Source organism: Bacillus rossius, chromosome 10 (assembly GCF_032445375.1).
Source record: "Bacillus rossius redtenbacheri isolate Brsri chromosome 10, Brsri_v3, whole genome shotgun sequence".
Classification (NCBI taxonomy): Eukaryota; Metazoa; Arthropoda; class Insecta; order Phasmatodea; family Bacillidae; genus Bacillus; species Bacillus rossius.
In genome coordinates this window covers 8,665,966-8,810,144 of record NC_086337.1, presented here as the reverse complement: position 1 = coordinate 8,810,144, position 144,179 = coordinate 8,665,966, and the positions used below count along the sequence as shown (strand labels likewise).

Sequence of the window (144,179 nt, the reverse complement as noted above, 5' to 3'; positions counted from 1 at the left end):
AGTATGGTGACCAGATAATTATACTACATGGTATCGGCACACTCTAGCAGACGAAAACAAGATGGTGGACTCCAGCGGATGAAGACAAGATGGTGGACATGATGTCATACCAGTTGATGATATAAACCTTGGTACTGGTGGTGGTAGATCAGTCTAGGTAGCTTTCATGGAGGAAGGATCGACCGTTTACTCTCGTCGGGAATCGAACCAAGGACGTACATCGATATAATCATACAGAATTTAAATACATTAATTTTTTGATGAATTTTGGAATTTTTCCCGATTTTCTAACATAAATACTACGGATTTCCAAGATGGCGTCCAAATTTAAAGATGGCGACCATAACGATAATTGCAACATTAATAGGATCCAATATGGTGGTCGTAACGTAAAGTGTAAGAATGACATGGTACTCAACCAAGATGGCGGGTGTAACGAAATATGTAACATTTATATAATCCAAGATGGCAACCGTAACGATAACTGCAACAGTGGTTTTTAATATTTTTTTAATTCGATTAAATAATTTTTTTAATGATTTTTAAAATTTTTCCCGATTTTCTAACATAAAAATTGTGGATTTTCAAGATGGCGGACGTAACGAAAATTGCAACGGTGACGTCATAATCCTATAAATGGCTTAACGCTGGCTTGAGTTAAGGATGCTTAAGCCAGTTTTAGGAATTTGTGTTCTTTCTAAGGCAAAAGACATTTGTGGTTTTTCGAAATCCTAATTTTCCATCGAAACGGGAATTTTTCCCTCGAAAACGGGAATTTTTTTTCTTAAAACGGGAAATTTTGAGTCATTTTGAGTCAATTTTGAGGAATTTTGAGTCAATTTTGAGGAATTTTGAGGAATTTTGGGTCCAAGATGGCCGCCGTGACGTCAGAGATGGACGTGACGTCAGAGATGTGGCTCGGCTCCCCGCTCCACAGCCAGAAGCCATGTTCCAGAAAATACATTCGTATACTACTATCGTATTTTAAATTAGATAATACAGGCTACATATTATTCCATAATACTGGACTGTACACCCGATGTAAGTCACACTGAACAAATGACATTAGTGGCAAGGTTTGTTAAATTTGTAGAAAATTAAGAAGTGTCAATTAAGGAACATTTCTTAGGTTTCGTACCTATCACACATTCTACAGGCGAAGGCCTCACAGAAACTTTACTCAATGAGCTATCTACACGGAACATTCCTTTAAAGAATATGAGAGGCCAGGGATATGATAATGGCTCCAATATGAAAGGAAAGCATGTTGGAGTTCAGAAAAGGATACTTGATTTGAATTCTCGAGCATTTTTTTCTGCCATGTGGAAACCACTCCCTTAATTTAATGGTTAATGATGCCGCTCTGTCTTGACCTTCTGCAGTTGACTGTTTTAGCATTATTCAAGAAATTTTTAATTTCTTCTCATGTTCAACCCACCGATGGAGTATTTTGATGAAACACACGCCAAATCTTACTGTAAAAGCTCTCTGCAACTCTCGATGGGAGAGTAGGATTGAGGCCTTATTGCCTCTAAGATTATTGAGGAAATATACGATGCTGTGTATGAAGCCTCTCAAGACCAGAAACTCGATGCATTTGGCAGAAACGCTGCTTTAGGAATCGTAAGAAAACGGCAAAGTTTCAGTGTTGTTTAGTAATTTGGTATGAGATTCTGTTCAAAATAAACATGGTAAGTAAGGTCTTGTAAAAGGTTACAACTGACCTGCAAAGCTCAATGGATCTCGTCAAAAGTGTACAGACATTTCTAGAGCAAATAATATCTGATGAAGACCTGAATAACGTCATCACATATGCAAAACAGGTTGCAGAAAAAGTCGGTATTGCTGCTGACTTTGAAAAAGAAACTCAAGTCCGGTCCAAGGAAAACAAAAAAGCAATTCTCCTACGAGACTGAAGATGAACCTATTTAGGATGGGAGGACATCGTTCAAAGTTAACTTCTTCTTTGTAGTACTTGACACAGCAATATCTTCGCTTAAAGAGAGATTTGAACTTATGGAGAACCACAGTAAGAGTTTCAAATTTCTTTATGATATTACAAATTTACACACTTGGGATAGAAATGAGTTGAAGGATACTTGTAATTTTCTAGACAGTGTTCTAAGTGATGGAGCAGATCATGATATAAACGGAGTTGAACTGTTTGACGAGCTACAAATTTTTGGACTTATGCTGCCGTCTGAAAGTTCTCCAGCTAAATCGTTGTCATTCATAACCAAAAATGGTTATATGGACACCTTCCCAAACATTTTTTTTTTTGCGCTGAGAATTCTTCTGGCTCTTCCGGTTTCAGTGGCCAGTGGTGAAAGAAGTTTTTCTAAGTTAAAACTGATAAAAACTTATTTAAGAACAACTTTTTCTCAAGAACGTTTGAGTGGGCTGGCAACAATGGCCATTGAAAATGAGTTGCTTAATGAAATGGACACAGATTTCATACTCAATGAATTCGCAAAAATGAAAGCCAGAAAAATCTCTTTTAAATGATTTATTTTTAGTTTTGCCATACGTTTTTATAATGTGAGTGTAGTTATATTTATTTACATTCTCTATTTTATGTACAGTTATAACATAGGTCCGTTTTTTATTCTTGTAAAAATTGATGCAAGTTTGTAAATTATTTTATCTAATATCATGATTTAATTTATTAAAGTAATGAGTGTAAAAATTATATTACAGATAACCACGTGGTACTGCTTTGTAAACCAAAATTATCAAAAGCGCTTTTAATAAAGTTATCATTATCGATTTTTTAAATTTTTTTTTTTTTGGGGGGGGGAGGGGGGCGCCAAAATGTTGTTCGTTTACACTTGAAAAATGTGTAGGGCCGGCCCTGAGGCTCCATGATTACTAACTACGCATCTGGCTTGTGACATAATTTTCAATACTACAGATCACATTCTTGCAACATTCCTTGTAAACAACTGAGAATAAATCTTTCCTAAATACTGCGGGAGACCTAAGATGTCCATCAAGTTCTGTCCCTGCCCGAACACGCCCGAACATTCACCTTCGGCACACTTCGGGATTTGTTTTATTTTTACGCAGGAAAAATGAATTCAAATATTAAAAGTGGTCGGTTAGGTTAGCTACATTAAAACACTTTAAAACTCTATGGACGGTTTGTTAGGTTAGTATAGCTACATTAAAATAAACAGAGAAATATAAATATAATAAATAAACCCGAGGTTGGCCGAAGGTGAATATTCGGGCTGTTCGGGCAGGGACAGAACTTGATAGACATCTTAGGCTCCCCAAATATTGCTGTGGAATACTGAGTACCAGACTTCTTTATGGCTGCAACGGAAACGTAGGCCAATATACGTTTTTGATGAAGATGAAGGGACAGCCTAAGATTCACCCGATTAGATCGACATGCCCGAACAGTTCCGAAGTACGTCTCTCGATCGGGTAACTTCGGTAATAGGAAAGCGCGGGCTCCCTGGGGGTGCTTGCGCCCCTGGTTAATAATAACCCAGGAGTTCCCAACCTTTAAATGCGGGCCGCAAGGCCCAAGCACCCAACTCCAGCATGGTTGATTTTTCAGCCCCTCCAACTCTTCTTACCTGGACCCTTCTTCCTCTTGTCCAGTAGTTACCTGCTTGCTTAATGCATGTTAATTGATCCCCGCATGAACCGGCCCAGGGTTTTCCCTGTGTCTATGCAGGTTTTACCTGGGTCACATTAGCTAGCTTTTAAGCTAGGCGACCAATGGGGCGTCAGTCATGGCGCCAATTGCAGCCATGGCTGGCCAGTAAACCCCAATAGCACACGATGCACGCGCCCTTGTCCTGCATGGTTAAAAACCCGCATGGTAGAGTGTATAGGCTTCGGCCTGAGACACACTTAGGTCCTCCCCTAACCTGGACCCTCCCCTACACACTTAGAATTAACTTAGGCTAGGAAAAAAAAAAAAAAAAAAAGTAAATTGCTATATCTAGAGTTCGCTTCGAGCCTTGGCCGAGGACGGACGCGTCAAGCGGAGCTGCGAGATTCCAGGAACAGCCTGTTTACTTGCACACAGGCCAGGTGGTATTCCCAGGTTTTCCTAAGAAGTGTAAGCGTGCAAAACAACCCGGGTTGTAGCTAACCCTACAGCCTAGCCACAACCCGGCTTAATCCCGGGTGAGTGGTCAGTGGGTGTTAGTGCGTTGTAGGGTGTAACTAGCGACATGACTGATCAGTTAAGTGACGAGCAGGTGATGCAGGAGTGCATCGATGTGCCCCTGCCGAGTGACGACGAAACCGAAATGTCTAGCGACGACGGCTTTACAACAGTCGTCTCAAAAAAACAAAAAACGGGAGGAAAGGACGAAAGACTGCGCCCCCCACTGACGAACCCCGCGATCGCCAGGCAGCAGGCCGAGCGACTTCGCAAGCAGCCCGTCAGAAGGGCAAACAACTCTGCCAGTCAAACGGCCGCCAACACGTCCGCAGGTTCGAGCCCTGCCCCGCCAAACCCTGCCCCTCAGGCAAAGAAAATGCAGGTGAAACCCTTGTATGTATTCGTGGATTCTGGCCACAGCTACCCGGCCATTAAAACAGTGCTGGATGCAGCACTGCAGGAGTGCTGGTCGTGCGTCAGTCGCGGCCATGACCAGCTCATGATTCACACTGCCACCGTGGAGGAGTACCACAGGGCAGTGCGTGCACTGGAGCAGGCCGGAGTGCAACACTCTGTGCTGCTGCAACGGGACGAGATCCCGAACAAGTTTGTGTTTTGTCGAGTGCATAGCAGCACCGACAAACAATTCATTCAGGCTGAGTTCGCCGCAATGCGGCTTCCAGTGCAGAACTTCTGGTTTCTGTACAACAGGCAGACAAGGCAACCTATAAATAAGTTAGTTGTAGAGCTCCCGAAGGCCGTAAATCCAGAAAGGATTTACGACCTGAAGTCATTCGGAGGCCTCAGCATTCGTGTTGAGGACTATCGACACCCCAAAGGCCCCCTCCAATGTGGCAACTGTCAGAGGTTTGGCCACCCCGCAAAAGGCTGCAGAGCCTCCCCTGTGTGCCGATGGTGCAGCCAAGGGCACAAAACCGAGGTTTGCCCCCAGGGAGGTGACAGGACGAAGGCAAAGTGCGCGCGATGTGAAGGCCCGCATTGCGCCAATTACAGAGGCTGCATGGCCTACAAGAGGGAGAACTGGCGTCACCTCCCGCAACAGGAGCGGAAAGACAGAGAGCTGCAGTCCAAACGCGCAGTGCGCGAAAACAAGCGAGCAGTAATCGCAGCTCAAGTCCGCCCGCCCCCACAACAAGCCGGCCCCTCAGGCTACTGCCCCCAGCCCCCAAGGCAGCCGTGGCGAGCCCCGAGCTACCCCGCCCCCCCACAATGGCAGAGCCCTAACCAATATTCAGTGTTGAGTGATAGACATGAACTGGAGTACCCTGTCTTGGCAAACCCACCCAGGTCTAGAGGCCAGCCCCTGCCCCAGAGGCCCCCGAAGAAACACCATTCGGGGCACAAAAATGGTAAAGGCCGGGCGCAAGGTCAGGTGACGGATCAGCCAGGTACTAAGGCGCCACCCAACTCCACCCCTCCCCCCAGTGATTCCAAGAAAGTCGCGCAACAACAAGCCAGCCCGTTGCAGACAGACTCACCAACAGAATTGCCAACTGCTTCACCGCAGTTAAAACCCTTGGAGAATCCAGCGATGGGCGCGAGTGACTTTCTGAAGCTCGTGGGCCAATCGGATGCCATTGCACAGAACCCTAACCTGGCACACGTCCTGGAACCAATGTGCATTTTAATGGCTATTTGGTGTAATCCGTCCAAGTCAATAAAAGCCACCACGGGCTTCGTGACAGCATTAGCGGCCAGCTTTAATGCCGCACAACCTTAATTTAGGTTCTGCCATTTATACTACCCCCGTAGACAGTAGATTAAGTACCATCCTTTACTGGAATGCACGAGGAATTAGAAATAAAATAATCGAATTTACCGATCATTTAATTAAACATAATATTAGAATCGCGGCGATAAACGAAACACACTTAATTCCAACAGATCGTCTAACTATCTTAAATTACACTATTTATAGGCGCGACCGCGATACCAGAAGTGGAGGGGTTGCCCTACTAATTCACAGAAGTATACAACATAGTGAATTTCATTTACCTGAATTTAATAAATTAGAAGCTGTTGCAATTACTTTTAAAGTCAATAAACAACAAATAGTGATTATTTCGATGTATGCACCACCGGGGAGGTCACTAACTGAAAACGAGCTGGACATCTTATATGGCTCAGCTCCCACATTTCTAGCAGTCGGCGATATTAATGCCAAGCATAAAGACTGGAACTGTCGGAGCAATACAGCCAATGGCCTACTGCTGCAAAGACACGAGTCTAACAAAAATTATCAAGTACATGCTCCCTCAGAGCCCACTCATGATAGCGGAGTACTAAGGCACAACCCCAATATTTTAGATATTGCATTAAATAAGAGAGTTCAAACGGGATTCGAACTCAGAGTTTTTCACGAAATGTCGTCTGACCACTTTCCAGTACATCTACGACGTGGACACTGACATCAGTCCTCCATGAAAAATTAAAGACTACAAGAAAGCTGACTGGAGAGGCTTTCAGACGTATTTAGTCGATAATTTGCCTGCAGTCGATGCTGCCAACTTCGAAACGAAAGATAACATCGAATCAGCAGTCACTGAACTTACAGTTAAAATTCAAACTGCAATTAACTCGTGCATCCCAGAAAAGGTGGTTAGATTTAAGCAAGATGTACTGCCGGTGTATATTAGGGATTTAATTTCTCAGAAAAATAGATTAAGGCGCGAATATACTCGACGTAGGCAGCGCGACATTAAAGCGAGAATTAATGAATTACAGAAAATAATTTCCGATGAAATAACTCTATGGAGGATTAGCCAATGGGAGACGAAAGTCTCAGCTACAGGTGCAAGATGGTAGCACCTGGAGTATGACAAAGCGATTCCTTCATAAGATAGATAAAATACCTCCGCTACAAACTCGCACTGGGTTCGCTTTTACACCGACAGACAAGGCACAAGCCTTCGCGAATACCCTTGAATTAGCCTTTCAACCTAATATCGAACCCTGTGACCCGCAATTTAATGCCAGAATATACAGAGACCTTACAATTAAACTTAATCAGCCTTTAACTTCAAAACCTTACTTAACTCAATCTCAGGAAGTTAAACAGGCTATCAGGCGTATGAAACCATGTAAGGCACCGGGAAACGATGGCATTCAGGCAGTAGTCCTTAAGAAACTGCCCGACGAAATTTTGGAATACCTAGCTCAATTAATAAATGGAATACTTAAACTACAGTATTTTCCATTGCAGTGGAAAGAAGCGAATGTGATAGTTTTTCATAAATCCGGAAAAGATAAGACACTGCCCCAAAATTATAGGCCCATTAGTCTGCTGAGTACATTGTCAAAAGTAGCCGAATGCATAATTCTGCAGCGACTAAATGCTCACATTAAAGAAAATAACGTACTGCCGGACGAACAATTTGGTTTTCGCAGCGCGCATTCAACAACGCATCAACTGGTCCGTATGACAGAACATATAATAACTGCGTTCAATCAGAATAGCTATAATCTCGCAGCGTTTTTGGACATAGAAAAAGCCTTTGATAGAGTACTTCATGAAGGCTTAATTTATAAATTATATAAAACTGGCTTCCCCGATTGTTATATTAAATTACTGGCCTCGTATTTAGAAAATCGATCGTTTAGAGTCACGACAGAAAGAGCACAGTCCGATTTAAAAATAATTAAAGCAGGAGTCCCACAAGGCAGCATTTTGGGGCCGGTTTTATTCAATATTTATATCCATGATATGCCTAAGCCCGCACACCGATCAATTCAGTTTGGCTGCTACGCGGACGATACGGTATTGTTTAGCAGATCTAGTATTCTAGAACTCGCAGCAGACAGATTGCAAACCGCGTTAAATTCAATAGAACAGTGGTGCACAAAATGGCGAATTAAGGTAAACCCTACTAAATCAGAAGCTATAGTTTTTACGCGTAAACATCTCCCGCCACTCGAAGATAGACCACGACTAACACTTTTCAATGAGCAAATTCCTCACAAAAATGTTGTTAAATATTTAGGCGTGCACATGGATAGGAAACTACTATGGCGCGATCACATAGAGGCGAAAAGAAAAACAGCTTTCACTAGGCTCATGGCCCTCTACCCCGTCATGAGCAGACGTTTAGGTAGCTCTGTTAAAAACGGAATAATAATTTATAACGCACTATTAAAACCAATAATCACGTATGCAGCGCCGGTGTGGGCAACAGCAGCGAAATCTCACTTAATCAAGCTACAGAGAATTCAGAATAAGAGTATTCGTATTGCGACAGATGCGCCTGTGTATTGCCCCGTAAGGGCTATGCACAGAGAGCTCAAACTCGAACTTTTAAAACATTATTATTTCCGAACTGCGCAAAAATTCTATGATAAATGTGCCATAAGCAGAAACCCATATATTTCATCACTGGGCGAACAAGATCCAGAGTTGCATGGCAAATATAAAATGCCAAATTCAATCTTGGCTCACAGACCTCCGTAGTGTGCTGTGGCTGGCTGAGCGATCGGCCAATCAGTCTCCCGCGAGTTGAAACTTAAATTATAGACATTAATGAATAATTAGCTAATTCAAAATGGTCCGAAGCACGCAGGTGTAGGTTTGGCTCCCGGGAGCTCACTTGTTGTGTTAGGGCTGACTCCCTATGTCCGATGGGCATGGCCCGCCTGGCAGGCTTCACCTCCAGTGCCGGTTGTGTTTCTGATATACATGGGATTTTGAATTACAAGCTTGCAAAAAATGCCAGAATGCGAATAGGTCTTGACTTAATTCACCTGTAACTTTATACACCGACAGTTCCTCTATATTTAACTAGTAGTATGGTAGTAGATATTAGAGATTTGTAAATTAGTAATAAGTCCTAGATACTAAGTAATAGTAATCAAAAATATATATTTCTAAAATAATAATAAAAAATCTAAAAATAAAAATAAAATTAAAAATTAAAAAAAATATATTTTTAGTTCTTATTTTAGTTTTATCTTAAGCACTGCACGTCCATCCCTGAGTTGGGTGTTTGCATATTTCGTAACGAAATGCCTAGTTTGTAAGTCATTTATCTTTTTTCTGTTTTAGTTTCTTAGTTTTTTAGGTGCTGACTGGCGGCGGAGTGAGTGGTCAGTGCAACCACTCACCACCAGGGGCGCTTGCGTCCCTGGTCACTAAATCCAGTACTGGACAACTGGAAAAGCGGACCACGAGTCCAAGTGCCCAACCCCTGCATGGTAGACTATTTTCTACTCTGTCCAACACTTCATCCAAACCATCCTCTGTCTCCTGTAAATTCCTACACGTAATGCATGCCAATTTGCATCCCGCATGAATGTGCCCAGGGTTTTCCCTGTGTCTATGCAGGTTTTACCTGGGCCCAACCTATCTCTAGTTATAGTCTAGATTTAAGAGTGAGGGGAGTTAGTCATGGCGCCAATCGCTGCCATGGCTGGCCAATCACCTCCTAGCACATAATGCATGCGACCCTCTCCTTGCATGGCTAATCCCAGCATGACTAGGCGTATAGGCTTCGGCCTGAGACGCACCTAGGTCCATCCCTAACCCGGACCCCTCCAAAATACACTTAGTTTTAGTTAGGTTAGGAAAAAAAATCGCTATAGCTACAGCTTTTGAACGTGAACAATGACATTGTTTTTTGAGCTAGCACGAGATAAATGGCAAAATTGTACCAAAAATGATAAAGGCTAACACTATTCCAGGATAAGTAGACAGTGAAACCGGTTATAACAATTTATTTGATGCCTTAAAAAGTGCAGGTTACTCGTTCTCAGAAGTAGTGCAGCACAGGAGCAATTCAAAATATTAGATTTAATTTTCTATAGAAGACGAAGCAGGCAACATTAAAATGTTTATCTTGCTTGGTTCAAATCATCAACCCTTATATCTGTCAATGAAGGAAATGAGTTGAGCTTTCAGCTTGGTGACCTCTAGATCATTACAAAAAAATGAAGGGCTATAAAATGCTAATGATATAATGACAGAATGGATGGGTGAAGTAACGTAAGAACTCTGAGAAAACCAACTAACCACTGCAATGTTTGCTATGTTCCCCACTATCAAAAGATCCAATAATGACCCTGCTGAGAATCAAACCCAGATCACTTTGGTGACAGAAAAGTGAGCACTTAAACACAGAGACCTAATTTTTGCCTCTAATGACCACATTTATAAGACCACATACCAAATGCTTTTTACCTTTTCCCCCATTAATTTAATTACCTTACCTTTACAGATCGTGAGCAGCAGGTAATGACTAGTATATACTGAATGAAGTCTTTGAGATTAAGGGCTTCTTATGTGTAGAAATGTTTGCAATTTTTGAAACAGCCCTTTTTCGGAATTTTATTATTCTACTACTGTTAAAAGTCTCTTCTCTACAAATTTTCATTGTTCTCTGTTACTAATTATTATTAATGTAGGGCATCCTCCATTCATTGCATACCTTTAGTGAACATATTATATTTTATTATATTTCTATTCCCCTCGCTGGTTCTGTATGTTCAACTACAGCTGATTCAGTTGTGTCTTTATATTTTTAATTATTTATTTGTTTATTTATTTCCATAGTTTTCCATGGCAAACAATGCAAAACTTCAATGGCATTTATCAAAAATTGGAAGTAAATCATATTTTGAAGGTTTGCTATGTAACAAATCATTATTTAAAAATTTATTGTAATGTTTAAATTCAAGAAAAGTTTTCTGATGTATGTTCTGAGAAAAAAAAACATTTACGGAAGCTTACTGTAACACCAAAAATGAAGTATGATGTTATTGATATCATTTGTGTTTGATATAATTATTAGTGTTAAATGTACATTTGTAGTGCTAATATCTGATCCCGTTCACATACAAGCATAAGTGTGATAACTAAAATGAAGTATGTCGATTTAAGAGTTAAATGTTATGTTTAATCTCTTTCCCTAACTGTTTGATGAATATTTTAAGTGCAAATGTGCAGTTTGTAGTTCTTATGTTAGATCTAATTCATATTATACAGGCTAATGTGCATTATTTTGTTAAGAATAGTGTTGTAACAAACTGTCAGATTAAATTGTTTTTGTTCCAAAATAGAGCAATGCTCTTTGGAACATTGCAGAAAATAAAATTTTAAGAATTACAAAGTCTAGCATAAATATTAATGTAAATCAGCTCCAAGACTTAGTTGTAAATGTGAAATTAGGCCTATGTGATTACAATCTTCTAGCATTAAAGGTCTAGTAGGCCTACCTACATTTGTATGTTAAATAATCCAAGTTCATGAACATTTAAACATTTTGCTGCAAATATTTGAGTTCAATGAACTGATTCAAATAATAAATTATAGGTTGAAAGATAATCTAGTAATGAAGCCAATAGTATTATTAATTAAAATCTTGTCTGTAATCTCAGAAGTCAGAGAAGTTGAACCCTCATGCAAAACATAGAACTGGTTGGCAATAATTATTTTTATTTATTAATCATTTTTGGGATTTTTTTTATCAAAGATTGATTAATAGACATTGATTGATACCAAACATATACAAGAACTTCAGAACACAGATTTTCCTTCATATCGAAATATTGTTATTTAAAAAAAATTATTTTCTTTTGTTGATAATACACTTGAAGACGTCCGGGCCTGCGGCCCCCTTTCGAATCCGATATGCCACCGCCCAAACACCTCCATCCTCTGTTCATATTCAAACCTCCCGCCAGTGAGTGCATGCGTGTGTTGGTAGCCCGGCAAGAGGGCGCTTAGCTGCAGTGCGCCGCACCCCTATTTATAATTAATATTATTGTAACCTTTTCTTTTCGCCCCTAAAATAGTGTCACAACGATTCAGTAAGTGAGTGCCTTTTGTTTTATTAATATGTTATATTTTTGTAATAAAGTACGTGCAAGCACGTTCACGAACGCTCCCTAGCGGACGACGACGGAACCAACACATAACTTTATTCAAACTATATTTTATCACATAAGTAATTATTACAGATGGTCTGGTCATGGATGTGTATCTGGTAATTTTATAAAGAGCGCCATGTTTCCTGCCGCAAGCCCTTGTCTCACCCCAGTCTCCCTCAGCCGGCCGAGAGCGGACGTCTCTGCAGACACCCCGAGGACAACACCGTTGTCTCACCGATAAGTAGTTCTGTTCAGTTAATTAAATCAAATCGTTTACTCTTCACCCTCGGGGTCACTCTCGGTCGGTGGGGCTGTTTAATTAGTGATTTATATACTCTCCGGAGTTTTTAACCACCCATGTTCTAAGTGTGGTCCGCCTCCTCAACTAAACCGATTTGTGCCTCGGGCGTTTTTTAACAGTATCAAGGAAGGATTGTATGAGGGCGTGTAACCTGTAAGTAAATAAAACCAACTTAATTGAATCACGTGTCTTTGTGTTCGGAGGGGGCCACGTGGGTCCTTAACCCAGTCAGCAGCGTGTGGGACGCCCTAAGAGCCCACTGCGGTTAAGTATAACCGTGCCCGACGCTGAGAGCGGGCTCGGGTAGGGTAAGGGACAGGTAGGGACAGGTAGGGACAGGTGCTGAATTAGGTATCAGGAGGGCTAATTTCTCACCGCACACGGGCCACCTAACGCCCTGAGCAAGAGTATCAAGCCGGGTCCACGTGCCCACTCACGTGGTGGCACCCACTATTTCACCCAATAATTCAAATCGTAACACCGGTACGCCCTCACACTTATTGGAATTGGCTCTAGAATATAATAGTGAATAATCTGTACTTGTCTATGATTTTTTTTTATGTAAGTGTATATAGTAGTTTTTTTTTTTTTAATGGTTGTTGGCTAGCGTTATTTATGTATGTGCATTATATGCAAATGGTAGTTCTGATAGTATATGTTCATAATAACTAATATACTGATATCAGAATAGCTCAAAATTGGTCTATATTGTACATACATGAATACTTTATAAGATATGTATTAAAATATTATTTGAATTAAGGAAAATTGTTACTGTAGAGTGTAGATAAATGATTGATTGATAATTGAAAAAAAAAATTCCTTGTGACAACCATTAATAATTTTTAATGCTTTTTATTAATCCTTCATAAAAATTCACAAGTCACCATGGTTACCATCTTCCAGCCACAAAACAAATATTATCAGCGATTTTAAAATACACCAATAAATATTATCAGTAATTTTAAAAGATATCAAATAAACTCTCTCGCTGCATTCATGAAATCATTGCTTATTTACATTGGCGAGCCAAAGAGTAGATAAAAAAAAGCTGTTCTCCACAAGCCTGAAACAAAAAAGAAATCAAAGTTAAATGATTTATATTGTACTAAAGAGAAATGAAACTGATAAATAAATGTATCAAAGAAAAAAGTTATGCGTACCAGAATGATAAAATTACTTTCAAAACCATTTTAGTTAGAATTTTGATACATTCACAAATACTTTTGGTAAATTCTCATTTATGTACTACAATTAACATTTTTCTTTGTCCTTTCAAACAGATATTTTTTTTTTGCAAATACATTTGACAAAAACTCATTCATGTGAAAAAAAATTATATGCAAAACATAATTCTATTTGATGCTTCAGCAACATTGAGTTGTAAAATTAAGCTCTTGTGCCCATTATTGCAGAAAAACTAGGTATTTAACAATCCAAGTAACTACACAATTTTAGAAGTATGTTTCTCAGGGCCTCGAGTGATGTATTTGCTTGTTATTAGCTTAAGCAAATCTAGGCTTTGATTCAAGCAAAATGTTTACAAGTTGAATTCATTTCATGTAATGCATTTCACATAAGCAGTTTTTTTTTTTTTTTTTTTTTTTAAGTATCTAATCAAAGTCTTCGGGGAGAGTATTAGTAGGTAGGTTACCAAAATTTGTAAGATTCTATATGTATCCTATATGCTCATATTTTAGTCATATCAACAAAATGGCTATACGAGAATAGATGTCAGCATGTTATTTTGCAGCAGTCGATGGCATTACTTCATAGTACAGTTGTGAAATCACTACAAAATGTGTCGGATGTATATTGCAATGATTTACAATTATTATCGATAATCGCATAACTGCAGAGTTCAGAGGGAGTTAGAAAATTAAAATAAACCACACATTGTATTTTTTGTTTCTAATAATATTAGTTTATATTCCTACAAAGATGGATTCAGAAATTTCCTAGAGTAACAACTTTTCCACACAAACTAAATTTGATAAATAGTAATTCTTAGTACTACGTACTTCGCCAAATAAATTATTTTTAAAGTCTAGGTAAACTTACCCAAAGAAATGCTTACACCATTTTACAGTAGTTATAAAAAAGTTACCTTTCCCTAACCATTTTCGTGATTTAACAGCACTTATGTAACTAACCTAACCAAGTATTGCAACTGTGAACTACAGTATAACCCTGTAATTGTTTTCAAGTGAGCATGAGGAAAAAACATAAGCAGTCGATGGAAATTTAGCCTATCCAGTGTTTTAACGTTTTACCAATGGACTCAAGTAAGTATAATGTTAAAAACCATTGCTCAGTACCCTTGATGCTTGAATTTGCTTAATCAATCCAACAATTATACAACTTCGTTGCGCATCAATAAAGTAGGCCTAAATCAATCATCAATACAGTAAACGTCTTCGATTACACTGCGCTAATTCCCAAAGATATTAAAAGAAAATTAAATAAATGGTTTAACAGTAGTTTAATGTTCGAGCAGGTAAGTATAAACAATACAAAATTTGTAAAATCATGTGAATGGTTGGTTAGCTAAATTTAAAAAAAGGTTATTTTCTTTTGATCCTGCTTATCCATAAATTAAATTATAAAATTCTGAAAATACCTTTTCAGACACTAAAAACCTTCCTCTATTAAAACTGTAAACAGCTTTTCTTAATTCCTACTGGTTTTCAAGAAATCACATTTTGCAGGTCACACTAGATAGCCTATGCAGTGAAGCAGCTGTAGCCATTTTTTCATCTAATTGCATTGCAGATCCTGTGGTTTTCCATATATATAAGAATGTATATATTTTTTATTTGAATATTATAACCCAATGAAACGTAAATAATAGTTTTAAAAAAGTTACGAGTCCCTAAAATGTATCCAAACCAAAATGCCAACCCTTGACAGGGATTTTTTTATCAGTATGGAGGCGCAAAGCGCAGATTAGTTACCTGCAATAGCACGTAACCTGACGTATAAAAGGAATAATTTGTTACAAAATAAAAATTTTGCACCCTTAAACTGCTAAAAAATATCACTCTCAAGGACTGATGCTTTGGGTTTGGAATGCACAATAAGGAGTCACATAACTTTTTTAATGTTATAATTTACGTTACTGCATTGCAATAGCCAAATAAAAAATATACAATTTGTGTATGAAAAACAACAGGATCTCAATCACGGTCTAAGAAGGGGAGGTATGGACACTCGCCAGATAAAAGTGACCACTTACTGTCTCCATAGTTCGTTCGACGTCCGCTATTCAACTCTAGCACTAGGTGTCTTGCGGTGGAAATATATCACTAGGTGTTATGATGAATTTGTCAATTCTCGTGAAAAACAAACAAGAGGTAAATAATATACGATACAACGACAGTTTAAAATCATCGCCGGAGGACGCACAGTAACGTGATAATCGGGCATAGGGCCATGTTTCCGCAAACTATGTTAATATCTATAAAACTTAAAAAAAATACACTCGTTTAAAACGGTAATTTTATGCAAATTACTGAAAATATCGCAATGCCGTTTTGCAGAATAATCAGGAATCATGTAAGGAAGTGAAAATAAGTTTTTTTTACTTTTTTATTTCCATGGTGGCCCTCTACTCCATAATTACAAACGTAGAGAGTTACGACAGTATTTGATGCACTGCAATGAATTTTAATATAATTACACTATATTTTAACATTTAAAATTAAAGGCTGAATCAAATTACATAATTTAGCTGATTTACGTATTTGAATAACAATAACAAACCTGCATTTACAATACATTATTTGCTACACAAATAAGTGCCATCGTCAATGTTTTGTGTCTCATGTCAAGGGTTGACGCTTCAGCTTGGGTGCATAGTAGGGACGTATTTTTATTTTTAATTTACATTGCATTACAATATCCAAATAAAAAATATATACTTTTTTATAAGTTGTCGAAAACAAACAAGACGCACATACACAGCAAGCAAAAATAATGTCTTCGACCACATGAATGCACAGGTATTGTGATGTAAATTACAAACGGCGATTACTCCTAAACGAGTTGGAATTCCGTATCTGCGCCTTTTGAAATAACAAAGGAAAGTTTAGAGCACTGAATAAAAATTTTTTGGGATTTTTATTATTTTTTTTTAAGGAAGAGACCGCACTCGTTTTGCAAATTTTATATTTTAATAAAAAAAATGGTGTATTGTCAAACTACTTACAAACAGGTATTATCAGGGTTGTGCTGGTCATTAATAAAATTCTAAATCATACATTCCATTTTTAAAAAAGTCGGGCCTATACAAAAATAAGTAATCTTTAGACTACATTCATACAAATAATAAAATTTAACTTACTATTCCAATGACGTTTCCGAACTGATCTTTGTGTTCCATTTTTTTGTGAGAATGTCGTCTTCTACAAAATGTTTTTCACATACATAATGGGATCTTTTAATTACAAACTTGTCTCATTGAATTGCTTTCTGCCACAATTGCCTAACATTGTCATCATTGGGAACTCGGAATATTGCAAATTTCTCGTCCGACTTTGCCTGATAATTTGTTTTGCACCCAGGTGCAACACAATGGTTAGGCATTTTCACAATTAAAATAATGTACGCTTATTCTCTCTACTAACAATCAATGCTCCTTGCTCACAATGAAGTTCCCGGCTTCCCGCAAATGCCAATGTGGAAACTGTACTTCGTAACCTAATTTACCTAATTTATGAAATAATTCCCAAACTTATAAAAAAATAAACACATCCAATTGAATACTGTATCGATATATGGAGATGAATGCATTTTTAACATTTAAATGAAAATTTAAATGATTATTATGTTGAGTTGTTCATAACAACAAAGCTTAAAATACCACCGCAAGACAACCAGCGCTACAGGTCAGATGGTGGAGCGGAGCGGAACTACGGAGACATTAGGTGTGCCACTTTTGCATGCTGGCCTGGTTGCCGAGTGTCCAGACCTCCCCTTCTTAGACCGTGATCTCAATTAAAGAACAATATGGTAACAGGCCCTTTACTGCACAGGTAATGTAATGTAACCTATAAACAGTGATTTCTCAAAAAGCAGTCTGAATTTAGAAAAACTTTTTTCAGAGTAAATACAGGTACATATTTAAAGATTTAAAAAAAAAAAAAAAAATAAGAGTCCAAAGTTTATTTTGCACACAAAACACAGCAACGTGAGATAATAACCAAAAAATCACTGTAAAATGTATATTGGTTGGTTAAATTAGGCTAGTAACAACTGAGGAAAAGTTAGATTCGAATCTCAGATTCGATTTTAAATGGGTACCATAATTGTAGTACCGTACGATAAATACCAGATACGAAGCACATAGAATACTAGGGTGAGGTACTGGTAAAATGTGGTGCCACATCACCCGGTTCTGCAATATGTGTGGTGTAGACAAGGGTCTCCTTAAACTTTTGCACCAAGCGGAATGTTGCACCCTTTAGTATTTTATTTTAAAAGCATTTTTATTTATTCCAAGGTTGACCAGATACGAAGCACATAGAATGCTAGTGTGACGTACTGGTAAAATATGGTGCCACGTCACCCGGTTATGTAATATGTGTGGTGTAGACAAGGGTCTCCTTAAACTTTTACACTAAGAGGAATGTTGCACCCTTTATTGTTTTATTTTATAATAATTTTTTTTATAATCCAAGGTTGACCAGTTATGAAGCACACATAATGCTATGGTGTGGTACTGGTAAGATATGGTGCCACGTCACCCGGTTCTGCAATGTCTGTGGTGTAGACAAGGGTCTCCTTAAACTTTTGCACCAAGCGGAATGTTGCACCCTTTATTATTTTATTATATAATAATAATTTTTTATTTCTAAGGTTGACCAGATATGAAGCACATAGAATGCTAGTGTGACGTACTGGTAATTATGGCGCCACGTTACCCGGTTCTGCAATATGTGAGGTGTAGACAAGGGTCTCCTTAACCTTTTTCACCAAGCGGAATGTTGCACCATTGTTATTTTATTTTATAGTAGGCCTACATTATTTTTATATAGCATTGATGCCTAGTGTTCAAAAACCTTTAAATCTTATAAAATGGTTTTACTTTTTGCTTTTTTAATTTAATTATATATGTTTCCCGTTTTTATGTACATATAAACATCTTACAAATTAAAAAATTTAACTTTGGTTTACATATGTCGTTCTTGCACCAAGACATTGTTTAGTTTTGTTTCGTTTTTTATCGTACGGTACTACAATTATGATACTCATTTAAAAACGAATCTGAGATTCGAATCTAAGGGCGCGGTTACACGGGAGTCTGAACTACTTCAGGTGAACATGTTCAGCTGTTGAGTGCGGTTACACACAGTCTGAACATGTTTCGTTCGAGGCCATTTCCCATTTAACTTAAACAGGTTGGCAAAGTAGTTCAGATCGACATATCTTCTACATTAGCCTCTGATTGGCTGTTTAGAATATAAACAGTCTTTTGCAGAAATTCAAGCTGGAAAGTGTTTCTGGCACAAGTTCGAGTAATATTTTACCGAATGCAACAAAAAAAATCAATAGATAATTATTTATATATATATATATATATATATATATTAATTGATCCTAATTTTCTTAAAATTGAGATAGGTACTCTCGCTCAAAAAATAATAATAAATAAGTTTAAAAAATTTACTGTGCATGTTGTTTGAATTCCCGATTTGTAAAAAAAAAAATATTGAGCAATATAAAACACATTCCATTTGTGCTGATAATGCTGTATAAACAAGTGAGAATATCACGCGTTTTCTGGATACAATTACAAAATAGAGATCAACAACACAGTCATTCGTTGACAGTAGACAATCGGTATTAGAGCTAAACACACTTTTCAGCAACTACAGTGTAACCGTACACTTTCGCGTTTGTAAACGTGTTTACTTAAACATGTTCACCTGAAGTAGTTCAGGGTCCCGTGTAACCGCGCCCTAACTTATCCTCAGTAAGGGTGTCCACTTTGAAAAAACATCGATGTTTTTTTCGATTCGATAAATCGGAACTGTACATCGATGTCTTTCGATGTATCGGATGAAAACATCGATGTTTTGTACGCATCGAGTACTTTTTTAGGGTTCCGGTAAGGTTAATTCTACTACAGGTTGGGAAGATCAATATTATAAGTTTGGCACACTATTTGGTTTCTCCGCCAGGTAGCAGTAGTGTTCTATGAGGGGGTCATTTTCATCTGTTTCAATGCATTTAAATGGGCCGTTTGCATTTTTCAAAGTGAAATAACAATATGTGTAAAACTTCTCAGTTCGTTTTGAATTTAAAATTAGGATAGCTTAACTTTCATCTTTAAGTAGTTTTTAATTTAGTTTTTCAATATGCCTAAGTGTTGTTTTGTGCCCGGTTGCAAAACTGGATGTAGTAGAGAAAGTACGACGCAAGCATTAACGTATTTAAGGCTCCTGCAGACGAAAAAAAAAAGAGAATTATGGAACAGAAGGATCCCAAGGAGTGATAGAGATTTGAGGAAAACTGATAATGTATGTGAAATAAATTTCGAGGTTCGTGAAAATAAATTGTATATCTTAACCAATTCCATCCCGACTTCCAGCTTGATAGTCACGTTAGGCTCTGTAGTAGGATGAGTTCGTTTGTATCAAACCAGATATAAAAATGGTATTACAACATGCATTATGATCTTTTTGTTTATGTTAAGGTTCGTTTTCGCTTCTGTATAATTAAAAAAAAAAAACTTCAGGTTACATCTTTTGTATGCCAATAACCCCAACATTTAAAAAAAAAATTGGCATTCATATTTTCAGTACGTTTTGGGCTGTTGATAATTGTAATAGGTACTTTAAATATAAAATTTGCTCTTGGAAAATTTAAATAAAATTATTTATATTTTATCGAAAATCATTTAAGTAGGGTAATTTTTTCAAATAGCCTTTTAGTTTGCCATAATACTACTTACCACTAAGTAATATTTCTTTTGTTGCAATTTTCATTCAGGTTATCATTTTGCTCAAGGATTCCAATATGTTGACTATATTTAACACATTTTTTTAGATAACCAATTAAATCAAAATATTCTAATTGAAAAAGTTTTCACCAGAACTACATGTGTGTTAATTTAAATTTAAATGCAATTGCTGTTACTAGATAAAGTTAACAGCACTTTGAAACTTTGTTGGCATTAATAACAATTCAGTCTAAATTGTTGCTCAATCTTCCAGTAGACACAACACAGAGAACACACACTGTGCATTAAGGAACGTAAAAAAACACATTGTGGAAGCCAGATGTCCTAAGATGATATATTTATAGACCTGTACAATTTCCTTTCACAACTAGGAAAATCTAAACGCACGTGACTTAGTACACAAGATCCTCAGTTTAATATAAAGTAGGAAAAATATATTTAACGAGTGATTCATATAAAATAGTAATTGGGTAGAGGGGCTGGGGAAATCCGGGAGATAGGCTGTCCCGAGGGGTGTACAGAGGGAGGAGGGATCACCAGTGGAAGACCCAGAGGGAGTGGAGACGAACTGAACCAGGAAAGCAGGTGTTTCTGGTGAGGACAGGGCGAGAGTGGAATGGGCTTGAGGGAAGGGTACTGAATGGGAGAGGAGGGACGGACTTCAGAAATTGGTAGAGCTAGAGGGGAGCTCCTTGCCAACGGGTGTAAGCCCAACCACAAGTGTATAAAGATAATAATTTACTTTCCAACTGCCCTGAGTTCGCTCCAACCAACTGAAAAATATATCAATGCGTGCTGTAGGTACATTATTTAATATTTAAATTCATTTGAAGTCAATGAGTATTTGAAGCTCATTCAAAATCCCTTTATTACCTTAATTGCATTTTGATTTTAAATATTATATTGGTTTAAATAAATTCATGCAAAAAATATTGATGAACAAAAAGCACAATTGATTTTAAAAAAACATATGTGTGTGTGTGTGTGTGAATGAATGAAGTGATTTAATAGTTCCAAACTTACAATACAAAATGAGATAACTATTTAATTTTTGTTAGGGTTGACTGTAATGTTACTCAACATCTTTATTTTTATACTTATATTTGAATACAACAAATGAGGGCTTATTATTGTGGATTGGGTTGAAAATGAGAAAATCCATTAACAACCACTTAGCTCGAACAATAATGTGCTCAAATTCAACTATGCACAGTTTTTAAAGAGCACAAATTGTTACAGGACATGAAGTGGCATGTGGCATACATGTTGAACACAGCTGTTATTACAGCGGTAATCTGTCAAGTAATTAGCAACTATGTATACACATTTCAGGAACAAATGATATTAAGAAATTATGTTCACGAAGTTAAAGGTGAAACCATCAAGATACCAAGAGGTAAAGTAACTTTAACAAAATCTGCAGTGCCAACTATTTATCCAAACTTTCCTTCATACTTGACACAGCGCAAGCCATACAGAAGAAAACTAGAGATGAGTGTAAGTTCATTTTTGAATCAAATACAATACTTGCTGCAGTTAAGACCATTTAAATTTAAAATTTCAAAGTAACCAAAATCGCACTTAAAACAATTTACAGTTGCTGATGGCATTTTTACTTTTAATGAAAATTTTTTACCATACAGTAGTAAAGTGGTTTTTAAGATAATTACTTGATTTTATGCTACAGCATAGCATAGCTGTGAATTTTGTGTGTGCATTATGATAGTTTTTTTGCATTAAGTCCTACAAAATATTTTTTTTTCTTCATGGCTGGGGAAATTAACTTGCCTTTTTTTTCTCCACAATTTTTTGGCTCTTCAGGAACATTGGATCTGCTGTAAAACGATTATGGCAGCAAAGTGCTCTATTTGCAGGGCAGGCATCACATGATATTTTATTTCATATCTTTTAAGTAAAACATAAAATTAAGAAATACATTTAAGTTTTATTATTAAATGTATAGAATTGAGAATCGTAACATGAAATTCAGTTAATCTATGTTCACTTAAAGACTTGACTATAATTGTCTGTTTAAAATTACCTTATTGCAGTATAATTTGCAATGTTTATTAAAACTTGGGCACCAGCACAATTCAGAAGAAAAAATTAAAAAAAAAGAAGATGAAATATAACACATTACAGATGAAATTCTTTTAAATATTTTGAGTGCATTACAATAGGAATAATAATTTTCAAAGTATTTGCTTTTCTATAAAACAAAACCTATGTGAGTTAATTTAATCACTGTTAAGTAAAGCTTTAAGGGAATTATAATTTCAATCTGAAAAATTCATTTACACTGGGCTTAGAAAATCCTATTTTATCACACAATGGTTTACAAAGAATGGCCCCAAATTAAACATATAAACATGTACAGCCAAATAATTTCCAGAAAATGAGTGTTACTCTCATGTAGCAGGTAACTACAAATTGCTGTACAAATTATGTAATTTCCATAATGCAGTTATTCATAATAAAAGTTCCACACATCAAAATTTAAGTGATAATGGTACTTGTCATTGTTTTCTTTACCGAATAACTACCAGTGGCACTAATGAATTTATGAACAAAATTTTCTTTTGCTTCCAAGAGCATTTTTGGGAATGATATGGGAAATATGGACTCGGCCAATTTATTCACATCCTGTGCACACAACACAAATTATTTTGTAAATTAAATATATATACTTGTTTTATTAAATAAGTACACAAAAATAATTTTATAGACAGTTTATTTTTTACCATTAATTATTTGTAACATGGGGAGACAACAAAAGTTTTACTAAATTATTAAGTTATTTGTATTGGGCATATGCATGAAATGAAATAATCCAATAATCACTGATGAAAACATTATATTTAAGAACTAAAAAAATTAATAAATTGTATGTCACCAGTATAGTTTTATATTTAACATTTTTTTATACAAACAACCTAGCTTAATAATTTAATTTACATATCACAAAAAACACAATACATTGAGGGTAATTACATGATTAAAACTGGTTAGAAACTTACATGAAACTCACCTTAAAAAAAATACTTTATTATTGCTGTAAAAATTATAATGAAATTTTCATGCTTTTAGCTTTTCACAATGGAAACAGCTGCAGCTTTGAAGTTTTACAGTAACAAGCCTGGTCTAGAAAATATTTCTGGCACCGTAAATTACATAGAAAAAGTTGCACAAGTTTCATACTAGACAACAACAAACCATGGAAAGGCCTGACTGTTGGATCAGATGATGAAAAGGTAAAACTCTAAATTTTGAAATATTTCAATATTATGTCTGTACATAACAAATAGGCTACTCAGAATTATTTGTTTAGTTAATTATTATAATAACTGATATAAAAACAATACAGTAATAATAAAACATTAAAAGAAATATTTGCTTCTATTCATAAACTGCACTTAACAAAAATAAAGATTTTCCTGTATTGGAACATGGAAAATTCTTTATTTCTTATGTAGACACTTCTTGGTTCCTTGGAGTATATTGACACATGGGAATTATCCACCAAATATCAGCCAGAATTGTTTCTTTGACCATCAACAGCCTGTGGAATAAGAGTAACGATAACATCAATCATTGAGTTGTCACATATACTTAATTCTATTGGCTTTCGTTACCTTCTCACATCAAAGGTCAACCAAAACATATTGGAGGTATGTATTATTTAAAAAACATTCGTTGCTGATTTTTTAAAGCAAATAATAGCTAATTAACTAATCCTTATGTGATGTCTATAGGAAAAGTTTAATATTGCAATTGGAATTTAATTTTTTTGCCTTATAAAATTTTCAATAACTATATTTGAGACCTCAGAAAAAATGTTATGAAATGCAGGAAAGTAATCAGTGTTGAAAATGAAAAATAGGGACAAATTTATGGACATATCAATTGTGGCATTCCCTGCCTCTGAGCACTTGGTGACGACAGAGAGGGCAGGAGCAAGAGACACTACATGCCAAGGGACAAATTAATCCTAGTGCAGACTTAGTAATACAAATAAACATATATTTTAATTGATTTTTCCAGCACAATTTGATATATTTAAAAACAATCAGCTAGTAATTTTAAAACGTGATAGTTACAATTGCTTATATTACTTCTCTAAAACTTCAGTGAAATTTCATTGAAACATAAAAAATACAGCTTTGGTACTTCATTATAAAAGTTCACAATTTTAAAACATATTACATGGATATAGAATTATATGTTTCAATTAAGTGTGGTACTTTGCAATGAGATTTCAATTTAAAAAACAAATAATTAAATGGAGGCAATCACTTACAGCATAATAAATAAGTACCTAAATTAAATATAACAAATCCAACTTAAAACCTTTACACATGTCTACATGGTGTATTCTCCACTCTTATGAAGGCAGCCATGTGGTTGAAAATTTGAATTGTTTTGTTTTGTCCCGTTTCCATTTTAATACCTAATAGTTCTGCAACATACACATAAAACTAACCTAACCTATCATTCACTCCATTTCACAGTAATTTTAATGTAGCTAACCTAACGTTTCTACTTGTTAAAACAGTATACTACAATAACATAATTTTTAAAAAATATGTCAAGAATTTTGATACTGTGAAAATGGTTGGTTAGGTTATATTTAGTAAGCTATGTTTAAAATACTTAAATAGTGGGTGTGACAGTTGGTTAGGTTAGTTACATTACAACGATTGAGATATTAAAATGGTCAGTTGAGTTAGGCTAGCTACAAAAAAAAATAGTAAAATCGTTTAGTTAAGAACCGCCCCTTTAAACTACACATCCAATGGCATTGATTTAATTATTTAATTTTTTTAATTGAATATACTTTCCATCCTGCTACACATAGTGCTAGAAGATTAAGCACAAAAGGAACAACCATTTACCTACCACATTGTATCCCTATTTCAAATTTCTAAACAAGCACAAATGCTGCAAGTAGATGGGTGCACCATACAAGCTCACTACACTCATAGTTTTAAAAACCAAATTTCACAGTGAAGCAATGCAAAGTTGAAAAAAAAAAAATATTTTTCTCTTAAATATCTTAGTAAATCACCAATGTTTTGTGTCCGTAAATTTTAAATTCGGACTTGCTGCAACTGATAATGGAATATGGGATGTAAATTGTATTAGAGGCATGAATAAAAATTACGTTAAGCTTGGAAAGACTGTCGCATATCCCAAGAAATCAGTCGAATAATAACCAAGTGAAAGGTTGTTTATGTTACGCTTGCTATATTAACAAGTAAATCTGTAATTGAAGTACAAAGCTTACCTGACCTCAACTTCACTTTGGTTATTATTCGCCTAATTTCCATTAATCCGCGAATCAACAACGTTCAAAAACTAAAAAACGTTCATCACAATAGTATAGTTACTGTGATATCAAACAGATAAAAAGACAAACAAACACATCTCTTTTCATCCAGACATAACTACCTCAAATATTTGCTTACCTTCTGTGCCATTAATTAGTAAATTCGACACGAGATATTTTAAATTTTTATTATGATTTTAAATTTTTGTGTAGAAATTTTATTTGCCCTACTATAGTGTAATTTTAATTTGTTAGTCCGGTGTACTCCTCTGAGTTAAACTTTGTCTCAGTGCTCTGGAGCCCCTTTCCCATCGGCGTATCGGATATTCTGCTGGTCTAATCACTGACTGGCAGCCCGCTTACCATTTCCCCCGCCTTCAGTCACGCCTCAAGCCAGTTATATTATTTCCCTTCGTGACTCTAACTGCATAGGCAAGGCTGTAGCTTGCAGGCGACCAGTTCGCAGAGACGAGCTGAGATCCGCCTTTTTCATCACGTCGTAGTGTTATATTCGCCCCTCGGTAGCCACGACGGGGCGTAGTTTCCCACCAACGTTGCATTTCACCCCCCCCCCCCCCCTCTCTGTTCCAAGTAAGACCAATGACCGGTCGTAACCCCCTGGACACCGGTGACCGTTTCCAAGGTCTCTTCGCAAAACGAGTGCGCCAAAACTGATCACAAGCGCTTCCTAGCGGCCAATTCGCGAACTTCTCCGCTTGCCTGCCCGCTAGGGCGCCAGAGAGCAGCACCTGCTTTGCCTTGTGTTATATGGACACAGTGGTCGAGTCGATTGTTTTCAACTCAGACCACCTCCGACAGAGATCGCTACGGTCGCCCAGTGTGGCCAACTTCAAGACTCCTGCTAGAGTTTTTTTTTCCGCCCGCATTCGGGAAACTTCGGTATTTTTCGGCGGCCCAGACACCCCCCTCTTCCACCTGTTAGAGCCGGTGGGCATTTTTAATTACGGGACGCAACTTCCAGCGACACAGACCACCTCGCGTCGCGACTGCAGACGGATCGTTTGATTATCGGCGAGTCGACGAGACTTTGCAAAACTTCCATCCGGCCGCAACCGACTATGTAGTCGCCTAATTGAGGGATGCTATCCCTAAAATCTTTTCAAGTAGTTTAGTCCGTCTGCAATGTAATAGTTATTTTTTTTAGCTTTAATTTTTTTTGAAATTTATTATTATGAAGAAATCATCCGCGTCCTGCCGCGCAATTCGCGAGCTCCAGACCCCGGGCTGACTCCACGATGGCAGCGTGCTGGGCAACTCCCCTGTTTTGGTGAGTGATGATTCGCGAACCCTCCTTTTTCCCTTTAAATTTTTTTTCGGGCATTTTCTGCCCCATAGACTGCCTGTATACCAGTTCTAATCAGTTTTGATTTGGACTGTTGCAGACAGGGTTCGATGACCGGGAGAGATTGATACTCTCATCTCGTGGCCTCCCCCCTTCCCTGTTCCGTGGGAAGAAACATTAGAAGAAACTTTCTACCACCCGCCGTGATCGTTTGAAGACCCCGGGTGGTAATGTAATTTCAACATTTCCCCTTTACCTAGCGACGTACTATCTCAGCCGGATGACCAACTCACCAGCGACCAGTGTTTTTCTCAAGAAATTGTAAAACTAATAGAACTAATTATCAATGTAATAATCGAATCCATCCAACTTTGGGTGTGAAAGTCATAATGCAAATGTTTATATGTCAAACTACGAATGTAAATTGCTCTCAGTAAGCACAGGCCGGCCTATTTTCGTTTTCCTTTTGTTAATCGTTGAAAATTGTTAAAACCTTTTGTGTGTATGTTAAAATAATGGAAACATGATAATGAATCAGGGCAAATAAAACAGGGAAACTATAGATCAAGTTAATCGTGTAGTTTTTATTTTATTGATTATAACGATCCTACAACTTCCCCTTTGCTTGTTACTGGAAGTTCCTAAATTGTGTTTGTTCCCACCTCGTGTCGCCTCTGGTAAATCATTTCATTTAACGTATTTTTTTTCCAGCTTGCTTCCAAGGCTCTTTTAATTAATTCCAAATAATTCTATTTTGAGGCACGAGGGGTGTTACAACTTGGTAGCAGAGCATGGTTTACCTTGGTCTATAGGCATACCTGAAAAATATAAGCATACCTAAACTAAAATTAAAAGTACAAAAACTTTTTTTTAAATTAATTTTTGATAATAACAATTTTATAATGATATTGTAAACTGATCGCTGGTACATCCTGTAGTTATATTGAGTGAGTTAAAATTTTTAAAATTTATATTGAGTTTTAAATTCCCGTGTGGACTTAGGCTAGGGCGAAGCGCGCGAGACGTCTTACAGCAGGCCACAGCTGTTGCCCCTGCCGCGGCGCAGACACAGACACCCCTGCCCCGTCTCTACGTGCCGCTTATCTCTCACGGCGCACGTTCGTGGTTTCGTCTTCAGTTCAGCGCCCCGTGCGCTCTGTACGACCTTCGTAGGGGTGTCCAAACCTTACTTTCCCAGTAGCGCGAGACGAATGCCCGCGACGTATATTTTTTTTGTTTTTGTCCAATTAATCCTGGACCATAGCAAATTTTAACGTGAGCAACTTTTCCGCTCACATCCTTTTCCCGACAGCCACATGGGAGCTGTCATGTTTGTTTCCCTCCCCCCCCCCCCCCTTCCTTCTTCGAGCGGCCTCTGCCGCCCGCTTATCTTCAAGGGGTGACCACAGCTGACGTCTTTGTCGTGACGCCGGGCTCCGTTTATCTCCGCCCGCCGTAGTTACTTTATGACTGAGAGTCAAATAAGTTTATAGTTTTCCACTGTTGTCCCGCAGTAGTCAGCTAAATGTGTTTAAATTTAATTATTAAGTTTACATATGAACAAATAACTATAAGTTAAGAGTACTTTTTAGGCTACTAACGCCATTACTAATAAACACGCACATAATATTTAAATATAGATTTTAATTTACATATCAAGGGCTCCCCCCCATCATAATAATGATTTCAAACTATACTGAAAGACTTTTGCCTTATAAGAATTTCACGTCTTACATTATTAAAGTAATAATACTTGAAAACATAATATAGTGATAAAATAATAATAATATAATCAAGCATATTAAAATACGTATTGCCCGAAATTAAGTACCTACGAGGTGACTAGCCTCATTGTAATGTTTATAGTAATCACCGAGAGTGGTGAAATCCTTTCAACCTCCAACGAGAGGTCCACTAAATTAATTTGGGTACGTTTAAGCATCCTGTCTCGAGGCTAGCACACTCTATGTAATTTAAGATACTTTAAAGTTTTAATTTTTCCATATGTAAGTTCAGTCTTGAACAAGCTGCTTGACGTAAATTGTTTTATTCTTTTTAACTTAGTAATACTTCTCTGACAGTTCTTTTTTTAATCTTCATGAATTTTGTTCGACGATTTTATCTATTTAATTTTTGATTAAGTTCAATTTTTTTTAATAATCATAATTCGTAAATTAAGCAAGAATAATGTTTGTAGTGTTTTTGTATTGATTTTGCGTTAATACTTTTACATGTTTATTCCTTTATTTTCCTTGTACGTACATGTGATGTACAGCGACGTACATAGATTCTGAGCACAGAAGCTGTCACATCTAGCCATTTTTTTTTGTTTCCTTTGCATTCTACCCTAAAGCTGTAGTTCTTTTACATCGCTATCGATGATATGGTTTACTTAAGTAAGAGCTACGTGACTTCCAGACGGCAAACTGGTTTCTTTTATGTGTTTTTCTAAAATAGGAGCTAGGTCAAGCTAGCCAACGAGCAGCGCAAAAGAAGGGTCCTACGAGCCAACGAGCCGAGACTCGGTCCTCTAGGAGAAAAATCCTATGACCATAGAGTGTTACTGAGTTAGATCCCCAGCACTCACCTTTGGACGGCCTATGTTCAAACCCCCTCTCAGGCAGTGTGAAACCTATCAGCAGTCATGGAAGATCTAACCGCTCCATGATAATTTATAACCCTTTTGATTTATAATTGTTGGTTTATTGCATTTTACCTTTCTTTAAATAATTTAAATTTGAGTGCGAAGAGTCGTTAATTTATTGTTTTGTTTGCAGAAAACTTTTAAATAATAAATATTAGTTAGTTATATTGAACATCAGAGTTGTATGCGCTAAAATTTCTAAATTTGTCGAATATTTAATTTTTTTTAAATTCATTCATTCATACGGATTGTTGATCTTTTAGGGTTTCATCCCCAATCATTTAAAAACCCGCCAAGGGAATCTTACCCTTAGGCCCTGTGTCACTCTGGGACTGAGGATCTGTTTTACCGTCGGGGAAGCAGCAAATTTGACCGTCTTCTTCATGGCCTGATTGTGCAGGGCTAAGTCCCAATGCCTTCGGCTTTTTATGGAAAGACAATTGTACAGGGGTTCCATTCCCAAATATATTTTGTAAGTTACGGGTTACCATACCCATATACAGGGGTTCCAATCCCCATATATCACTGAGCGCTCAAGGACGCATTTCCCTTGTTTCGGCCTCAGTGCTTTTCGGCCTGCCTCACAGTGCCCATCTTTAGAGTTTTGTCACGTGACACCATTCCCAACATCTGAGATCAACTTTCCTCATTACATCATTCATCGTTAAGTGTTAATTAATTAATTATAATATACCTTCGATTTGATCAAGATATTTTTTTTATATATGTAAGTAGTTTACTACAGTAGATCCTGGTACAGTGTAAGTTTCTGGTACCCAGGTTTTTGGTGGCTCAAGTGGGCCACCCTGACTCCGTCTTTCAGGGGGGAAGTATGTGCCGTTAATTAGTAAATTCGACACGAGATATTTTAAATTTTTATTATGATTTTAAATTTTTGTGTAGAAATTTTATTTGCCCTACTATAGTGTAATTTTAATTTGTTAGTCCGGTGTACTCCTCTGAGTTAAACTTTGTCTCAGTGCTCTGGAGCCCCTTTCCCATCGGCGTATCGGATATTCTGCTGGTCTAATCACTGACTGGCAGCCCGCTTACCATGTACCCCGCCTTCAGTCACGCCTCAAGCCAGTTATATTATTTCCCTTCGTGACTCTAACTGCATAGGCAAGGCTGTAGCTTGCAGGCGACCAGTTCGCAGAGACGAGCTGAGATCCGCCTTTTTCATCACGTCGTAGTGTTATATTCGCCCCTCGGTAGCCACGACGGGGCGTAGTTTCCCACCAACGTTGCATTTCACCCCCCCCCCCCTTCTCTGTTCCAAGTAAGACCAATGACCGGTCGTAACCCCCTGGACACCGGTGACCGTTTCCAAGGTCTCTTCGCAAAACGAGTGCGCCAAAACTGATCACAAGCGCTTCCTAGCGGCCAATTTGCGAACTTCTCCGCTTGCCTGCCCGCTAGGGCGCCAGAGAGCAGCACCTGCTTTGCCTTGTGTTATATGGACACCGTGGTCGAGTCGATTGTTTTCAACTCAGACCACCTCCGACAGAGATCGCTACGGTCGCCCAGTGTGGCCAACTTCAAGACTCCTGCTAGAGTTTTTTTTTCCGCCCGCATTCGGGCAACTTCGGTATTTTTCGGCGGCCCAGACACCCCCCTCTTCCACCTGTTAGAGCCGGTGGGCATTTTTAATTACGGGACGCAACTTCCAGCGACACAGACCACCTCGCGTCGCGACTGCAGACGGATCGTTTGATTATCGGCGAGTCGACCAGACTTTGCAAAACTTCCATCCGGCCGCAACCGACTATGTAGTCGCCTAATTGAGGGATGCTATCCCTAAAATCTTTTCAAGTAGTTTAGTCCGTCTGCAATGTAATAGTTATTTTTTTTAGCTTTAATTTTTTTTGAAATTTATTATTATGAAGAAATCATCCGCGTCCTGCCGCGCAATTCGCGAGCTCCAGACCCCGGGCTGACTCCACGATGGCAGCGTGCTGGGCAACTCCCCTGTTTTGGTGAGTGATGATTCGCGAACCCTCCTTTTTCCCTTTAAATTTTTTTTCGGGCATTTTCTGCCCCATAGACTGCCTGTATACCAGTTCTAATCAGTTTTGATTTGGACTGTTGCAGACAGGGTTCGATGACCGGGAGAGATTTATACTCTCATCTCGTGGCCTCCCCCCTTCCCTGTTCCGTGGGAAGAAACATTAGAAGAAACTTTCTACCACCCGCCGTGATCGTTTGAAGACCCCGGGTGGTAATGTAATTTCAACATTTCCCCTTTACCTAGCGACGTACTATCTCAGCCGGATGACCAACTCACCAGCGACCAGTGTTTTTCTCAAGAAATTGTAAAACTAATAGAACTAATTATCAATGTAATAATCGAATCCATCCAACTTTGGGTGTGAAAGTCATAATTCAAATGTTTATATGTCAAACTACGAATGTAAATTGCTCTCAGTAAGCACAGGCCGGCCTATTTTCGTTTTCCTTTTGTTAATCGTTGAAAATTGTTAAAACCTTTTGTGTGTATGTTAAAATAATGGAAACATGATAATGAATCAGGGCAAATAAAACAGGGAAACTATAGATCAAGTTAATCGTGTAGTTTTTATTTTATTGATTATAACGATCCTACAACTTCCCCTTTGCTTGTTACTGGAAGTTCCTAAATTGTGTTTGTTCCCACCTCGTGTCGCCTCTGGTAAATCATTTCATTTAACGTATTTTTTTTCCAGCTTGCTTCCAAGGCTCTTTTAATTAATTCCAAATAATTCTATTTTGAGGCACGAGGGGTGTTACACTTCATATGCAGATTGCTCGCAGCGAAACAAAAACGCAGTATAGTTTTTATTTACGTATTCATAAAGTTGTGAAATCCACACATTCTTAACGGAAGACTTGTTCAATATAATTCTTGCAAACAAAAAGCACATAACTAAATACCATACCGACTATTTTATTTGACCTCAATGCGGTTTTCTCACGTTCACCCTCATAAAATGGCAGTGTTGTGCACCCTTTCGCTACGCCAGCGCACCTAGCGGCAGAAATTTTCCCTGTGCCAAACTCGCCCATAAGAAAACCCGTTTTCTTCCTAACCTGTAGTAGAATTAACCTTAGTTCCGGGTTTAAACGGGTCCCTATTACTAACACTATAAGGGCCGAATACACAGATTCCACGTTTATCACTTGTTATTTATTTACGTTAATTTACACCGTATATACAGTCTATTTTAACAATTAAAGCAAACATATCTAGCCTAATAACACATTTGAAACTAAAAAAATACCTTTCGGACGGTTAATTAGGTTAGGATAGCTACATCAAAAATTATTGTATAATCGGGTGCTAGGTTTGTTTGGTCGGGATAGTTACATATGAAATTGCGAATTCCTAAACATATTTTTAATTATTTCACAATATTTTTAATGTAGTACAGATTCACTGCTTTTTTTTTTCAAATAAAAATAAGCTATCTAGAAGATCTTATCAGGAAAATTGTAACACAGATAATAAACTATGTAGCTAAGAAATATAATTCACAGGACACAGACCAGGTATACTCAACACAACTTTTCATGCAAACCATCACTAATTCAAACATTGTTTTAATAAAAAAAAAGTAAAGGCCATGTAATAATTTTGCTAAGTCTGTCATGTCCTATTGCCAGTGTTCTTTTGGGAGACTTTGCAAAAACAACAGTTTATTTAAACGTTTGCCTTGCAGCCTATTTCGTTGTTGATTGACGATTTGTGCCGCTTTAGAAAACAAACGTTCAGATGGGACTGAAGTTCCTACTATGGTTAAGTATTTGTATGCAATTGTATGCAGTTTGGGAAGCTGAATCTTTATATCATTCCAAATTTCTTAAGGGTTCTCATTTAACCTGCCGACTGGGCTACGTAAATAAGTAGATAGTTCATCTGAAATAGAATCGTCAGATTTCACCGTTTTCCAGCTCTTGTGGATTAATTTGTGGTGATCTTCCCACAGAGAAAATTTTTCTTTGCTTTGTCAGACAGATCTGACTCTGATGAATCAGATTCCACAGACTCATTTTGTACTCTACTTTTCATAAGTTCCTTGATTTTTGAAACAGCCATGGAGCAAGCAATTGAGTCCGTGAAATGCATTTTCTTAAACCTGGGGTCCAAGATTGTGGCTATTGCGAGAGGAGTTACTCTCTCTATAACACCCATTCTCTTGTCAATCTCTTTCAGGATCAATGACCACAATTCTTGGCCAAGAGACTCTTCGACTTTAAGAGGTTCAACTTTTAAAAGAAGACAATGGATAAGTGGTATAACTTTACTGCTAGTTACTGTAGTTACTGCAGTTTTTTTATTGTCACTGATTCGTGCGCAGTGCTGCCAAAACAATTTTATAGTACACGTCGGCCGCGACTAGGGTTACCAGACACTGATAATAAAAAAGGAGGACATTCATCTCGCAAAAGGAGGACATTTCAATAAAAAGGAGGACAATATATTTTTTTTAAAAAGCCATGAATTAATTACAATGGAGTACGATATTTTACAATGTTTTGGCATTTAATACAGTTTCAGTATAAAGAATCAAACAAACTACGCATATACAGCATATCAAAAACCACGTGCTTCTGCATGTGCTGCTACCTGTCAGGCTGTCATAGAACTACTTACTAGTGGGGTGACTCTGCGGACAGCGCTTTACTCAGAGTGTAACTGCAGGAATTGTCTCACTTTATAAAAAAGCCGGACATTTTGGAGCATTAAGGAAAATCCGGCCGGACGCAAAAAAATACATAAAAAGGAGGACATGTCCTCCTTTTGCCGGACGTCTGGTAACCCTAGCCGAGACTGCATTATATTGTCAGTTCACTATTGAATAAAAAAACTTTTCTTTTTTAAATAAACAAATAGGAAAAAAGATTTTAAGTAAAATTTTAGTGGTCAAACTTGAGTTTTTATGAAATTAATTGGTTAAATTCGATTCGATGTTTTCCTACCAAAGACTGAAAAAACATCGATACATTGAGTATATCGAAAGCATTTCAAAACATCAGATCGTTCCGATGTATCGCATTGTAAACATCGATGTTTTCAATACATCGATGTATATCGAATATCCCTAATCCTCAGTCTAGAAACATCCAACCGTTCAATTGATTTTACAGAATTTTTAATTGGCGCTATCCTAAGCTAACCAAATGTAAATTCCACTGTACTTAGAATCACTGTACGTATATTGTTACTAACCTAACAAATTTCACTGTATTTTTAATCCAGCTAACCCAAGGGCAGTATCTCAATATTACAGATTTGTAATAAATAATCCTAACCTATCCACATGTTAAACATGATAAAACTACTTGCAGTATCAAACAACCCTCATAGAGAATAATAATTTTAAATATGTCAGAAAGTAAAAAACACTTTAGGAATTTATAATTTTTCCTGCAATACCCCAAATTAAATTAAGTGCACTCACCTGAATGTAATTCAGCTCTGGTAACAATTATTTCAAAATATTTTTACTTAAATGCGGTTAACTGCTACACACCGCCAGAAAACCTTTATGATTTTATACGTTGTGCGCTCATGAACAGAAGATGAAATCTCCACACGCTACCTAAAATTTTAAAAAAATAAGCCTAGAGTGTACAAAAATTTGTATAAGAAATTATTACTTGCCAAGAATAACACAAGCAATGTTAACTTGTAAACGGACAAAACTAATCTCCTAACAAATCAAACAGATATAGCTCAATAACTTACCTGAAAATCTCATAATTAGTAACAAGGCAATATTAGTGTACATGTGTTTTACTCTTAAAAAATATAAAATAACATTAGTCTACAATTATTTGATCAATAATGCAATGTTTGTTTTGAACCAAAGACTTTTTGAACGTACAAATAAAAAAAATAAAAACAAACCCGAACATGTACGAACCAGCCCGAAGGGCATGTCGATCTAAGGGGGTGAATCTTCGGCTGTCCATTTTTCTAGTTGCTATACATTTTTATCCAACATCTGAGCACGAAAATTATAATCAAAATACCACGTTGATTAAATAAATATTACATTTGTTTTAAAATTTTATCAAATTTATGGCATAAATTGGTATTTTTGAAATGAAAATAATATATTTACTTAAAAGAAAATAAACAAATTTTCGTTGGCATGTTGAACCACTTGTTTATCCAACAACACCATAATTTATTAATGGTGTCGGTGTTGAATTAAGCAATATTAGGTTTAATAAAAAACTTTCTAAGGAAATTTTGTTTCAATCATGTTGAAATAGTAATCTCGTAAAATAATATCAATGATTTCATGAACTACTTTATAAATCACTGTTGACTGTTATGAAACATGCCTGATTCGGCTACGTGTTGTGTTAACTACTGGTACAAGAGAAGAGATAATGGCTGTATCCGAATACTGGCCTAATGGATCCCTTAGCTAAGGGATCCACTTAAAAGTGCATCGTAGTGGACGCGGCCATCTTTGTGTTGAATCCGAATTCTCACAAGGGATGCCGATGCATCCCTTCACGCATCCACTAATTCGAGATTTCTAGGGATGCGACACTCGCATCCACTAACGCGTCCCTACATCCATTAGCTTCGGAATCGGGTTTTATTTTGTTTGTGTATAATATTACTTCAGATGTTCAGCATAAGATTTGTTTAAAACATTATAAGCGAAAGTGATAACTTAAACAGAGACAAATTAAGACATTAATAAATATCATAAAAATACGAATTTAAACTTAAAGGATAATTCAAAACTCATAAGTATTTTTAAAGTTTACAATTTATAAAATGTATTTTAATTGGATCGCTAACATGTAGGCCTATAACATACACGTTACATTATTTTTTAATTGGTAGGTATTTATTATTTACGTTTTGCTGAATATTCGTAGATATCCCTACACAAAATGGCTGCGTAAACATTAGTACGACTGACAGTCAACAGGTGGTGCTAGCAGTAAAAGTATTCGGATACTATCCATCCATTAGAAATGCGTCCTCTACATTGTGGCTGCATTTGCTAAAGGCCCTGTCACACTGTCAAATATATTGTATCCAATAAACTGGACAACAAAATTTGAAGGGTGATTTTGGATGAAATACGTCTTCAAATATATTTTATTCAATATTATTTGACGAGCAATGTAAAATATATTTGAAGTCATTTCACACTATCAATTTTCTTTGAGTGAGCTCGTTTTACCAAACATTCTGTAGAGAACTGTAAATGACAGTATTTAGAATCAAAAACAAATTTTGGGTCAAGGAACGCGGGCTTTTTTAAGTAGGTTATATTCCAATTTAGGTATATTGTGATCATACACAGTTTAAAATTTACGTTTTCCAGGTGTTTGCAATGCCTGCATTAAGAGCATCAAAGTGTTTCAAAAGCTGTAGCTGTAATTGTAATTGTAGCAAGTCTCAGTAAACTAGAAGAGAAATCTAAGAAAAGGAAACGCAGATGGTGGACGAGACAGTGGATACTTTCCCGGCAAACAAATGGTGTTTTACCCCTTTTTGTCATGAACTTCGATACGAAGATGCCGATTCATTTCCGAACTATGTAATAATGTATTCTGAAAGTTTTGATCTTCTTCTTTCAGTTGTGGAGTCTCGCATTGCAAAGAAGGATAGGTACTCATTTGTGCCAGTCTATACCAGCAAAGCAGAGGCTGGCAGTTACATTAAGATTTTTGGCGACAGGGGAATCATTTAAGTCCCTTATGTTCTCTACAAGTATTCCACACAACACCATCTCAAAATTTTTACCTGAAATTTGTAGTGCAATTTATAGTGCTCTTCAAACAAAATATTTAAAGGTATGTTTAGTAAGAATAAAACATATAATTAAATGTAAATCTGCAAGTAGGCATATCCCTTCTCATTCCCGCTTATTTTCTCACCCAACTAGCTGCTGTTGTATGGACACTTTCACTTGTATTTCATCAAAATTGTTCCTATACTTTAAAGTGAATGTGTTAATTTTTGCTGTGTTTAGAAATTGGCAATTTTGTTTTATTTTGAATTAAGTGTATTTACTGTTACAAACCTCAACCTGAGTCTTTAAGCTAACTTCACCTCAGTCACATTATCTCTTTAAAATAATTTTTTAACGAGATATTAGACCAGGTATGCTTGTTTCGTACAGCCTGGGAAGTATAGGCTTACTGACAAGGATCTGCTACACAAATATTTACATTCACGAAAAATGGTATTACTTTCAAAACTTAAATAATAATAATTGAACACGTAGGCAGAATTTTAATATTTCTAGGCCTTTCTTGCAAATCACAAGAGCTACTTGCTTACTCAGAGATGCTACTTTAACACAAGTCAGTACCATCTATTGTCAGGAAATTATGAGTCTATATTCCAGAAAATTCCAGACAATACTTACAGAGTAGCAGCTATTGTGAAATAAGGAGAACAATGACTTATAAGAAAGATTGATTGGGTAAGCCAAAATAATTTTAGTTACATTAAGTCTCTGAATTGAAATATTTTAAAATTTATTTTAGGTGTTATTAATTTGGATTTGTAGGTAAAAGTTCCGAAATGCATATCCTAGTTTTGATACCTCATTCCTGATGGCACATTTTGTACGCAATGCTTGCTGTTTTAATTTAGTGTATCAACAATACCTGAACATAAGCAGAACTGGTATAGCAGTCAAATAATGATCGTAAGTTGAATATAAGATGTTTTCTGGTTTAAGGACCATAATATTCCAAAACTACAGTAACTTCTTTTAGTCAAATATATTAACCTGCACTTTCGTACATACAGGTTCAATTGAAGGAAAATATACAATAACAATTACATATTCCAGCAGGAAATAAAATAGTATTAATTCAATTACTGCATTTATTTCCCATTCGCCATTGCTGATATTTAAACTATTACACTTCGGAAACGGAAACAAAAGCGGCCGCTTTATTTTAGATAACTCTGATTGGCTGATCCCATCCAACATCCAACATATTTTAGAACCAGTCCTATACGTAAAATATTGGAAGGAAACACTAGACATTCAATCTCTCAAATAAACATGGCTGCGATAGTGACGTTTAACGTGACGTCACAACCCTCAAAGATATTGGATCCAACATATTGGAAGGTGTTGGAAGCTAAAATTTGACAGTGTGACAGGGCCTTAAAGGCCCTGTCACACTGTCAAATATATTGTATCCAATAAATTGGACAACAAAATTTGAAGGGTGATTTTGGATGAAATACGTCTTCAAATATATTTTATTCAATATTATTTGACGAGCAATGTAAAATATATTTGAAGTCATTTCACACTATCAATTTTCTTTGAGTGAGCTCGTTTTACCAAACATTCTGTAGAGAACTGTAAATGACAGTATTTAGAATCAAAAACAAATTTTGGGTCAAGGAACGCGGGCTTTTTTAAGTAGGTTATATTCCAATTTAGGTATATTGTGATCATACACAGTTCAAAATTTACGTTTTCCAGGTGTTTGGAATGCCTGCATTAAGAGCATCAAAGTGTTTCAAAAGCTGTAGCTGTAATTGCAATTGTAGCAAGTCTCAGTAAACTAGAAGAGAGATCTAAGAAAAGGAAACGCAGATGGTGGACGAGACAGTGGATACTTTCCCGGCAAACAAATGGTGTTTTACCCCTTTTTGTCATGAACTTCGATACGAAGATGCCGATTCATTTCCGAACTATGTAATAATGGATTCTGAAAGTTTTGATCTTCTTCTTTCAATTGTGGAGTCTCGCATTGCAAAGAAGGATACTCATTTGTGCCAGTCTATACCAGCAAAGCAGAGGCTGGCAGTTACATTAAGATTTTTGGCGACAGGGGAATCATTTAAGTCCCTTATGTTCTCTACAAGTATTCCACACAACACCATCTCAAAATTTTTACCTGAAATTTGTAGTGCAATTTATAGTGCTCTTCAAAAACAATATTTAAAGGTATGTTTAGTAAGAATAAAACATATAATTAAATGTAAATCTGCAAGTAGGCATATCCCTTCTCATTCCCGCTTATTTTCTCACCCAACTAGCTGCTGTTGTATGGACACTTTCACTTGTATTTCATCAAAATTGTTCCTATACTTTAAAGTGAATGTGTTAATTTTTGCTGTGTTTAGAAATTGGCAATTTTGTTTTATTTTGAATTAAGTGTATTTACTGTTACAAACCTCAACCTGAGCCTTTAAGCTAACTTCACCTCAGTCACATTATCTCTTTAAAATAATTTTTTAACGAGATATTAGACCAGGTATGCTTGTTTCGTATAGCCTGGGAAGTATAGGCTTACTGACAAGGATCTGCTACACAAATATTTACATTCACGAAAAATGGTATTACTTTCAAAACTTAAATAATAATAATTGAACACGTAGGCAGAATTTTAATATTTCTAGGCCTTTCTTGCAAATCACCAGAGCTACTTGCTTACTCAGAGATGCTGCTTTAACATAAGTCAGTACCATCTATTGTCAGGAAATTATGAGTCTATATTCCAGAAAATTCCAGACAATACTTACAGAGTAGCAGCTATTGTAAAATAAGGAGAACAATGACTTATAAGAAAGATTGATTGGGTAAGCCAAAATAATTTTAGTTACATTAAGTCTCTGAATTGAAATATTTTAAAATTTATTTTAGGTGTTATTAATTTGGATTTGTAGGTAAAAGTTCCGAAATGCATATCCTAGTTTTGATACCTCATTCCTGATGGCACATTTTGTACGCAATGCTTGCTGTTTTAATTTAGTGTATCAACAATACCTGAACATAAGCAAAACTGGTATAGCAGTCAAATAATGATCGTAAGTTGAATAGAAGATGTTTTCTGGTTTAAGGACCATAATATTCCAAAACTACAGTAACTTCTTTTAGTCAAATATATTAACCTGCACTTCCGTACATACAGATTCAATTGGAGGATAATATACAATAACAATTACATATTCCAGCAAAAAATAAAATAGTATTAATTCAATTACTGCATTTATTTCCCATTCGCCATTGCTGATATTTAAACTATTACACTTCAGAAACGGAAACAAAAGCGGCCGCTTTATTTTAGATAACTCTGATTGGCTGATCCCATCCAACATCCAACATATTTTAGAACCAGTCCTATACGTAAAATATTTGAAGGAAACTCTAGACATTCAATCTCTCAAATAAACATGGCTGCGATAGTGACGTTTAACGTGACGTCACAACCCTCAAAGATATTGGATCCAACATATTGGAAGGTGTTGGAAGCTAAAATTTGACAGTGTGACAGGGCCTTAAGGGATGTAGGGATGTGTGTGCTAAGGACGCATCCCTATGTATTCGGATACAGCCATTGTTTTAAAAATATTGCTCTCCTAAATCATTTTATGTTACGTTTACCGATATTTAGTTAAATGATTTGCTTATAAGGGGGAAAAAAATAAAATCAATAATTTTTATAAATATTAATGCATGCACGAAAAAAGTCACAAGCTCGCCAACATTCAGTTGAAGCTGCAAATTTCCCTACTTAGGGATGCAACATCGCTCTGAAAAACATCGATATCACGAACTAGAGGTGTAAAAGTAACGAAAAAAAGTGTACCCGTATGTATTCGTTACTATAACAATTAGTACTCGTTACTTTCGTATCATTACTCGTTACTTCTGATACCGCATAACATGCTATGTTATGTAACAGCAACGAATCGAGTCGTATTTCGTACGCGTACAGTATGACGTCGCGTAAATAATAATAAATCGAATATAAACAATTAAAAATATTTGATAATTAACAGCTTTTGTTAACCAAGAAACAATTAAATCTCATTGGAGCGGCTTTATTATAATATCTCTTTTAAGATAAGAACAAAAAACGTGAAAATACGCGATAATAAAAAACAAAAACATACATATTTATAATTTGTAAAAAATACTTTCTTACGTTGTTTCTGTTCCAATCTCAAACTTTGTCTACACACACAATACCTTTAATAAACAGTAAAAAACTTGGACGACGAATTTCCAAATTATACTTTTCTTAATAAACAAACATCGTTCTTTGTAACGAATAAGCGCGCGCGTGCGTGCGTAAAACATACGAAAAATGCGAGTAACGAAATGCATTCGTGTGTAACGTTTCGTTACTCGTTACTAGATGCCGCACCCGTTACTCAGTAACGAATACATACGGTTTGCTACAGCTCTATCACGAACATCGATGTTCAAACGAAAAAGCATCGATGTCAAAAAACATCGTTCTGACAACCGATACATCGATGTTTTAACCGATGTTTTTAAATATCAGGAAAAACATGCCAAAATGATTTAAACTATAGTATGTAGCCAAAAACCATACCTACTACAGGTTCCTGACCACAATATCCACAACCCATTTACAGTCGTGTCTCATGCAGAACAAAAACATGTATTAAAAGCAAAGTCTGCTACCAAAAACTTTAAAATCCGCATGAACTATTTGACCAGCTCTCAGTAAACTTCAAAGAGTTGTGGACAAATTTAAATGACTACAGCTTCACAACTTTAGCAGAAATAAAGGTAAACATTAAAAGGGCATGTCCGTAATTCAAATGTATGTAAAACTGGCCGTCTGTTCGGGGTTTATGTGTGTTAGTGAGGCGGGATGATAAGCGCGACGCTCGCTGGTGCTTCCAGCGCGGTATAGCCTCTAAGCGCAAGGCTCTGAACTGGCGCGCATTCGTCTCGTCGTCACAGGATAACTGTGAAAGTTGAGCGGTGACCGTAACATTATATAGCGGAGAAATGAAGAAAAAGGTGTACTGCACTGCCCTTAAGTGGTATCAAGATTCTGTATAGGTTGTTTTATGCCTAAAAATTACTCCGAAAAAAACATTTAAGCCAATTTTCACTCTACTAAAAACACAATTTAAAAACTTAATCAGAATTCAAAAGTACCTTTCGGCATTCAGCGAACACTCAAATGCTTTTCGTAAACAGACCCCACTTGGATATCTTGAGTAGTTTTCAAATCACGTTTTTCCTGAAGCTCTCCGCACCGTGTGTGTGCCCGGACAGCCTTGTTTTTTTATGTTTTTAGTTATCCTTTCATGAATATATTGTAAATATTAAAGATCATGAGAGATCTATCTATCCAAAAACCATTGCGATACGTCATCTAGTTTTCAAGAAACTTTTTTTTTTTTAATTTTCGATACTTATAAAACTTACATTTTTAAGTATAAATACATATTGCAAATGCTAAACCATTTTGGTTGATATCCTTATCATTTTTTTCCCAGTATTTTAAGAAGTCTAAAATCATTTTAAAAATAACTATTTTTTTACACAATTTATTTTTAATTGAAAAAAAAATAGGGAAAAAGCATGTGCAAGTTTAAAATGTTACATTAATTTTCTCATTAGGGCTAGCGAGACCGTATCGGTAGATACCAATAGCTTGTATGTACAACAAGCTATGAATTGTCCATAAAGTCTCGCTGCTTTTTCCCTATATTTTTATAAATTTAAAAGAAAATTCTTATTCAAACAAATTTTTTTAATGGTATTTATTTTTTCCAAATGATTTTACACATCTTAGGCCTCCACAATGACACGGAAACGGAACAGACGTAAACGGAGACGAAAACGGAGTATTGTTCCGTTCCGACCGTATTTTTCTCGTTCTACAATACACGGACCCGTAAGAAATTTTGGCCAATAAGAAAGAGCGAGCGTGACGTAACTGAAAACTTCGAGTATCAATTGAACTACCTGTTAAATCGAAATGTATGGTTGTTAACTTGGTTATGTAGTAAGTCGATTTATTATTATTATTATTTTTTTTGTTTTGCGTTGTGGTAAAGTAGTCCTTCTCCGTCTTGTCATATATGGCAAGTATATTTAACCATGAAAATTAAAAGTTCATCAAAATTCGTCATAATGAAACCCACATGCACAATTAAAATTTCAAAACAAATCTTGTTTTGTTGTTCACGCATAAAAAAAAGTAGTCCAGAAATACGGAAACAAACATTAGTCAAAACTAATATCTTAATTAACATGAACGCGCAACTGTAGCTTGACAACTGCAGTGAATAAATAACGTGCTCCTATTGGTCTAACGGAGTAACGTAAACGAAGAATTCAGCACTGCTGAGCAGGTCCGTACGGGAAGGTATGGGTCCGTCTCCGTTTGCGTGCTATTGTAGAAGCTCTGTTCCGTGAAATACGTCTTCGTTTCCGTGTTCCGTCTCCGTTTCCGTGTCATTGTGGAACGGGCCTTAAAGTACTGGAAAAAAATTGATACTGAAATCAACCAAATAGTTCAGTATTTACAACATTTGTGATACTTACTTAAAAATGTAGGTTTTTATAGTAAGTATAGACAGTTAAATAAATTGTATCTTAAAAACTAAATGTCGTATCGTAATGTTTTTATATATTCAATAAATATTCATGAAATTATAGACAAAATATTATAAAAAAACTAGGGCAATTTTAATGATGAACGATGTCGATGTTTTTGGACTTTTTCGTCGATGCATCGGCGATGTATCGCTTTTCAAAACATCGATGCTAACATCGATGTTTCATGAACGATACATCGATGTTTTAAAAACATCGATGTATCGTTTGCATCCCTACCTACTATTCAAATTAGTGTTTTAAGTATATTAACTGCAAATTGTACTTTATACGATCAATTTTGTATTTAAATTAAAATTTACTTATAATTTGAAGCGTAAGTCTTACTCCAGAAGGTACTTTATCTCGGTTTTAAGCCATTGCAACTTCGTTTTAATGTTTGCCAAGTTTGCGTTTGTGTATAGCAACTAGAGCATTTCTGAATAAAAAAAACGTAGAACTGCAATAGCATTGAGTGTCCACCAACGAGTGTCCACTCTGTACTGAGAGGAGGAAAAAGGAAAAGAAAGGAAAAGAGCTGCGCCTTCGTGGAGGACGGACGTGTCCCGGAGCTGCTCGCCGTGAACTTCTAGAGATCGACGAAGCCCAAGCTGTGGTTAGCACTTCTTAGTGCTACCCAGCGGTGTTGAAAGGTGCCTGTGTGCTACATGCGCACAGGCGGTAAAAGTAAGCTGCGTCAGGTGTAAGTTAGACGACCAACGAACTCGGCAACACCCGGGGAGTTAGATCCCCTGTAGCCTAGCCTGAACCCGGCTAACTAGCCCCGGGGGACGGTCAGTGGGTGAACCCGAGCGCCAGGTGACAACGACGATATGACAAGCGAAGCTGTCGAGATGACAGTCAGCGAGGCCCCTTCAGGGCCTTGCAACAGCGACGAATCCAGCGGCTGGACAGTGGCCGCTGGAAAGCGAGCGAAACGCCCGCACACGGAGGTGTCCGGTGCAGGCAGTGACGACGAGGCGGGCCCCGCCCCCCGCCCTCAGCAACCAACCACGACTGAGGCCGCCAAGAGGGTGCCGCGCGTAAAGCCCCTGTTCGTTTTCCTCGACCAGGGGCACCAGTACCCGAGGGTGTACACCGCCCTAAAACAGGCCGTGCATGAAAAATTCACGTGCCAAAACCGCGGCCGAGACGAGATCCAGGTCAATGTGGCCTCCGTCCCCGATTACCACAGGGCAGTCAAAGCACTGCAGGCTATCGGCGCCCAGCACTCCGTCCTTCTTCAGAGGGACGAAGTGCCTAAGAAGTTCGTGCTGCGCGGGGTGCACCGCCACACGCCATCCGAATTCCTCCAGGAGGAATTCAGCTCCCTGAATCTGCCGGTCCAGAACCACTGGTTCCTGGAGAACCGGCAGCGACGTGAAAAGTGCGATGCACTAGTGATAGAGGTGCCTCAGAGCTGCGACTCTGAGCGCATCTACGGCCTCAAGGAGTTCGCCGGCATGCTCGTGCGTGTCGACGACTACCGTCGCCCCTCAGGCCCCTCCCAATGTAGCGTCTGCCAGCGCTACAATCATGTTGGCAAGGCCTGCCACGCGGCCCCTGTGTGCCGGTGGTGCAGCGGGCCACACCGCGCTCCCGACTGCCCCAATGGGAGCAACCAGGAGAACAAAAAGTGCGCGCATTGTAAGGAGGCACACTGCGCAAACTACAAGGGCTGCCAGGTCTATAAAAAAGAGACCCGCAGGCACCTTCCGCCCCAGGTACGCAAGCAGCGCGAGCAACAGTCTCGCCGCGACTTGCGCGATAACAGGCGCGCTGCAATGCAGCCCCAGCCGCAACCGATGCCACGGCCCCCTCCGGGCTTCTTCGGCCCCCCGAGGCAAAATCCCTGGGGTCCACCGAGGTGCCCTCCTCCCCAGAGCTTCGGCGACTACCTGCAGCAGGCGGGTGGAAACCGATTTGCGCCCCTGGAGCAGCACTGCGAGCCCAGCTACAACGAGCTGGACTACCCAGTGCTGGCGAACAACCCCTGGCAGAGGAAGGGGTTCAAAAAACATCCGACGGGCCACAAAAATGGCCAAGGCAAGCCCCCGCGACCCACTCAGGACAGGCCCCAGCAGCCTGGACCGGACAGGCCGCGACAGCCTGCCCAGGATAAGCTCGTGGCAGCCAAGGCTACGCCAGCCCCGGCGAAGCGCACGACCGCGCTCTCCCGGCCGCAGGTAGCCCCGGCACCTGAGACGAGCATGGCGGTAGACGCAGCTCCAGTGCTGCCAACTGCACCGCCAGCGCCCCAACAGCAGCCAGCCTCGAAACCGGGCCTGGCTGACTTCCAGAAAGTGCTCGAGCAGTCGCGCACTTTCAACACAGATGAAAATCTGGCGGCCACAATTGTCCCCATGTGCCAGCTTATGGTCATATGGTGCGACCCATCTGTTTCCCTAGCAGAAAAAGTCCATTGGATGATGGGCTTCGTCCAGTCACTGGCTGCCAAGCTCAATGGCAGCCACTAGACAGGCCCCGAGTTGCGTATCAACCCCGGCCGATAGGTTAAGTTTACACTCCCTCCTCTTCTGGAATGCGCGTGGAATCAAACATAAATTACCGGAATTTATCCACCACCTGGAAAAATATAAAATCAAAATAGCTGCGATTAACGAAACACACTTGCAGCCGACCGACTGACTGACAATACTAAACTATATAGTTTATAGGCGCGATAGAGAGCACAATAGATGGGGCGGAGTAGCTCTAGTAGTTCACCGTAGCATCAAACATACTGTATGCCAGCTACACATTTTTCAAAATTTAGAAGCTGTTGTAATAAGCTTAAACATTAACCAACAAAACATTAAACTCATTTCAATGAATGCTCCACCAGGTAGGTCCCTCAGCGTGGCGGATCTGGATGCCCTGTATGGGGCCGCTCCGAACTTCCTCGCTTTAGGTGACATTAATGCGAAACACCTGGAGTGGAATTGCAGGCGTGCGACGGCAAATGGCGGGCTTCTCTATGCGCATCAGCTTGATAAAAACTATCAGGTTCATGCTCCTACTGAGCCCACATTTGACTCAGGCAGACTGAACCAGCTGCCAGACATATTAGACATCGTGCTTAACAAGCGTGTCACCTCGGGGTTCGAACTCGAGGTCGTACACGACATGTCGTCCGACCATTTCCCTGTTCACTTACATTTCGACAGTGCAAACACGGACACCAACCCGCCTCGTAAAATTCGGGACTACAAACACACCGACTGAGAAGGATTTAAAACCCAAGTCGCGCAAAATTTGTCAGACATCGCGGACATAAATAATAGTGAAAGTTTAGACACCGCAATAACTAAATTTACTGCGGAAATCCAGGATGGTATAAGCCAGTGCATCCCAGAAAAGGAGGTTAAGTTAGTACACGACGAGCTGCCAGTATACATACGCGACTTTATATCGCGCAAAAACAGACTGCGTCGTGAATACACACGACGACGCACTATCCAAACAAAACAAAGAATCAATGAATTACAAATAATTATTTCAGACGAAATTTCACTGTGGCGAAGCAGCCAGTGGGAAGCAAAAATCGCTCGTTTAAATATTCAGGACGGGAGTGCCTGGACTATGACGAAGCGATTTTTAAATAAATCTGAAAAAATTCCGCCCCTTCAAACCAATAATGGCCTAGCCTTCAAACCCCTCGACAAAGCACAAGCATTCGCAAATACACTGGAAACAGCCTTTCAGCCAAACATAGTGCCTTGAGATAGGCAATACACAGCCGTGCATTGCGCCAGCCCACTGTTTCTGAGCCTCTATTAACTCAGGCACAGGAAATCAAGCGAGCTATTAGGAAAATGAAGCCGCGAAAAGCACCTGGGAATGACGGCATACAAGCCATCGTTCTCAAACAGCTCCCAGATGAAGCCCTGGAATACTTAGCTGAATGCATTAATGCAATGCTCAGGCTCAGTATTTTCCCCTCCCAGTGGAAAGAAGCTAACGTAATAGTCTTCCACAAACCAGGCAAAGATAAAAAACTGCCCCAAAATTACAGACCAATAAGCCTGCTTAGAACTGTGTCAAAAATAGCCGAAAACATAATATTGCATCGACTAAATTGCCACATACACGAAAATAACTTGCTGCCAAATGAGCAATTCGGCTTTCGCGGTGCTCATTCGACCGTTCACCAGCTAGTGCATCTCACTGAAGAGATTACTAGTGCATTTAACGTGCAAGACTATGTTGTCGCGACGTTCCTAGACGTAGAGAAAGCCTTTGACAGAGTGTTTCATGCAGGGCTTCTCTATAAATTATACCAAGCTGATTTCCCTGACTGCTATGTCAAGCTAATCACGTCATACCTAGCAGGCAGAACCTTCAGAGTATCAACTGAAGGAGCCACATCAGACCTAAAACAGATCAGAGCAGGAGTGCCACAGGGCAGCATCCTAGGCCCTGTTCTATTCAATGTATATGTGCGTGACATGCCACGCCCCGCACATAGACTCGTCAAGTTAGGCTGCTATGCGGACGATACTGTCCTATATAGCAGATCACACAACCTACAGCTGGCCACGACTAGGCTGCAAGTTGCGCTCACTGAAATAGAACAGTGGTGCACAACGTGGCGCATTAAAGTGAACACATCGAAGTCAGAAGCTATTGTGTTCACTCGTAAACACCTCCCGCCAATAGACCGCAGGCCGCAACTGAGCCTGTTCAACAAACACATCCGGCATAAAGATGTGGTTAAATACTTAGGTGTACACATGGATAGGAAATTAACATGGCGCCATCACATCGACACTAAGCGAGCACAGGCTCAGACTAGACTGTGCTCCTTGTATCCAGTTATGAGTAGACGATGTGGCAGCAGAGTCAAAACCGGCCTACTGCTCTACAAAGCCCTCATACGACCAATAATCACGTATGCAGCCCCTGTATGGGCCACTGCAGCAAAGACACACCTAATAAAATTACAGCGAATTCAGAATAGATGCATTCGAATCGCCACAGATGCCCCAGTGTACTGCCCTGTCGAAGCATTGCATCGTGAAACCAGATCGGAAACTTTGCAAGACTTTTACATTCGCACAACTCAGACTTTTTACGATAAATGCGTAAATAGTCTGAATCCACATATTACTTCTCTCGGAAACTATGATCCGGACGTATATCAGAAGTATAAACGACCGAAGTCGCTCCTCGCGCACCGGCCGCCGTAGTGCCGCGTGATTGGCCGAGCAGTCTGCCGGCCAATCACAGCGCGCGGCGCGCGACCCCACTCCAACAAAACTAGTTCCGCGGCCGCACGGAGCTCAGTCGCCCGCCAGCCCTGGGCGTGTGTACACGCGCCATACCCACGCCAGTCAGCAATATAATAGTTACGGACTGGCGGAAACAAATCTGCCTATGCTCCCTCACAAAGACAGGCAGTGTGCGCCCATATTGTACCACTAAATGACACGCGCACCACACGCATGTATGCTGGCAGCTCATCTAGTTTAAGTTATATTCTTTAAACCTAATTATAATTACTTAATTTAAGGCCCTTCCCCCCCAGCGACCCTAATATTTTTCACACAACCGCAGCCCACTATTGCGTAGATGCTGAGGCTAGGGCCAGCCATGAAGGACTGGGCAATTTCCCTAACCGACTTCGGTCAACCTGAGGCTATGTCCACTCCTGAGTGTTGGCCCGATGCACCAGTTCGTGACAGTACACTTCTATACACTCCGTAGCCTACGAATGCGTAGATGCTGAGGCTAGGGCCTGGCGATGAAGGACTGGGCAATTTCCCTAACCGACTTTGGTCAACCTGAGGCTATGTCCACTCCTGAGTGCAGGCTCGATGCACCAGCTCATGACAGTACAATTATACACACTCCGTAGCCTACGAATGCGTAGATGCTGAGGCCGGGGCCTGGCGATGAAGGACTGGGCAATTTCCCTAACCGACTTCGGTCAACCTGAGGCTATGTCCACTCCTGAGTGCAGGCTCGATGCATCAGCTCGCGAAAAAGCACGATTAAATCAAGCTACCGAATGAACATAATCTTTAATGTTTATTTTATGTTAATTTAATGTTACTTTACATTAGTTTAAATTCAACAGCGCACACAAATTTTTTTCCCCTTCTTAACTTAGTCTAGGCTGGCTGGCAGCCTGGTGGGAAACGACTAAAGTCGCCCCCGAAACAACCAGTGCCACCAAACTAAATGCGGACAAAATGTCCAAGCTCCCGCCCATTTGCTTAGTAGTCTTTCTGCTCTGTCCAACTCTTCTTCCAGAACCATCCTTCTGTTTCCTGTAACCAACCTGCTTGTAATTAATGCATGAAATTTTGCATCCCGCATGTCAGTGCCCAGGGTTTTCCCTGTGTCTATGCAGGTTTTACCTGGGCCCAACTTATCTAGTTTTTAACTTAGAATAGTCAGTGAGGGGAGTTAGTCATGGCTAAAACGTTGCCATGGCTGGCCAATCCCCTCCTAGCACATGATGCATGCTCCCTCTCCTGCATGGTTCATAACCTGCATGCTTAGAGCGTATAGGCTTCGGCCTGAGACGCACTTAGAGTCTTCCCTACCCAGACCCCTCCCAAATACACTTAGTAATTAGTTAGGTTAGGAAAAAAAAAAAAACTCTGTACTAGTACTTTATTTACTCTATGGGTAACAGCATCGAATCGAGTCGTATTTCGTACGCGTACAGTATGACGTCGCGTAAATAAAAATAAATCGAATATTAACAATTAAAAATATTTGATAATTAACAGCTTTTGTTAACCAAAAAACAATTAACTCTCATTAGAGCGGCTTTATTATAATATATCTTTTAAGATAAGAACATAAAACGTGAAAATACGCGATTATAAAAAACAAAAACATACATATTTATAATTTGTAAAAAATACTTTCTTACGTTGTTTCTGTTCGAATCTAAAACTTTGTCTACACACACAATACCTTTAATAAACAGTAAAAAACTTGGACGACGAATTTCCAAATTATACTTTTATTAATACACAAACATCGTTCTTTGTAACGAATAAGCGCGCGCATGCGTGAAACATACGAAAGATGCGAGTAACGAAATGCATTCGTGTGTAATGTTTCGTTACTCGTTACTAGATGCCGCACCCGGTTTGCTATAGCTCTAAAGCATAGAGTAAATAAAGTACTAGCTCTAAAGATGCGTAGACCAATAAATGTCTGGGCTGTTACAGAACGCGGGATAATTAAATTTTTTTACGCTTGCGTTTTATTTGTGATAATTGTGGAGTCTCGAGAAAAGTTTAATGTTCTTCTTGTGATTGCTGATGACCTTCGTCCAGCTCTCGGTTGTTATGAGGATAAAAACGCATTTTCGCCACACATTGACAGTTTTGCTAAGAAGAGTATTTTATTTTATCGTGCATATGCGCAGGTAAATGTTTATTTTGTGGTTGGGAATGTTATCAACTAGGGCATAACTTCTTAATGTTTTTATTGAAATACACTTTTAAATACACCACACTTAACATTCTCGCATAAATACTAAAGTGACTTTTTTTATATTCTTCTGATTGTGGAATAGAGGCTTTTCATCGGAAAAATGTACTAGCTTAAAGTTACAACCAATGTGCACCATCTGTACCGAAAAAAATGTAAGTGGAGTGATCTGGTAGGGCACACCTGTCTACCTGCAGCCTTTCATTTTATTTGTTAAATACTTTACCAAACAAACATATCAAATAAGAGATGAAATGCTTCTTTTGGGTGTGGCGTACCCTCTGAAAAGAAGAATGGTGTAGATTCGTGATAATATTACCAAATACTTTCCCTTAATATTCCTTTAAATCATCCTTCCTTGGAATGACACAAAATGAAGTACCTACCTTTTTGAATGTTATTTGAAAGGTAGTATAATCCTAAGACAAGAAAATTTATCAGAATGGGCTGGAGTGCTACCAAAGTCAACTGGTATCTGAAGTGGTCATGGTCTAACTTAGATGCAATTGTCTTCTGTGGAATGGGTAGCTGCCCTGCTTTTGTGTACGTCTTCAACTGCTGAAGCTGCCTCTCTGCTCTGAACAACCTTCTCAACTACTAGAGATCTAAGCAGGGGTTAATTTCAGTGGGAACGCAAGGGAACGGCGTTCCCTTACCTCCCAAGAGTGCCGGAACGCAAGGGAACGCACTTAAAACTAAAAGTTTAAAAAACAATTACGTTGGATCAATATTATGCTTTGTTTGCGAGTGACTCGTAAGCAGGTAGGAAGCGCCCGTACAAGCCGTTGTGAGCTGTGTTGTGATGAGTCATGCACAGAATCAGGGAGGAAGGTGACTGGTGAGTCATCCTCGTCCGCGCCTCTCTATAACATAACAATGCCCACCCCTTCCTCCCCTCCATTCTTTCGCCGCGCCACCGCCCCCGTGATCGTTGGAGTTTAGTCAGTTTACAACAGGTGCGTTGACTTGACCTTGACGCCGTTTCGCGTTTAAGTTACAAGTTGCATTGTGTTCGATGATTGTGTTCGTTTTTATACTTATTAGTGCTAGTGCAGCTAAATAGTTTGACTATGACTACCAGAAAATTTGTTGATTTTTTTAAACCTAACCCTAAGAAACAAAAAGGTTACGTGAATTCGGAAGCATCAAGTACGACTTCAATTGTTAATCAAGATAAAAAAGAAGACGCAATCGGAATCAAGGAGGATAATTGCGATTACCTTTCCCCTTCGACTTCCTCGTCGGACAAAACAGTATCCAGGTTGGAGGGTTTGGGATCTGATACAGACGAAGCTAAGGTTAGTATAGAAAATAATGATTTTGTTGGGGGTGAACAGCCAGTTTGTTGGTCTGTAGAACAAACTGTTGAATTCAAAGCAAAAAATCCATGGTTAATTGTGAACAGAGAACTAGGTTGCAATGTTTGCAGAAGCGTGAGTACTCTAGGTGCCGGGAAAACGAAGGGCCTAAAGATTAACGAAGAGTGGGTTTTAGGAACTATTACCGCTTCCGGAAACAATAAGAAAGACCAGCAATCCTCTCTTAGGAAAAAGATATTTTTACACCGTGGGTCTCGAGCTCACTCTTTAGCTGAAAAAATACTCAATGAAGCAAAGAAAGATACAATGAAAAAAGCTGTTGCTTCTATGCATCAAGAGCAGCAAATTGTAACTGAGCGCATTTTCCGCACGGCTTATAAGCAAGCCAAATTAAATAGGCCATTCTTTGAGTTTGAAACTGAAATTGATATTCAAATAATGAATGGTTTAGATATGGGCCGAATCCTCCATTCAAATGTCGCTTGCTCCAATATAGTTCATCATATTTCTGATGAAATGAAATCAGACTTAATAAATGGCCTAATCAAGTCAGACTCTAAATTTTCCCTGCTTTTAGATGAAGCCACTTCATTTTCAAACAAAAATGCTTTGGTGGTTTATATCAGAACTGTTCTAAAAGGAATGCAAAACCCTATGACAGTGTTCTTAACACTTTTTGAACTAAATAGCACAACATCAGCTGGTATATTACGAGAACTTTTAAATCAGTTACAAGCATTAGGTCTAAGCTTTGAATTCATAAAAGACCACATGATTGCTCTAACTTGTGATGGTGCATCAGTGCTACTAGGCAAAAAATCTGGCCTTGCTATGCAGCTTACTGAAACATTCCCCAACTTGTTCATTTGGCATTGTTTGAACCATCGTTTAGAGCTTGCCGTACACGATTCCGTAGAAGAAGTAGCTGGAATCAATCATTTTAAGATCTTCATGGATAAAATTAGAAACATGTTTAGTTGTTCTCCGAAAAATAGCAGGGAGTTGGCAGAAGTTGCTAAAGGACTAGAGGTTCAAATTTTGAAAATCGGCTGTGTTTTAGATACTCGTTGGGTAGCTTCCAGCTTAATGGCGGTGAAAGCAGTTTGGACAGATTTTAAAGCTTTGTACAACCATTTCCTTGAAGCATCTGAAGACAAGCAAAGGGACTCGAAGCAACGTTCGACTTACAAAGGGCTTTGTAGTACATTGTCTTCTACAACTTTCGTACACAACCTTGCATTGATGTACGATGCTCTAGAAGAGTTAGCTGATTTGTCCCTTCAGCTTCAAAAATCAAGCCTCAACCTTATCCAAGCCCACAGTGATATAACACTGTTAATCAAAGTGTTTGAAAACCGAGTTGAAAACATGGGTAGACGTTCAGTGGAAGCTAAAATTGCTATTGACGATTTGATGTTTCAAGATGTTGAACTTTATGTGAGAGCCAAGATACCAAGTATTCCAGAAAAACAGTTCTATCGGAGCCTCGCAAACAACTTGACTTCAAGGTTGCTATCATCTTCAAATGCGTCTGAAAACTACAACACAATCATGAATGACATCAAAGTGATCCACCCCATGTATTGGCCAAAAGACTTATCCATCACCTACGGAGAATGTGAGATCCAGCGAATCTGCGATAGATTTAAGATTAGCAGCTCTCAGGATATAATTAGAGACTTCAGACACTTCAAGCAGGGACTGAAGCCTATGTTAAGTGGAGAGAAACCTACTATTCTTGAGCAGCCGCCGTCGTTTAAGAAACTGATATCCATCATAAATAGCATTGCAGTGTCTAGTGCTGAATGTGAACGTGGATTTTCTGCAATGAATTTAATTATGACTCCTCTTAGATCTTCACTCTACATTAGCACGGTTTGCGATTTATTGCGGATCAGGCTCCTAGGACCTCCTGTGGTTAGATACAATCCCGAGCGACACGTCAAAACTTGGCTGGCGAAGGGACACCATTCTGCACTTGACACCAAGTCAAAACAACAAAGGCAGAAAACGTACAATGAAGACAGCATTGCATTGTGGGAACTTTTTTCCTAAACCCGTTCTTTTTTAATATCTTTTAGAATTTCAGAACATTAAGTTTTCATAAAAATAACTAGGCCTAACTTGTAGTTGTGTTCTAAACTAAAGTTTTCTTAGTTTTCTTTTTGTATTTACAGTTAGTTGTGTATTGATGTTTTTTTGCAGTTTTCACTTCAAAAAATTAACAAACAACTAATTTTACCAACTAGGCATTGCCTTACAATATTAGACTACAATGACTACAAACCGTACATTGTCATAATAAGTAGATGAAATAACACCTTAACTTTTTAAAATTTCATTAAATTTTTAAAATGAAACCGTGTTACTTCTTTGTGTCATTTATTTTGTGTGTAATTAAACACTTCCTTTTATTTTCCAAGAAGTTGGTCTATTTTGAATGTATAAATATTGTTTTTTTACCCATAAGGTAGGCCAAATTTTCTTTGTAAAATATGCAAAATTGTAGTTCAAGCAAGCTGTTATATTCAAAAACATCTATTTACATATGGATATGTATTATTACAACTGTACTGTATATCAATAAAATTGTAAATAAGGCTTTATTTGTTTTTATTTTACCATTCATTAAAAAAGTAATATTGGTAAGCTTCATTGCTTCAAACAAAATGGTCAGTGAAAGTAGTCAACAAGATGTTAATGGAGCAAAGGGTGAACTCAATTTAAATTCATGTTTTTATTTTCTTACATCATAATCAAGCACTTTAAAAAGTAATCACCATTAAAATATCAATTTTTTATAAAAATAATTGTAGTATTATGTCTGGATGGCCTAAAAACGCGGGTTTACAGTTATAATTTTCAAAACTTTTTCCCGGGGGAGGGCCCCCGGATCCTCCTCCTTCCTGGGGGGTATTCCAGACCCCCCGGTCTGAGCATCCCGCTTTAGAGTTCCCACACCTAAAACTTTAGAAATTAAGCACTGGATCTAAGGCTGCAGAATCAAAGGCTAGGACTGTGGTATTGGCTGCACATTACTTTTACTGGTCGAAACACCTACTAAAATAATAAGATGCTCAACCATCACCCATCATCTTATACCAGATGGACACCCATATGAGTTTATAGGCGTTGTTACTTTATCCACCTTCCTATCACACCTCAAGCAGTCACTCACCTCTGTGTGCGGGTTTCCCGACTGCAGCATGCCTCACAACAAGGCCGTCATCACTGCAGTGACAGGTGACTGCAGTGCAGTCCGTGCCTCCGTGTTGTGGCATCAGAAGTCAAAGGCCCTCTTTCTCGGTGTGGCAGTGTCGACAATGACAAACCATTAAATTGGTAGCTGAAGCAGTTAAGAGCAACAGCAGTGATGAGAGAGAAAAAATTCTGGTCAAAGAACATTGGAGAAAGAATTTGAACATGATAGGCAATTCTGCCCAAATATTCGTACAGTTTAACTTTAGGTTCCAAAAATTCAAAATATTTGCACGAATGCTTTTAGCACAGTGCTTACAAAATTCAACTGGTGCATGATATTAAACTGAAATCCAAACAAAAATTTGTTGAATTTTGTTGTTTTTCTGAACTGATTCAGCAAACAAACAATTCATTGCTTTGTCATTTGAAGGTTTTTCTCATGGATGCAAAAGATGCCACTTTTGTTTCACTGTGACAACCAATTTTATTTAGGCATACTGCAACACAAACTGAGCCTTCTGTTGAATGGTTCAAATCCTGCCACACGTCACGTCACGTCACACTAGAGCGGAGTGAACAGGCTGGTCGCTCAGCGCACTCCCGTTCCCTGCACATGCATCATGGTTACACAATGTCACACGTAAACTATACTATTTTCTGTGGTGATACGTTGAAAACATTGTGCACACTGAGAAGATAACGAACATCCAGCACCTTAAAGCAGGGTCGCTGCAGCAGTTACAAATGTGCGCTAGCTGTGGACACTATTCTGAATTCTGAAGACATGCTAGTTAGTAGATTGCATACAGTCTAAACATCAGTGCTAAAAATTGTTTCCACAGTTTCGAAGCGTACTTAGATAAACCGTTGTTATTCGGGGGGGGGGGGTTCCGATAGACTGAAACTGCGTAACTTGGGTGCCACCGTGCAACGGGCACGGATCAATGCGAGACTCTTTACCAGGGTCGTGACGTCGCCCATGTGAGACGTGATTTTAGTTTCCCCCTGAAAATAACTTAGTACTAATTCCTGGCCGCTCTCAGCATCCGGCACGCTATTCCCTACGCAGTGGGCTCTTAGGCGTCCCACATGCCGTCATACTCCACATTTAAAAAATAAAAGAATTCATTTAAGTTACACGCCCTAATTTATTCTGCCAACTCCGATAATACACGCACACAAGTTAAACTGTAATAAATGCCCGCGGCAGGAATCGTTTTAAGTGCAGTGACCAACCACGTGGTCACACCTCGACTTACGTATAAATTTTTAGAAAAGACAGATAATGGTCACAAGGTAACTATTTAAGCGGTCCCCAGATCGAGAGAAGCTCCGAGGACTAAACGAAAAAAGATTTAAAAAGAATTAAAGATGAACAGAATTACTAAGCGGTGATGAGCAAGTGGTGAGGTTCCCGGAGTGCTGAAGCGTCTTCTCTCGGCTCATGGCTCTGCTAGCCTAACATGGCGCCCTCCCGCAGAAACAATTGCCTTTAAAGGTATTTTTGATTTGGTGCCACGGGAAACTAAAGTAACATGAAAAGGATGCTTGAAAAATTACATGACATTTACTGAATATTGAAAAAGGTTAGTACAAATTACAATTATTAAGAAATATATTAAAATATGTCTGGCTTCGGTTTCCGTCAGGAATGTCCGGAAACGCTCTTATATTTAATTACACAATTTTAGTACATAAAAAAAACCCTATCGGCCGATCTGCTGTCACGTTGCACTCGGGAAACAATAAAACAATTTACACAGTTGAATTTAATTATATGTTAGGGGTGCGGCGCACTGGCTCTACAGCGCCCTCTTGCCGGGCGACCAACACACGCACACATGCACGCATAAGCAGGAGGTTTGAATGGAGCGTGGGTGGTGTTTGGGCGGTGGCATATCGGACTCAAAAGGGGCCGCAGGCCCGGACGATGTCACCGTAAACTTAAAACATTTCTGAACATTTTTTTTTAAGATACTACATGTGTTAATCCATTAAAAACTTATAATAACAGTATAGAATTCCAGCCATTATTCTTGTTGAGCCGGTCTCCAAAACATGTGTTTCAACAGTTATTTTATTTACTTTACTTTAAGTTAGTGCATGCATCTCCTGGCCGTATCCTCTCATCAACTGAATTTGAAATAAATTTATTTCCTTGTAAACCTACATGAGGTAGCAAATTTTAAGTGAGAATATTTATTTGATCTAACTTTTCTAGTTGCATTTTGTGAGGAGTTCATAGGTATAAAGTGGGATTTGTAATTTTACTTTTTGATGTCACCATGCTGCATTCCCTCACAGTCTTGAGCAAGTATGAACTAAGTATATATATTTTTTCCAGCAAGCGTTATGCGCTCCCAGCCGCAACTCTCTCCTGACTGGCCGGCGTCCTGACACTTTGCACCTGTATGACTTCTACAGCTACTGGCGGGACGTTGCTGGCAACTTCACAACTCTGCCCCAGCACTTCAAAGATAATGGATACCACACAATGTCCATTGGGAAAGTTTTCCACCCAGGTAGGTGGGTGAGTTACACTTTATGACAGTGAGTGGGTCATATAGTAAAGTTATTTTTTTCATTGGTAACCTTTTAAAGTAATAGCTGACTTAGTTATGATTGTCACTAGTCTCACTCCCCTGTTTCCCTTGCCAGCTCCGGTTGTTGTTTGCAAGGCACACCAGATGCTGCAGGGGTGCCAATTGAATCCCTGTGTCACGGGAGGCCTATCCAGGGGTAGTCTCCTGCTGGCCTTCCCTTGTCGTCGTGAGCGACGTGGTCTGCTGGCCCAGAGGGGGTGGAGGGGGGAGGCTGGGTTCAGCACCAGCCAGATGGGATCGCAGGAAGAAGACTTGCAGTGGGCTATACATTTTTTTTAAGTTTAAGTTTATTACAGCCCAGGGTATGTTGATTTTAATCAGCATGATTTAAATCGTGATTTTAATCATGATTTAAATCATGTGATTTTTTTTTAAATCAGTGAATAAAATCAATTTATAATATGATAGTATGAACTTTAATATTTCCTATACTATATTGTTTAAACCAAGTAATCATGCCTACATACATAAAAATTGACTGCTGCAAAGATAGAATGAAAATTGAATAGTAGGGGAGACTGGGGAGGGTTGATACATAGGGAGACTTGATACAAGTGGTTTAATTTTTACTGTGTTGGTTTTCCTGCATTTTAGTTTTTTTTTAGTTCTTTGTTACAGGTACCTCCATATTGTTTGTTGTGATACAGGCCAAGCAGCAAATATTCTAGGAAGAATAAAAAAATAACTGTTTTTCAGCATTCAGAGTAAGTAAAACATTGTTTCTATAAACTATTATTACTTTTTCAACAATTTATGTAGCATAAATATTTTTTGTACTTCACAAGTTTCAGTTATTAATAAAGCTAACCTAAAATGTAAAGTGCTCTTAAATTAATATTTATAATATAAATGTTAACTTTTTTAATTGAATGTAGTATAGGGACACTTGATACACTATGGTTGGGGAGACTTTATACGTGCATGACGTTGTTTATTATTATGCATATAGTAGGCCTAGGCTATTATGACAATTTTCTAGATGGAAATCTTTATTGTTGAGGGATTTCAGTGATTTCAATCTTACTTTTAAAGGTTTTGTGTTAACCTATCGGTAAATAACAGGTATATAGTTCAGATTATGATAGCCACCTCACTGACATAATATTTGTTTAAAAATATGTAATGTAGGCTTTCATTGTTAATCACATAATCAACTATAGTAGGCCTTTTAAAAATAATGGGTAGCTAGTACTTAACAAACAGCTCTGTTTTGCTTATACTCCTGTAACTTTTTGTTCCAGATGCCGATGTTTTATAAACCAAAACCGCAAGCAAAACAACAAAAAAAAGTACCCCATGATGTCATGAAAGCTGCTGTTAAGGAAGTAGTTGAAGATGGCATAGGCTTAAGAAAAACTGCACTTAAGTTTGACATTGATAAAATGACACTTCATAGATATGTGAGAAAGTATAAAGATGAAAAAAGTAATACTTCAACAGTTTATGAACCTAACTACAGTGTCTCTCAAGTGTTCACAAAAGAAGAGGAAACACTGCAAGCCATTTATTTGAAAAAGGCATCGCAACTTCATCATGGGCTTGGTACAGTTAATTGTCGCATACTTGCATTTGAATATGCAGTTAGGAACAAGAAAACTTACCCTAAGAAATGGGATCAGAACAAAATAGCAGGTTATGACTGGTTTCGTGGTTTCATGAAACGAAATCGAGAATTATCTGTACGGTTACCAGAAGCTACAAGCATTGCAAGATCCTCGGCCTTTAATAGAACAACAGTGGAAGAATTCAACAAAAATTTGGAAAAGATTCTTCTAAGAGAAAATTTTGGTCCTCAAGACATATGGAACATAGACGAAACTGGTGTTACTACTACCCACAAACCTACTAAGGTAATTGCTGAACGTGGAGTCAAACAGGTGGGTCAAGCAACATCCCAAGAACGAGGCACTTTGGTTACAGTATGTAATTCAATAAATGCAATAGGCAACTTTATACCACCATTCTTGGTTTTTCCGAGAGTAAACATAAAAGAATTCATGTACGTCGGTGCACCTCCAGGTACGGTGGGTGTTGGGCATCAAAAACATTCTGGGTGGATGACTAAAGAAAACTTTGTGCAGTTTTTAAACCATTTCATCAAGCATGTTAAATGTTCCTTAGAGCATAAAGTTTTATTGCTCATGGATAACCACGAGTTCCACATTTCTTTAGAATCGCTAGAGCTTGCTAAACACAATGGAATTATTCTACTAACGTTTCCTCCCCACTGTAGCCATAAACTGCAACCTCTAGATGTCTCTGTTTATTTTCCTTTCCAAAATGCTTACAATAAAGCGGCACAGCAGTGGATGATCCATCATCCAGGTACACCTATGACTGTTTATAATGTAGGTGAAGTTATCGGAAAAGCATTTCCTCAGGCTTTCACTCCTCAAAATATTGTGTCAGGTTTCAGAGTGACTGGAATACATCCATTTGATAAAAACATATTCACTGATGATGATTTTCTAAGAGCTTCAGTAACTGACAGACCTAATCCTACCTTGCCTGTTGAAGAACCTGCACCCAAACAGTCAATCTTTCAAGGAGGTAGTTCTGGATATGTAGAGTTTCAACCAGGAACTTCGAATAACGGATCTTTAAACATAAGTAGGCCTAATTTCACTACTGACATGCTAGTTGAAGTTACAGCTGAAAAATCACAAACTATTGTATCACCAGAACAAATTGCCCCTTATCCAAAAGCTGGACCAAGAAAATGCGGAAGGAAAGGAGGCAGAAAACCAAAAAGATCTCTTATACTAACTGACACGCCAATCAAAAACAAATTGGAAGAGGAATTCAGAAGACGCACAAGCAAAGTCACAGCCCAAATTAAAAAACCGAGATCTAACTTGTTTAGTAGACAAATAAAGCCAGTTCAGCATTCTACAAAGGAGAAAGTTTGTTGTATTGATGATGCGTATGATGAAGAAATACTTGAATTGAACAGTTAATTTTCGGATGTTGAAATTGAGTCATCTAATGGGGATGATTTTGTGCACCCTATTGATAAAGGAGATTGGATTTTAGTTACTTATCGCTAGGGTTAGGAGTTTTCCGCGATTCCGCGATCGCGGAATATTTCGCAGAATTACTACTAGAGTCCCGCATAATCGCAGAATCATCGCAGAATCACCGATTTTGCTGTATCTTTTATGTCCATTTTGAGTGCAGTAATAATGCGTTCGAGGGTTATGTTATCTCAAATAATATCTTATTATGGGCAGAGTGAATAATTTCCAAACATTGTATAAAACGTAGGTTTTCGTAATTAATGCGGCAATGCCGTTAAATAATACAAGTTTGAATTACCAAAATATTATCACTTACGTACGGCAAAATAAATTTTGTTTGCACAGAATCCAAAGATAAGATTATAAGATGAGCAGCACATTGAGCGAGCAATCCTACCGGCATTTATGAAAGAACTGTAGGCACAGTCGATGGAAATATGTGCGCATCAAGCGATTAATCGATCGTTACATAGCTTCGAATACGAAAGAATGACCTTATGGCCGTTGGCGCAAGCTGTAGGCCACACAGCATATTAAAAAATATATATATATATATCGTGATCCACCAAAGTAAATAAAAATGTCTATGAGTAAATACGTTTTTAAAGAAGCCAGCGGGGGAAAATCGCATGTGGGAAACAAGTCTGCGGCAGATAGAGCTAAGGAATTTCCAAGTGTGTTACATAGTGATGGTGGTAAACTCTTTTGCTCTATTTGCAATGTGTTATTGGACCATAAACGGCTCTCCACGATTAAGGATCATTTAAATTCTCAAAAACATAAAGCCAGGTCAGTGCAACATACCTCACGTTTGGCAGGAACCTCCAAGCAAACAACAATTGGTACTTCCTTCAAAAAAGAAAGTTTGTCTGCTGAACGAAAAATTGTGTCCCAAGATCTCGTGAAAGCATGCGTCAGTGCTAACATACCACTGACAAAACTTGACAACAGTGAGTTTCGTTCATTTTTGAACAAGCATGTTGTAAATGGTGGCTCTATTCCAAGTCACTCACAGCTGCGTAAAGAGCACCTTCCTGCTTTGCATGCGGAGTACCAAGGGAAGTTGATGACTGAATTGGAAGGGAAACAAATAGCTATTGTAACTGACGAAACAACTGATGTTGAAATGCGGTATGTTTTGAACATTATTTTCATACCTTTGAATGTACATGAAGGTAAACTTCAACCATTTCTTGTGGATACAGTCATGTTGGAAAAAACCAATAGTTGTACTGTGGCTCAAAGCGTTATAAAAGCAGTGTCAAATTATAATATTGACTACAATAATGTTTTAGGGTTTGTTACTGATAATGCAGCTTATATGCTGAAGGCATATAAAGATACACTGAATGGAGTTTTTCCTCACTGCATACACATTACTTGTATTGCACATATACTGTCATTGGTTGGTGATGTTTGGAGAAAGACATTCAAAGACGTTGATGCATTTGTGAGTGCAATGAAAATGTTATTTTGTAACGCACCAGCCAGGAAAGCAAGGTTCATGAACTACCTGAGAGATAGAGGTCTGGAAGTAAAAGCACCTGTTATTCCAGTTATTGTTCGTTGGAACTCATGGTTTCAGGCAGTAATGTACCACGATAAAATTACACTTGAAGTCTATAGGTCATTTCTGGAGGAAGAACTGCAACATACAAGTGTTCCATCTAATGCTTTGGCACATGTTATTGATGTTATGCAAAATGATGTCAACCAGAAGAAACTATCAGCTTGTTTGAAGTTCATTGCTGAAATGTGTCAGAAAATTGTTCAACTTCTGACAGAGTTTGAAAGTCAGAGTCCCAAGGCAACAGAAGTGTATGACACCCTAGTAGATTTGAAGGCTTACCTTGAACTTCAGTCAAAAGCAGACCACTCCCATTACTTGAATGAAGTGCCTGCTGAAAGTTCAGTTTCTGTAAAACAGCTATTCAAAATTGTTTTTATTAGCTCGTTGGAAAAATTGGCGAAATATCAGTCAGCACAGGGTCAACCAGGTTGGAATTTTTTGAAATATGTGAGAATATTTTCTCCTAATAAAGCTCTTCTGCTGTCACACAATTTTAACAATTATGTCGGTGTATTGTCACTTCTAGCATCTTGTGGTGAAGTAGAGTTTGCTACTTACATTGGAATCTTAAGAGACTCAGATTGTTTAGATGTAGACCCATTCCAGTTTTGGGACAGCATAAAGGGCAGGTGTCCAGTTCTGGCAGGTATAGCAAGGGCTTATTTATGCATTCCTACCAACAGTGTTGATTGTGAAAGAAGTTTTTCTTTTTATAAGGACATTCTTTCAGACAACAGGCGTAATCTGTTACCAGAAAATATTAAGATGCTCAACATGTTGCATTTCAATACCAGCCTTTATAAAGAATAGATAGTTCACAAATGCTCAGTTGTTTGAACTTTTGAACACAAGAATATGATTAATGATGTATTTCAACATTTGTATAGTGCCTTACATTAGGTAGGAATTTCACATGTATAGAAATAATATAATTCCCATTAGTTAGACTTCTTTAGGTTGTATATACATGTTTCAAACGTGATAAACAATTTTTAATAAATTGCAGAACTTTACATTTTTTATTGCAGAATTTCTTGTTTTCTATCGCAGAATTTGTGTTTCACTATCGCAGAATTTTGGCCTTTGGTGTGCAGAAAACTCCTAACCCTACTTATCGCCAGAAAAAGTCTGTTCGCAGGTTTGTAGGTTGTGTTGAAGAAAAAGTGTCTAATGATTAGTGGAAAGTGAGATTTGCACGGCACATTCAGGACAGTAAGTTTAAGTGGCCAGAAAGGGAAGATGTAAGCGTGATTGATGAAGATCAGGTGGAAAAACGATTAATGGCACCACAGTTTCATATGAAAAATGACAGGGTAACGTGCTTTGAGTTTAATGAAGGGATTCATGGAATTATTGTTGAGTAGCACTGTGCAGATTTAAAAGAATTTTTTTTTAGGTTGATATATTCTTATTGATACCTTCTCTCAAGTGGTGGTTGCACTGTCATACACAATTTTAAAATTAAAAATTTGAGTAATTTTACTGTAAAATTGTTATAGCTTGTTTAATTATATATAATTATAAGTATTATGAATAAAATGTTAACAATAACTTAGGCCTGTATTAACCCTCAGACCAACATGTGTATCAATGCTCCCCAAGGCTGTCTCAAGTCTCCCTAGCATGGGGAGGTTTGATACAAATTACACCCTCCATAATAATCAATAAAATAACATTAAAAATATTTTTTTTAGGTCTCTAAGTTACAGAGTCTCAGTTGCTTAAAGTTTATAACCCAGTTTACATGCATATAAAGCATTAAAATTGTGTTATTAAAAATATAAAAATTAATTTCTAAAAACTGTATCAACCCTCCCCAGTCTCCCCTACTTAATTTCTTCTACAATGTATTTATTTATAGGTGGGTGGAATGTACCTTTAAATACCACCTCATTTTCTCTCTTCTCTCCTCCACCTCATGTGTTTGTGTTGTGTGTGTGTCATATCTCCTTGGCAACAGGTTTGTCTTCCAACAATGTCAAATGCTATTTTTAGAACTATAGGAAGGAAATTTTCAGTTCTTTGGTATGTCTGGTTTGGTTCAGTCAACATTAAGAAATCTACTGGGTACAGAAAAAGCTGCAAAACTTGTATTTTTGTTTAAAATTTTAAATAAGTAATATTTTATGTAGAAGTTTTGCTTTGAATACTCTCGTATGTGTGCAATTCTGAGAAGAAGAAGAAAAAAAAGGAAATTGTGGTTTTGGTTTAAATTACTTTATTTAGAACAATTGGACTATAAGACTATAAGGGATGACAGGAGTGACAAAGTTACATTTAAATATGCTATATTTTCAATGATGTAGTTATTTTCTATAAGACATCTTTTTTTACTAATGTTAACTATGTTACTGGACAAAAATTTTCATAAAGTGACATCATTAATGTTTCCTTAAAACATTATGCAATGTAAAATGTGGTTATTTCAAAGAAAGAAAATTAGGTTAGTTGTCTTTACAAGATGAATTCATCTGTTATTAATTGTACTGTAGAGCAAAGTCAAGTCATGAAGACAGTCATGTAAATGTACTGTATATTACACAGATTACAATTTTTTTATATTTTAATCAAAAAAATCATATTTTAATCAAAAAAACCAGTTTTTAATCCAAAAAATCTGATTTTTTTGATTTTTTTAAAAAAATCAGGATTTTTCATATCCTGTATACAGCCGTTGGGAAAAGTCATCAAGGTATAACAAAAAGGAGCAGAGAAAATTGTATTGCTCTGAGTGTTACGGTAAGTCTAATGATCAGGAAGATATTAGAGTAAGTGCATTGCTTTTTGGCACTATATTTGTTCCACTTGCACTTCAATGGCGACATCAAGCAAGGTCTTGTGATGCGGATACTACAATTGATACACACATTATTTTGAAGGTTCTTAACACTGCTAGAAACTGAATTTTCAGGTTTATATAAATTCGGAAACACATAACTTGAACATAACCTGTAATTGTACTGTACTAGCATTAAGACTAGAGCCTCTCAGATGTCAAATTGATGTATCATATTTCAGCTTTATAATTACATACTTGCTGAAAACACAGATGTCAGCAGGGGAATTGCCTGCAGCACCGTCAGTGAGCTGATGTAGACCAGTCTGTGAAGTTTCACATGTAACAGGTGTGGCAGCCACACAACCATGAGTATTTAATTGAAATATTTTGAGAAGGCTAGCTGTGAATTCAAATGGTTGTGCCATGTTTTTTTCTGAATATATGTGACCAGAAAGTGTATAATTCTTCAAAAAGAGTGGAAACTGAAGCTTGTAACTTGTGGCATATGTACAGAGTTAATCAGGTGATTCAGTGGAGGAATAACCGTGTCAAGCGTTACAACACTGCGACACTACACTGTCTTGGGCAAATGCCACTGATGGCTGTTTTGTTCTAGATATCATACACATTTTCCTGTTTTCTTTGTTTACCTTTTTTTGCTTTTTTTTTACACTATAATTAATCTGTTTAAGTTATAAATCTAAAGGTTTTTGTTTTTCAAGGAACTAGAGGAGATTATTACAAATGATTGAAAGTTCAATGTTAATGTGTTTCAAAGACTTATAGCAAAATTTTTCATTTTTGTAATATTTAATGTTACCTACCTGTTAAAAAAAATCATTATCCCACAACCTAATAAATTACTTCAAGACTAGACAAATAAATAGTTTAAATCCAACTTTGGAAATCAGCGCTGAAACAAATTATTATGCAATGAATAAGGCATCCTCAAAACTATGTATTTATTAAATTTTATAATTCAGCACTCATGCAACTAACACAGTATAAATATATATAAATATAACATAAATATATTGTAGAAATAAAAATAATATTTATTACAATATTTGAACTCACTTAATAGTTTGCTCCCTCTAAAAACATTACATTAATGTTTGTGACAGTTAAAATCATGGTTTATTGTACATATTACTAATTTACTTTACAGTTTTAAGTCATTGAACTCACAACTGGATAATGGATTATATAAAAATATACTTAATTCATCATTAAATATATATTGTGATAATAAAAAAATGTGAGCCAGTGTTTCAGTACTGGCCAGGGATGTGTGAACATCTGATCTCACTAACGAGCAGATTCATGTATTCTCATGTTGCAAATAAACTTATAAAACAAAACCTGTTCACAATATTTAATGCAGGTTTCTTTAAAATAAGGCTAAGTGCGATAAATATGCTAAATGTATTCATTTTTGGGGAAAACTCTTAAAAAATGTTTCCCTTTTTAAAAACCTAACTATAATTATGTTTGGCAAGAAAGTACTATTGATTTCTCAGGGATAGCCGAACAACAAGAGTATTGAACACATCACATGTAAATGGCCTCAACTCTGAATATGTTGTTACATTCCAGGTTGGCCCGGCAAGGCAACCCGGAATAATGACAAATGCAATTTAACACTGTTGTAGTTTCGTTTGTATTTAAAAAATAATTCTTATTACAAGTTACATTGTGAGTTGCCGGCGACACAGCCGCACTCCGCGACTATCGAGCGACAACTGCCGGCCACTGCCGACTGTAAACGAGAACTGATTGGCCACTCGCAGTTACCTCCATTTTCTAAGCCAACACCAAGGGAGACAACCCCGTGGGCCAACCGACCAATCACAATATTTCCTAAAAATACTGGAACGGGGTGACACATCACGCCACCTCAAAATTTGCCCTGATTTGCTGGCAAGACTGCGCCCAGCGAAAGTTCCAGTTTATTGATACGGAGCTACACGTCCACGTGCTGGGATTTTCCAACGACGCACTATTTTGAGGTGTGACATAACTGACCTGCTGGTGACAGCGTGTCGCGCCCGTGTTCCTCCCTTTAATCCTTCTAAACTGTTCTCGAAAACCACCAGCCAACCTTCCACTCTATGCTTCAAACTATATAAACAAATGTAAATAATACACATGTTAATTTTCAATTATGAGGTAAACAAATAATAAAGCATTACAAAACATAACTTAAATTAATAATAATCACCAACAAAATATTGAAAGTAAAAATAATTATATAAAAATAATTATAAAAATTTTCACAAAAAAATTAAACCTAACATAGTCTTATTTAAACGTGAAAAATAGTAGGGGGCGGGAATTCTGCAATGTTACAATGTGACATTTTCCCCTAGACTGGAACTATCATAGCCTGCGTTTTTGAAATTATACATCTTTAGGTGCGTTGAAGTTCATTTAGGTGAGTTGCAAAAATTTTAAAATGCACCATAATTGCAATGAAATCAGCTAGTGTTACACAATGTAAATTTAAAAGGTCAAAGTTCAATGTGCATGCATGCTGAAACTGCTATAACCACGAGCCGAAGACGTCAAGATGGCAGAAACCACGTGTGGCAAAATGCACCCGTGCATGTATCACAAACATTGAGGGATTTAATAAAGATTGTGGCACAGGCTTTCGTGGCCATTGTCTGAAGTAGCTTGGCTTCTGGGTTGTAGCCGCGTACAAGGTGAATACATCACCGATGTTTCGGTTGACCTTGCAGTTGCCATCATCAGGGTATAGTTACCTACTGAGGTTGTGACAAGTTCTCCAGCCTCCTGAGGTAACTGCATTGTTGACCGAAACATCAGTGAATTATTGGCCAAGGACACTGCTACAACCCAGAAGCCAAGCTACTTCAGACAATTGATGTGAAAGCCTGCGCACATTATTAACTTTGTATTATGTTATAATCATAACTTTGTACTAAACAAAAAAAAGCTTAGAATTAAAACTTCAGAATAATTTCTTAGGACTATGAAAAACTTTGTATTAATGAGAGTTTATTATAAACAGGGTTTTAATTAATGACTGTAATTCAAAGTCCCTTGTATTCATTTATGAAAGCCCTCAAGTACAGTTACAGGCTGGTTGATGTAAGAATAGTGAGGTGCATGTGTGAAGAACTCCTGAAGTGCTGGTTCTCCAGGCGTCTCCTCGAACTGGACGGACGACGCCCCCTACAGCTGGTCGCAGCCCGCCTACCACCCGCCCACGGAGCAGTTCAAGGAGTGGCCGGTGTGCCTGGGCGAGCACGGGCGGCCGGAGCGGGCCGTGGTGTGCCCCGTCGAGGTGCGCTTCCAGCCGGGCCGGTCGCTCCCGGACCTCCAGGTCCTGCAGGAGGCCGCCAGCTTCCTGGAGAGGGGGCAGCGCTTCCTGCTGGCCGTGGGCTTCCACAAGCCCCACCTGCCGCTCAAGTACCCGCGCCGGTACCTGGGTAGCGTCTCTCTCTCTCACACACACACACACACAGGAGTGTTTTCCTACAAATGTTTGTCGTCACAATGTTTATATCCACATATTTTTATATACGAGTATTTCTGACAGCGTCATGAATTCACATGCTGTACTAACAATGAGTTTCTTTTGTAGAAGTAGGTTTTTGTTTAGTTATATATTTGACTTGATGTAGGCTTTTGGACATACGCCATTGCTTAGCACATGTATGTCTGCAGAAGAAAACGACAAAAAAAAAAACACAAACGACAAAAAACACAAATTAAGCAAAAATTGCTGTTTTTCAGGATTTAACGCCACACAATATTCCACAGCAGGAATATGATCAACAAACAAGGAAAAAACAAAGAAAAATGGACTAACAGAACGAAAAAAACCCCACAAATGAGGCAGCACAAAAAAACCGAACCCAAAAAGATTCAACACAACAGTTGAAACGAGACAAAAAACACAGCAAAACGAAAAGACGAAACAAACACAATAGTTTTCCAAAAAAACAAAAAAACAAAAAGAGAAATGAAAAAACCCCCACAAATGATGAAAGCACAAAAAATATTGAACCCAAAAAATTCAGCACAACAGTCAAAACGAGACAAAAACACGACCAAACGAAAAGACGAAACAAACACAACAGTTTTCTAAAACAGAAACAAGCGACGTTTCAGGAACTGCTATCTGCTCCCGTCCTCAGGCAGAGATGCACATGGTACGGAAACACAGGTGCGACTGAGAAGGGGCTAATTTTTTTTTTTTTTTTTGACAACAGCCCCTCCAAGCTGAAGTCTGTCTCGCACAACCGAAGTGATTGCGAGTCCGGAAAATGGGAGTGAATTTAAGGGAGGTCCTTAATGCGTGCCAGGCGGTTAGGCCTATACGCTTTTTGTAATTCCGTACAAATTTGGTCTGCGACCTCTCACACTTGCGTGGGAGAGGCCACTGTGACCCGCGTGCATCTAAGTGCTAGTCCTATAAGACTGCAGAGGCGCGGCAATTAGCGCCCCGGCAGTCAAGGGGGAGTAACAAAGTGGGAAGCAGTAGTAAAACCAGCGATCGCACTGGAGAAAAACCTACTGCGCGGATTTAAAAGTTAGAGCTCGCCCGATGGCCCGAGGGGAAACAGGGAGCGGATATAGGAAGCTATGCCTACAGCTGCCAGGCCGTGGCAACTGTAGGCGGATGTAGCGGCCTGATGGCCTGTAGTGCGTGGCAGGCAACACGCATGTTTAGGGCGACTCGGTGGTTGAGGCCGAGAGCAATGAGTGGCTGAGGGCCGGCCCGCATATAGGCCCGACAGAGCTCCAACAGATTCGCTTTCGCGCGCGCGCCTGCTGAAACCCTGCCGACTCACAGTGAACTGCGCGCCCCGCCCGCAGCCTGGCGGCCACGCGCGGAACACGCAGCTCCGCCGCGCCTCAACAGCCAACAGCAGGGACTTCCGCGATCCCACTTCAAAACAGCTACGGCGTACTGGCAAACCTGCCCGCAGGGTAACAGCATATGAAATCCATCAAAACACTCAAACCCACAGAAACCGATAAACCGGCAGGAACTCTAGTCATTCCGTATGTTCAAGGGCTTTCAGAAAAAACAAGACGCCTGGGAAACAAATATGGACTCAAAACAGCTTTCCGTTCTAAATCTACTATTAAAAGCATTGTTACAAAGGTGAAACCAGCCACAGAAAAATTACAAACCCACAACTGTGTGTATCAGATCCCCTGTGAATGTGGCCACGTGTACATTGGTGAAACTGGCAGAGCTCTATCCACCCGAATCAAAGAACACAAAAACAACTGCAAGAAGGGTGAAACCCTAAAATCCAGACTTGCTGAACATACATGGGAAAATAGCCACAAAATTATCTGGGAAGACTCCACACCACTCATACAGGAACCCAATAAAATAAAAAGGAAAATTTAAGAATCAGCTTTCATTATTAGCAATAAAAATATTTTCAGCCAGCAGAGTATTGAATTAAAAAATATGTGGATCCCTTTGATTAAGAGAGAAACATCCCTGCAGCACAAAACAATAGCCAATACTCAACCTACAATAACCAATCCGCTTTAACTCCATGGTGCACAGCCAATGAGGAGTCAGCTTGTCTGCCATTGGCTGAGCAAGATGTAGTCCATTTTCTGTTAAATACCCTCATTTTTCCAGCCCCTTTCGTCTTTTCGTTTTGTCGTGTTTTTGTCTCGTTTTGACTGTTGTGCTGAATTTTTTTGGGTTCAATATTTTTTGTGCTGTCATCATTTGTGGGGGTTTTTTCGTTTCTCTTTTTGTTTTTTGTTTTTTTGGAAAACTATTGTGTTTGTTTCATCTTTTCGTTTTGCTGTGTTTTTTGTCCCGTTTCAACTGTTGTGTTGAATCTTTTTGGGTTCGGAATTTTTGTGCTGTCATCATTTGTGGGGGTTTTTTCGTTCTGTTAGTCCATTTTTCTTTGTTTTTTCCTTGTTTGTTGACCATATTCCTGTTGTGGAATATTGTGTGGCGTTAAATCCTGAAAAACAGCAATTTTTGCTTAATTTGTGTTTTTTGTCGTTTGTGTTTTTTTTTTTGTCGTTTTCTTCTGCAGACATACATGTGCTAAGCAATGGCGTATGTCCAAAAGCCTACATCAAGTCATTCACTCCCATTGCACAAATCTTTCAAAGATAATATATATTTGCCAAAAAGGCTGGGGTTGACAATTTATTTTTAATGGGTACGTTATTAACTGCAGGTAAGAATCACATTCACACGTTTTTTTTTTCACCTAGAACTAATGATGAATTCTACTAAAATAAAAATGGGTGTATGTACTTATTTATGTGCGCGCTGATAGAAGTGATACTTATTTGACTTTAAAAGAACTAACTTTAATTGTGCATGCAAATAATTAATATAAATAAATTAATAAAATGACTAGAGTGATATTATAAATATGGTTGGTAAAGTATAAAATCAATCAATGGACTTTGGAAGTTCCGCCCAATGCCTATAGATGGCAGTTATTGTTAAATGTGATCTAGACAATTGCATTGCAATTTGTTGTGCTCATTACCAGCTAATACCAGCGTGTAACTTTATATTAGCTATGTATGTGGACTCAGAAACTTACTTTATGTAATTTAGTATATATTATCATGGCAATATAGTTATATCAAGGAATTAAGTAGCATGTAAGCAAACCTTAATTGAAATCATTAAAATACATAAGTGTCTTGTAAACTGTGTAGAAATTAAGATAATGTTTTGGTTTGTAACTAAGGGAGCCTATAACTTAAAGGTTCAAACTAAAGTTGTACAAGCTGTTTGTCCATTGATGTTGTTTTCTATATTGTTGTTAGATTTTCTTTGTTCCATTGTAAACTTGCGCTGAATTTTTTTACTCAGACGTAACAGATGACTAGAGGCACTGGAAAATAGCGTTTATAATGACTGTTCGTAGCATTTATATTTTTCCATATAGCATTTATATCGCTTTAATTTTAATTCTCCCAGTTTAAGCGGATGTTGCAAGCTTTGCACATAAGTATGTTAGTGTCACTAACATAGAAATGGTGCGACTTGTATTCTCTGCACGTGAATGCACGGTAACACAGTTTGTTTGTCTCATAATGGTAAAAAAAAATATTAAGTATAGTTCTAACTGCATTGCACGCGAACGCGATACAGAAAACCGACTTTAATAACATTAATTTTATTGTGAATAGCAGCGCAATATTTTAGTTTCACAGATTACCGTTTGTTTTTCGGGTTAGGAAATTAGGAAAATGCTAGGTACGTTCAACAAATGAGCGACAAAAGCATAGAGTTACATTGCTGCCATCTTTTTTTTTCCCGTTAAAGTGCTAACGATTTTGACTGAAGTAGATTTTCATAAAAATATTTTTGTAGTTGCCAAATATAAGCTGCGTGTGTTGTAAACTTAAATAATGCATTTTTATATTTTAGTTGTTGTTATTTAACAGTAAATAATTTGATTGCTTGTGTTAATATCACGCACGCACACGTTGGCAAACATGGCCGCTTCAATGGTTTCACTTTCTTTCCCGTGAAAATATTCATGCACGTAAATAAAGGTCTTTTTTTAATCGTTTACATTTGTTTGGGTCGTACGTTACGTTTGCCGTTAACCAAGTTTCCGCGCAAGCCTATGCGTATTTAAATTGGGTTTCGTGTTATTTACAAGATTCATAGATCGTGTTGATTGTTTACATGGCTCGCCATCGTCACAGTTTATTAGGTTATCTTAAAACACGGTAAGAAGATGCTTAAAATAAAGAATGTTAGGCCGTTAATAATAAGATGATTTGTTTAAAAATATTAGGTAAACCTAAAATTTACTGGAAATTTTAATATTAATTGAAATTTTAATAATTACTTCTAAAAACGGGATTGTAGCGCTTATTCGTCGGTAAACCATTTTGTCGCTTTTATTCGCGCCTATATCATTTTTACGATTTTCCAGTGCTTCTACAGATGACATATTGTTAAAGCATGTGCAGTGGTGTCATGAAGTCCTGTTACAACCACCACAATTTTTGTGGTTACTGCAAATTATGTATAAAAAAAAAATGGTAGGGCATGGAAAAGTATTTAATTTCCCTGGAAATCATTGAAAAAAACAAAGAATTTTTTTTATCTAAACTATGTAGCTACCATGTTTCGTCATTTTGTTTACAACATTCCGAAACCAACGTGCAGTAGCTATAGTAAACCCCTTAAAAAATTCCCACTTAAGTAGTTTCATGCCTAATAAGTGAGGGCGTACCAGTGTTAAGGTTCAAATTACTGGTGGAAATAGTGGGCGCCACCACGTGAGTGGGCACGTGGACCCGGCTCGATACTCTTACTCAGGGCGTTACGTGGCCCGTGTGCGGCGAGATATTAGCCCTCCTGATTTTTAATGCAACACCTGTTCCTAACCAAGCCCGCTCTCAGCGTCGGGCACGCTTCTAATTAACCGCAGTGGGCTCTTAGGGCGTCCCACACACCGCTGACTGGTTAAGGACCCACGTGGCCCCCCCAAACACAAAGACACGTCACTCAATTAAGTTGGTTTTATTTACTCACGTTACACGTCCTTATACAATCCTTCCTTGATACTGTTATAAAACGCCCGAGGCACGAATCAATTTAGGTGAGGAGGCGATCCACGCACATGGTCGCCTCAAGTCATTACTTAATACACGGATGACCAAAAACTCCGGAGAGTAATCAATTATTAATTAAACAGTCTCTCCGACCGAGAGAGGCCCCGAGGATAGAATTAAAAGATTTGAATAAATTACTTAACAGAACTACTTCTCGGTGAAACAACGGTGATGTCCTCGGGGTGTCTGCAGAGACGTCCGCTCTCGGCCGGCTGAAGGAGACTGGGGTGAGACAAGGGCATGCGGCAGGCAACATGGCGCCCTTCGCGCCGAACACAATTACCATTAACATCTTAGTTATTGCGTGCCCCGGGTTATTATTGAAAATAACATGAACTCTTTATAAAAATTAGCACATCACATCCATGACCAGACCGTCTGTAATTATTACTTATATGGTAGAAAACAGTTTAAATCAAGTTACATGCTAGTTCCTCCGTCGCCCGCTAGGGAGCGTCCTTGTCCGTGCTTGCACGTATTTTATTACAAAAACATCATAAATTAATGAAACAAAAGCACTCGCATACATAATCGTCGTGACACTATTTTGGGGTGAAAATAAAAGGGTTACAATCAGGGATAGATTTTAAGGATTTAACTGGACTGTCCAACGGACAGGTATAATTGGACACTTACCTGTCCGTAACTAATTCCACCTGTCCAGCTTACGTTAAAAAAATTACTGGTTATAAACTTGATATATGCTTAAGAACATCACTGTACTCAAAACAAGTCAGTTTTACACTATTTTAATATTAATAATGAAGTTTTAAATATTGAATTAAGTGTTTTGCACTAAATCACTGGTTTAATGTGTCTGAACTACTATCAGATGAACTGTCATCAGATGCATCTTCCTCATCTTGCTGCAGCCTAGCTACGCACTTTCTGTATGGGGGCTGAAATGGTCTGCACTTTCTCTTACCACGATTAAACCAAAGTTCAATAGCCGGGGAGGTAGGATCAAAATCACAGACACTACTTGATTTCATCTGGATATGCATCAGTGATGATAATGTATCATCAAGTTTTTTGCGCCAGTCCGTTTTGGTAGACTTTATCAAAGAAAATTCTCTTTCACAATCTGCGGTGTGAGCAGGCAGAGACAACACAAGATCCACGAGTGAAAGAATATTAACAAATTTGTTCTTGTGTCTTGTGTTTGTTTCCCTCCAACTGGCTTTGTACACAGGAGTACAATTCTGGTGAACAACAATTTTCAGAGCTATCCATTCTGGCTCCACCATTTCACACTGACATTATTGTTCACAAGGGATCTTGAAAAATTCTAATAAATCGATGAACGCCGGCTGCACGCACGAAAAAGGATGACTCATTGTCCCGTTATGCTTTGTCCCATTACGCTCATTATACGCTTGCGCCGCATCTATCTCTCTTCCACTCGATTGGATTAACCATCGATTTGACTTTTTCGAGGCACATTAAACTTGAAACACTCCCATTCGTTTCTACTTTTCCTATCATCGTCCTATCCTTAACAGAATAACACAGATTGGAAGAAGTTAAATAGCAAACATGTATAAAAGTCATAGTTAAAATAATCTCTTCGTTAAAGTAATAAACATATTTGAATTAATGAGTGCAAATAAAAGTAAATTTATCAATTAAATTGAAGGTTTCATTTCACTCCTTCTTTGTATCCATACAAAATAGTGATACAGTAGAGTCTCGCTAATCCGGACCCCGCTAGTCCAGACATTCCGGTTAATCCGGACGGATCTAAAAAAAAAATTATGAAAAATAATGTTGTGACAAAGGATAATAAGATAATACATTTCTAAGAGAGGGTCTTCTTGCCCTCAGTTGCCAGGAGTCTTACCGCTAGTTTTCCGCTCATCGTCTGTTTTCCATGAAATGACTCACTCTATACCTGCGAGTTGTTTTGTTTTGTTCCCTTATCCCTTCAGTCAATGGTTACTCGTGCTGGTGATAGGTTCTCGTGACAGTTATTTTTATTCAGTGCGAGTGTTGTATTGTGTGCATTTATTAAGAGCAACGTAATGGCTACTAAACGTAAGAAAGTGAACTGTAACAATTGAGCAAAAACAAAAAGTCTTATTTCGTATTGATGCGGGTGAATCATTAACTAGAATCGCGCAAAATTTAGGAGTGGGGAAACCAACTGTGTCTGATTGGAAAAAAAAATTTGAATGAAATTGAATATTTTGTGCCAAAAGGGTGAGTAAGGACAGTCTGGGTAACAAAAGCACGTTAAAAAAACCAAAAAAATCAACTTTAGAAGAGGCTTTGTATATTTGGTTTTGCCAACAACATGAACAAGTCGTTCCTCTGTCGGGCGTAACATTGCAAGCGTTCGCGCTCAAACTCAACGAAAAATTTAATGTAAATTAATTGTAATTTTAATGTATTGTATTATTCATAAGTTACATACATGTGTACTTAGTTTTTTAAGTACTTTATAATAAAACACAGTTGATTTTTAAGCATAAAGATTTTTTCTTTAGCTTATAAAACTTGTTTTTGATACAATTTAAAGTTGAATACGGTTAATCCGGACTTTCGGTGATCCGGACAGGGTCCGGTCCGGACAAGTCCGGATTAGCGGGACTCTACTGTAATTCAATAAAAATGATTCAATTTTATTCATAAAAGTATGCAATCATTTCATCAATGTTTTGCTATGACGTTGTCACGTTAAAATATCGTCAGTAAACCGACTTTACAGACAACCAATTTTTTTTTTCGGCGGCTTTGAAGCGCCACTTACATATCGCCACATTGCTGCACAAACAACTCTAATGTATAATATTAAAATATTGAGCGCCTCTGCGTCATAAACACCTGTCAAGATAGACACGTTATTTGTTTAGGGTGCCAGTTCCCACGTGAAACGAATGAGAAGGAAGGAATGTGAAGAATTTGTGTCGGGTGAGAGTGAGGGTGGTAGGGAGGGAGGGAGGGAAAACCGGTTATCACTTCCACATGGCCGCGCTCACACAAACACACTCTCCCCTCTCTGGCTGGTTTATTTTTAGATTTCCCCATCACCCCCTTCTACAACAGCCTTGCTAGCGCTGCGCCAGTGGAAGTCGTTGAAGAGAAAGGGAGGGGTCAAGAACGCGGAGTAGAATAACTGCGCTGTAAAAAACTCCCGGAAGGGTCGCACCATATTTTATTACTAGAGACACGATTATATGGTAATGCGCGATAAAACGAAATAACACCGAAAACCGCTTGAAATCACGAAATAAAACGAAATTGTGCGAAATCCGGGATATGTCACCAAATTTCGTCTATCCTGATTATTTACGTTTTTTTTCCATTCTGTAAGGACAATTCACTATCTTCAGCACAATCAAATATTTCTGACAGTAACTAGCAGCCATATATATTATATGCGACGGTGATTCATTACAGATTTTAAAATGAAGTTTCGGAATTAACGTAATATTTTCTTTAAACGGTAATCTTGTGTACCATAATAATTTAAGATGTTGATAACTATAATACAATGGCCGCCGTTCACTTTCTGTGAATACAAAAATAACAAACGTCCAAAATATGTTTTTCTAAGATTACGTTTTTAATCATTAAAATATTACACACTAAAGCGCATTGCTTTTACTGTTTATTTAAAATAAAGTACGTAGGGTACGAAAATAAAATTAACCCCGCTTAACGTAACGATTGTAAATAATAAATAGTACATGTTTATGTTGGTATTAATTTTCACGTACGTATGTTGGTATTAGGTATGTTTTTGTATTCGCATTAGAGGTGTAAAAGTAACGAAAAAAAAGTGTACCCGTATGTATTCGTTACTATAACAATCAGTACTTGTTACTATCGTATCGTTACTCGTTACTTCTGATACCGCATAACATGCAACGAATCGAGTCGTATTTCGTACGCGTACAATATGACGTCGCGTAAATAATAATAAATAGAATATATACAATTAACAATATTTGATAATTAACAGTTTTTGTTAACCAAGAAACGATTAAATCTCATTAGAGCGGCCTTATTATATTATCTCTTTTAAGATAATAATAATAAAAAAACGTGAAAATTCGCGATAGTAAAAAACAAAAACATACATATTTCTAATTTGTAAAAAATACTTTCTTACGTTGTTTCTGTTCCAATCTCAAACTTTGTCTGCACACACAATACCTTTAATAAACAGTAAAAAAAACTTGGACGACGAATTTCCAAATTATACTTTACTTAATAAACAAACATCGTTCTTTGTAACGTAAATTCATCGAATATGCGTGCGCATGCGTGAAACATACGAAACATGTGAGTAACGAAATGCAGCCGTGTGTAACGTTTCGTTACTCGTATATAGACGGCGCACCCGTTACTCAGTAACGAATACATACGGTTTGCTACAGCTCTAATTCGCATCTATTCTCCATTGTTTTGATCTTTCCAGCACGGCAAGTTTTTGCGTATTAAGAAGTTAAATTCTTCCTATGTGATGAAAAATTTTTGATAATGCCTAAAACGAAGGTTTCTGCCAGTGACCGATCGAAAGAATTTTCCAGCGAAGGATTTTATTTCAGTGATAAAATTTTAATGTGCAAATTCTGTAACTGCAGGCTAGACTACGAGAGACGCGATACGCTTGTGAAACGTGTCGCGAGTGAGAAACATAAGCGTTTGAGGCAAAACATATCTGTTAAACGACATCCTTGTCTAAGAGTCTTTAATGCCATTAATTTGCTGTTCAACCCAAGAAATGTGAGTAGGGTTAGCATAGAAGATGCAAACCTACAGAAGTCTCTGCATAACTTGCCTTCTGTTTCCCATCTTCCCATTCATACATGGCTATGTTGCTTTCAAAAAAATAATTGAGGATGAACTTTCATTGCCAGAAACAAGCCAAATTGATGTTGCAAAGGTACTTTGCTCCCTTAAAGGGGACTACTGTGAATTTGCTCAAGCCAGTTTAAGGGAAATCTGGTTCCCAACATCAAATGTTGATGCAGAACGTTCATTTTCCAGGTACTCACTGGTAGTTAGTGACATAAGACAACGTCTCACTCCAGAAAATGCGGAAAATTTAACTATGATAGCATTTCAATAAAACCGTCTTAATAGTAACTTTGGAAGTGCTTAATTGTGTAATTTTGTAGTGTATGTGATTGTAATTAAGTCGTGAAATTTTTAGTAGTTATTTAAAAGTTTGAATTTATGAATTTGCAAATGAACTTAATTATCTATGAATTTGCAAATGAACTTAATTGTAATTAGATCATGAGGTTTTCGTGTTTATTAATATTTGTTTTAATAAATTTGCATGTCGTACAGAAAAGCAAGAAAATTTTGCTGTGGGTATTTTGAGCAAAAAAATAAAACCATATAACACCGAAATGGTTATTTCTTTACACCGAAATTTGTCTTAAAATAACACCACAAAATCTTGACTCTATTTATTACTCAATAAATCGGCATAAAATGTGCGACCCTTGACCCTTATGCGGGTAAATACGGTACTCCTGACAGACTTGTGTGGACTACTGAATGTTACGTTGAAATTTAATAGTAACCTGTCCCCCCGGACAGGCACGTTTCGTTATACACTTGTCCGGACGGAAATTTGCCTGTCTCGGACAGGCGGACAGGCGTTAAAGTCGAACCCTGGTTACAATAATTATTAATACATATAGGGGTGCGGCGCACTGCAGCTAAGCGCCCTCTTGCTGTAGTTCGTGGCGCGCAGTTTAAATCTCACGGCTACGTACGTCACGATACAAATGCCGGGTAGGAAAGGTGGTGGGAAAGGGAACGGAGGATGATCAGGCTCATGGGGCGAAGCCCCGGTTGACGTCAATAGTTTAAATTATTTTTCACCTGTTTAATGAACACAAATAATCAAACTCTTTAGACAAAAGGTTTTCTTGATTCATAAATTAAAATTTTTATGCCCCTTGAAAAATTTATGTAGAAAGTTTGACTGTAGTTTTTTCTTTTACAATGTTTGAGCGTCTATGTTTAATGAACCAGAACAGTTAATGTAATCATATTTTAGTGCATTTTTAATTGAAACTGATGTGTACTTTGCAACACACACTTCTGATAGAAAAAGTTTTTGAGTACAATAGGGAAAGTACAGTAGGTACATAGTTTTTTGAATGAGCAATATGTCTTTATTACATGTGTGTGAGCTCTCTTTTTTTTAATTTACATTGTCTTTGATAAATAAGTTATGTTACATTTATGTAATAAGTATAGTTAGATAATTATTATATCATTCTTGTTTTTAGATCACCATCCTTTGGATTCGGTTAGTTTGCCGAAGGACAGATGGCGCCCTGCCACCATGCCAACCGTGGCCTGGAATCCGTGGACAGACCTTCGGGAAAGGAATGATGTTGCGAGGCTGAATTTGACGTTCCCATTTGATCCGATGCCCGGTGTGTACCTGCACAAAGTTGTGTGTTGTGACGTGGCCGGCCAGGCAGTGCACCGTGCTGTGTGTCGCAGATCGCTACAGCAGAATGATACGTCAGAGCTACTACGCCGCAACCACGTACATTGATGACTTATTTGGTCAGCTGATGGACAAGCTCATAAGCACTGGTCACAGCAACGACACCATTGTGCTGCTAACAGGAGATCATGGTGAGTTGACGTTACCATTGAGCCTAGACAGACATTCATTCCACGTATACTTTAACATTGTCGAAACTAGTGTACCCTACGGAAATACATATCCAATCGACTTTGACAGGGCAAACAACTAGCCATTCCAACTATATTTCTACATAAGGAAGTTCTATAACAACATAGCCATAAATCTTTTGGGTGCCTGTTTTTCTTGGCACAAAATGGATACTATCTCTTTGGATGTGTTTTTCTTAAGTTTTATTCCCATGTAAATGAAAAGGATTATGCTCTGATTCTTACAGTTTACCAGCCATTTTAATAGAATGGTGAATAAAAACAATAATCATCTCTTTTACATATGACACCAGTGCTACATCTTTTGTGCTTTCCCGTATAATGTAAATTTTTTTTCTATTTAGCGGTATTTAAGGCAAGGTAGTAAAAACAGAACATTTTGTGTTACTGAAGCTGCCGGATCAAATTTCCTCTTCCATTTGTCAAACTGATTCTTATATTTCAATAGTGATGTTTGTGATATGCAGTCTGCAGTAGACAAGGCATTGAATATATATAATGTATAGAAGTCGCGAGCCCAGGTTAAATTTTCTGTCCGGTTTCTCAGAAGAATTGTTGTAGTTCCAAGCTCCGCCGCTGCGATCGCTTTCATCGCTGGGTATCGGCCGTATACGCCCCTGGTGGTATTTGGCAGAACTAGGTTAACCAGCCCAGTCGTGACTTCATCCTTCCCCCCCCCCCCCCCTACCCCTCGCCAAGCCTCCTTCGAAAATCCAAGACCAACGATTCAAATTACCCGGCAGGTCTTATCAGCATCGTTAGGCGACCTTGAAGAGGAGCTTCCTTTACCGTCGTTTGAGAATGATGAAATACCAAAAGAAGCTAGCCACGGAAATCACTGAATTATGGGATTCTGTACCCGAGTGAAGTGAAAATTAGCTATTAAAACTTTGTATTGGGTCAATAGCCAGTGTTCCGTTCAAAATATGGTTTTATTTTAAAAGTAAAATACTTATTTAAACTATATTTCGCGTTTGTACAAATTTACTTTTAGATATTGGCAAGGAAAATCAACATACCTTAAACAACCTTCTCTTATTCAACGTTATCTATTAAGTAGTAAAAGGGGTAGATATTATTTTAAAAAATTAAAATAGCCATACCAAAAAATCAATATGAGAGATAAGAAATTTGGTAACTGCTCTACATTTCAAATAAAAATGCATTGGTTTCATGAATACTGAAATGTATGCGTAATAAGGCATATTATGTTATTATCCTAAGCATGACTATAACTAAAAAAATTACAGTAATTTAAAACGATGGCAGTCTTAACATACAATAAGTGCGCGAGTCTTAGTTTACATTTTAATTGGCTTCTTCGTCAGATGGAAAAGAGTTAAGATTTCATCAAGGAAAAATATATCCTCAAAGTCACTAAACCGGGAGATAGAAAATAAGGTAGGTACTTAATTTTAAATAAAAGTTAAAATAGGCTTACGCTAAACCAATTAAAAATAATTCGTAAAAATATTTTTATTTATTAAATATGTTCTATACTTGACAGTTCTTTGTGCATAATTCTTCAAATGTCTTTGGAATTTAATACATACTTTTCTTAAAATGGTAGAATATCAGCAATACCCGGAAATTACGCGAGCAAAGCCACGGGTTATTAGATATACTTTTACTATAAAATAAAAACTATACATTTGTAGTTCACGAATGTGATATTTTGTTTATTGCTTCACAACATTCATTTGCCAGTCACAAATTTCATCGTACCACTTGTCAGAAATGTCACCAAAAATGAGAGATAAATTTTTTTTGACGAATTTCAATTACGAGGAAACCTTTCGCAAGATTTTTTCTTTCGCAGTAGTCACTGGGACACCATTAATTTAAATTCACTAAGATAATAAAATTATATGTATAATGATTTGTTTTTGTATATTTATATAACTTCCCAACCAATTTTTAATGATTTTCATGTGAATAAAAACTTGTAAAGCAATTTAATTAACTGTGTCATAATTCTTCTGATTAGATGGAAATACAAACTTTTCATCCGTAATATACGATGATAAAATATATTTATTATTGCAAAATAATATTCACTGTTCAAATGCAAATTTAAATAGATTATTCATACATGTTTCCTGCTAATTAATGGTTTAACATAATAATTTTTAGTATACAATCCTTTTTCTCTTGTGTTAAAATGGGTTGCTGAAATGAGGAATTATAAATATATCACTTAATAAGTCCGTGCACAGATTTACACAAAACAGCAATGTAGATAATCTTTTTTGGTAGTTTCTAATTTTCTGCCCTGAATAACATGAATTTGGTTGAATTCATACCAAAGTGAATTTTTTGAACAACTTAAATTGATGTAATAAATAAATATTTATTTTATATTAAAAATCCACAAACTGTTTTTAAAATATAATATTTATCACGCCAGATGGAATAATAAACAAAAAAATAGCTCTTATATGTTGTCTGTGTTTAAATAATTGTATTATATTTCATGGAAATAATATTTACCTTTCGGTTATTAAAAGAAAATATATTTGTATTCAAAATACTTGCGCATCGTTTTTACGAGCATAACTTGTGTATCTAACCTCAAAGCAAGGAATATAAAGAGTGGCAACTCAATGCTATAACAAAAACTCTTATTTTCTTTGGAGATCCGGGAAATGTGCGTTATTTATAAGCAACTTAACATAGTAAATCGTTAACTTTTCAGATCTATGTTGCCAAAATTGATTTTTTTAGTGGTCATTCGTTACTGGGAATATTCACCATATAACGTTTAAGATTATTTATTTTGAATTACGAAACAACCAAAACATTATGTAAAAATGCTTCATCTTATGTTAAAAAAAATTATAAACTGCATAGCCACAAAGTATGACATCATACCATTAGTTTCAGTTACTAATAACATTACGTGCACGCGTTTGAACAGTCATCGCAGCTATAGTTGTTTCATAGCTACCAAAATCATTCAACGTTGTCAAGAATTATTCCAAATTATGTTTTGCCATTTTACTCAATGCGCCACTCCGTTAACACAACATTTTATAAATTCTGAACTACGAATGTCAGTATTTTTTTTTACGTTATTACGTTTAAGAAATTTCTGTAGTTTTCTTATAATTAAAACTTAAATTATGATGTTGGCATCTTTTAACCGCACTTTTTTTTTTCGGTGGCCGTACTCCTCCAATTCAGTTGCGCCCGCCCGTATCTAAGCGCTCGGATTTCAACAAAAGACACCGCCTCTCGATAGAGTGAGATAGAGAATTACGCGCATGACCTTGAAAAAAGCGACGCTACAGCGCTCTGGCGTGGAAGCTGGTAACTACGAGTACCCTCTTGTGGAAAGAAGAGCTGTCTAGCGGCGGAGCTAACAACTACCACAGTTTTGGATCCGAAAATTGGAATAATAAATCCTATCCCCTCGCGACTTCTATAAGTTATATATATTCAATGGACAAGGGGAATAATTTTAGGCCGAGTGGTGAGGAATTGTAGGCTGAGGGGGAAGGAGCAGTAGATCGAGTAGTGTGGAGTTGTAGGCTAATAGGTGAGAATTTGTAGCCTGAGAAATGAGGAGTTTTATGCTAAGAGGTGAGGAGTCATAGGCAGATAGGTGAGAAGTAGAAGCTGAGTAGTGAGTCATAGGCTTAGCAAAAGAAATTGTAGGCACAGTGGTGACGAGTCAAAAGCAGAGGGGTAAGGAGATGTAGACCTAGCTGTGAGAGTTTTTAGGTTGAGGAGTGATAAGTCATAGATCGAGTGGTCAGGAGTGATAAATCATAGATCAAATGGTGATGAATGGTAGGCTGATGGGTGTAGAGTCTTAGAACATGCAGTGAGGAGTTATAGGCTGACACGTGAACAGTTTTAGACAGTGCAGGGAGACATTGTAGGCTGAGGAGTGAGGAGTCTTGGAGCAAGATACGAGGAGACAAATGCTGAGGCATGAGGAGTGGTAGTCTGAAGGATGAGGTTGGGGTGATGAGTTGTAGGCTGATGGGTAAGGAGTTGTTGAGCAAATGGTGAGGAGTTGTAGGCTGAGGGCATGAGTAGAGTCTTGAGTGGTGAGGAATAATAGGCTGAGCAGTTAGGAGTAGAAGGAAGAGGTGTGGAGAGTCTAAAGCAGAGGGGTAAAGAGTTGTAGCCCAAGTATTGAGGAGTCGTAGGCCAATGGGTGTGGTTTCATGAGCTGGGTAAAAAGACAAAACACCTCTGGTTTCACTCGCTTTAATTGTATGTCTCTCCTGTCAAACTATTCTTTCTTGACGGTGTCTAGTTCTGCATTCTGCCTGGCATCCCACTAGGGCTTGTCTTACACATGACGTCAGACGGAATCTTACAAGTTTTACACAGTGATTATGCTTTGTAATTGTAATTGTGTACTAATTTAAAAATGGTTTAGGGAATCACTAAATTGCACTTTTACGTGATTCTTTGGCAACAGAATCTATCTAATTTAGCAAAATTTTTTTTGTGTTGGAAGTTTTATAACTGTCAACTTTTGAGGCAACAACACATAAAAACAAAAATTTATTTTTAAGGAATTCTAGATGTATGGTATTTGGCAAGTATTTTCCAGTTGATTTGTAATGCCATGTAAGTATGGCCTCCTACATGCTTTCCTTGCTTCTGTCTCCTTGAACCTGCCTGAGGGAGGATATCATGCCTAGATATAAACAAAACCAGGTTGTTTATAGGCCTGTGTTTGCTCTAAACTTGCACACCATCTAGGGTAATGCTTTCAATTGTGCTAATGTAATACAGTCAAACCTCTCTGAAACGACCCCTCACGGTTCCCAGGAATAGGGTCGTAATAGAGGGGGGGTCGTAATAGATGTTTTCCGAAATTTTCAGTTCAATTGAACCCCCCCCCCCCCCCCCCCGTCCCCCCCCCCCCCCCCCTCCCTTTCACAAACCGCTACTCGCTAAGAAACCAGCTGTACAATGGCAGGATGCTGTCACTCACAATGCTATACGGCTTTGCTTTAAACCCACTTCAACCTTCATGACAAGTCCGTCGCCCTACAGGCCACTCTAAAGAAAATATGTCAAAACACAGTTTATTTTTACTGGTTAGTTTACATGTACGTTTTCTGCTTGCCGTAGTTAAATACACTAGAACCCCAATGTCACGAACCCCGGATTTAACGAAGCAGTGATTTTACGAATACATTCTCGGGAACCGTCAAAAAATTGGACATTTGGACCAAAATGTGAAAATCGGAAAAAAAATTAAAAAAAAAGAAATGAAAGATCATTAAATCTGTTTTTTATTTTTATTTTTTAAATTTATTTTTGTTTAAAACACAGCGAATTTTTGTGTCGGCTTTAATACCTCCAAAAATGTTCATGTAAGAATAACAAAAAAATAATGGGACATTTCCTGTAAAAATATGGCAGCTGTAGGTTCTGCAACGCGAGTGGGCGCACATGAAGCTCGCCCGGCTGGCTGGCGGCAGCGGCTTCATGACGCATAAGCTCACCCCTCCCTCCCCTCGGTAACATTCTTCAAGGCTAGCTCATCCCTCCCAGACACACAAACCATCTAGTGTCCTCCCTTATAACACCCCAACTTCGCTTCCTTTGAAAAACCTTCAGTGAGAAAATGCTCACTTCACCCTACCTTCTCCCGTAAAATTGGGCTATTATGAATGGGGTACTAAAGCGGTGAGGGAGGGGTCAAAATATGTCACTTTTCACACCAAGTTCGAGTTCAGTCATCTCTGCGTAGAGACCTGCGAGTACTCGAATTTCGAGTTCGAGTCGAGTTTTTAATTAGTGCTCGGACTCGGCATGGCCGTTCACGACTCACGAGTCGAGTTCGAGTTTAATGATGTCTTTTCAGACTTTTTTGGTTAGGCCTAAGTATAAAAATATTTAAACTTACGTGTTAACTAACCTTGTTTGCGCATGTAAATAAAAGAAACCCATTGTATCTTTCAGTTCAACATATGATTTTAAATTCCCGCTCAAAACACCAATGTAAACAAGATAAAAATATTTCACTTTAACATTAAAAACGTATCCTACCTTTCAATACAACGACTATTCTTTTCCAGTTATCAGGAAAATTTTACGTAATAGTTACTGTGTCTGCGCAGGGGTTCATTAATATAAATGTACTTGATGATTAATTTTTATCACTTTCAAGAATCGTTAACAAGTATAAAACGTAAACAAACGCAGTATAACGCGCCATTCGTCCTCCTCCATGGATCACACGATTTAGTGCACGAGACGATCTAATCAATCAATTGCTCTCTCGCCCCTCTTCAAGACAAGTTTTTAGCTGCGCCATCTTTTGGTTATTTATAAAGCACATTTTAAAAGTTTCAATTACCGCAGATACAAACGTTAAATAAAAAATTATATTTAACTTATATACAAAATAGAAAATCTAATAATGTTAATTTATGCAGGTTAATTTTTTAACTGTTTGGTGCCACAACATGGCCGACACGCTTTAATTGTGTTGCCATGAAGGTCGGAATGTTGCCTGGCAAAGCCATGCTCGTGACGTTTGCTACTATAACCCGACAAGATAGAGCTGGACCTTTTACTGCGCATGCGCGAGTTCCCGAGGACCGTCGAGGGGAAGTAGGGGGAGGGAGTGACTCCGCCCTTGTCCTTGTCCGTCGCGTCGGCCCGACTTACACGAACACGGTATCGTACCCACGCAGTTGGCCAGTAGCAAAGTAAACTCTGTACGAAGAAATAACTCTTCGCCGCAGCTTTGCACGGGCAACACTCAAGTATTTAATACCTTTTGTATGTATCTGAGCTCATCTCGCTCAGTCTAAGTTGTACGCCTATTGTTTAGAATGTAAAGAGTAAGGGTAAGTATATAAACAAAAAACCCGCAATGACAAAAGGATGGCAAGAAAAAAACTAAGTTATTTTAAATGTAATAATTATTGAATGAGATTATTGGGAACTAGGATTTCGTCAGCTATTTCCAATACGCTAATCGTCTACAAAGGAAACGTAAGTTATTTAACAAGTTATTTTACAAACACGAATAACAAACTTTAAGTCAATTAAAACAAACAAGGCAGACGCCCACACACAAATAAAATAAACGCAGCGAAAAAGTAAACCCGGGGCCTGAGATACACATTTTGAGCATTTTACATTATCGGAAAGGATTTGTTATGAATTAAGAAGGCGGACACTCCAGACAAAAACGCTAGAAAGTTGAGAGTTTAAAAATCGCTATGTTGCGGTCTTGCGTCGTTCTTTGTTTAGGAACCATCACATCGTTCAACTGTTGTTTAATTTCTGGAAAACATGGTTACCATCAAGAACGCCAGAGTTGGGATTCGAACCCATTGGCATTTAGTTTTGCAAAGGAATTTTTGTAAAAGTACAAACACATTTATAACTATGTATAACAGGGAAGTACGGTTAAAATTTATTTGAACGCGACTCACCTATTCCGAGCTCGAGTCTGAGTTCAGACATTCGGCCGTTTCTGTAGCGCTAGATCCTGTGTCACCCGAAGAACTTTCGCCACATGATGAGTCAAGATTCACTATTATCTTGTCGATTTCGATGTCCACTATTGCATCGTTCTTGAAATATTCGGCTTCAATGTTTTTAACGTGATCAGAGCACTTTTTCCACTGTTCCACCCTATAGGAACAAAATATTTTCTCACACAGTTTTCGTTTATCGTCCAAAGATGTAGATATTTCTTCGCAAACTTTTGCTTTGAAATCTGCCCACACTAGTTCAATCGGATTCAAATCCGGGTGGTATGGAGGCAAACGAATGGTGTCATGGCCACACTCCTCTATTATTTGATCCACTTTGAATCTTTTTGTGCTTTGGTGGGATTTTACCAAAAGTAGCAAATCGGCTTTGGTCATGTGTGTGGAGAATTGAATGTTGTTGGCTTTTAACCAGTCTTGGATGCCAGATTTCAGAGTAGTGGTCGTAGGCTTTTTATTTATTTGGACATTGTGGTAGCTGGCATTGTCTAGAACTATGACACTATTTTCAGGTAAATTTGGAAGTAGCTTCTGTCTTACCCAGGTAGAAAAATTTTGGTAGTTCATGTCATCATGATAATCACCAGACTTTTATTTTGATTTGAAAATTAATAAAGCATCAGAAACGAAGCCTTCTTCTCCACCAGCATGCACAATTATCAAACGTGGCCCCTTGCCAATTGATTCTGTTACACCTACTTCAGTGCTCGACTGCCAGCAGGAATTAACGCAATGTGTTGCATGTAGGTATGTTTCGTCAACATACACGATATTTCTACCTGCATTTTGATATTTACGAATTGTTAGTAGATACCTCCCCCTCCAAGCAGAAATTTCTGGTTTTTCTACCAAAATCTTTTTTTTTTGATTGGCATTTCTTCCACCTAAATCCTATACGTTTTAACAAATGCCGCAAGTACTCTCTACGGCAATTTAAAACTCCGTCCTCTCGTAATGCCCTGGTCAGTTTCTTTAAAGTTGGAATTGTGTTTCTAACGGTGTAAAACTCGTGAATTTTCCGCCGTATAGCGCCACACGTAAAGTCATATACTTCGATTCTTTTTTTTCGCTCCTTATTCTTTCCTGTGGGAGTAGAAAAACTCAAACTATTTTTACTTTTTACTTTACCTTCTGCCAAAATTCTTTTTACAGTTGACTGAGAAACCCTTGTTGCAGCACTTGTTGCTTCGACAATGTTGTACTTCAAATTATGTAATCGCTTTTGCTTTTTCAAATGTGTCGCCACATTGTACACAATCTCCCGTGCCTGTCCCCGCAACGGCGTGCCGCTTAAAATCCGTGACTTATGACCCGACGTTGATGCCATGGATAGCGTTGGATCGTGTAACTAGGACCGCGAGCTGACGGCACCGGACCACTGTTTCCCGGAAGCGAGCGACAGCTCAACTGGCCCCCACCCCTGCCAGAAGCTTCGGCCACGTGACTGCCACCTCCCTCCCCAGCTCTTCCAAGGTTCTTTTGTAACTTGTCTGATTATAGTGTGGAGCTATGGTTATCTATGGATGAAAGGTTTGTTTATGTTTGACGTGGCACGATTGAATAGTATTTTAATCAGGATGGATGGCCAAAAGGATAATTTGAAATGCAAGCAGTTTAATTTGAAGGAAAAAGTGGAAATTTTAAAAGAAGTTGACAAAGGCAGAAAAAATGCAGATGTGGCACGGTCGTTTGGTTTGGTGCCCACTACACTGTCAACAATAATAAAAGATTGCGAAAAAATTATTAAACTGTATGAACAGTCATCTTTATCTGCTGGTCGCAAGAGACTTCGCCTAGCAGATGACGAGGGAATTCTATCCCAATAAATGTTCTAATTATTCTCTGTGGCCAACTGTACAAGCCCCACAATAATGGGTGCCACTCTAATTGGAATATGTATTATATGGTCAACTGTAAATAATTATTGTTCTTGCAGGGTTTTGGCGCCTAGTCTCTCCGCAGTAGATCTCAGGAACGCTGCTGCTGTATCGATTACCTAGACTGCTAATCCAGCTAGCACGTCACTGCATTGTATTACTGGCAGGAGAGTAATTATTAAAAATAAATTAGGTAGTGTTGTGTGACTAGTGGAAATTAGCATTACCTATGACCCTGTCTGTTTTATACGTAACTGACATTTACTTTAAATGAAATAGTAATAGCTGGAAAACATATAATTTTAATGGGTTCTTTGATATTGACGTGAAGTTACTGTTACCATGTAATTCAGCGAGAGGAACAACCAAAATAATTTATTGTGTATGTTATCATTTAGTTCAGGCCTAGGTTTCAGTAAGTAGATGTAAATGACGTCACAGAAACACATCGACTACCATGCCGGGTCTAGCTATAATCTGTCGGAGGCTTGAGGCTCTCTTCTTAGGACCTCCAGGTGGTCTGCTGCGACGCTGGAACACTGGACACTGGAAGCTGTAATTGGCGAACTACAGAAGATCTGAAGTAGCCGGGTGTCTGGCTGAAGAATCGACTTCCCTCTCGTCCTAAAAAGTCTGTTTTAATTTAGATCGGTCTCACCAAACGTCGTGGCCGATCGTAGCTGCCGCTGACATCAGTCGTCCGGAACCACTACGGGACGAACGGGACCGACTCGGAAGTTGGCACAAGATGTCGCCGATACTCCCTATCTGAGACTTATTCAGTCCAGAACTATTCTCACAAATCGTGTGGAGAATTCTATATAGCACATGACCGCGGATGACGCGAATCTTCAATTCCTCGGGCGGCAACCAAGGCTTTGGTTCGCCCCAGCCCGAGAAACGTCTTCCCGCTGCAAGATGGCGATGGCGTCTCCTTCTTCCTTCTAACTATTTATTTTCCATCCCTAGCAACCAAGGAGCTATAAGACCATCAGCAAACCAAATTAACTGCATAGTGAAATAAAACTTGGATATTAGCGTGTAAGAGTGCTTAACTAAGGCAAATGAATAAAGTTTCCAAAGAATAATGCTTAGATGACCCTGAAGTTAAAAGGTGTGTTGTCTCTGGCAATTAGATGTGTGATATAGTTTAACTTTGGTTGTCCTCTTTACAATAAAATTATTAAATACATAAGATTGGCTTATGAAATATACAATTAATGTTACAATAATAGTCAAAATAATAATAATATAACTGTAAACAGTTGTACTGGTTACAATGTACATATCTGCAAAATAGTTTAACCCATTTGTCATATTGTGTTCGAGATATAATTTTGTATGTGTAGGCCTAGAATTTAGGCTACTGTATTAAGTTCAGTAATTTTTTTTTAAATTCTTGTTGTTTAAAAATATTTGCTTCCAAGCTAAAGTAACATTTGATCCCCTTATACCTTATTTTTAAAAATTCAAAAATACTACGTTTTAAAGGTAACTTTCAACGTACTTTCATTACTAAGTATAAAAGTTAAGGCTTTATTGATGTACTTTATAATGAGATTATTCTGTATCCACACGTCGAGAAAACCTTTCTCCAGAGCACATTGAACAATTGTGTTTCTCCATGAAAGACTTTTACAAAAATGTTGATTATGATCATTCCTATAGTAAAATGTTGCTGTCTTTTTTTTTTTTAATATTGAGTTATGTTCAGGCTTAGGCATGTATATTAAAATATATACAGTATAACTATTCTAAAAAAAAGTTTATATTTATTGTATGGCTACAAAAATTTCCTGGAACAGTGGAAATCTTTAATATACCCTGCAGCTAGGTGACTGGTAAGAATGTTGACAAATACTTTTGCACTTATGCTATGGCTTTGAAAAAATTTTTGCTTGGCGTCGGTGATTAAACATGCCTTTATACTTTTTTTTTGGTTAACAAGTAAATTTAAATACTAATACTCTGCATTTTCAAAACAAACAAAATTATTAAAGACCATGAAAATATTTGCAGCAATGAGAATCCTCACACCCGAGATTTGTATAGGGCCTTGATATTTGCTGGTCTTTAAACATGACAGTTATATATAAATAATGGATATTTATGGATTTTACTACTCGACTCGAATTTAATTCGAACTCGAAACATTTCTTGAATACTCGCTCGAACTCGACTCGACCTAAAAAGCCTATACTCGCATGACTCTAATCTCTGGCAAGGGATTTACAAGCTTTCAAACATAAATATAAATGTATTTTAATAGCAAGGGTCCTATGAAAAGGATTATACAGAATAAAATCAAACTGCTGTCACCAAACAAAGCATAAAACGGTCCAATGCGTGGTCGCTTCGTTAATGCTCGCGCGAGAGGTGAGACGTGTAAAGTTAGAAGAAAGATAAATGCGGGGGAGACAGACGGCAGCCAGTGTGTTTCCTGCGTGGCGAATAAGTGGCGTAGCCTTTTTTTTATGCTGGGTGAAGCAACCTTTTTCTATCAGCTTGAGCTGTCAAAATAAACATCGCTGCGGCAGTTAAAACAAGTCGAGGTGGGCGTGCATCCAGTCGGTCGCTGTGTATTGTCAACTGATAGTAATCAAAATCAAGAGAAATCCAGCAGGTAGCTTTGCCATAACTGCGTACCACACTAGACACTCGCAAAAAGCTAAATGTAAACACGTTGCCACAAAAACCTTTATCTGCACCCTGCCAGCAAAGGAACGTGGAATGGGGGTTGTTAAGCGCCGACAGTGGTCGACAGGAAGTGGTATCTATTTTTAGATATGCGCTTGTGCCGGAAATTAGGAATTTCGTCACCTTTTTTTAATTTTTCTATAATTTTAAAATTTTTTGGTATTTCTTAATTTTTTAATTTATATAGTTGTTAAGGGGGTGATTTACTTTTTGTTAGGCCGGTGTACGCCACGTATTTAAACTTTGTGCCAGTGGACCGAAGCCCCTTCCCAGGGGGCCAATCTGATATTTTGCTGTCTAATGTGGACATGGTCAGCCCGGTTGAAATTTCTCTCGCCTGCAGTCACGTCCCGAGTTTGTAATATTATTTCTCTTCATGACCAAAATCGCATAGAGCAGCTTCTGGCCTGCGAGTTGCTTCTTCTTAGAGGGCTGCTGAGAATAGCAAGTCTCGTCACGAAGCAGTCTCCAGTTCTCAAGCTAGTGGCGTTTTCTTTCCCCCCCTTCCTCTCTCTCCACCTCACTTTAGTTCTGAGAAATCAAGCTAGGAGCAGTGACCTGACGGGACGATGGCCTAATTCAAGGACCTTCTCCCTGGTCCGACAGACGTCCCGACATCTAGCGGAGGGAAAAGTAACCGCGGGCCTGGTCGCCAGCGTGCAGAGCTCACCCTCATGACACCTGGTGGCAAGTCAGCTCACCGCCTCAGTTAGTTCCCCTTTACGCCGCTAGAGAGCAGTGCCGCGGTGCCCTTAAGCCCTATGCTTCCTTCTCGCGGCCTGTAGAAGTCGATTCTTTGTAGCTTCCTGTTGCCGCCGGTAGAGAGCGCGCATGTCGTGTTGTTGTCACGCCCGCCTCGGGCACATGCGCATGTTTTCGGCCCTGAGCCGAACCTTCCCCCCTTTTTTTTTCTTAGGGCTGAGCGCCCGATTTAATTAGCAGCCTTGTCCGCCATCGCCGGACTTAGTTATCCGACCTCGGCTACTGACCACGTCTTCTCGGCGTCCTCTGTGCTAAGAGGCTTTTCGCGGCAACGGCGAATTCATGTGCACAAGAATTTAGTCAGCTTGATTTAGTGATGTGATCCCAGTGGTACAGTAGCCAGTCAGATGTAGTATTTAGAAGAAGTCATGTTTAGTTAAATTTTATTATTTTTTTACTTTCCTAAAAATTTTAGTTTCTCCCGCGCATCCGCGAATTCTCGGTACGCGCCATCCTGATGTCGGTGCGAGACACCTCGCGAGCCCTGATTTCACACCCTGTTTGACAGGGTCAAAGTTTCCGGGGAGAGAAATTGCTCCCCGCATGACGCTGGCTACGGCAGTACAGCAATGGGCAAGAGAAACGCAGTAACACGCTACAGTAGAATCCCGCCGATGCGACCCCCCTCTGATGCGTCCATTCCGTTTATACGACCGTTTTTTGAGAAACCGTGAAAAATTTAAGCAGAGAAAGTCGAAAATTTGAGTAAAATCGGCTGAAAAACAAGTCTGTTACACTTTGTTGGGCGCTATGTGTTCACGTTTATCTTGGCGGGAGCTGTACTATAAGCAGGCAGGCATACAAAAGACGGCTAAAATTAGATACCACTCCTCTAGGCTATCCACGCGGCAGTGTCTAGTCGAGCTCAGCGCGTCCACTATCGCACGAAAAACCGTCTCAGCTGTCATGTTATCTTACCCGCGCTGTGGTAGCTTCTGCGAGAGCTTAAGAAACTCGTCCGGCCAGGCTGGCGGTAGCGGCGGCTTGACGTCATACGTGACGCTTACCTCTCCATCCCCTGCTAATTCTTCAAGGCTCATCCCTCTCAGAGCCACAAACCATGTAAAAACACCCCCCCCCCCCCCCCTTTACCAATTAACATTTCAACACATTCCCTCCCTTATTTCAACCTTCTGCGTGAGAAACTGTCAGCATCCTCCTCTTCTCCCACACCGCGTGCGACAAAAGCCAGGTTGTACAGTCCATTCTCGGTAAAATAAATATTTTTATGGGCTTATACGACTGTCCTTCGCTGTTAATAAATAATTTTTAAGTTTAAGTTATTATGATACAATTTGTTTATTAGTCACACAGCAGTTTCTGCTGAAAAATCACTAATACCTCGAATTTTATTGAATAGAAAAATTTAGCAGGGCCGTAAATATATTTATTTTACTGCATACTGTAGTTACTTTTCCGTCTGCATTCCGTGTTTTTTTCTTCTCTTTTTTACGCTGCGAAGGGATGTGGAAAAGATAATTGCTTGAGCTGTCAAAATAAACATCGCTGACGGCAAGGGCGGGAGCGCATCCTGTCGGTCTGTCGCTGTGATTATCTACTCCAAAAACATGTCACAGCATTTCAGGATAGCATTGTTCTTATATCTTTTGTTTATAGCCGAATGTTTTCTACCTGATCCACACAAGTTCCTTCGCCACGTTTTGAACTAAAATAACCACCAGCCGGCTAGCATAGCCGAATTCGCGTGACGCGAATTCATTTGGCGCGAGTATTTTATGTATTTGGATATATTTGGGGTGGGGTAAAAATTGGCCCGAATTCTCTGTTGCGACCATTCCGTTTATGTCAGTTTTTCCGGAAACCGTGAGGGGTCGCATCAGCGGGATTCTACTGTACTCACCACAAGAAACTTATTTTCTGTCCGATTTTCTTCGGATTTTCTGCAATTTTTTCACGGTTCTTCGGAATCGAGTTGTAATAGAGAGGTGGTCGCAATAAATGGGGTCGCACAAAAAGGTTTTACTGTACATTCAAGATGATATTAACATTTGTGAACTTGCATTCATGATTTACTCTTAGTCAAGAAAATATTAAAATATTAAACTATTTATGTTTGAACAGTTTTAACACAAGCTATGTTTTAATGTCATTTAGTACTGTTGTTAACCGGAGTGACGGTCAGATGTCTATAACAAATATTTCAAATTAGCAGGAATGCACTCTACTTATGAACACATTCGGACAAAGATGCACACACTGTGCTACCTACTTCAAACAATTAAATCGTAAGTCCATCTTACATGAAGAAGAAAATTAATTTTTTATTTTTCAATCTTGCAAAGCTAATCATTTATTTGATGTGTTGTCTTATACGTCCGATACTCTCATCCATTTCATTGAAGCTCATTGGATGCTAGTATTTGAGAACTGTGACTGGTTGTTGGTGGCAGGCTGGTCCATGGGGGAGCATGGGGAGTGGTCCAAGTACAGCAACTTCGAGGTGGCTGTGCGGGTGCCGTTCATCCTGTTCGTGCCAGGCGTGACCAGCCCCTCGCTGCTGCACACCCACCGGGGGCGGCCCTCGTCCAGCCCAGGACTCGCGGAGCTGGTCGATGTGTTCCCGACGCTGGCCGACCTGGCGGGGGTCCCCCTGCCCCGGCTGTGCCCGGAGGATTCGAGCGCCGTGCAGCTGTGCACGGAGGGCGTCAGCCTCAGGCCCCTCGTCGAGCAGGTGGGTCAGTCATGACCATCCTGCATGCAGCAAATTCCTGTGTATCTCAACACATCTGAATACTGAATACTGTGGTTAGACAGGTGTGCACCCTGTTACTTTAAAATATTCTTCCCCATTGCAAGATTTATTCCAATAATGCTGTTCTTGATGTGCTGCCAGTCATTATTTGGCTTATAAAAATTGCTGATTTGCACTGTATGTAAAGTCCAAAGAATAGACAAAGAAGCTGAATACTCTAATTCACAGAAAATCAGCCAAAACCAGTCGATATCAATTGTAAATGTATAGAAAGCAGAGTGAATTCAATGTACAGTAAAAGTCAGTTATAACGTAAATTTATGACGGCGCCAAAAGTTTGTTAGCGAATTTTTGTTATAGCCAAAATTAAAAAAAAAAATCTTATTTTTGTAGCATTTTTAAAATATATTATTTTCTCGATTGTTTTTACTATGGAAATTCACAACAAAAATAAAGGAAATAAACATAAAACTTACTAAAATAACATTTTTAAGCTTGTGCCAGAAATATGGTATTTCGGCACGTTTTTTTGTTTATATAAATTTAAATTATTTTTGGAAATTTTATTTTTTTTATAATTGGGTTACTTTAGGTGATTTACTCTTTGTTAGGCTGGTGTACTCTCCTTAGTTAAACTTTGTGCCAGTAGACCGAAGCACCTTTCCCATAGACCGATCTGAGCCTTTGCAAATCTAAGACTTCGTCGGCAGCCCGTTTAACATTTCCCTCGCTTTCAGGCATGTCCCAGGTTTGTAATATTACTTCACTTCATGACTAAAACTGCACACAACAGCTCTGGATGAGCTGTTACCATTTCTCAGAGACGAGCTGGCCATAGCCTTTACCGTCACGTATCCGTCTTAGGTTCACTACCCGAGAGTCACGTCATGGACGCTCGTTCCCAGCGTCGTTGCGCTTTTGTCCACCCCCCTCCCCTCTCGGTTCTAAGAATTCGCCTAGGACCAATGACCGGTCATAAACCCCAGCAGACAGTGACAGTCTCCAAGGACGACTGGCATAAAAAAAATATGTGTGCAAAGATGGACCGCACACAACATCTAGCGGCGGACTTAGTAACTTATTCTCTTGTGGCAAACCCGTGGAGCACACGCTCGCGACACCTGTGGGCGAGCTTGTTAACTCCCCCCTCTTGTCCCCTGTAGGCCGCCAGAGTGCAGCACTAGACTTCGCCCTTATCCCCAGGTTAGAGCAGACGTCTTGAGGCGAGTCGATTCTTTTTTATTTCAGACACCCCTCAACAGGTAGCGCTAAACTCGGCCAGTGCTACCAACTTCGAGACATCAAAGTCAAAGTTTTTTTATGATGCCCACTCTGGAAACTTCGTAACCTTTCGGTCCGGACGTCCCAGTCCCTCCCCCCACTTTTGATTGAACATTTACTTTTAATTACGAGACGCGGTTCTTCGCGAGACACTTCGCGTCACGACTGCAGACGGACCGTTTGTGATTATCGGCGAGTCGACGAGACACTGCAAAACTTCCATCCGGCCGCAACCGACTATGTAGTCATTTAAGTAAGGGATGCTATCCCTGTAATCTGCTCTAAGTAGTTTAGTCCGTCTGCTTAGTACAAAGAGTAATAGTTAGTTTTTCTTCTAAATCTTTAATTTTGAAATGGTGGAAACGTCCGCGCTCAGCCGTGTATTCGCGGGCTCCAGTTCCTGGCTGGCGACGCATTGGAAAACAGAAGCCGACTTCCCTGTCTGGTGAGTTATGATCCGCGACATCCCCCACCCTCCCCGTAACTTTTGTGGGTATTCTCTGCCCAGTTTATACTGTCTGTGTACAAGTTCTGATCAGTTTTGATTTGGACTGTTCCAGACAGGGTCCGAGATCCGGACGCCGAATTGGTATTTTTACCACCCTTCCTCAACAACACTCAGGCACCCTCGCAACATGTTCCCGAGTGAACTCCAGGAAACGAAGCCCCGACCTCCGGCGCTAATGCATCTTTTAAACTTTTTTGAACTTTCTTAAAGTCATTTCTGGACTTTAATAATCTATACTGGGAATGTTTTTAAACATATTTGTATTTTTTTTATTGGTTTATGTATTTCCTTTTTTATGAAACCTTTTTATAATTTAAATTCGGGTCTACCCATATTTTTCTTCTATAAACCTGAGATCTGTTTAAGTACGTAATTGATATTGTATGTTTATAATTTTTTAATATCTGTTATAAATTATCCTTTTATAAATGTGACGTATTTATATTCAGACGGAATCACACCCTGTTTCTGTTCATTTCTAATAACATTGTGAAACCTTAAAGATCCCCAGCTCAAGCTATATCAGCACTTGCCGACTGCGAAATATGAGACTGTGTGGCCGTGATAAGGCCGTCACATACATTGTGACTAAGCGCACAGCTGTTTGTTTACATGGAGACGGGCGGGCGGGGTCATGCAAGGTCATGCCGGCCGCTTCCTGTCGCTTTGACCGCAGCTGGTTTGTTGGAGACATGTGCGCTAAGCTGATGATATCGGGTGCATATTTGCGGAGTTTTGAATACTTACTAACAATATGTAAACTCAAAGATGTAGTAAAATTTATTTTAAAATTTGTCACATTATTACTCACATTGACACCTATGAAAAATGTCAAACACAAAAAAAAATATTAAATAAATCTCTAATTGCTTTGGACAACCATACAAATTATATAATATAATTTTTCCAACAATGATATGATAAAATAATATAAAATAATCACTCGTACAGACCCTTGGAAAATAACAAAATTAAATATCACTTTTTAAAAAATGAATCAATTTTCGTTTGCTTTGATTTCACTAGACTTTCGGACAAAATAAACAACTGGACCTCTTGGAAGTTCATCAAATCTTTCGTCGAAGCATTTGTATGCTGATAAAAACGACTGATTGTGTCAAGTGCCTCCATCATTGACGTTTTCGATGGAACAGATACGTCACTTGGTTCATCGTCATTATTGTCATCATCTTCAGACGCCGCTTCATTTTGATTAGAAGAGACGAGCTCGACAAGTTCCATGTTCGTCAACTCTCCGCACACGTCAACATTATCATCAGCCGTGGCAAGCGTGATTCTAAATAAGTAATGCTTGCAGCGGGGCCCTGTCGCAGTGGGTTAACGACACTTGCTTTCGTCGCCGCGAGGCAAGCTATGCTCGCTGTGGGGCCCCACCTTGTGCGGTCTTGCCAAGACGGCCACATCATGCGCATTTCATTTGCCGGACGCGTGGAATTGTGCGAAGCTGTTTCTCATTTATTAAGGAAATTGTATATTTTTTTCATTTTTTTAGAGCAAAATTACAGGTGTGTAATCTATCGCTATAGCGAAAATAAGCCCACGCTGCATTCGTTATTTCCGAAATTTTTATCTTACGCAGCATATGCAAAACTGACGGTGCCGATGGCAATTATCGTTATAGCGGACTTTATGTTATAGACCGTATTCGCTACAACGGACTTTAACTGTAATTATTCAGTTAGAACAATTTCACAGCACCTACAAACACAGTGGGCTGAAAACGAGACCGTTGCAACAGAAACTGTAAATACAGACAAACAAAAACCTTGGATAACACACCAACAATACAGGAATGCACATTTGAACCCAGCAATCGAATTAAATAAAAATGTATTTTGACAACACAATGACCCTATATTGTTTGTATTTTGTCCAGATAATCTGTTTAGTATCATCGTTGGGTTCCTCTGTCACTGTGTTGTCCAAGGTGGATGTTTTTTCTGTTTGTTTTTCAACTGTCTTGTCTTTGTCAGCCCACTTTGTTTGGCTGTGTAGTGATATTCTTTCGATGAATTCCTTTCACTGGATATGTAGTGCTGTCAATATATTTACAATTGACATAGGCAGGTTATGGGTTATTTTCTGTGTGTTTATGTATTTTATCTTTCTTTCTCCATTTGTTGTGTTTTCTCTATGACACACAGTGCAAACTGGCAAGGGCGTATGTCCAAAGTAATGATTTAAATCAAGGAAAGTAGTCTCACATGCTTACATTTAATTGAAAATGTTACATTGAAAATGGCTGGCTACTAAAATTGATTTTTTGTTTACGAACATACAGTATTATTTTGTATAAACTAAACTTATTTATGTTTATGAAAAATCATTGTTAAAAGTGTACAGAAGGCAGGCAACTGCAATGTGGCAACATCGCGCGAGTAGAACGTGGCATCGGCGCGCGCGATCGATAACAACACGCCGTGTGTGCACGTGACCTTGCCCAGCTCCCAGCTGTTTACAGTTACAATCTTCCGCGTCCATTATCGTGCGCTGGGCAATGACCTCGTTCAAACAAATAAACGATAAAGCACGCGAGTCCTAGCCACGCATAATAAAAAATATTTTTTTATTACATGCATAATAAAAAACCTTGTGCCAAAATGTGGCATAATCTACATAAAAATATAAATTAGGTTAACACAAATATGGCATTTATTTAGGCTTAAATAAAAGTGACGTACAAAATCACACAGACAATAAAATTAACAAAATAATATCATGTTGTCACAGCCGTCGGCCAAGAACGGACTTAAACTTCCTCACAGCTGTACGTAGTCGTAGAGTTTTTCCTCTATCTCCGGAAACTTTGCTACCGCACCACGGAACGCACGTCTATCGCCACTGGCCGAAAGCAGTTTGTCTTTACTTTTCCTCCAAACACATGATTTGTTGACATCATATTTTCGCCCAGCGGTACAGGTACCGATTTCTTCCGCTTCACTGATTATTTTTAATTTTTCCACAACTGTGAAAGAACGCAACTTTTTACGATTCATTACAATACTTGCAGCCAACACACGTGTATAGTCCATCCACGGTAACCTCCTACTTTTCTGAAGCCCTGCTTTTCACCGGATCTACTTTAATGTCACTATGTATCCTTCCGCCGTATGTAAACAAAAACATTGCCATGTGACAAATGTCAAATGGTTTGTTTACAATCACCAGCTGTCAAAACAATGTGTGTGTGTGTGTATGTATGTATATATATATATATATATATATATATATATATATATATATATATATATATATAAAAGTAATTTGAATATGATCTAAGTATACATGTATATGTTCATAACATTTATGATACCCAATGGTAAAAATATTAAAAAATAAGTTTGTTAGCTAAAGAAATAACATATAATTTAAAGTAAATTTTTAGGAGAACATATAAATTTACAACATTTATGTAAGCAATAAATATCATCCTTTAGTACAGTTCAACACAGTTTTCTGCATCTGAAAAAAAAAGTATTGTAAATTATACATATGGCTGTCCATCTAAGCAATCTGGAAAAGACTAAGGATTGAAGGTTTAATAAAATTAACAAATTCAGATGAAAACATTTAAAAATGAATTTTCTTCTTTTATTTAATAAACCCCTACCATTTTGCCGGTTAAGGCCACAAATAAAAATATGGTTATATACATTTTCCTGAGTATACTTATTAGACAAAATCATAATTTTATGAACAGTAAAATTGTGGTAAAGAATTGACAGTAATTTCTATACCACTTGTATGCATTATTTATTTGTGGCCCTGGATGGGGACTGGCTTTTTGTTTTCCAAGTAAGTTCACTGAAAAATGAAGACACACAACAAAATAAAATGTTTCACATACACCTATACGAATCCAGAAATGAAATTTATTATTAATTTCATAATATGTGTAATATAAAGTTAATACATAAAGTTCCAGTAATCAACATACTTAATGGGAATGCATAAAAGAAAAAAAAAATGTTTCAAACCCCAATACTTACAGTTGCCCAGGTGTTTATTACATACAGACCTCAATAAGAACACCCGGGTAAATCATCAAGAGGAACTGCCAGTACTTCACTGTCTCCATCTACTTGCTGTGTCGTAACCTCAAATTCTTCGCTGTCACTGTCTTCACTTGAACTATCCTCGCCGAGGTGGATGATGAGTGGAGGAATGGTGCCGCTGTCTATGTGGACTTCTCTCTCCCAGTCTGCTTGAATTAGCTTCTCCACGTGATCCACACACCTCGCCCATCTAAAAAAATTAATGTATACAGTAAAACCACTATATAAATGACCTGTTTATAGCAAAAACCACTCTATAACAAAATATGTTTGTTTCTGTCAAAACGGCATAGTAAACAATGCATGGCATGCTCTTTATTACATACAATTTTGAACTCACTCCACAAGAAACTATTTTTAAACACAACAAAACTCATTTAATGTGTTTTCCTCAACTATCAAAGCTATTATTTAATACTTGAAGTAACATGTTTTGTTTTATGTTATCTGAAAAAAAAAATTTATAGTGGTTTATTCAAGATATAATAAAGCTGTAAATATTTTCTATGTTATCAATAAAGGCTTAGAATGCATATGATAAAATATTTATTTCATAAGTTTTGTGTTTGTTTTTGGTAAAAATTTGTCCCAGACAAAAACAGTGAGATATAGCGAAAATTTAATTTTTTGAATAGTTTTGATGATTTACTGTATATGTATTTCACTATAATAACATAACTTTTGAAAATACTAATGTGCAAGAACTACATGTGTAAATACCTATTCAAGTTCGCTAGATGAAAATATTCAAAATTCTCTACGTTGAAATTTTATCTGAATATTGAAATCTGCCTACAGCACTGAACCCACCATAACTTTAAAGTCATTGACACAAGATTAAGCATAACAGAAAGTAATATCACAATTACTAATAAATACAAAACTATTTATGGAAATGAAACAATTGCAAATGGACTGCAATTACAAAAAAAAAAACCTTGCAACTAAGTCACCACTGTTAGATCTAGAAACTACACAGATATGTATGAATCACATGGGAATATAATTACAAACACGAACACAAACACATACATGCAACACATTTTCAAAACGACAACTACACAAATTCAAACCACTTATTTTTACCAATTGTTTTAAAACTGTATTACTGGTATATGAATATACACAAAATGATAATCACACTATACACACACTAGCACACAAAGTTATCAAAAGGAATGGTAGGACCAGGCTGCTAGGCAACAATACTTACGTATTATGTAAAAATGTATGGTAAGGGTTTTGCTGAAGCTTGAGGAATGTTCTACAGGAAAATAAAACAATTTCTACTTCAAAAGGAATACCCCATTGGTCATGCAACATGAAAATACCTCTCTGGTGTGGAAGCATCAAGAGCCTCTTTCCAGATGGCTGCAACTGCATCATTGTCAAATCTCTTGGCCCGCCCCACGTTACTATTGTAATGGTGTTTACATTGAGCCCAAACTAGTTCGATTGCATTATAGTGGCAGTGATAGGGTGGGAGTCGTAGAATTTCGTGGCCATAGTTACGAGCCAACTCGTCTACCTCATATCTGAAAAGTGTGTTAGAACAAGGGGTATACGTAATTTTTTGCAACTATCTCACTTTTAAAGAAATGCTGTAAAAAAAAACGAAATAATATACCGTATTCGGGGCTTGTTTTGTTTAGCTATTCTCAGCAGCTCCACTTTCAACAAATTATTTTCATGTTTTATCTCATTCTTCTCCAGCCACGCGATCAGTGCATCCTTGGTCCAGTTCGTTGCAGGTGTTTTCTCAACCTACGTTATGCCAACATTTAACTAAATACTCAAGTAGCTGATAAGAATTCATGACAGTAGAACCCTGTTACAATTTTACTGTTTATAAAGTTTTCCTGCCTATAATGTATTATTTTTCAAGTCCAATATTTTCCCTATAAGGACAATGTATTTAATTCCTGGATATAATGTTTCACAAATTATGCGTTTCGTGCTTGTAATGTTCACTTCATAAAATTTTAGAAGGCGAAAAAAATTAAAAGCCTTTGTCTATACTGTCTATGTATATGTGTATGTTAGCAGTTAACTGCCTGTTGACACCCTTGGAAAACAAATAAATTCATAAATTTTTAGCCATTCTGTGTGTTTTCAAATGTATTCACTTAAATCACATGTTCAAGTGGCAAAAGAACTGGACTTAAGCATTTCCAATGTAAACACTGTCGTGAATTATGACAATTATACAGAAATGAGACAATTTTACAGCAATGAGACAATGTGTAAGTAAAGACAAAGCAGATAGAAGCTGGAAGCACCATGATGTTAAAGAAAAATTGTTTTTGGCTTGCTACAAGCAAATTGGAGCATCAAATATATCTTTATGCAGCTTGTTGAGTCCATTGGCAATAAATCCACACTAAAAAGTACTAAATTGAATTTCCTGCTTATGTTTTTTTTCTTGTAGCCCCTTAAAAACAAATTATAACAGGGTTCTACAGTACTTATGCAAAGCAAACATGTGTTTTGGCATATTGTCGTAATGAATTTCTAAATTTAACAAAGCATGTTAGTTTAGTGACTAGAAATGTTTTTGAAAATTTTATTTTAATTTATTAAGTAGGGCACCAGAGCATTCATAAAGTGGGTCCTTTTACCAAACAAGTAATTATGTCATTTTCAAATGCTATTTGCAATAAAAAATTTTTATTTGGTATTCCAAACCCTCTACTAAATTAGTTTGCACTACGATGTAATTCAATTACAATGTGTGTGTGTGTGTGTGTGTGTGTGTGTGTGTGTGTGTGTGTGTGTGTGTGTGTGTGTGTGTGTGTGTGTGTGTGTGTGTGTGTGTGTGTGTGTGTGTGTGTGTGTGTGTGTGTGTGTGTGTGTGTGTGTGTGTGTGTGTGTGTGTGTGTGTGTGTGTGTGTGTGTGTGTGTGTGTGTGTGTGTGTGTGTGTGTGTGTGTGTGTGTGTGTGTGTGTGTGTGTGTGTGTGTGTGTGTGTGTGTGTGTGTGTGTGTGTGTGTGTGTGTGTGTGTGTGTGTGTGTGTGTGTGTGTGTGTGTGTGTGTGTGTGTGTGTGTGTGTGTGTGTGTGTGTGTGTGTGTGTGTGTGTGTGTGTGTGTGTGTGTGTGTGTGTGTGTGTGTGTGTGTGTGTGTGTGTGTGTGTGTGTGTGTGTGTGTGTGTGTGTGTGTGTGTGTGTGTGTGTGTGTGTGTGTGTGTGTGTGTGTGTGTGTGTGTGTGTGTGTGTGTGTGTGTGTGTGTGTGTGTGTGTGTGTGTGTGTGTGTGTGTGTGTGTGTGTGTGTGTGTGTGTGTGTGTGTGTGTGTGTGTGTGTGTGTGTGTGTGTGTGTGTGTGTGTGTGTGTGTGTGTGTGTGTGTGTGTGTGTGTGTGTGTGTGTGTGTGTGTGTGTGTGTGTGTGTGTGTGTGTGTGTGTGTGTGTGTGTGTGTGTGTGTGTGTGTGTGTGTGTGTGTGTGTGTGTGTGTGTGTGTGTGTGTGTGTGTGTGTGTGTGTGTGTGTGTGTGTGTGTGTGTGTGTGTGTGTGTGTGTGTGTGTGTGTGTGTGTGTGTGTGTGTGTGTGTGTGTGTGTGTGTGTGTGTGTGTGTGTGTGTGTGTGTGTGTGTGTGTGTGTGTGTGTGTGTGTGTGTGTGTGTGTGTGTGTGTGTGTGTGTGTGTGTGTGTGTGTGTGTGTGTGTGTGTGTGTGTGTGTGTGTGTGTGTGTGTGTGTGTGTGTGTGTGTGTGTGTGTGTGTGTGTGTGTGTGTGTGTATATATATATATAAACTATTTCAGCTCAAACATTATAGTTTATAAAAATGTAGTGTAGGCATACTATTAAGATAACAATTATTGCTGGCAAAATGTATTAGTCTCGAATATTCGTACTTATACACAATAATAAACACATGTAAATATTTCACATTACAATTTGAGCAATAAAAAGACACTGCTTTACCATTGCACATACCTGGGTGCTGTGATATGAAGCATTGTCCATTATGATGACACTGGGTTCCTCAAGATGCACCAACATGTCTTCAAACCACATCAAGAAAGTTTCCCCATTCATCTCGCCATGGTAGTCTGCAGTCTTCTGACCTGAAACAAAAAGTAATCCTGCTCCTGGCACAAAGCCAGTGCGCCCTCCAGCATTAACAACAATAAACCTTTTACCATCTCCAACAGTTGATACAGTTCCTGAAAAATATATGAAATGGAAATGAAATACTTTGTATTGGACCACAGAACAAATTTTCAAATAAATTAATGCCTTGCCTCTCTGGAAAATCCATGTTTCATCAACAAATTGAAATTGGCACCTCTTTCTTTTTCTTCTTTATACTTTCTCAAGAAATCTATTCGCTGCAATACTATGTTTTCATTCTCTATCAAAGCTTTTCGTCCATCAACAGTTGTCCATGAAAATCCCATCTTCTTTAACAATTTATGAAGACTTGATCTTCCACCATAATAATCTATTTGTCTTTCCCTGATTTCTTTCAAAATGGTGTCGACTGTAACATTCAAACCTGTAAATTTATTGCATACATTAACAATACATGAAATAACAGAGGTACACAAAACTAAGCGAAACCACAACCCCGTAGAAGATAATTTAAGTGCACAATTTACATTTATTAAATAGTTTTAATAAACTTACATTTCAAAAATACTTTTAAATTAATTTAAATTTTGTAGTTTGCTTAGAGGAATTCTACATTGCAGTATTTTTGTCTGCAATGATATGACGATTATATTGCGCGTTTGTATTGAAGTTGTGTAAAACATTAGTATTTCAGCATTCAATTTAGCAATCAATAAGTTACAAGCTCTACACTGTGTTATAGGTAAATGTTTTGTATCGTGTATCCCATGTGATCCCTAGATCTTTATGCATGAACCTGTACATCCTATTGATCGTGTGGTGCATGCTTTTTTTCATTTATTCAGATCAAAGATCCTGAACATAATCAAATATTGTGGTATAGCAAGAATAATTATCATAAGTTTAATAAAACATATATATTTTCATTATTATTCAACTTTAAATCATAACTCATTACTACATCACAGGTTTTTAGTTTTGGTTTTGTACAGGATTTTTAAACGTAATAAATTAGAAAAGCAAGCATCATCAATCACAGGATCAATATTTGCAGGATCATGCGATCAGGATCAATGTATCGAATCGGATACGCGATACTAAACTTTTACTGTTTTATAACCTTCTGTTACTTCATACACTAACACACAGTTTGTCTGGCTAAGTTGTGTTTTCATATGATACTTCATTACAATGAAGTAGGCCTATTGTTTATAAAATAACAATACCCCTATATTTTCTAAAGGGTTAGGCGGGGCATGACACTATTTTGCAATAGAATATATATTGTACTGGACCCTGCCACACAGTACAATTTAGCCAATTAAGTATCCCAATTTTTTTTTAATAACCATGCTTGCTTAGACCACAACTCACTAATTTGTAACCAATTACTGCTAAAGCGCACAACTGGATATTATTGATACTGGAAATAGTCATTATTTAACCTTCTGATACATCATAAAAGTTGAGGTTATTTAATATGTATACTGTGTATAACAATATAAACATTACTTTTAGTTTTAGAATGTAACCATTTTCTTTCTATCTTTAACCTAACCTTAAAAGGACGTGTACCTATTTCATATGTTGCACAATATTCTATATATCAATACCATATCAATAAAGAAACCTAACAAACCACCCAAAAATGTTAAGTATTTTTAAAGGACAGATGATATCTGGAAAAAAACTGAACCGGTCAATCTGCATATGGATATATGAAATGAATACAATTAAGTAGGGCCTACCCCAGTGATATTGAAACTACTCTTCAGTATCAAATTTTTACCTTCAGCGTACATCCTGTAAATTGCATTCCTGATTGCATTTACTGTGAAATCGTCGACTGTGTCAAGTGACTTTCCTTCCTGTGGCCTTTTTTTCCTCTTTTTTCCTGGTGTTGAAACTTCTTCAATGTCTTTCTTGTAGTACCTAACAAAAAAAAAAAAAAAACATTTGTCATAACACTTTTCCGGGGACCCGTTCACAATACGCAGTTAGGCAGTGTTCCAAATATGGCATTTTGTCACAAATATTTGCTTTGTGGTCACTAAATGGAAACATGACAGACTTTGTCCACGAAATTAATGAAGTGTTTTTTTATTTATTTTGTGATCTCCCAAACAGATGAAAAACTAATTAAATGCAAATTATAAAATCACTCCCTTATGTTATAGTTAAACCTATCATAAAGTTTATAAACATCGTTATAAACAAACGTGTATCACACCCATAAAAATACTTGAAAGTGCCTATATTGTTATTGTTAGGAGCTGAGTAGGCCTAATATGATTTTAGGTTAACTTTTAAACAGAGACGCCACATGGCGGTGTTGTCTCACACCAAAAAATATAAATTGGAAATAAAACACAAAAAACCTCGTGAGTTAAAACACAGGCCGACAATACTTAGGACACAGTCGATATTTTTTTTACGTGCATGAAAACGAAAAAAGCCTACTTACTTGAGAACAGTTGACTTTGCGATGTTGAGAAGAAACGTGGTCGTCTGCGTAACGTCACATTTCTTCAAGTCGCCTTTCCTGATTAAAACATATAAGTTCTGAGCGACGTTAATGATGTCCATCTGACGCTGCGAAGAAGTAGCTTTCCCCATTCCGGAACCAATTACCATTACAGCAATCACAAGAACCACACAAAATATCAAAACGATAACAAATTCCATCATTACAATAGTAGATAATAAATAATATAACAAAGTTAAAATACACAATATTAACACAAAATCCTGAAACACAAACTGTACGTTATTTCACGGTCAGTAATATATTAAAAAACACTGCAATATGGCGTAAAGAGTGCAGACTGCAGACAAACGGCTGAAAGAGAAAACAAACAAGTGACTATTAACATTATTAATGCGCGACCACGGTTTCGGCACGTAATATTTTTTTACCATTAACATAACGTTTTTATTTCACCAGAGATTTAAAAAAATGTTCAAACTTAACAAATACCCAAACAAATTCTTAAATACACGCGGAAAGTCAAAAAATATATATTTTGGCTACGGAACTATTTCGTTCTAATCATTGCCAACACACCACTTCTCTCACTGTTTCATTTACACACATGCGAGATCATTAATATTAATAATATTGTACATAGATAGTTACTTTTTTTGTAAAATTTTATTTAACATCATTATACGGTAATTTAGTGTTAATGCATGTTTAATATGCATATGATGGAAAGTATTTTTGCAAACGAACCAAACATGCTGCATCCTGGTGTGTTTTTTTAAAGGTTCGTTTAAAAAAGTAGGAGGTTACCGTGGATGGACTATAAAACCACTCGGTACTTTGCAAATGAGGATAGGACAATGCGTGGGAGCGCGCATTTGTAACCAGCGAACTGCAGTGTGACAACGCTGTAAGGAATGTGACCTTGTCTGTCTGCCGCTTCCTTCCCATCCTTTTCCCCTACCCCTCTTGCCTATCGCAGCAACCTCCAGTCGTGCCGGCGTTATTTCGTCACCGTGCAAAAATGGCCCAAGACCCATGTAACACCCGCACCCTACTTTTTCGAGCCTGATTTTTTTAAAAAAGGTGCGGGTGGTACGTGGGTTTATACGGTATATAGTAAAACCTCTAGATTGCAAAACTCATGGGACTGAATTTCTGTGTGTATCTTATGACATGGTCGGGGGTATTGTAAATGAGACGTACGAGTTTATTGTGTGCCACCATGTCAAAGGGCACAGACCCGGCGGAGACTCTCGCCTTAGGGCGTGACGTCGCCCGTGTGAGGATGTGACTCGACCCCCTTGCTGCAGTTCTCGGCGACACCTGAGCCTGGCCCGATCTCAGCGCTGGGCACGCTCTGATGATTAGATGGGTGGGTTCTTAGGGCGTCCCACACGCCAGACGTCGAGGAGGCAAACACGTGATCCGGCACTCGGACAACACGCACGTGGTAGCACTGAGCTGACTGTCACGGGCGCGCGCGCACAGATTGTTCACACGTTTAGTTACGAATCCAACTCTACAAGGTAACTCATACTCTAATAAACACTCCGCGGTACGTCCGGTTTACGTCGAGTTCAGCTCCCTCTCACCGCGATGACGAAGAACTGCCGGGAAATACATGGCCGCCGGGTAGCCTCAACAAAAGCCTCTCGCGCCATCTTTTCCAGGTCCGTGGCACTCTATCCCCCCACTACACACGCGGCGGGAGGTTTGAATGCCGTGGCTGGAGGGGAAGGTGGGAGGGTACTGGCGTATCGGGCTCGGAGGCTCGGACGATGTCAATTGCCCCCCCCCCCCCCGAAAGTAGCACGAAACGACAGTACAGCGATGGGAGCGGCTGGGTGGTGTGGTCCGCTGTGTGCACACCTGTGGCGGGGGGATCGCTCCGTCCGTCGGCGCCTCCAACTCGTATGGCATCTGTCATGTTGCATCTCGCTGGGCCTGACGCCTTGCGCGGCCGCAAATGGTATCCATGCGCAGCCCCCCTCGCCGCTGCCTCCTGTCTATTGGGGCTGTCACCCCCCTCCTCTTCATTTGCTGGTTCCTCTACGGTTACATGGAACGTGGCGTTCTCCAGGGAATAGTGTAGAGGCCATTTAGGCCCTGTAAGCGGCGGACTCTCGGGTCGGTCTTCGGCGTCCTCAGGGTACCAGATGAGCGGTGAGGGGGTGGAACGCTGTTCGGCACTGCCCGTTCGTTCTCCCGCAGTGAATCCACGGAAGGACTCATCTGTGTCCGACTCGGGGAACAGTTGCCTCGCACACTCCGGATGACCCGTGTGTAGGATGGAGGTTATGGCAGTAGCGTCGGGGAACCCGTGGAAGTCTGATGTATCTGGACTCGCAGGCGTGGGAGTGTCATGCCCTCCGGCCGCTTGCTCTGTATCGGGGGCTGGGCCCGGCGTTCCTGGCTCGGATCTCTGAGCCTCTATGTCCGTCTCCTCCTCACTGCGTCCCTGTGGTACTTCACTATCCGCCCCGTGGGTAACTTCAACATCACGGCCGTGGTACCTAGAGTACGTACTACCGGTACGGGACCTACCCACTTCGCAGCCAGCCCGGCGCAGTTCTTTCGTCCACTGGCCGAAAGGGGGTGCAGCCTGGCGTAGACGAGCTGCCCGGGTGTCAGTGCCGGGGGCGGTGATGATGTCACGGGTGTAATACGGGCCTGATACTCCGCCTGTCTGTGCCGGGCCACGTCACGGGTGTCAGCTATCCGTGCCGCACGGGCCTCAGGCGTTTGCCCCTCCTCTTCCGCACCTTGCGCCTGAACTTGGTACTGCCTCGGTAAGGGCAAGTTCCGCCCCTGTACCAACGTTGCGCGTGCTTCCCCGGTGGCCTCGTTTTCCCTACGTCTCAGACAGTACAGGATTTCGGGGAGGTGTACGTCCCAGGTTGTGTGGCCGTCCGTGAGTCGCAGGCGCAACTGGGCCTTTACTTCCTGGTTCCGTCTTTCCGTCGGGTTCGCCCTTGGGTGGTAGATGGGTGTGGTATGGGCCATGACCCGCCATTTAGTACAAAATTCTGCCCATTTCCTGCCCGCAAACTGGGTGGCGTTATCGGATAGAAGTACCTGGGGGTAGCCCCATCGAGGGAAGAACTACGTCTCCAGCGCCCGAGCGATCGTGCCGGCACGATAATTGGCTAAGGGAAACGCCTCAATCCACCACGTGAAGCAGTTGGTCACAACCAGGAAGAACCACTTCCCCCGTGCAGTGCGAGGGTAGGGGCCCATCAGGTCCAGAGCCACGGTATGGAAGGGCTCTGTGGGTCGCCTGGGCACCTGTTGCTCCCGCCCGTCCGGCCTCCTCGCTCGTTTTGTGTCGCTGGCAGTGCCGGCAGTTTCGTACACTGTTCCTCACGTGTTTGTTGATGCCCAGCCAATAAAACCATTCCCTGATGGCCCGTGTGGTCTGGTCCGTCCCCGGATGGCCTGCCAGCTTGTTAGTGTGCAGCATGTTGAAGATGTCCCGGCGTGTGTCCACTGGTGCGAATGTCCGCCATTTCGTTTGGGATTGTTGTGGAGGCAGCCATCTACCACTCGGTACCCCTCCAGTGTCATTGCACCACACCGCTGGATGAGCTCCTGAGTGTGCCCGTCCGTCGCCTGTTTGGCTCGTACGAAGGCATCCAGATCGTCCAGTTCTGCCCCTGGGGGGAGTGTCGGGGGTGTGTTCGGGGTAATCGCACTTATGCATGCGCCAGTATTCTCGCGGGACTCGTGCGTCTGCTCGCGTGTCGGTGGCAGCAGCTCCTCCCACTCGGCGTCATCTCGCGCATATATCGTACGGTCCAGGCTGCGTGACAACTCATCTGCTAGCTCATTTTGCTTTCCTGCCACGTGCTCTACGGTGAAGTCCAGCGCCTGCAGTAGCATGGCCCACCGCGTCAGTTTGGACCGGCGGCCCTGCATGGTTGCAAGCCATTTGAGACACTGGCTGTCCGTGCGCAGGGTGAATTGCTGTCCTTCCAAGTTGGGCCGGTAACGCCTTAATGCCCACACTACCCCGAGACACTCGCGCTCATTCACGCTGTACCTGCGCTCTAAGTCCCCAAACTTGGCACTAGCGTATTCGATTATCCGCGGCTCCCCTCCAGCGCCGGCCTGGAGCAAGATGGCTCCTATGCCCTCCTGGCTTGCATCCGTCTGGACGATGAGAGGTTTCTGGGGGTCGAGTCTGGCCAGTAGGTGACATTGACTGAACCGGCGCTTCAGCTCGTCGAATGCGGTTTGCATAGCAGGCGTCCATTTGTACGGTTTTTTTGGGGACAGTTGAGCTGTGAGGGGGGCTGTCACTACGGAGAATTCGGGGATGAAAGCCCGCAGCCAGTTGGCCAGCCCAATGAACCGCTGGAGCTTCTTGCGGGTGTTTGGGACAGGTCTAGTGAGTATGACGTCCAGCTGTTCTGGCGTGGGTCGGTTCCCCTCTGCATTTACCACGAGCCCCAGGAAGTTCAGTTCGGTCGTGCCCAGATGACATTTGGCCCTGTTTCAGGTCAGCCCATGTGCCGCAAGGCGCTCCAGTATGAGTGCGAGGTGGTGCGCATGCTCCTCCCAGTTTTGGGACCAAATGATGATGTCATCGAGATATGCTGCAGCAAACTGACCGGAGTAGTCGTCCAACACGCGCATCATCATGTGCTGAAAAGTGGCTGGGGCGTCCTGTAGCCTGAAGGGCATGGCTCTAAACTGGAAGCGGCGTCCGTCAGGAATGGTAAAAGCAGTTTTCTGGCGGTCCTCCGGCCTTATGGGAACCTGCCAGTACCCAGATTTCAAGGCGAGTGATGAGAAAATTTTCGCGCTCCCTAGGCCGGCGAGTGTATCGACAATATTCAGTAAGGGAGGAGGAGAGTTAATCGTCACCTTGTTGATCGGCTTGAAATTGACACAAAAGCGGGCCGTACCGTCTTTCTTCTCCGCCAACACGATCTGAAAATTGTATGGGCTCTCGCTGGGCTCGATGATACCATCTCTCAGCATCTCGTTGACCTGTGCTAGGATGGTCTGCTTGCCCGCGTACCTATAACTGCCAGGTGGGATATACATTGGCTCGTGGGGGTGAGTAGGAATTGCATGTTCCGCAACTGATGTACGCTTAAGGGGGTCAGCGTTCGCGAACACAGCGCTCTGTTGATCCAGTACACTCTGGATAGTGGCCTGCAGTCCGGGAGGAACCCCGTGCTTGAAATCGTTGCGACTGACCTTGCCGGGTGATGGTGGTGTTGGATCTCCGAAGCCGTAGACTGTGCGGTGCCCACGAGTGCCTACGCACACCAGCCCACCACGCACCCCGATATGCGCATCTTGCTCGCAGAGCCATGGCTGGCCCAGGATGACGTTGTCTCGTAGCTCCGTGACCACCAGTGCGGTCGTGGACGATCTTTGGTCGCGTATGTTGATGCACAGCGTCGCGACGCCCTGCGTCTGACAGGCATCTCCGACAGTGGCCAGCTGAAGTTGTCCCGGTTGGTGCTCGTACTGCGTCCCCGCAACCAGATGGGCAGCAACACAGTTATGACTGGCTGCGGTGTCGATCAGAGCGAGTACCTCTCGCCCGTTGACTCTGACGGGGATGCGCAGAAGTCTGCCTTCCGCTGCGCTGACGTGACCCAGTAGTGGCCCGGCCAGCGTCTGTGCGGCATCCGCAGTTGTGACAGCGGGAGGTGAGGGTACTGGAATTACTGCGTCACCTCCCCTTGGCCGTTTCCCGGCCGCTGGTACGTCCTGTCACTGGGCCGGAATGCGTTGCGCACGGGACAGTTTTTGTGCCAGTGGAGCGTGCCTTTAGGACATGTGTGACACTGTGGTGGTGGGCCTTCGCATATGGCGCGTCGGCGCCAGGCCGGCGGCAACTGGTCACCTGGCCCCCCGGTGTCGCGGCGACTCCCGTCGCGGGGTGCGGGGTAGGACACTAATGCCTGAATGCTGGTGTCTGCTGGTGTCGCTCGTGTAGGTGCCGGGGTGAAGTTCCTGGGTGGTCGCATCGACTTCAGGTCCTGTTCTATCGCCCAAGCAAGTTGCACGAAGTGCTCAGCGGAGTAGTGGGTTGCTTGCCGTAGGTGTGCGCGTAGCTCTGGCTGCATGAGTTCCACGACATGCCCAGTACGTCCTCCGGCGCGTGCGTCGGGAGGAGCCGTCTGTACATGCGGATCTTCTTTACCACGAATGTCTCGACCGTCTCATTGGCCCCTTGTTCACACTTTACACAACACATCTCGTTCAGGCTGTACAACATTTCCAACTTTACCGCGCTCGCGCTATTGTCCGCCATGGTGGTGTGTGGTAGTAAGGCCGGTGGACTCGACTCGCTCCTCCTCGCTACGCGACCCGTACGGTGGTCTAACCCACACACTCCACCCGCGAGTTTACAGCAGTTCCTCTGCTCTCGCTGTGCCGAATTCCTGGAAGCGATCTCCCGGCGAGTTGAGAAGTGAAAGGTCGTGACGAGGTCCCGTTAGTCACTCTGCGCGAACATTAGTTCCGCGCTAACTTTAGATCCCCACGCTCCGCGCAATAACGGCACATTCGAGCGCGAACTTTAGTTCCTCACGCTCCGCGCAACAACCGCACAACTCGCGGACTCCAACCGCACAACTCGCGGACTCACGCACAACACAGGTCCCGGTGATTCTGGCAGCTTTTTGTCACGCCCCACCACTTGGGCACCAATTTGACATGGTCGGGGGTATTGTAAATGAGACGTACGAGTTTATTGTGTGCCACCATGTCAAAGGGCACAGACCCGGCGGAGACTCTCGCCTTAGGGCGTGACGTCGCCCGTGTGAGGATGTGACTCGACCCCCTTGCTGCAGTTCTCGGCGACACCTGAGCCTGGCCCGATCTCAGCGCTGGGCACGCTCTGATGATTAGATGGGTGGGTTCTTAGGGCGTCCCACACGCCAGACGTCGAGGAGGCAAACACGTGATCCGGCACTCGGACAACACGCACGTGGTAGCACTGAGCTGACTGTCACGGGCGCGCGCGCACAGATTGTTCACACGTTTAGTTACGAATCCAACTCTACAAGGTAACTCATACTCTAATAAACACTCCGCGGTACGTCCGGTTTACGTCGAGTTCAGCTCCCTCTCACCGCGATGACGAAGAACTGCCGGGAAATACATGGCCGCCGGGTAGCCTCAACAAAAGCCTCTCGCGCCATCTTTTCCAGGTCCTTGGCACTCTATCCCCCCACTACACACGCGGCGGGAGGTTTGAATGCCGTGGCTGGAGGGGAAGGTGGGAGGGTACTGGCGTATCGGGCTCGGACGATGTCACTTATAAAGAAGTTCTTTATAAATGTTTGGAACAAAACAAAGGTAGCGATTGTTGAGTATCAAATTTTCCACTATTTCTGAACTAAAATGAGAAATTTTTGAGGCTGACTTTGTCACAAAAATGGCAATGTATGATTCATGATTTGTATATTAATAGAGTTATTAATAAAAGAATTTATATAATTATTTTATCCATATTTGAGACCTGCCAATCTCTCAACTACCACCGATTTGAGTCAGTCATTCAGGTCATATGCTGTTAAAAATAATTTTCTTAAAGCAAAGTATCAAACTGATGATAATGTATTTTTCTTATTCATCTTCCCGTTACTCCTATCAGCAATTTTCAACGGAATATTCTTAATTCCTATTTTTTTTTTCACAATCTCTTTAAAACAGTTTTTTGTCTTTCATTAGTATAATTCTAAAAAGCATTATTTATATTTTAGCTATTTTAAAGAAAGATTTGATTTGATATTTCAGTCCCTTTGTTATAAGGGAGTTTATGTCTGAAAGAAAAGTAAATGTTTGTTATAAAGAGGTGAGAATGTTTTACTGTACTATAGTTACATTACAACTTGGTTACTGTTATCTCTTTGGGTTCAAGCAAAGCAATAAGCTATATCTGTTGATATGATACAATATATTAAAGAACAACATTATTTTAATAGAGGTACAATATGATTATTTGAATTACTAGATTTATGTGATTATTTAATGGTGTTATCATATGCTAAGTTGAGTGTTAAAACATACATAGTATGTAATGGATATTGGCATTTGTAAAAGCAAATGGGTGAGCTCTTGGTGCTTCAACGCCCGTCTGCAGGCTGTTGGTCGGGGAGGAAGACCTGATCGCGGCTGGAAGGCCGGAGTGTTCAGCCAGTACCCTCGGCCGGGCACGTTCCCGACACGCCGCCCCAACAGCGACAAGCCGCGGCTGAAGGACATAGCCGTGATGGGCTACTCGCTGCGCACTCCCGACCACCGCTACACGGAGTGGGTGCAGTTTGCCGACGGCCGTGGCTCCTGGGACCACGTGCTGGCCCGGGAGCTCTACGACCACCGGCTGGATCCCGGCGAGGACGTCAACTTGGTCAACCGACCGCAGCTCGGGCAGTTGGTCGACCGCCTGAGCAGCCAGTTGCGTGCTGGCTGGAGGTACAACTTGCCCAGACACATGTATCAGTGAGATGTGGTAGGTGCAGGCTTTCACGGCCATTGTCTGAAGTAGCCGTGTCCTTGGCAAATAATTCACCGACGTTTCAGTCGACATTGTAGTCGCCATCATCAGGGAGCTGACTCTCTGATGCTCCCTGCTCCCTGATGATGGCGACTGCAATGACGACAGAAACGTTGGTGAATTATTTGCCAAGGACACTGCTACAACCCAGAAGCCAAGCTACTTCAGGTGCAGGAATGTTTGTAAACCTGCTTTCTTTAGCCCAAGAATTGTTTTTATTTTATTTTGGGAATTGTAATTTATGTGACTACTTACCTTAAAGTTTATACAACCCTGGAAACCAGAAATAACACCCCCTTCCCCCCTCCTCAGAAAAAAACTAATTTACGAGTAAGTTTGGCTTTAACTTTATAACCATGATATTACTAAGTGATTTTTAAATTTTTAACTATTTAAATTACATTTGGATGGATTATATTTATTGTACCATTTCCACCAAATTAGGGACTGTGTGGATATCATGTAATTGTTTTTAGCATGTAGGAAAGTTTGTCTTTTTTTTCTGTATTTTAGAAAAAATAATATTTAGATTGTTTTTATAGTTTATATTAAAATGGTCTGTGTGTATTAAATGTAGTTTTGTGTGAAATTTTTTTAATAATTCATATAGAATAAATTAGTTTTACCTTTTAATACCGTATTTGCTCGTGTAAAGGCCCCGCCTGCGTATACGCCTCCCCTCCTTGTTTTGTAAACAATTTTGAGAAAAAATTTAAAAACGTGTTTTTCTGGGTTTATCTGAGGGCAGGGCAGCTTGGCATGCATCAAACAGCAACCCATGTATTGTGAGCAGCGGGAGGTGATTTTGTAAGCGGCAGTGATACAGAGACTGGTATTATAGTTTGTCCGCTCTCAGTAGGACTGTCGTGAGGCGTGACAGACGTACGCAGTTAGTCGTATCTCAAACGACATAAAGATAAAGAAAGCTGGACTCGCGCGCTTGTGTTGATGTGCAGTGTTGTCGGAGAAGAAGAGGGGAAGTGAAGGAGGAAGGGAAGTGTGTGGTATTTCTAACACTCCTTTGTCTGGTTGGCTGGCTAGCTGGCAGGAGGGAGGTTAAGCCACGCCTCTGCCTCTCTCCCCCCCTGCGGACTCGCTGCCTCTCTCTCCCTCCTGCCGCGTCGCTGCCTCCCCCGCCCTCCCTCATTAGAACAAAGACGCACTACTTACCAGTTGTTCCGCCAGCTGTTTCATTTAATCAAAATTTAATTGGCGTTTAAATAAGTTGTGGCGGTATTTCATATTGCTTTTATTAAATGTTAGTTTTTCATACCTGAAAAAAATAAAATCTATTTTTTCCTCCAAATTCGCGTATAGGCCCCTTCCCCTTTTTTGGAGTCGAAAATTTGGGGGGAAAAAAGGCGGGGACTTAACGCGAGTAAATACGGTATAATATGTTTTTTTAAAATAACTATGAATCACATGATGATTCCCAGATATTCAAAGTTCAAATTTTAAATTGATAAACTGAAAACTGAAATGGCAGTCTCTAGATGCAAATGTGTGAGTGGTAGTAGCTGAACAAGAATTGTGACATTCTGGTGGTTTTCACTATACATACTTTACTGATGTAATATTCAGTTAGGAATGAAATGTGCTAGTGTGAGTGAATCAGGGGTTATAGATCATCTATATGGCTGGTGTTACTTGGACATCATCAAGTTATGGGGAGTTATCGTTAGAGGAAGGACGTGTGCTATTGTGAGTGCTTCGGGGGTTGTGGATCATCTGTATGGCTGGTGTTACTCAGATATCATGAAGTTATGGCGGGTTATCGTTGGAGGAAGTACGTGTGCTATTGTGAGTGCTTCGGGGGTTGTGGATCATCTGTATGGCTGGTGTTACTCAGATATCATGAAGTTATGGCGGGTTATCGTTGGAGGAAGTACGTGTGCTATTGTGAGTGCTTCGGGGGTTGTGGATCATCTGTATGGCTGGTGTTACTCAGATATCATGAAGTTATGGCGGGTTATCGTTAGAGGAAGGACGTGTGCTATTGTGAGTGCTTCGGGGGTTGTGGATCATCTGTATGGCTGGTGTTACTCAGATATCATGAAGTTATGGCGGATTATCGTTGGAGGAAGGACGTGTGCTATTGTGAGTGCTTCGGGGGTTGTGGATCATCTGTATGGCTGGTGTTACTCAGATATCATGAAGTTATGGCGGGTTATCGTTGGAGGAAGGACGTGTGCTATTGTGAGTGCTTCGGGGGTTGTGGATCATCTGTATGGCTGGTGTTACTCAGATATCATGAAGTTATGGCGGGTTATTGTTGGAGGAAGGACGTGTGCTATTGTGAGTGCTTCGGGGGTTGTGGATCATCTGTATGGCTGGTGTTACTCAGATATCATGAAGTTATGGCGGGTTATCGTTAGAGGAAGGACGTGTGCTATTGTGAGTGCTTCGGGGGTTGTGGATCATCTGTATGGCTGGTGTTACTCAGATATCATGAAGTTATGGCGGGTTATCGTTGGAGGAAGGACGTGTGCTATTGTGAGTGCTTCGGGGGTTGTGTATAATATATATGGCTGGTATTACCTGGACATCATCATGTCATGGGGGTTTATCGTTTGAGGATGGTATTGTTTTGTTGTGAGTGCTTTGGTGGTTGTGGATCATCTATAATTCTGTATGACTGGTGTTGTCTGGGCATCAACATGTTATGGGGGGTTATCATTAGATGAAGGACGTGTGCTAGTGTGGGTGTTTTGGGGGGTTGTGTATCATATATATAGCTGGTGTTACCTGGACGTCTTCAAGTTATGGGAGGTTTACCGTTTGAGGCTTGATGTGTGCTAGTAAGTGTTCTTCAGGGGTTGTGGTTCATCTATGTATATGGCTGGACATCATCAAGTTTTGGGCGGTTATCGTTTGTGGAAGATAGTGTTTTAGTGTGAATGCTTCAGGAGTTGTGATTCATTTACACTAGAGTCCCGTTAAAGCGAGGTGTCACGGTTCCGGGTTTGATCCTCGCTATAACCGAATTGGACAGATTTTGGCCCCCAAAAAATAAAAATAAACCGAAAATAGCATAAAAATTGTGTTTAAACCTTTATAATTGGAAAATAACAGGTTATATTAACAAAATCTTAATTTTGTGAGCAGATGTGTGAATTATCTTTAAAACGATACCCCACAAGTACGGATGCGATCACTGACTGCGTCAAAATAACCAGAATACCCCACCACGCCACGTAGCATCTCAGCCCGCAATCCGCGGCCGACGCAGCATTGTCCTGCTATCTATTGTCGACACGGGCTGTCTGCTGGCGGCCATGTTGGTTCGGGATGTTGCTAACAGACGGCGCTAGTGTAGCGTGACGATTTAATTCCTTGCAAAAAAAACAGGAGTGCGGCAACGCACGTATGCCTCAAACGAAATAATCGCTGGAAAACTATACTTTTTTCATTTAAAGAAACCTGTAAACTTTTTTCGAAAATAAATTTGGGATTAAACTAGGCATGGTCGGGCAGAGAAATTTGACTTCGGGCGGGCTCGGGCGGGTAATTGTCCAAAATTTTCGGGCTCGGGCAATCTCGGTCGGGCATCAAAATTAGTTAATGAAATAAATTTTGAACATAAAATAGTCGTACTTAAGTTTGCATTGACAAACCTGAACTGTTTTTATTTATTTACTATACCGCACTGATATGAAAGTTAAACATTAAACTAAAAAATAGAGTGCATATTAATCTTGGAAATAAAGTGCTTATTAACTAAATTGTGTTTGGGTAGCTGCTTGAAGGTTCATTGTCACTGTTGATTGTTTGACCTACACTTCCACTGGTATCCATTTTGGTAAAATAATGACATGAATTAAATAGAAACAATTCACAACCACTTTCTGTAAATGCCACGCAACTACAATGTGTGTAATTAAAGTCAGCTTATAATCCTTCTCGCACACAGCAAGCAGATCCACCGGCCTTGAACACTACTTTGTGACTATTGAGCAGTGAGCATCCGCCGTGCGTACGCGCGCGAGCGTGTGTGTGTGTGTGTGTGAGAGAGAGAGGCGGGCGAACAGCTGCATCGTTAGTCAGCCAGCGAGAGTAACGGTAAATGTTGACCTTGACCACTTCCGCTTGCTGCAGGGCTCGCTCTCTTATATCTGTCTCCCCCTCCCACAAACACACTTGCTGACCGGGCACCTTCTTTATCTTATCTCTCACACACACTCACTTCACCGGCTGGTGCCGGGACGGCGGCGGCGTGGCATGTTCCTGCAGCTGCCGCGCGTTCCAAAAAAAAGAAGCTTTGTTTACTTGCGCCGTGCGGTATTGCCGTTTTCCAAGGTGCCCGATATTTTCGGGCACTGAAATACCCGCCCGGAATTTCGGGTATACTTGATACCCGAAACACTGCCCGAAATTTCGGGTACCCGACCATCCCTAGATTAAACTCAAACCATCACCACCCCCTTCTTGGACAGATGCCCCAACTATTGACAGAAACAAAAGTTACATGAATGCTGTCCTAGCGATTCGGAAATAAATACGGTAGGGCCTGCTATTTGTCAGATAATAAAATAAAAAACCTGACGTGTTTGTAAACGCGTCACGACTGAAATAATTCCAAACAAGTTTATAAATATTTGTGTATTATTAACGCGATCAATTAGCAACAAGTATAAAGACGACTCTTGACTTTTTTGGCGTAACATAGTTATAAACAATGTTATTATTTGTTAACGAAAAGGTCCCAACAAATTAATTAAGAGCATTTATATTTAAAAAAAAGTGCACATTGTTATGTTTAATGGCGGGAAAAAAATAGAATTAGTCTATTTTCTAAATAATAAGAAATGAGTATAAGTATGTGTATATTCAAAGGCTTGGTTTATTCGAGTCGAGCATACCTTAACCTTGAAGCCAAGCGGAAGTTTGATAGAAGAAAGAAAGGACGGGATTCTATTTTTAAAGCCACGCACTTAGATGGCGACTGCAAGGCTGAAGAATGTGACTGGTGTCAATACCAATATGTCTAGTGGCGAGCGAGAGGGGTGGAGATAAAGCAGACTAATAACAAAGGCGCGCTTCACGCGATCACACCGTAAATTCCTCAAAAAGACCTCGTTATAACTGTGTTCTCGCTATTACCGTGCTCGCTATAACGGGATTCTCCTGTATATGGCTGGTGTTACCGGGATGTCTTCAAGTTACGGGGTGTTATCGTTTCAGGATGGACGTGTGCTTGGGTTAGTGCTTCAGGGGTTGTGGATCATCTGTATAGCTGGTAGGGCTGTGCGAACCTGCAATTTTCAAGTTCGAACTGAACTTGAACCTGTAACTACGCTTTGATCTCCTTTTTTTTAATATAAACAAAGTCATCTTATATGCAACCCCCTTGGAGAGTTTTTGAAACGTGCTCAGCAGAAACAGTATCTTATCCAGAGGAGGAGATCTGAAGGAGCACATAAATTTAGCACAGACACCTCTCAGGTTGAGTGTAAATGTGGATCGGCAAAAGCACACTAAATAAAACACTGGATATCAGGATCTAATTTACTGATCTAGTTTCGTTGTCACTATAATCAAGCATACAAAGATAGTATATCAGATTAAAAAAAACAGGTTACTTTTAGTTATGGTCAGAATTAGGCAATCACCATTTATAGATGCTAAACTTGTAACAGTCGACAATTCATTCTTACAGAACAGAATTATAATTTTTTCAATTTTACATAAATTTTCTCAGGCCGGCCTGTTAGTTGTGGAAATACATTAAGCAATTTTTATATGTTACTAAATTAAGTCAAGGCTATTACTGTATAATATTACAGACATATATTTTTCTATTTTTCTAAGTTCTTAAGATCCTACAAGGTCCATTATGAAAGGTCTTCGCTCTGTGGCAATCTGTTGATTATTTTAGTTTTCTTTTTAGAGGTTACAGATAATAAATTTTACATTTCAAATTTCTTTGTCTACTCATCCTGCCAGCCAGTTCACGACGGAAGCACCGGGGATGGCACAGGCGGAGAGTAGGGGTAGGTCCGAAAACTGGTCCTCTGACTAGAGTGGAAACGATTCCCGCTCGTGACATGGTACCCACTGTGAAACAGAAAGTCACACAGTGGTAGAAAAAGGAAAAATAATTAAACCGGAAGGATGAGAGGTTAATTATAAGGTCAAAATGGAGAGGGGGGGGGGGGGGTAGTGAAATCTTAGTGAAATCTTAGTGAGAGATTAAGAGAGAGAGAGAGAGAGAGAGAGAGAGAGAGAGAGAGAGAGAGAGAGAGAGAGAGAACACTTACCACAAAAGTGGGCACGATCCAGAAGATTTACTCCATGGATGGGGATCGGAGCACCGCCGGAGCCAATCCGAAACGCACTACCGCACGCGACATGGTGACGACCTTTAATACTACTACAGATTGTAAAGTGAGTTGGGATAACACCCTTACTTTAGGTAACTACATATTTTCGAGTCGATGGGTCGCGGAACTTCGTCGCAGTAGAAAACGATTAGTAGTCGTGGCGGTCATTGAGCCAAGATTCCGATGATAGCAAAAGTCACAAGTACCCAAAAGGAACTGCCCCCCAGGGTGTCGAGACCAGAAGGGAGGGGAGAGAACCAAAATAGGTGGAGCTAGTAGGACTTACTGGGGGTAGAAACTCTTTATGATTGGTCAGTTGTACAGCCTGGGTAGGCCCTACAAGAAAATTAATACAAACCGCGGCTATGCAACTTGGTTCGCGAGGCTGCCGCTGGCTCGCGCCACTAGGTGGGTGCTCTAAGCTAGTAGCACAGCATACAGGACTCCAGAGTGTCGCCACCTGGTGAGCCAACCCAGGAGTTACCAATGATAGTTCTAAAGGTTGCCAAGAGATGGCGCATGGCTTCAGTTAAAGGCCTAGACTACAGAGGGGAAGGAGGGATGTTCAGAGGTTCTTGGGCAGAGCCATGGTTCCTGTAGACTCAGCATGAAACTGAAATTGAGGGGGGGGGGGGGGGGGGTGCGAGGGATACTGCGTGCGCTTGCAAAGACAGCACGATACGTTATCCAATGAGCGTGACCTGTCGTGGGACAAACAAGACAAGAGAACTGATTAGGTATGTTGGGCACCAGTGAAATACTAGCGGGAGACAAGACTGCAGGTGCTGAGGAGGCATAGACAAGCCTATCTCGTACGTGAGGCGAAGCGAGAGCTATGTGAAGCTGACAGCCCGCAAGCGATGGGAGCGAGTCCTGCTTGGGAACTCCCAGCCCTGATGAAAATGGCGACGCACTAGGTGTCCGGACCGACCCAAAATATGAAAGAGGTCCATGAGTTAATTAAAAAAGACATTTGGGCCTATGGGTGGCCTACAAAAATTAACCGGGTAGAAAGCCAAAGGCCAATTGGTGCCGAGGCAAATGCTGGTTTTCGGTACAAATTGAACTTTAAGTAATAAAAGTAACATTTATTTGAATTGTTTTTAAAGTTATTATTTCAGGTAATAATAGTTTACACTTTAAAATAGACAAAAAAATTCAGGCATATCATGAGTACTCAACATAAGTTCATTAGTTTTCTTTACTTCTTTATTATAAAATTGTGCAAGAATGTAAGTTCTTCAACATGGAACTGGGTCAGTGATTCCCGTCTATTCGAAACTACATTTCCAGCTGCAGAGAAGACACGTTCACTGCTGACTTGTGTAGCAGGAATACCTAAATACTTGAGTGCAAGCAGTGCAAGTCGTGGGTATATAGTTTTATTACCTTGCCACAACGTGAAAGGATCAAGAGAGCATTCAGCTTTCTCTTTGAAAAACAACAGAAATTCATCATCAATTGTAATTCCATCACTCGTGCTTGATTTACTTTCAGAGAGATTGTCAAAATTTTCCCAAATAGACGATGTCTGGAGTGTGTTGTCAGTACTCATCACGGATGATGATGATGATAATGATGGCTTTGGAGATATATTTTCAGAATCAGCTGGCATTAGTTTTAAAATCTCTTGCTTCATTTTTGTAATCATTAGGGATTTTTCATGACATTCCAACAGTACATCCTTGAAGCGAGGATCTAAAATAATTGAAAATTTGTATTCATTGATTCCCTTTGGGTTAGGAAATCATCTGGATTTGATAGCCTTCAAAAGTTCTTTGCCGAACATGACGCCTGACTGTGACTGATTCACAAGGCTTCTGAGTACAGATATAATGCCATGAAGTATGGGTATCACCATACTTATCGTTGGGTAGCGTTCTGAGCTCACCTCTATTGTTGCATCATATATTGGTTTCAAAAAGAGAACATACCCTGTAAGTAAAAAAAAATTACATGTAATAATTATTTTTTAAGAAATTTTCCATCAAATTAATTGTTATGCAAGGTTATAAGCTTAAGTGTAAACTTGGTATGCTGCGTGACAGCCTAATAAGAAGAATGACATCTAAGGCAAAGACAGAAAAAAAGTGCATGATAATGTATGATAATATTAAGTTACCTATTGTAACTTATACTTACCTGATGCTAATTTCCACTCAGAGTTAGTAAAGCCATCCACTTTGCCTGATGAAGACAGTTCTGCAGAAACAGGCTCTCTTTGCTCAATCTGACGTTCAAGCATCAAGTATTCGCTGTTCCATTGTGTTTCAACAGCCTGTATTAGTTCATGAATTGGCTTGTTCATTTGTTTTTGAAGTCGTTCTAAGTTACTTGATGCCTGCACAATTGCACATATAACATACAAATACCGAGTACAGTAGAGCACCCCTCAACCGTAATTCCCACAAACGGAACTCCCGATATCCGGAACTAATTTTCCAAAAAAATATTAAAACATTACAAAACATCTCCAAAACATTTCCGCACTGGAACGAGGCGTTTTTGCTTTTGCCTGGCTGTACATGTCTTGTAGGCACGCGTGCACACGTCTGTCAGAGAGCTAATTATAGCCAGTCTTTCCCGCGCATTGCGTAAATACACTGCCGGTTTTCCCGTCGGATGTGAATTACTATAAAGATGTTTATGCTATAAGTAGTTTTATTGTTTCACTATGTCAAGTAAACGGAAAATTCCGGCCGGCCCGAGAGTATGTACACCGACTCCCACTACACACGCTGACACACGTGATACTTCCGTGTGATGCTTTCAGTTTGTAGACAATAATTTAGTGTACAAATATGTTTTATGTACATATTTATCCATTAATATATGGTTAAACAGTCTACATTTACCTGTATTTCTCTATCTCTGTGTTTTTAAACGAGATGCTTGAAGTGTTATTCTTGTGTATGTGAAATGTAAACTGTGCGTGGCAGTGACTTTACACTCTCCAGGAAGTGTGAATCACTAGCACGTCAACACAGAAGTAACACAACACTGCAGCTGTAGTCCTACTACCTCCCCCGAACCCTCTTCATCATCCTCTTCGCTCACGCACGCACCCACCCACAGAGAGAAGAAACACGTGCCTGCCAGCTTGCTTGAATGAAGGTCATTCAACCGGCCCGGAGGCCGGCCCTACCGCCACTCCCCTAACCTGGAATTTTCTCATAACCGGAATAGACCTCCCCCCAATGATTCCGGTTGAGGGGTGCTCTACTGTATTGTAATGCCAGCAACCACAGTAATCAAGGATAACGCTAATATGAAGATAAAATAAACAATGTATATGGAAACACTTAGGTACCTGAATACTCCTATGGTAGTAGCTGACAATAGAACAACCTTTAGCACACACATTCTTCATCCCAAGCACACTGTTCTTTGCATCATTCACTGCAAGCTGTAAAGAATGGGCAAAACACAAAATGTGTTCCCATGATGACATGGCAACAGCTGCAGCCAGGTTTCTTGCATTATCAGAAACTACGTAAATGAGAATGGTGTTGCCTCCTTGCGGGATGTTTCAGAGAGTTTTTGCTGGATAGTTTCATTGGTGTGACTTCCTGGGAAATGGTTTGTGGCCAAGGTGTGATTCTTCAATATGAAGTCACTTGTCAAGTAATGACATGTGAGGGACAAATAGCTGTCTTGTGCTCTTGATGTTCATAAATCTGTTGTTACAGACATTGACTGCAGTTCAGGTAGAGCCTCATCCAACTCTAAACTTATGCTTTTTATAGCCTTTTCCACCATTTCTGGAATGATTCTTCTGGTAAGTGTTGTCCGGGATGGTACCTGATATTCTGGAATCACTTCAGTCATTAAATCTCTAAACCAAGTAGAGTCAACAAAACTGTATGGCAAAAAATTCCCACAGACAAGGTTGGTTACTATCTTGTCAATCATTTTTGTTTTTGGATGATCTGCTGGCAATTTAGTTTTCTTTTGGAGAAATGTATCTAAATTAGGTTGTCTTGCATCTTTTCTCTTTATGTGCTGCTAATTTCTGACTACATGACAGTTCCCTTTCTGTTTCAAATGGCGAGTATTTGGCCGGGTGGGCAGATTTTAGATGTCTGGCCAAGGTAGAGGTTGTACCAGTTGGTGTTTTTAACTTTTGATGACAATAATAACATTTAACTGTTTGTTCACTTTTATTTTTTTTTCAAAATGCTGCCAGATAGTGCAGAAGATTGTGGCTCCTGGATTTTTCCATTGCTTTATTTAATAATTCATATAATAAAGTTTATTACCTAAAGAAACAATTCACATAAAAATTCTACTGACATGTGGGCATTCCTAACAATAGTCGACTTGCACTGTGTGTCCCAAAATTAACGTTAATGCACCATACATATTTCTTATAAAACAAAAATGCTTTAATCTCGGGTGCAGTCTATGAATAATGTGAATTTAATACTGAACTTTAATCCAATATTGTAATATTACGTACACATATATCTGGAATAAACACAAACTAAACGTAATTAAAAGCACGTTGTGTTCCCTTACTACCGATTCTACTGGTCGTCCGTAACCCGAAACGTCAAATATAGTGTTTTATCACGTAATCGTCGCGTGGGCATAATCGTTGCACCATTATTTTAGGGCATCAAAATTTGAACAAAAAATAATTATCGCAGAAAAGTTGCATGATGTTTTTGGTCCCGCTGTTAGATTCTGAGGGCTTTGTGTAGGTTGTTTTCCCATATAAAACAATGTATTTTAAAGTTGTAATTTAGTATTAATTTGGATTTTACCGCTTACTAATTTAATTTACAGAAATACGAAATTGTGTCACGTGTGGATGTTATTTTAAAGATGTTTTCAAACATTTTAACTTTTACCTAATCATTTTCGTCGCCGCTATGTATAGAGTATAAAAATGTAGCCAGCGTTAGATCATGTTTGGTTATGTTGAATACTATGTGGAGCGCGCGCATGTCGTCGGATGTCAATATTGATAGCTTGCAGATCGCATGGCATGCGCGCGCTCTGTATTTTGCAGAGTTAACTACATTTGATAGCCCACACTCTTTCGTGGTGTGTACTGGAACGATAGTTATTGTTAGTTCCTACTCACATTCCGGTCACGGGTTTCGTTTTTCTATTTAAAGTTAAGCAAAAAAATTTTTTTTTGCATAACTTTTTAATTTAAATAGTTTGTCGTGCTTTTGTATACTCTACTTTTTAAATAAACGTACTTTCCATGAATAGGTTTTGTTTTTATGAATAACTTTACGTGATTTTTTTTTCCCGCAGAAAAATTGGACCTCTATTTTTAAAATTTAATTTTAGTATAAAATGTGCGACAATTATGCGATAAAACACAGTATAGGTATCGACCAGTTGAAGCGTCGGTGAAAGGAAGTTATACCGTTGGAACATAGCCTCAACGTAAACAATATGGCATCCCACTATCCTAGTGTTGCTACTTGTACGTCTTTAGTGCTCGGTGCTTAGAAAATGTAGCTTACACATATAAATTGAACTCCGTTTTTATTAAAATCATTCGAAGACTTAAACAAGTTTATTCTGCAAGTGAATTTTTAGTATTATTGCAAATGTTCGATGACTTTACTTAATTATGCAGACGGCTTTAGCTAATGGAAAGGTTAACGTGCGTGCGTAGTAGTTTTTTTTATACCCTACTATTTCTTCGTTGCCCAAAATTACAGTGTTTTACATGTATGTATGAGTGTATTTTACATAATAAAGCCATACACGTGGATTGTGGGTATTTTTAAAATGTGGAAACGAACAAGCTTTAGTGTCATAAAAAACGAACCCAAACCCAAATTTTTTGACACGATCTTGAACCGAACTATTTTAAAGTTCAGTTCGAGTTCGAAATTTTGAACGTTTGCACAGCCTTAATAGCTGGTGTTACCCAGATATCATGAAGTTATGGGGGTTATGATTTGAGGAAGGAAGTGTTGTAGTGTGAATTCTTCAGGGGTTGTGGATCATCTATATGGCTGGACATCAAGTTTTGGGGGGTTATTGTTTGTGGAAGATAGTGTTTTAGTGTGAGTGCTTCGGGGGTTGTGATTCATCTATATGGCTGGTGTTACCTAGACATCTTTACATTATTGGGGGTTATTGTTTGAGGTAAAGTTTAAAAAATGTAATACAATTCGCAAGTTGGCATTCAGATTGTTTCTTTGCGATGGCAGGGTGTCCACTCAAACATCATTTCAAATTTCCCTGACATTTCCCTGTTTTCCCTGACTAGGGATATAATTTTCCCTGACATAAATCAATTATATTTTAATGCATGCAGAGTACTTATCATTTGTAACTGAGCTTCTGTACACTTCATGGATGTGTCACAACAACGTTTATACAGTTCATTTCAAAGTTGCAATGTTAATAGGCCTACAAGAAAACTTTGTCACAACAATGAACAAAAAAAACTTTTTTTTTATAACTTACTTAAACACACCAAAATTATTAGTTTCACACTGACAAAGAAGTAAAAAACTTTTAGTTATACAACACTAGCATGTTATTTCTATAGTTTTTCATATCTTCTTCAATTACTGAAACAGCCCTACAAGCTAGGTACTGTATTTATACACCAAATGACTTCTGCTTTGGTCACATCATCTTTTATTACAAAACCTTCTATTTTAGGTGATTTACCTGAACTTGATGTAGGCTTAAGTGCAAAATTACCAATATTAGATGCTTTTTCAGAGCTCAATGAAGCACCTCCTGTTGTTGAAGTTAAAGTGGCTGGTTCTGCAACACTCTTGTCAGATTCACAAGGCGATGACAGTTTAATAAATTCCTTAACACACTTGCTTGATCCACTGTCACGAACAGCATGTGAATGTTTCCCACCTGCCATGTGGCTTCGTACAGCTCGCTTACCCATATTACTTAAGCAAAATGTTGTCTTACATTTAGAACAAAATGCCGAATATCGGTCTTTCTCAACAGGTTGCAGCCACGAAGAAAAATCACTGTCAAGAAGCCATCTGTCGTTGAATGAAGTCTTTCTCATCTTCGACATTTTAGAGAGGTCCTATTACAAACTATATTGTGGTAAGAAACCTATATCATCCATGAATATGTGAATTTATACGACTTTTAAAACGCACCAAAGCCGACGCCACATTGCTATCATATTCACCACACAGCGGTCTCTATAAAGAAAGGACTCCACTACAGCTATGAACACGTGTGTGCTGGATCAGCATCTGTTATCACATCCTTTCTCTACGCTCCCGCACAGCACGGCACCAGGGTGGCGACCAACCGGGAAAACTGGGAAAACCGGGAAAAGTCAGGGAATTTTTCCAGCAGGGAAAAGTCATGGAAAAGTCAGGAAATTTTTCAAATAGTCAGGGAAAAAATTAAATCTTGTCTAAAGTTCCTGCTGCAGCATTTTACAGCTTAATATTATTCATAGGCTTTGTTAATTTGTTAATTGTATGTAGCGAATTATTATCTGAAATTATGAATACTATATTTTATACGAAGTTTGACATTTTAATGAAGCCATTTTTGATGTCGCGGGTCCATGAAAAACTCTGCTGTGTTTGCATTGCTGATAACAGCTGGCTGGCGTGCGCGCGCATGCATTGTATTGCCACCATAGGCATGGTACGTGTACCAAATTATTCTATGCTTACTAGTTTTATAGCTCATAGTACACCGAGATGACCGAAATAGTTTTATTTTTGTTTCTCGTATTATTGGCAACTGTGGTACAAGTACACGAACGTTTTGGGATGAAAGCGTGAGTGCTTTTTTTTTTGTTGCTAGTCGTGTTGTGTAGTGCTTCTCTACGTTTTACTTTTCAGATGTACTATTTATTTTATTCTGCTGTCCTCTTTGTGTAAACGTTTTGAATAGTGGCGTGTACATGTTTTCAGTATTATTTAGTAAGCTAGTCGGGCTTTGTTCTGAAGATAAAAAGGAGAGAATAGATGTAGTAGACAAAGATGGGGAAAAAATGTGCGCGGGATCAGATATGAACGTGTGGGCTTGGGAAGAATATTGCCGTTGCTGAAAGCTAAGAGTAAAGGTGATTAATGAGTTAAAGTGTTTATTTGGTTATATTCAAATTTTTAGCCCATTACTTTTATGGAGTAAAACATTTTTTTAATGAATTCCAATACAGGATAAGAAAAGTGAAAGGTAAATATTAAGAGTAGCTAATCATTAGACTTGCGCATAATAGTTCGCGACCGGGAGCGCTCCTATTAAAAACGTTTACACAAAGAGGACAGCAAAATAAAATAAATAGTACATCTGAAAAGTAAAACGCAGAGAAGCACTACACGACTGGGAATAAAAAAAAAAGCACACACGTGCGAACTAGGTCGCTCTTTTAGTTCGTCCGCTCCCATCTCGAATTCAAAGAATCAGATAGTTCGTTCGCTTTGCTACCGCTACTGCAGGCGATCTTCTTTGTATGTTATAGTAGTTATTTTTCATAATGATCAGTGTTATGAACGCTTATATTATTATCCATTTTTGGGTTATTATACATGAAATGAGTAAATAAAACAATAATTTACATAATTGGGTAAAATGGCGTATATAACAGTTGTTTTTAATCTTCACTTAACATATAATGTAATCGAAAAATTTTAATTTATAAAAGGATTTATTTTATAGCTAGTTAAAGAAATATTATTTATGAAATGTGTTTATTTTAGTGAATAAAATTCAGTTTTATAAATATACAAATTTAAATTTTTTTTAAGTTTTAGAAATAATCAACAAAAAATGTGTTATTATTTACAGGCAACAAAATTACGTACATTATTAAGAAAAAAGACCCATTACTCTTTTAATTTGTTACCTTACAATTAGACATAGAAAAACTAATAAAAACTCTTAAGTAAGATTGTTTGCTAATATTGCTTAAGAATGTGTATGTTCATTAGTACCTATATATAATTCACTAAATATTAGCAAGTTCATCATCACTTAACGTACACTATAATCGAAAAATTTTAATTTCTGAAAGCTATTATTGTTTGTCTGATTTTGTTTTGACATATATTTGTGTATGTTATCTGATAAGTTAGTTATGATATGTAAAAATATGAAGGTTTTGCGCTTAAAAAAATTGATGAGATTGTTAGGCATGGTCAGGGAATAAAAATGATTTTCCTGGAAACGCCAGGGAAAAGTCAGGGAATTTATTCTTTACAGTTTGGTAGCCACCCTGGGCACTGCCTCTTATCATATCTCACTTCCTTTATATTTGTTTGCTGCTTAAGTATTTACAGGAGGGAAAGGAGTGAGGAAAAGTATTGATTCACATTACGTCGTAGCAAACAGTCTGCGTAATGCATATCAACTAACAACCATGCTAGAGCCAGCCACGGCAAGCAAGACCAGAGTGCCGTCTGCGTCGAGACTGATCTGGCGGGCGGCGAGGCTTCGGTGGCCGGGCACACGGCCAGTACAGCCTGGGCGGGCCTTTCCGCGGCACTGACGAACCTTCCTCAGCACGTATTCAGCTCTCCTAACTCCCTCATTGTGAGAAACATGCTGACTCCTCTTCTGGGTTTTAGACAATTTGCTTGTGAGTGCTTAGACCTATTTTCCTTCAAATATCCTGCACTTTATTCCTCACCATCTTCTATTTGCTAGAGCGCGCCGGCTGTATTCCTTCCCAGCGGCCATTCCTTAAAATGACTGTCGGCTGGCTAAAATATCCTCTTTTAGTTTGTTTAAAATATTGGGTTTTTGAAAAAGAATTTACGGTTTATAAATTCTTCACAATAAGCACCGCAAATGAAAGCGAGATCATATGGTATAACAACCATGTAAGTAGATGGCAGAAGGTAGCACAGGGTCATATGAAATTTTATCTACTTTATTTTCGTAACTAAATAAGTTAAGAGGATTATCCGTGATTTTGGATTATCCGCGGTATGATTTCGGTCTATTAGCGCGGATAATCGGGAGTTAACTAATTGAAATAAAAGCATTATTTTGCAACACAGACAATGAAACTCACAAAAAACATGGTTTTCCAATAATTGGGTGGAGGGGGGTCATTGAAAATCGTTAAATTGGATTTAACGAAACATCAATTTACAGTATAAACATAAACATTTTCGGGGCTTTACTGTAAATGTTTTGTGTCGCATTTCCGCTTTTAGGGACAAGAATCGACATTATTGATTGTATTGACTCGGCTAGCTAAGCGGGAGTTATAATCGCACAATTTAAAAAATGTGGTAGAGTGACTACAGATGTAGTACGTATGTTCCCGTAACTACGGTATTATCGCTTACTTTATAGTTTACAACTCAATATCTAAGTTGAAAATATGATAAACGTACCATAAAACCAATACTGAAGTGTCTCATTACTAGCACGGCGCGGAAAATTATACGATTTCAGAATGACAAACAAAAAATCTGTAAGATTTTAGATGCTTTCGTAAAATCGTAATACCTCGCGATTTCCGTACAAATTACGGGAGAATCGTTTAAGTTGGCAGGTATGCATTCAAACATGTTTACACACCCAACTCAGGCAATTCCCTGACCATTGATTAATTCCCTGATATTTCCCTAACTTTTCCCTGACATGAGAAATTCCCTGACTTTTCCCTGAATTCCCGGTTTTCCCGACGGGTGGACACCCTGGATGGCTATGACTGTGTTAGTAAGCAAGTTATAAATATTAGGTATTAATCTAAAAATAAATTTTGATATGGCACTTGGTTTTCAAAAAGTTATGATTTTGTTATAAGTATTGTTTAGAAAAATTTTTGAACTTTATTTTCTCAGACTATGTTTAAAAAATTTTTTTAATGTTTGTGTAGAACCATTGAAGATTTGTTTATGTAGACCACTGGTTATGGCTTTCCTATGTGCAGGGTGTCTACTGACCCTGGAAAACCTGGAAAACCTGGAAAAATCAGGGAATATTGTAATCAGGGAAAAATCAGGGAATTTTTTTAAAAATCAGGGGATTTTTGTTTGGTAGGTTGTAGTTGGCAATATGTTTTTTGTTTTATTGATCTGCTTGCATTGACGTAGCATGAAGTGTATCACGTCCCATTTTTTATTTTGAATGGAAAATAACGAACAGTTCCCACGTCCATTTTCTTTTATTTACCATCGGATTCGGAAGTGGAGTTAAATCACGTGATACAAACTGGTTCAAGCTGGTCTGTTATCGTGCTGATGTGACGTGCTGCAGCATTGCTTCTCACGTTCGGATCATACCGACAGGTGAATTTAATTTTAAGTATCTATGGATGCCCTCAACATAAACTGGGCATTTTTGTTAGCTTTGAAAATACATATCTCTAGAGATGCCAACCCCCAGGTGAGACAATCAGTAATCACAATTTTTTTTACTCATGCGTAAATCAGGCGCGACAAAAATTTATGAACACTGAACATTATGAACCTACTGATAGTGAGTATAATCCAATGTTAAAGATAAATCTCATATTGGATGTTACACTATATAAAAACATTTTTTGATAGTTTATACATGATAGTTTTTTCAGTAAACAAAGGTAGGTAGCTTACCCCATATTACTGTCCTTCATCAGACAGGGACAACTTTGTGGCACGTTTTGCTGCAGCCAACTCTTCTTTGCTAAACTTGTTTTGGTGACATATGGTGTTGTGAGTAAATGACTTCACTTTCTGCACAAGCAGTGCATTTAGTGTTTCTGTAGATAAATTGGGTCTAAATACAGTTTGGTTCTTTCGTACTATGCTGGAAATTCTTTCAGTTAGTGCATTGCTATGAGGAACTAAAAGAATAGTTAACATTAATTTGCTGAGTTCTCCAAATTTGTACAGCCCACTTTCATCTTGCAATCTGGAAATGTTGTGCCATGCTACATCGATACTAGGAGCAGCAAGAACTTCTTCACCAAAATCAGAGAACTGGTAAGCAGCAAATTCAGTTTCCAATTGGCCAATATTAACAGGCAAGTTTTTGAACAAAGTAACCATGTACTGAACAGAAGAAAATGAAACTTTTCTTCTCAAACGAACATCCAATACCTCAGCATGCTTCAGAAACTCATTGTAAATGGGCATTTTCTTGAGAATGTAGTCACAGCCTGCTTTGTAAAATTCCCAACATTGGAATAAAACTGACTTATCTGTAAAGCTGTAAGATTTTTCCCTTGGATGTAGGCTCTAGTGCTAGCACCAATCACTAGGTCAGGATCATCTTTCTGATTTTTTCTTCTTTGAAAGTCAACATCAAAAATAGATGCATTATCAGTACTATCTTTGAGTGCTGTAGGCTTAACAAATCTTACTAGTAAATCTGTGTAAAGAGCAACAAGTTTCCTCTGTAGAGCATGTATTTGGGGAGCTTCTTGTAGAAGAAAAACATTGGTAGAAACAAAAAGTGGAAGAGTGTTACTGAAAAAGAGACAGTACAGTTTACATAAAGGATTTTCAATCTGAGACTTTATGTCGAGAAACTGTGAATTGGAAACATCAGCATTGTCACCAGAGAAGAAATGTTCCAAAGCTTCAAATTGTTCGATCATCCTGTTAACAGAATCCAACAGAGACAACCATCGAGTGCTCACATGTTTCAAAATTTTGTGGGGTTTGGTGCCACAAACAGCTTGACACAACTTTAGACAGTTCTTACGTTTCGAGCTCTTTTGAAGAAAATAATACAACTGTATCAAAAGCTGTTCAACATTTAAATCCCTGAATTGACTAGAGGCTTTTTGTGCAGCTATATGAAGAAGATGACAAGAACATCCTTGCAGAAGTACAGAAGGTTGAACTTCTCTAATGAAAGCTATAACTCCTTTTAAATTGCCCACCATTGTGTTTGCATTATCACATGCGAAGGAGACACAATTTTTCCAAGGTATAGACTTCTGAGTCAGTTCCTTATTCAATATATCGAAGATTCCTTTCCCTGTACTATCAGTGGATTCCAGCAAAGACAATAGCGAGGTGCATATTCGGCCTTGACAACTATTATAGTATGACACAACAACTGGATACAATTTTACAGAGCTCATATTGTAATCTGAACTACCGTCTGTTGCCAAACCAAACGGCCCATTTTGTAACTGCTGTACAATATGCTTTGTTGTGGAATCAGCCATGCATTTAACTAGAGCAGTAGCTTTAGTCCTTCCACATGCAAATTTTTTTGCAATGGCAGAATCGGGAAACATTGCTCGAAACAAAGAATTCGCATGGTCCGCGCATGCAATTGGAATGTTGTGTTCTATCAGAAATGACGAGAATAAAAGCTCGGCATTTGTAACGGAAGTGTCGTCTTTGTTTGCAAAATATGATGTTACCGGCTTCGATGTACATTTTATTTTCATGTTGTCCTGATGCTTAGTAGAATTCACGTGCCGCCTACAGTCGTCTCTACCTCCATGAGCAACTGAAAAGTCGCAATCGCACACAGAACACCACACGTGATTTTCAGACCGTTTGGACACACGCAAACATGGCCACTCTTCAGTGTAGCTTTGTCTATATTTCTGAAGAACTTTTTGCCGCTTTGAAAACATGGTGAGAACATTTATCACAAAAAATGTTGACTAACACATACTATTATACACACACTATACGGTCGCAACACGTAACACATTAAAATTACAAAAAATTAACAGCACAACACGCCGAGACGCAAGTTCTCACAACTGAATGGCGCACACGCTGAAGTCGATTCGATATATCGCCATGTGACAGCCACAGCCAAGTCAGAGTCGATAACATATATCGACTGTCTCGTCTCTTCTTTTAAGGCATTTTCCGTAGAAATTTTGTCACGTCCGTAACCCCGTAATTATGGTTAAAATCAGTAATAATTACGGAATATCCGTAACAGTTGGCATATCTATATCTCAGACACTTTTGGTGAAGATTCGCCATCGTTGCTAGAAATTGGTAGCTGTGGGCTTCATACGGTCCATGGTGCTTTCAAAACTGGAATTTCTGCTATACAATTGGATGTTGTTAGTTTTTTCAGGCACAGTTACTATTTGTATATGCATTTACCTGCAAGGAGGGTAGATTACATTAGAATAACTGGATCAGAGCTTTTTTTCAAGAAATTTTGTGCAATCAGATGGAATACTGCAGTTGCTGAGCGTGTCATGAAAACGTTACCCCACCTAAAGAAATTTGTTAGTGAAGTTACTATTTCATTTGTGTCTTTCAGTGTAGTGAAAAGTGTTCTTGAAGATAATCTTCTAGAAGTAAAATTGACATTCTTCTACTCTTTGGCGTCAAGAGCTGGAATTGTTTCTCACAATGTTCCAAAGTGAAGCACCCATGGCACCTTTTCTCTATGATTCACTGGTATACATTTTATTAGCTTTGGCAGGAAAGTTTTTGAAACCAGAGGTACTGAAGAGCTTTAGGGAGAAACGCAATGTATCTCGATTTGATGTAGATAACCAGGAAAATCTACTGACTGCTAACAATATCAAGTTGGGTTAATGCAGTACACCATGCCATCAAGAAAGAGAAAGTACCAGAAAAGTCTATCCTGTTACTGAAAAATGATGTTAGGACTTGTCTAAAGGTTATGGTAAAAAAATTTCAAGACAAAAGTCCCCTGAAGTACAAACTTACCAAGGGAATTTCCTGCTTATGTCCGTCTGTGGCTTTAAATTCGGGTGTGAGGAAACAGCGTGTGAATTACAGTTTAGAATGTTGTTTTCAAAACAAGTGGCTATAAGGACAAGAAGCTGATAACATTGAGTGATCATATCAGTTGGTATGTTCCTCGCAAGATTCTGAAGCACTGTTCTCGTCTTTTTCTCGAGAAGACGGGCGCCTTGATCACTTGTGGATGCTCATTCTTAAGGCACATACAGTAGCTGCCAAAATAGGCCTTTTAAAGTTTGTGAGGATGATGTTGGTACTTTCCCATGGAAATGCATCATTGGAAAGAGGATTTTCAGTGAATTCTAATCTGCTGACTGAAAACTTGCAGGAAGAAATACTGATCGCACAAAGACAGATGTACGACGTTGTTCAACGTTCTGGAGTTGTAGAGCATGTTGATATCACCAAGTCCATGTTACAGTATGTAAGAAATGCTAGTTGTAGGCGTAAGGAAGCCCTGCAAACAAAACAAAAAGGAAAGGAAGCTACAGACAAGAAGAAGGCAGAAAAAGAAGAGTTGAAGAGGAGATCAAGACATTGCAGTTGAAGAAGGCTCGAATGTTGGATTTGGCTCGTTCTGAAGCAAGTGCAATAGACACAGAAGTTGAGTCACTGCGAAATGGATAGGAGCTTCCTTTTACTTATGTTTTTGCAAAAGTAAGTGTGTGAAATATTTGTAGGAGCATGTTTTATTTGCGATCAATTGAGTCACTTTGGCCACGTCTGGAAGAAGGTATTTTTTTTTACTAATTTAAGTGAGTTGAAATACTTTGAAACCCGTCAATGTACTGTTATGCAGTTTATTCAGTTTCGTGGAATGTCGTAATTGTGTTACAGAAAACCTGGAAAAGTTCAATTTTAGACCTGGAAAACCTGGAAAAATCAGGGAATTTCATTTACTAGATCTGGTAGACACCCTGTATGTGCTTGATGTGATCCATCTTTACGAATACATCCATGTTGCTAAATCTCCTGCCAGTGTGTGTGTGGGTGTGTGTATGTGCATTTGTTGCTACTAATTATGTAAAATCAGCTCCATTATTCCTTCATTAATAAATAATGCTCCCCCCTGCACACCAAATGTATATACAGTAGAGTCTCGCTAATCCGGACCCCGCTAGTCCGGACATTCGGTTAATCGGGACGGATCTAAAAAAAATAAATGATGAAAAATAAATTTGTGACAAAGGATAATAAGATAATACATTTCTAAGAGAGGGTCTTCTTGCCCTCAGTTGCCAGGAGTCTTACCGCTAGTTTTCCGCTCATCGTCTGTTTTCCAAGAAGTGACTCACTCTATACCTGCGAGTTGTTTTGTTTTGTTCCCTTCAGTCGATGGTTACTGTGCTGGTGATAGGTGCTCGTGACAGTTATTTTTATTCAGTGCGAGTGTTGTATTGTGTGCACTTATTAAAAGCAACGTAATGGCTACTAAACGTAAGAAATTGTCTGCAACAATGGAACAAAAACACCAAGCCTTATTTTGTATTGATGCGGGTGAATCATTAACTAGAATCGCGCAAGATTTAGGAGTGGGAAAACAAACTGTTTCTGATTGGGAAAAAAAATCGGGAAGAAATTGAAGATTTTTGTGCCAAAATGGTGAATAAAGAATAATCCTGGACCCCTCATAGCCTGAGCCCTCCGGGGTTTATAATTTCTGAAGCTTTTGAAGTATTTATTATTTATTTAAAATGAAATGAGAAAAAAAATCAAAGTTGTTTATTGATTTATTAATTTTTTAAATTTACTTTTACCATCTGCTGTAGGTTAGTGATTTATTGAATTGTTCGCGTTAATTTGAATTTTGGATTCAGATTCGGACTTGGAAATCTCTGGAGGTCTGGCTGGAAAAGGTGCCTGAAGGGTCCCCCTTCCCTAGTCGGAAGGCAGCAATTAGCCCGGACGCCCTAAAATTGTTACTATCTTTTTGCTCGAGATGAGCAGAAGATGAAAAGCTATTTACTATTAATGCCATCTCCCGAACTCGCCACCCCGAACCAATTGGGATTTCTCCCAGCGCTCAGGGGCGCGAGCCCAGGAGAGGTCCTATAAACTACGGTTCTCCGTGAGCGTCGGAAACAGAGTCTACCTTTCAGGCGTCCGCCGGAGTCGCGAGTCCAGACACCCGTCAGCGTGAAGGTGAGCTTCTGGGCTCCCGTGGCAGGCCGAGAACAACCCCAACACAGTCACCCTCTGGCCCACCCTTAGTACGCCGACGGAGTCCCTCGCCTCCGTGGTCCTAACCCTCAGGACCCTCTGCCCCTTCCCTCAAGGAGACAGCGGGGAACCACGTGGAGGTTGCTGCCCGGCGACCCGGCCCCTCCATTTTTTCTTTTATTTATTTTTTACTTTTCTTATTTTTTCGTTTATATTGCATTTGTAACATATTGAGAATTTTTGAACAAGTAACATGAATGTATATAGATACAAGAGGAATACAAACAGGAGTAAATATAAAATAAACATTTAAGCTTAAAAATTAACAATGAGTAAAATAACAAATAGATTTAGTTTTAGAAACAAAACAAGACAATCTATAAGGTTAGAAGGAAGAGTATACAAAGAGAAAATTATAAAATTTTGGTTAAGAGATACAGAGAGAAGTGTGTTTATAAATAGGCATCAATATATATATATAAAATAAGGCATATGAAAGTTAATACTAGAGGTTAACAATTTTTATATTAAAACAGACGAAACATGATTATAATAATTAGATAAAGCACAATAGAAAAACTACAAATTAGATAAATATGCTTAAAGCTAGATACATACATATTTGATTAACCCGTAATCAACACACACAAAAAAAAATTACATTAATGTCACGCATGGGTCCCAGGGACCCAATTTTTCTTCTAGGTTTCTGTTTAGTATATTGATTGTTCAAGAAATTGAAAAAAATGTTTGAATTCTAACACTTATTACCTTTAATTACAAAAACCTGTGTTTTAAAATACATTTAACAAACATTACAAAAAAATAATTTTGAAATCAGTGCATTTGTAATTTTTTGTTGAATTGTGATTTTTAAGTGGAACTATATCTTGGTTTTTTAATTAAGATACGGTATCAAAACATTATAGTCTTATAGTCAATATATGTCTTTATCTTCAGGTATCAAAAATTTTTCGAAAAGATAAGACACAAAAAAAATTGCAGATCTTTGAAGGCTCTTTCATAACTGTTCAGAAGTCCATACTGCTTTCCTTGTGATCACATAAAATATTATTAAACACATCACCACAAAACATAGGTATAAAAATTTTGCTAAATGCACTTAGAGCAAAATATTTTTCAACACTGAACACACAAAGGAACATGACATTTGACACATTCATGAAAGGTCTTCCTGTCTCTTTTGGGCGGGCAAGAACATCATCTTTTCCTCTTAGATTTGGTGATAGAAGCATTTTCTCCTGATGTAGAAGGTTGACTTTTTTCTTGTTTGATTCCTAGAAAGGTTTCTATACTTTCTTTGATGTTCTTCCTCAGCTTTGGTGCCTGCAGTCTTCGATGCATATGTTCACTGGCAAGCTCTTTTCCCAACTGAACAAGGAAACTTCTTCTGTCCACTTCAAGTGTCTGGCTGTTGCCGCTGAATAAAACATGTGAATTCACACCTGCGATATCTAGCAATGCATAGAAAATAGCCATTGGCCATCGACGAGTGTGACGCCCAGTGGAATAATTGTGACATTTCTCATCAAGTGCATCCACTCCACCCTTAGTTTGGTTGTAGTCCATTATAACAACTGGTTTTCCTGTTGACTCGTCAATGTCTTTGGTATGATTAATTGTTGAAATCATATTCACAACTTTTCCTTTTTTAGGAACAAAGGAAACTAATGTGATTCTTCCAGAAAAACCATGTAAAGAAGATGATACTTCTCTTCCTTTAGAGTTGACAAATGCTGCAGGTAGTTCACGTTTATTTTTTTTATGGTCCCTATATATGTAAGATTCATTTTGTTTAGTTCATTGGCAAGTTCTGTTGACGTGAACCAATTATCACCTGTAATATTTCTATTGCTTCCTTGAATAGGTTTTGCTAATCTCAGTACCACCATTGATGGAACTAACAAGCTAGATTTTGATGTAGATTGGTGTCCTACAGTTCGGCCGCAGTACACTTCAGCATTCAAACAATAGTGCAATTTGGCATCTGTCAGGATAAATATTTTTATCCCATACTTTCTGGGTTTCGAGGGTATGTACATGCGAAACGAACATCTTCCTCGAAAACCAACAAGCATCTCATCAATAGTTACGTACTGACCTACTGAATAATTGTGCTGACACTGCTCTATGAATTTCGCAAATAACCCGTGTTTTTGAATCATCAAAACTCAAGCAGCGTAGTAGAAAAAATACTCTGTTGTATGGCATTACTGCACGAAAAATTGGCCTATAGGGCCTTTATTTCAGTCACATCAGTTTCATGGTGATACAACAGTTTGTTGATACCTTCAGTTACAGAAATTATTCTTTCGTTAGTCCGAAGAACAATTTTGTGTAACATTTCAGCTGTAAACAAAAGCTCCCAAAATGATATTGGGCTTGGTGTTCCTATCTGGCTAGCTTCTCCTTTTATACCTGGTAAATGACATCTTGGTATGATGTTGTGCAGTGATGTTCTACCTCGTATAACTGAATGTTTTGACCATTTCATTCTGTTTTTCCCATAAAAATAATTTGAGCCTTCAGACTCACCATTAGTGTCCTCTTCATCTCCACTTTCATCTGTTTCAGATTCATGTTCACTTACATCATAGTCACTATCTGAACCACTAATGTAATCAGTATCACTTAATGTTCGGTCTGCAGCTGCCAAAACTTGATCTTCATCCGAACCTCCATCCATATTGCAAAACTTAGTACAGAACACGTAGTTGTAAAAGTTACCTAACACATGGGTCGTGAGGACCCAAACATACCTCTATAGCATCAACAAGCACCTGTAAAGGTATAAACACCACACCAGTCCAAGGCCGACAGGGTTAGGAAACTACCTGGATGGCTGGGCCAGTGCTACAAACCCTCCTGACGTAGAGCAAAATTAAAATTTCCACGGGTCCCCAGGACCCATGTGTGTCGATTACGGGTTAAACAATGAGTAATATATATAAAAAAAATTTAACTATAATATTGATTTTATGTTTTTAGTCCAGGGTCCAATCTTCAAGTGCATGATTTTTAAATGTTATTAATTTGAAATGTAATGTTGTGTATTAATTCTCAAGGTCATCATTTAATGTTTTTATTGTATTATAGCAATGTCCGAAAAATGTTTTTATGTCTTCAAAAATATTATCGTCGTAAAATTCAGGATTATTAAGGGGCCATGTTTCTGTGTGTTTTAGCAGTTGTGTTTTTAGTTGGTTTCTTTCAGTGTTAAATAGGGGGCAATTGTTGATTACATGGTATGTGTCTTGTCCTGTGTCGCACTGGCATGTGTCGTCATTAATTTTAGGTAGGTAGTGTATTTTTTAGGTAGTATTTAAATTGTCCGTGGCCTGTTATTAGTTATATTTTTTGTTTATGTAGGTGTATGGGATTTTATACCAATTTTGTATATTTTTAAACTAATTTTTGGTGATGTAACTGGTCTCTGTAATTTTAATTTCTTCTTC

At 39.1% G+C, this 144,179-nt stretch overlaps 2 protein-coding genes and 2 long non-coding RNA genes across 9 annotated transcripts; 2 read left to right on the top strand and 2 right to left on the bottom strand.

The window, feature by feature from the left end:
- Positions 1 to 50,982: 50,982 nt before the first annotated feature.
- Positions 50,983 to 132,554, top strand: LOC134535764 (iduronate 2-sulfatase). 5 transcript variants are annotated; one of them, XM_063375005.1, is made up of 8 exons: positions 50,983 to 51,288; positions 58,218 to 58,395; positions 69,010 to 69,297; positions 80,716 to 80,865; positions 80,936 to 81,073; positions 96,362 to 96,642; positions 117,192 to 117,523; positions 130,877 to 132,554. In XM_063375005.1, exons 1-8 carry the CDS (start codon positions 51,055 to 51,057, stop codon positions 130,926 to 130,928), a joined length of 1,653 nt encoding a protein of 550 aa, XP_063231075.1. In that variant the 5' UTR covers positions 50,983 to 51,054; the 3' UTR covers positions 130,929 to 132,554. The 5 variants fall into 5 exon arrangements, with proteins under 5 accessions (XP_063231075.1, XP_063231078.1, XP_063231077.1 ...); XM_063375007.1 differs by having other exon boundaries at positions 50,998 to 51,288; positions 96,449 to 96,642; XM_063375006.1 differs by lacking the exon at positions 130,877 to 132,554 and adding an exon at positions 122,787 to 123,736 and having other exon boundaries at positions 50,998 to 51,288.
- On the top strand, positions 58,405 to 66,990 carry LOC134535762 (uncharacterized). Of its 2 annotated transcripts, none has more exons than XM_063375002.1 (2): positions 58,405 to 59,180; positions 59,718 to 66,990. In XM_063375002.1, exon 2 carries the CDS (start codon positions 62,074 to 62,076, stop codon positions 63,871 to 63,873), a length of 1,800 nt encoding a protein of 599 aa, XP_063231072.1. In that variant the 5' UTR covers positions 58,405 to 59,180; positions 59,718 to 62,073; the 3' UTR covers positions 63,874 to 66,990. Both variants share the same exon structure in this region, with proteins under 2 accessions (XP_063231072.1, XP_063231073.1).
- LOC134535766 (uncharacterized) lies at positions 102,224 to 106,676 on the bottom strand. The gene is made up of 3 exons (XR_010075703.1): positions 106,665 to 106,676; positions 106,459 to 106,589; positions 102,224 to 102,718 (listed from the first exon to the last, which is right to left on the bottom strand). It is a non-coding gene; the product is annotated as an uncharacterized LOC134535766 (long non-coding RNA).
- Positions 106,703 to 109,398, bottom strand: LOC134535765 (uncharacterized). The gene is made up of 3 exons (XR_010075702.1): positions 109,061 to 109,398; positions 108,386 to 108,528; positions 106,703 to 107,020 (listed from the first exon to the last, which is right to left on the bottom strand). It is a non-coding gene; the product is annotated as an uncharacterized LOC134535765 (long non-coding RNA).
- Positions 132,555 to 144,179: the final 11,625 nt, after the last annotated feature.

Bases quoted from the DNA above. Each gene is read 5' to 3' on its own strand.
- LOC134535764 (XM_063375005.1), top strand. From the start codon at position 51,055: ATGCGTAGACCAATAAATGTCTGGGCTGTTACAGAACGCGGGATAATT. The intron at 51,289-58,217 runs GTAAATGTTTAT...TATTTTTTCCAG, and splicing joins TTTATCGTGCATATGCGCAG to CAAGCGTTATGCGCTCCCAG. The intron at 81,074-96,361 runs GTGAGTTGACGT...TGTTGGTGGCAG, and splicing joins GCTGCTAACAGGAGATCATG to GCTGGTCCATGGGGGAGCAT.
- LOC134535762 (XM_063375002.1), top strand. From the start codon at position 62,074: ATGTCTATGAGTAAATACGTTTTTAAAGAAGCCAGCGGGGGAAAATCG.